The 119267-nt window shown below is 44.1% G+C and overlaps 1 protein-coding gene across 5 annotated transcripts; it reads right to left on the minus strand.

Moving 5' to 3' along the window:
* Positions 1-42693: 42693 nt before the first annotated feature.
* CYLD (CYLD lysine 63 deubiquitinase) lies at positions 42694-111819 on the minus strand. Of its 5 annotated transcripts, none has more exons than XM_047835675.1 (18): positions 111763-111819; positions 111032-111112; positions 104837-105488; positions 103302-103604; positions 102004-102109; positions 74749-74847; positions 73047-73163; positions 65548-65927; positions 64494-64659; positions 62972-63113; positions 61585-61707; positions 58755-58846; positions 57812-57878; positions 52671-52803; positions 51395-51503; positions 49770-49888; positions 49246-49462; positions 42694-47961 (listed from the first exon to the last, which is right to left on the minus strand). In XM_047835675.1, the coding sequence occupies exons 3-18, from the start codon at positions 105338-105340 to the stop codon at positions 47777-47779; spliced, it is 2862 nt and encodes a 953-aa protein (XP_047691631.1). In that variant the 5' UTR covers positions 105341-105488; positions 111032-111112; positions 111763-111819; the 3' UTR covers positions 42694-47776. The 5 variants fall into 5 exon arrangements, with proteins under 5 accessions (XP_047691631.1, XP_047691634.1, XP_047691630.1 ...); XM_047835678.1 differs by having other exon boundaries at positions 111052-111112; positions 111671-111806; XM_047835674.1 differs by having other exon boundaries at positions 111671-111806.
* Positions 111820-119267: the final 7448 nt, after the last annotated feature.

The following is a 119267-nucleotide window of genomic DNA, read 5'->3' on the forward strand; positions in this document are numbered from 1 at the left end:
AAACAGCAACCACCGAGCAGGGGCTAGGGGTGTTCGTGACATTCTTCTTTGAAATAAAAACAAGAAAGCAAATTAAATCTGACTATTTAGTCCATTCAGGCTGCTACAACAGAAGACAGAATGTGGCTCAAACCACAGAAACTTATTTCTCACGGTTTTGGAGGTTGAAGTCCAAGATCAAGTCCCCAGCAGATTCAGTGCCCGGAGAAGAGTCCACTTCCCGGTTCATTGACAGCTGTGCACTGGGACTTCACGTGACAGAAGGGGCAAGGAAGCTGTCTGAGAATTCTTTTATAATCCCATTCCTGAGGGCTCCCCGCTTCATGACCTAATCACGCCCAAAGGCCCCACCTCCTTATATCATCCCCTTGGGAGTTAGAATTCCAACACATGGATTTGCAGGAGGACATAAACATTCAGTCCATTGCACATTGATGAGACGAGATGTCATCAAAAGCATCTGTTCTGGGAGAAGCCAGGCCCATAGATCTACGAGGCACAGGCCCCCATCTGTACCATGGGTGTAAATGATAACACTCACAACATTTTGTTGAGAGGGTCAAAGGAGAGAATATGGGTCCAAGGGCTCAGCACTCAGCCAATGTCAGTGGGTTCTATCTCGCCAGGCCTTTGTGTGGATGTTTGCCAACATGCTTTGGTGCCCTTTGCAGGGGTAGCATTTTGTCATCAGCACGGGAGACTTCATGGCTGAACCAAAGTCTGGGACATCTTCAGAAGGCTAGAGGCAGAAAGAACATCACAAGAAAAGAAAACTGCAAACCAATATCTCTTAAGAATAGATGTAAAATTCCAGGGTGTCTGGGTGGCTCAGTCGGTTGAGTGTCCGACTTCGGCTCAGGTCATGATCTCACAGCTTGCGAGTTCAAGCCCCGCGTCGGGTTCTGTGCTGACAGCTCGGAGCCTGGAGCCTGCTTTGGATTCTGTGTCTCCCTCTCTCTCTGCCCCTAACCCACTCTCATTCTGTCTCTGTCTCTCTCAAAAATAAATAAACATTTAGAAAAAAGAATAGATGTAAGATTCCTCAGCAAAAATATTAACAAACTGAACACAGCAACATATAAAAAGAATTTTACAGCATGGCCAAGTGGGATTTATCCCGAGAGTGCACGGTTGGGTTGGCATCTGAAAATCAATTAATGTCATACATCATCTCCATAGAATAAAAAAGAAAATCACATAATCATCTCAATTGACACAGAATAAGCATCTGACAAAATCCAACACCCTTTCATGATACGAACACTCAACAAACTAAGGATAGAAGAGAACTTCTACAATCTGCTAAGGGGTATCTACAAACACTCCACTGTTAACATCTAAAAATGGTGTTAGAGGGACGCCCGCGTGGCTCAGTAGGTTAAGTAAGCATCTGACTCTTGATTTCAGCTCAGGTCATGATCTCACAGTTCATGGGTTCAAGACCCATGTTGGGCTCTGTGCTGCCAGTGCAGGGTCTGCTTCGGATTCTCTCTCTTCCTTTCTCTCTGCCCCTCCTCTGCTCATTCATTCTCTCTCTCTCTCTCTCTCTGTCTCTCTCTCTCTCTCACACACACACACACACACAAGAAAGAAATAAACTTACAAATAAAATAAAATAAAATGAAATGAAATAAAATAAAATAAAATAAAACAAAAATGGTGTTAGAATACAACGGTTAAAAACATACTTAAAACAGTGAAAGATTGGATATGTTCCCCTTAAGATCAGAAACAAAACAAAGACATCTGTTTTCACCACTTCTATTCAACATGGTACCAGAGGTTCTAGCCATGGTAATTAGGCAAGAAAAACAAAACAAAAAAAGCGTTCAGACTAGAAAGAAAGAAGTAAAATGATTTCTATTCACAGATGACATGATTTTGCACATAGAAAATATTAAGGAATACACTTAAGAGCTTAGAACTAATCAAGTTCAGCAAAGTTTCAGGAGACAAGATCAACATATAAATATCAATTGTACTGCTATATGCTTGCAATGAGCAATCTGAAAATGAAATTTTAAGAACAATTATATTAATCATGGCACTAAAAAGAACAAAATAGGAATAAATTTAACAAAAGAAGTGTAAGACATGCACATTGAAAACTACAAACTATGTTGAAAGGAATTTTTAAAAAATCTACATAATTGGGGAAATATCCCATGTTCATGGATTGGAAGATGTAGCATTGCTAAGATGGCAATAGTCCCCAAACTCATCTATAGATTCAGTGTACTCCCCATCAGAATTCCAGATGACTCCTTTATAGAAATTAATGAACTTCTTCTAAAATTCATATAGAATTTTAAGACACCAAGGTGTATAACCAAAACAATCTTGAAAAAGAAGAACAAAGGAGGAGGACTCACATTTCCTTATGTCAAACTTAGTACAAAGCAACTTCAATCCAGATAGTGTGGTATTGGCACAAAGATAGACATACAAATCAATGGACTAGAATTGAGAGTCCAGAAACAAACCTACACGTCTATGGTCGACCGATTTAAAAAAAAAAATTTTTTTTAATGTTTATTTTTGAGACAGAGAGAGACAGAGCATGAGCGGGGGAGAGGCAGAGAGAGAGGGAGACACAGAATTCGAAGCAGGCTCCAGGCTCCGAGCTGTCAGCACAGAGCCCGACACAGGGCCCGAACTCGTCAACTGCGAGATCATGACCCGAGCTGAAGTCGGATGCTCAACCGACTGAGCCACCCAGGTGCCCCAATGGTCAACCGATTTTTAACAAGGGTGCCAAGACCATCTAGTGGGAAAAGAGTAGTCTTTTCAATAAATGGTGCTGGCCAACTACATAGTCACATGCAAAAGAATGACAGACCTTTACCTCATGCTATGTACAAAAATTAATTCAAAATGGATCAAAGACCCCAATGTAAGACACTGACACTATAAAACTCTTTGAAGAAAACAAACAGAGGGACACCTGGGTGGCTTAGTCGGTTAAGAGTCCGACTCTTGGTTTCGGCTCAGGTCACGATCTCAAGGCCCATGGGATTGAGCCCTGCTCCAGGCTCTGCGCTGACAGCACGGAACCTGCTTAGAATTCTCTCTCTGCCCCTCCACTACTTGCACTCTCTCCTCTCTCAAAATAAATAAAAATGAATTTTAAAAAAAGAAAGGGGGCGCCTGGGTGGCTCAGTCGGTTAAGCGTCCGACTTCGGCTCAGGTCATGATCTCGCTACTTGTGAGTTCGAGCCCCGCGTCGGGCTCTGGGCTGATGGCTCAGAGCCTGGAGCCTCCTTCCGATTCTGTGTCTCCCTCTCTCTCTGTCCCTCCCCCATTCATGCTCTGTCTCTCTCTGTCTCAAAAAGAAATAAACGTTAAAAAAAAATTAAAAAAAGAAAAGAAAAGAAAGAAAGGAAACAAGAGGCAAATACTTATAACCTAGGATTTGTCGCTTCCTGATCTTTCTCCCTATCTCTCTATTTCTTATGATTGTGCCCCAGAACAGTACATGACATGGGCTAAGTACCAAGGGAATTAATGTTGAATGAACACAATTTTCCTTCTAGGAGGAAGATTAATGAATAGAACCTACAGTGTGCATCTCCCTGCCCCAACATGTGATCTGCATGTATGAACTTGGCACAACACAACAGCCCCTGAGATAGGTGCTCCTGTTGGACCCATTTCACAGATGAGAATACTGAGGTTCAGAGGAGCTCGGTAACTTGCCCTGAGATGCACAGCTCTAAACGACAGCTGGAATTTGACTCCAGCCATCTCCATCTGGAGCCCATGCTCTCAATCATTATACTCTACATTTGCCCTATGAGGAATCAAGGATCCTCTGAGCAAAGAGAATGAATCTGGGTTCTGGTCCCAGGCTGCCCTTAACATCCTGTGGATTCAGAGGAAGTCCTGTCTCCTCACTGGAACTCAGTTTCCCCATCCCGGAACAGTGAGCAGGTTGGACTGGATGATCTCACAGGGCCTTTCCAACTCTGACCTTCTGGGAGGTACTTACAAGCCCACGTGAGCTGTTGAGGACACAGCAGTCCCGGTTAGCAGCACGGTCCCACCTTGATGCTGTCCTGTGAGGAACAAAGCCGAGCGGGCAGAACCACCCAGGGGGAATGGAGAGGCCCAGGCTGGGGGAGGGTTTGGGCAAACAGGTCCCCCGGGTGGAAATTAGAGCAGGTCATTTGGAGTAGTTTTGTAGCGTGTATCAAAATGTGAAACCCACTTACCCATCCTGCCGAAACGCTCTCACATGCCCACCAGGACGCAGCCAACGTGTTCACCACAGCGCTCACCATCCGCAATCTCGACAAGCCGAAAACACACTAGAGGGCCCTCGGCGCGGAGGTGGTTAAATCCGTTACCGAACACCCCGCTCTGAGACCCTCTGTGGCATTTCACAAGAAAGGGCTGGGTTTGTATGTCCTGAAAGGAGGTCCTCAAAGTAGTGTGGAGTTAAAAAAAAAAAAAAAAAAAGCCAGAACAATACACATGGCATAATCACATTTGTGTGGGAAGAATAGGGACGTGTGTACAGATGAGAGAGAGATAATAGAGGTATAGATTGGATATAAATGCGCAGAGAATAGAGAACAAACTGGTGGTTACCGGGGGAGGGGTGGGGGGACGGGGGAAATAGGGGATGGGGATTAAGGAGGGCACTTGTCGGGATGAGCACCGGGTGAATACAGAAGTGTTGAATCATTGCATTGCACCCCTGTTGCTGATATAACACTGGATGTTAGCTAACTGGAATTTAAATGAAAACTCAAAAATAAATAAATATATAAATAAATAAATGTCCAGAGAAAGATCTGGAAAGATAGCCACCTAAACTCTGGAGCAGGGACGGTGAAGGGGCTTTCCTGTACCGTTTCCGGATCGTATGCATTCCTTACGGTGCAAACGGAGTCTGTATAATTTTTTTTAAACCGTCAAAAATGAAAGGAAGAAAACAAATGAGTGGGAGCATGGCCGGTGCCTGCTTCATTTCCTTCGCGCCCTTTTTTCTTGCCTTTGCTGTCGTCTGTCCCCCACGAGAACGTCAGCCTCTCGGGGGCTGGAATGTTTGCCTAGGATAAAGCCCAGTACGCATTAGCCACTTCGGTGATATGTGCTGAGTGAATGAATGAATGAATGAATGATCGATCCCTCTGTCTCTCCAACCCCACGTGGGACCGCAACCAAGACACTCACCCGTCTCTACTGGGGGCTCAACCAAGCTCCTACTGACAATCCCTTTTTCTCTTCATCCTCCTCGCCCTGTGCCAGAGTCCCCCTGACCGGACCACAGTGCACACGCCCCCTCTTTCCAGAAGCTTTCTTGTATCATTCAAGGATCCGCTCAACCATCCGTCTTTGAGCCTCTGCTCTAGGCCAGGTGAGGAGCTGGGTGCTGAGGGTGGGACAGAGAGCGGGACAGACACAGGTCCTGTGCTGAGAACACTCACAGTTGCGTGGGCCTCGCCTTCCCCTCCCCCCCACTACGATGCACTCTCTACTCCCAGCTTAAAGACAACACCACCTGCCATTGGGGTGACAGGCGAGGAGCCATGAAGCGGCCGATCTGCCATTTGGATGGGTCACAAAGCAGCCTCCTGTGTCACCCAGCAGGCAGACCAGGAAAGGGGGGGCAGAGTGAGCAGCGAGCACCCCCAGGACACTCGCCATTTACCCTGAAGATAATGCCCCGAAAAGATAAAAGCGTGTTTCTCCATGACAAAGAGTCCCAAGGAAAGGAGCCCACTGCTAGTGCTGGAGAGAGAGAAGCCGTTTAAGAAAGCAGAGAATGGGGTAAGTTGAAAGGCACCATGTGACCTTAGTCTGGGCAGGAAGCAGCATGGAGGCCCCCATTGCTCCAAGTGGGAAAAAGGAAAAGCAAATCACAAGACAGATTTGATGAAGGGCCCAAAAGATGGAGAGATGGCTCATCAGAGAAGAAAGACTAGGCAAAGTTTAAAAATCACAGCACTTATTTTCATATCGTTATCCGGTTGTTTAGCAACAGGTGTCGCTTAAAGGCCCCGGCTCTCTATTTTCTGTTTCTCTTATTGTGGTGGAGGGGGGCAGCACTATATGCTCAAACTGGGGGATCTGAGAGCACCTTGAGGTGCCTCCTTCCCAGAGCTGTAGCGGGAAAGAGGGGACAGCGCCATGGACAAGACAGTCGCGACAGCATTGGCCGAAACAGCAAAGTGTTGGAAAATCCTTCACCGCCCAAGAAAATCAAAGCCCTTCTGAGTAGCCACAGGGTTGCATGCGTTCGTCCCCCGCCATGGAACGCATGCAACTTCTAGAATAAAGGTCTCGTAAACTCTGTGGAAATGTGTCCCCCTGGCAGTAGGATTTTAAGTGAGGGGAAAACACAGCACACAAATGCTCTCTGGCTGAAAATGCCACTGCAAAACCCGTACACTCACGAGGACAGACGAGAGAAGCATGGATGAGCCCTTAAATTTAGAGGGACTGAAAATGACTTTTTTTTTTTTGCCTTTTATTTTTATGGCTGTGCTACAATATCGTGTGTGCAATTAAAAGCGCTGAAATGAAAGCCAAGTTGTTGAAGGCTACGTAGAACTCAGATTTCTCCAGTGACATTTAAACAATCACTCGCTGAACGCTGAGCCCCAAGTCTGCGACTGGCCCTGGGCTGGGATTTTAGGGTCCCAGAGGTAGAAAGATATGAAGACCGTGCTCAAGAAACTCACAGTCGGGGGAGAAGAGAGAGCTAGAATCTAAACAGGTCGTCGCAACATAATAGAAAGGCTTTGAAGGAGACGCACACAAGAAATAATAACGATGATATTAAGAACGCCAATGACGGTGATGATGTCCAACATTCATATACCAATGCACGAGTCAGGATAAACCAGGTTGTGCTGCAATAACAAACAAGTTCACAATCTCGATGGCTTAAAACAGCCAAGGTTGTCCCTCTCTCTCTGCCCCTCCCCCGTTCATGCTCTGTCTCTCTCTGTCCCAAATAAATAAATAACGTTGAAAAAAAAATTTTTTAAATAAAAAAAAAAGAAGAAGAAAAAAAGGGGCGCCTGGGTGGCGCAGTCGGTTAAGCGTCCGACTTCAGCCAGGTCACGATCTTGCGGTCTGTGAGTTCGAGCCCCGCGTGGGGCTCTGGGCTGATGGCTCGGAGCCTGGAGCCTGTTTCCGATTCTGTGTCTCCCTCTCTCTCTGTCCCTCCCCCATTCATGCTCTGTCTCTCTCTGTCCCAAATAAATAAATAAACGTTGAAAAAAAAATTAAAAAAAAAAACAGCCAAGGTTGATTGCCTGAGCACGCTACTCTTCGTGGCAGGTGGGCATGGAGGGGGGAGGGGAAGACCCCAGCAAGTGAAGCAGCCAGAGTCGCAAAAGTTGGCACCACCCACCCCCCGCCCCCGGGCCAGAGAGAGCATTCAGAGGAGTCTCACACCTGCAGTCCTTTCTGGCCCAGGAAGTGACACCCATAATTTCTGCAAATACTTCATTGGCCACGGCTAATTGCATGCACCCACCTTCAAGAAGGCAGGACACACAATTCCACTAGTCTTCTGCAAGGCAGAGGGCCAAAAATATTTACTAAACTGCGTTCGCAACTGCCACAAACTCTATTCCAAATGCATTACATACTATCCAAATGCCTTACATACATTTGCTTGTTAGTTCAGAAAACAACCTTAAGAGGTAGGAACTATTATCCCTGTTATATATATAACTGGAGAAAAGTGAGGCCCAGAGAGGTTGAATGACATACCCAAGGTCACAGAGTAAGTGTTAGAGCTGGAGTTTGAGCTCAGGACTCTGGCTCTGGAATCTGGTCTCTTAATCACATCTCTCCACTGAATGATATCAAAGGAAGAAATCCTCTAGGGGACCTGGGGGCCGGAGGGCATGCTGGAGGGGTGACGTTTGGGCTGGTGGTCAAAAGCCTTATCTCTGTTGTCAAGACATACGTTCTGTAATCCTAAATGATGCCAGGGTGTCACCTTAAAACCTAAACATAACCAGGGGGAAACTGACATTCAAAGCCAAATGGAGGGCCACTGTCCAAAACTGCCCTGAAGGGCATCAGTGTTATAAAGGACAAAAGGGGGGCAGGGCAGGGGGCTGAGGCACTGTCCCTGATTAAAGGGGACAGGCCATGGCAATGCAGCCCTTAATTCTCAGCTCCGTACTATCTTTGTGTGCCGGGTTGAGTGGGCGGGGGCAGGGGTGCTTTAAGGGCCTTTCCTGAGGTAATTGGTTAACCTTGAACGTAGGACTATTAGATAACGATGTTATATCAGCGTTAACTTTCCCAAATATGATTGTTATACTTCAGCATATAAGGGAAAATGCCTGTTTTGTGATCTCCCTGAAATACGCTGGTGTGAGAAGCGTCGTGATGTGTGTGTATGTGTGTGTGTGTGTGTGTGTATGTGTGTGTCCACAACCCGGTTGGCGACCTGAGCAGTCCTCACCTAGCAGCCACTCCTTTGAGGGCTGGCTCACTCAGTCCCAACCAGCAGGTGCACAGGGCTGTGGGTATCGCTCTGACCTTGTCACGTGTCGCAACCTCTTCCCCCCCCCCCCCCCCCCGCCCCCGTGAAACTGCTCCGGGTTTCGGCCCCGCACTCTTCTCCTGCCTCCTCCTGCCTGTTTGTCACCCGCTTCTCCAAACCCATCTTTCCTCTCCTAGAATTGGGAGGGGGGGATGCATGTGGAGCCCCTCCATCAGCACCGCCGCCCCCAGAGTGCCACGCACCCTCCCGCCCCTCCCTCCCCTGTGAACAGGAATTTCCAAACCCTCAGGCAGGAAGCCGCCCATCTCTCTCTGCCCAGACACCCCAGGCTCCAGGGCAGGCAGCAGACACTCCAGTCTCTTCCCCTTAGGAGAGCAAGTGCAGGGTGAGATCCAGCCTCCCCCTGCTCCTCCGGCCCCTTCCTCTGCTCACACCAACCACCCGGGGTCTGAGATGGTTCAGGAAGGACGAGCAAATATGTGGCCGTTTGCTCCTGTGCAACCAATTGCCTAGTTAATTACGAGTCGTGTGTCGATTACGCATGTCACAATACCGATTTACAACAAACTACCCCAAAAGGCAGAGGCTTATCTAACAGACGTTTATTACTGTTCACGATTCTACAGGTCGAAAGGGCGGTTTTCTCCCATGGTAGCCAGGCCCGGCAGGACTCACAGACGCGTCTGTGGTCCATGTGGCCCCTCCCCCTCCAGCCTGCCGGCCCCAGTTGTTCTCCTGTGGAGACGACACCCAGGAAGGAGAGAGAGTCCCAACCGGCGCAGGTCGCTTCCACTGCATGCGACTCACAAGTTCAAAGGGTGGGGGAATAGACTCCACTCTGTCATAGGAAGGGCTGCAAACTCACGTTGTCCTGGATCCAGGGAGGGGTGGAGAACCGGGCCACCTTTGCAAGTACTCTACCAAAAACTGTAGATTATTTAAAAATACATCTATATTAAAACGCGTATCCCTGGGTCTATCCATATGTGCCTGTCTGAACACATGGGCTTGTGGGAGGTGCATGCAATGAGAATAAGGAAACTCCGTTTTTACCACGTAGCAGGTTTCTTTCACTCAGGGATAATTAACGCCGGGCCCTCTGTCCTCCCTAACACCTCTTAGAGCCACGGCACCATCACCGGGGCGGGGGGGGGGGGGGGGGCGGGTTATCGCCCAAAAACTCCAAGCACAGTCCCTGCACAGACCCCCGTGCCTGGCACCCATAGAATCAATTAAACTCTGGTAACTTGGCAGTGGAGTGGGCTCCCTAGTTCACAGGACCCGGTGCACAATGAAAAAACAGGCTCCATTTTTCTAAGGTTATTAAAACTTCCAGGACAGCGACAGCAGAGCATGAGACCAGGCGTGGAGCCCGGCAGAGACTGGGGCCCTGAACAGGCCCCAGACTCATGAAGCTAGTTTTGTCGGCCCGATCTGCCCACCTGGACTGATCCCAGCTATGCCACCGGGACAGTGGAAGCCACACACGGCCACTGCTGGGCCCCCCTTCATTCCTTCGTTCAGTATGGATTTATTGTGTGTCTACTACACCTGAATGACGGGTCCGAGTGCTGGGGATGGAGCAGGGAGCAGACACAAGTCCCTGATCTCACAGAACGTACATTCCAGAGCGAAAGACAAGCAATAAGCAAGATAAGTAAGCCGTACGTCAGAGAGTGAGCAGAGCTATAGAGAGAATCAGGGGCACCCTGGAGGCTCAGTTGGTTAAAACGTCCAACTCTTGGTTTCGGCTCAGGTCATGATCTCACGGTTCGCGGGTTGGAGCTCCACGTCAGGCTCTGCACTGATGTGCAGAAACGGCTTAGGATTCTCTGTCTCTCCCTCTCTCTCTGCCTCTCCCCTACTCGTGCACTTGGTAAGAAGGCATAATAATAATTAGATTGGGCAGAGAAAGCTTCACTGAGGAGGTGACATTTGATGAAGGATCTGAAGAAGTGAGGGACTGAGCCATGCCCAGAGCATGGGGATGTGGACATTCCAGGGAAGGAGGGCTGTGAGTGCAAAGGCCCTGAGGCAGGAGTGTGGCTGGTGAATTCACAGAACAACAGGAAGCTGTTGTGGCTGCCCTTTGTGGGCCAGGAGGAGAGGTCAGGAGGCAGGTCACGTGGGCAAGGCCTTGTTGGTTCTGGCCTTGTTGGTTCTGGCTCCCTCCAAAGAGATGGGAGGAGCCAAGGCCTGGGTTTGAGCAGAGGAATGACCTGACCTGACTTATGTGTCAAAAGGATTGGCCTGGCTGCTGAGTGGAGGGTAGATGGAGGTTGGGGAGGGAAGGGCAGAAACAGGGAGGTGGGTTAGGAGACGCTGGCCTCCCCGCACCACTCACCATTCTAGCCCAGGCCACCCGGCCCCATGGCCACAGCTGTGACTCTTGCCAGTGGGTTTCTGCAGCCAGCATTAGCAGCAGGTGACCAGTACCCAAGGAGCAGCCCTGAGCCAATGCCAAACGAAGCTGAAGATGAAGTATTCCGGCTTCCTCACCTTTGGGTAGAACAATCCCAAAGTGTGCCCTACGGTATTGCCCCAGGTGCCCGGCAGGACTGAGCCACCGAGCCCATGGAGGTCCCCCGCTCCATGATGTACCTGTCCGGTCTTCCATTCCTTCTCTATCACTGCTTCCTGCGATCTCTTCCTAAAAGAAACCATTTGCCCTCAAACCCTTCTCTCAGATGTGCTTCTGGGAGAACCTTCGGGAAGGCAGAAGGATGGCAGGACCCTAGTGAGAGTGGGAGATGGCCGGGAGGGGCATCCCAGATGGTAAGAAGGGGGTCTGATTCTGGCTACAAGGGAGAGGGGTTTAGGACAAACAGAATGCTGGGTCTCTAAGGTCCAGGCATCGGTCTTCACCCCTGCCCACATGTCTTTGCACCCTTGCCCAAAACAGGTGCCCAGGCCTGAGGGGGTTCAGCCTCCTGGGGACTAAGAGGCAGAACTGTGGCCGGGACACAGGCCCTTGGTGACGGGCGGCAGCCCATGTCCCCGGGGGCGGAGGGGCTGAGGCTCCCGGAGTTAATGAGGTCCCAGGCTGAAGCACGCCCTGCTGAAAATGACAAACGAACAGCATTACAGTCCGTTCCCACAATTACTATCAGTTGGCTGTAATATAAATATGCAAATTCCCTGGGCTTGAACTTTAACACCCTCTGTAGAGACCATTCATCTCTTTAAAGTATTAATTTAAGTTGTAAAAGGGCCCATACATCACCGCGTGTCATTTTGAAAACAAATATTAATCAATTTTACCCTCGGAATTGCTCGGGCGGAGGCGGGCCCCCATTACTGCGGAACAGGGAGGCGGCGGTGAGAGATTTACATATTCATCCGAGCTTAAGGAAGCCCGTGATAATACAAGTACAACCCCGAAACTTGGGCCTCCAGACCTTATCTGCGCGCCCCGCCGGCCGGTGCTGCTTGGGCATTCCCACCGCACCGCCATGCAAATGAGGCCCGCAGCGCTATCTGGATAACCTTGAACGCAGGACGGTAGGCAGAGGCCGGCTCCCAACTTCTCTTCTCTCAGAAGTGACAGAGCGCTGGGAAAGGTTGGGCTCGCCCTCCCCAAATGGTGGAGGGACCGCTCTCGGCTGGTGGGGTCCCAAGCTGGCCAGCCTGGTGACTGAGCTAAGGTTTCTTTTCCACCGGCCTTGGGAAAAACCAGGAAACAGCAGTGGCAGGTGCTGGAGGGAAGGCTCCAGCCTTCAGGGGTGGGGAGACTGGGAGGTGGTGCTCTTCTGGGGACAGAAAAGGGGCTTTGGATCACTTAGTCTTGGGTTTGTAAGCCGCTCTGTGTGAACATGCTACGTAAGTTTGCATGGATTCATTTAGCATCTCTGAGCCTCAGTTTCAACTTCTGAGGAATGGGCCTGGATAGTAAAGCTATCAACCCACAGAGTCATTGTCAGGATCAGAAATTAACTATGAAAAGCACTGAGAACAGACATGGGTCTATAGGAAGTGCTCAGCTTGCATTATTACTACCCTCAATGGCTCTCCGTACCGACCATTCTCCCCTTCCATTTCTCCGTCCTTGCATCTGAAGTGGGTTTAGAGGGATGGGGGAGAGTCCCCTCCATCCCCCACCCCGTCAGCTGGCATGGCCTTGCTGGCCCAGTCTCCCGCCACCTGCCTGAATATTCATCACTTCTCTACAATCGGACAAGTCCTCCACAAAGTCCGTGGAACGAAATGCGAGTCCCGGTCCATTCCACAAGCCTCTGACCACCCCGGGCCTCCCACCTCCCCCAGGGAAAGAAGCCATTCCTCTCAGAGCTTATGGTAACAGAACGGACCCACTTCCGCAGGAGGCTGCTGCTGTTGCCTGGTCCAGCCAGCAGAGGGCACATTGCACCCGGACAGGTGCGAGAGAGGGGCCCTTCCTTCCTGAGGCATCCCATAATGGCCTGCACACATGTGTGAGCACCCACTGCAATCCGTGCACACGCACAAAGGACACTCACTGTGCATAACACCCCAGAAAGCCACCCTCCTTTATCACCGCACCTGCAACATCAGGACAGGTCTTCCCTGATGGACTCACTGGGTGGAATGGGCACAGCCAAAAGACTCTCTGGGGAATGTTACACTGACCAGTGAACATTGTCCGTTACCTCCCGAGGATGTTGGGTATCAGCCAATGTCTCTCTGGGGCATTAGCAGATCGCGACTCACGTGAGAAAGAGGAACGGATCCTCATCCTTCTCCCCGATGCTGGGGCCCAAGAAACATATTTTGTCACTTCAAAGCCTGGGAGAGATTCAGGATCACTCGAGGATACCATGAAATTCCCACCCCGTAGGAGTATCTGGACCACACAAAGCGTGCACGCATGTGTATGTCGAGGCACGTGGAAGTGTGTGCCTTTGCATACGTAAGTATATGCATTCACGTGTGTGCACTGGGCCACATAGAAGTGTGTGCACAATGGTATTGCACTAGATGTACGTGTGTGCACATGTATATGTTGGGCCACAGGAAAGCATCGCATGTGCTTAGGTACATGGTTCCACAGGTAAGTGTATGTACGTGTGGGGCACCTGGGTGGCTCAGTCGGTTAAGCATCCAACTTCGGCTCAGGTCATGATCTCACGGTTTGTGAGTTTGAACCCCGCGTCGGGCTCTATGCTGACAGCTCAGAGCCTGGAGCCTGCTTCGGATTCTGTGTCTCCGCCCCTCTCCTGCTCATGCTCTGTCTCTCTCTGTCTCTCAAAAATAAATAAAAGTTAAAAAAAAAATGTGTTGGTCTGTGAGAGTCTGTGCAAACAATGACAACCAGAGATAATGAGAGGAAAAATTTAAGCACATTGAAGGGAAAAGAAGGAAGGAAAGAAGGAAGGAAGGAAGGAAAGGAGGGAGGGAGGAATCCTTGTTCATAACACCCTAGTCTCAAATTTTTAATTCACCAAACATTCATTTCACAAATGTTTATTAAGGATCAAATAAGTTTCAGGTACATGTCGAGGCTGGAGGTCTGAGAGCTAAGTTGTGGGGAGCAGAGAACAAAGCTTGAGTTTTCACACAGTTCATGAAACCTACCACAAAGTGCTAGGCTACGTATCAAGCAAAGTATGTTGTGAAAAAGTCAGGAAATCCCAAGCCACGCCCTTTACCTCTGCCCTATAACTTAGACGCGAACATGGTTATTTCTGCTACCTAAGGAAAACCCAGGATTTTGAAGGACAGCAATACCACAGAGGCGGAAGATTCCAGAAAACAGGTATTTTTTTAAGGGCAGCATAGATTTTCTTCCGAAATGCAAGGGTGAAAGAAGTCGGCCTTCGCCGAGAAGCCTATCCTCAGACGCGAGCCGCGTTTCCCACACAGGCCCAGAGTCCCTTGTCAGTAGATCTCCAAGGTTCTAGAAGCAAATTACCGGATCAGCAGAACAGCGAGGAGGGGACCTTGGGCAAGTTGCTTTTGGAGCTTCCACTTCTTTACCTGTAAAACAAGGATAACATCGCTACCTGTCGTAGAGCATCGCTGTGAGGATAAAACCTTCCCCAGTTTCTGGCAGGTGACAAGCACTCAGTGTTATCTCGAGCTAGATGCCATTCGTCACGCTCATCATCATCATCATCATGGTGATAATTAATCAAAGCCACCAGACATGTTATCCACAGAGTGGGGTTTTACGTTGAATTCAGTGCCAACACTAAAAATTACAACAGTGGACATAAAAATTCAGAATCCCAGTTTCTCTTTGAAAAAAAAAATCCAAACCTCTGGGTCTGCCGGGCAGGCATTCACCAAGGGGCAGCATTCGGCGTGTGTGAGCCTTGGTGGTGCCTTACCGCCTGCCTGCCGAAGGCCTTGCTTGTTCCACTGGCGGCCTGGCCCCAGTGGGAAGCTGAGTGTGAAGGCCTTGACCTCCTGCCCGCTCCCCGCTCCCCTCAGCAAGCAGATGGAAAGGGAAAGTATGTTCTAAGAGACGGGGACTCCCTCCCTCGCCCAGTGCAATGGGATTTCCAAAGACGGATGGGGACACGAGGTGAGGGCGGGCCTGGGGCTGTCGCAGGAGCGTGTGGCTTGTCTGAAGCTTAATATTTTAGTCTCTTCCGCGTTCGCTTACATTTAACATATCACCAATATTAAGGTAAAGTAGATGTATTAGACGATTGCACCAGGGAGCTCAGCTGCTACCATAAAGCCAATGAAGTTATGACAGCAGGGCCCGGGAGGAATCAAAGCTGAGTAAAACCTGTCCGGGCTGCTGACAAATGATGATAAAGTGATCGCTCGTGCCAGCGCTCGATGGAAATTGACAAGGTGAGCCTCCCCACCTAATGACCAGATGCAACCCTTGCTCCCAACGAAACGCACGGCGAGTTTAATCTCAATAAGCATCAAGATAAATTTGCTCCCACGTTTAGAAGGGGCATGGACGCATGGACAGGAGGCGCGTCCCTCATCGAAGGGACCCCGGCGTGTGGTGCGGGGGCGGCAGCAAAGGTGCTGGGCACCTCCCCAGATACAGTGCCCCCAGTGCACCTGTTCCCAGAATACCTCCATTGTCCAGCCACCCTGCACTCAGAACGGAAGCTGAGGTTCAGATGGCACCTACGTCACAGGGCCCCGAAGTGCTCAGAGAGCAATTGTCTCCATGACTCTTATTAAATGTACGCGGCTCTGGGTTCTTATAAAGTAACGTCAGTTATCGAACAATACCAGCCTGCCAGACAAGACACATTATAAGAACAAGGCGGGTGGCGTGGGGGTGGGGGAAGACACCCCCCAACCCTCGGAATACAATACACCAGCTGCACATTAATAAATATGTAATGTTTGATTAGAAATATGTATAGTATTTTTCCCTCCCCACATGCCGGCTCGCCCTCAGGCGGAAGACGGGATCTGGCCCACACTGACGGGTTTCTTTCTTGCTTGCTTTGAAAATACAAACTCAAATGTTTTCCTGTCCCAGCTGTTTCCCATTGTTGCTGTTTATCAGCTTGAAGGATGAACAGTGGGATAAAAAAACACGCTTGCATTTCAAATGTGCCAGTCAGTCACTCCATTGTTCAAAGAAGAAAGCTTAATTGTCTGTGCTGGCAAACTTCTTTTTGGTGAATGTCCAGGTTTTAAGAAAAGCTATTCAGCTGTGCAATTTGTTTAATACATGCAGAGAAAAGCATATAAAATCACACGTTTTCTGAAAAAAAAAATTAAATGAGGGGGAAAGAGGAATTTGGGGAAAGAATGAGTCACACACTGAAGTTCTCCAACTTGTCCGCACTGGGTACAGGGTTCTGTCACTTCTCTGCTGAAGCCTCTGCTTTCTTGGGACGTTCCCGGGAGTCCCACCCTGGGGTCCCGCTCGGTGCAAACAGCACCAGCTCAGAGCCAGCGACAGAAGCTGCGGATTGCGCCGTCCGAACCCCTGGCTCGCCTGCCGGTTACAACCACCGCTGTTCTAACGGTGAGGTGCACACCCAGCCACAGCCTGTCAGGTGGGTGCACAGGGGCATGCCTCCACTGAAGCACTGACGCCCCCATCTAGCGGGGGCCAAGTGGCGTCGGTGGTTGTCTGGTCAGCCTGTGGGGAGAACCCTCCCCGCCTCGAACAGAAATGCATGATAACCTCCCACCTGTCCTATCTCACCAAGAGCACAAGAAGGCACAAATGGGAACCCAGTTCATGAACGTGAACTGCCCCTGCCCTTGACCTGGGCTGCCTGTCTAAAGTCAAGGGACTTTACCTGCTCCTCAAGGGACCGCCCCGCATCGGTTAGCATCTCTTTCCTGCATCGTCAACTTTCTCTGCACCGTCGTGAAAACGTACCTAAGGTTCTCCCGACTTCAGAAAAATGAGCACACAAAACACTTCCAGGCATTCCCATCTCCCCGTCCTCCTGCCCCCAGCCCCCTGGAAAGGGAAGCCATATTTAAAGGAGACAGAGACAGAGTGAATCTATAATCACGCTGGAGAAGGTGTCCACACTTCCTGGAAGACAGGGAAGGGACAGATGGGAAGAGGTTGGCAAGAGCAGAGGAAATCACAGCGAAAACCACCAGAGTCAGAGCTACCAAGAAAAGGAAGAGAAGACCCGAAGTAGCCTTGTGTTCAGAGGAAACAAATACAGGGTGGGGGGGGGGAGCGTCTGGCCGAGGGATCAGGAAAATTACCTTGTTCAGCATCCGTCTTCACTGGCACCTAGGGAGCCCACCTGCCCTCCATCCACCAGACAGGAGGCTGCAGTAGCATCCAAACCCAAATCGAAACCCCAAGGACGGCAGGCTGAAGAAAGCAAACCCACCTCTGTGGTCAATTTCACCTTCGGATTTATCAAGTGCAGGTACAGCCTCCCCCACTCAGGAACTGGGAACATATCTTTTCATGCAAGCCTAAAGGAGCCTATGTGATGTAAGTACAATCCCAGAAACCCTCCAGGCTCATTCACAATGAAAACAGAAAACAAAAACAAAAACAAACAAATATATATATGTATGTCTATATATATGTGTATATATATATGCATATATGTGTATACGCATATGTGCATATATACACATATATGTGTGTGTGTGTGTATATATATATATAGATATATATATGTATACATACACACACACACACACACACATATATATATATATACACAATACCTGGGAATATATATATATATATATATGTGTATATATATATATACACACACACAATACCTGGGAATAAACCTACCAAGAAATGCTCAGGATCTATGAGAAGAAAACTATAAAAATTTACAGTGGGGCATAAAAAAATACCTGAATAGATGGAAAGGCACAACCATAGACCTGGATGGAAACACTCAATATTGTAAAGATGTCAAATCTCCTCAAGTTAAACTATAAATTCACTACCACCCCAATCACTGTCCCTACAGGATTTTTTATGGAACCAGACAAGACAATGCCAAATATTATTTGAAAGAGAAAATGCAAGAGAATAGCCAAGAAAAAAAATTGAAAAGAAAATTATTTGGGCATCTGTTCCAACAGATATTGAAACGGGCCACAGAGTATTGAAAATCACGTGAAGTGTATGGGATTAGACAAAAAAAAAAAAAAAAAAAAAGCAGAATAGAGAGTCCAGAAATAGACATGTATCTGTATCTGTAAGAAAAATCAGGGAAATGATGCAGTTTTCGATACATGAGGTGGTGACATTGGGCCCTCCATTTGAAAAAAAAAAAAAGAATTCAATCCCTACCTCACATCATGTATAAAAACAAATGCCTACCTGATCAAGAAGCTAAATATAAAAGGCGAGTCTAGAAGAGTATTAGATGCCAGGTGTTCTATCGGATGTGAAATTGAATGAAGTGATTTTGAAATCATGCAATACAAGAACGACAATGTCTCCACGTGACATGCAAAATTTGAAAGCCCCCTCAAGCTAAAACAACTCCTCGGGAATTGTGCAATGTCAAAGCTAGCGGCCCATGTGAGCTGAGGCTCCATTTCTGTTCCTGAGGCACGGCGATGCCTCTTCAGCCCGTGGAAAGAAAGACCTGCCGTCCTTTGTCATTACCGAGTCGCCCACGCGGCTTCCGCCATCACAGCTTCTGACAGCAAGTTTCGCGACTGATATGCATTATCGTTACCTAATCTTATGGTTCAAAATATCTCTTAATCCTTTCACAACCTTACACAAGCATGTATTACAAGGTGGTAGTAGTGGTAGAAGCTGTGTTCACACACACACACACACACACACACACACACACCCCTACACACCAGTAACTCTGCACTAGAGAATGGAGGGGATAAAGTTATTTTGAAGAAGACCGAACAACCACCATGATGTGCATCCGGAGCACACGATGACCCTAGAAGGTTCTCTTTGGGGGAAGCCTGTAAGGGAGACTGTAACCTGAGCGGAAGCCGATTCTGTCTGGGCCCTGGCAATGGTAGAGAGCCCTGGAGCATAAATCACATGGCTGCTGTCCCCCTTGAGGTCAGAGTCTCGTGGACCCCTGATTGGCCCGCCATTAGCTGCGGGCTGCCCTGGCTGTGTGCTGGGGTTTAACTCTCAGGGTGAAGTACCAACTTCAGGCACTGCTCCAGAGAAGGGGCCCCTGGAGGCCACTACTGGCTTACCGCACAAGAGCGGTCCAGAAAGGAACACTGGGAGGGGCCAACAGCATCCGAAAAGCCCCCCTATTAATTCAAAGCTAGCATAATTCAAGACTAAGTGTGGTGTCGTTGGAATGCACCACTCCATGTTGACCGTGAATTTTTTTGTTCCAACAATGTTTCTGGTATTTTCCAGGACGTGCACTCCTCTGCCTCTAGGGAGCCTGAGCGAATATCGCTGGTACCAGGAGTGGTCCTAGGAAGCAGATGCAGGGGATGGGATTCTGAAGTCGTTAGCCGGCTGGAAATGAGAACCCATCACTGGTGGTAGCGGAGAAATGGAGAAACGCGTGCGGTTGCTGAGACCTCTGCCTGTGGCACCCCTGCGGTGTGGGGGACAGGTGGAGGCCTTGTGCCAGAGCTCCGACATTTGAGCTGACCGCCGGGAGCAGAACTGCAGAGAAATCTGACTTCTTGGCCTGGGCAAGTTTTCTATACCCACGTCAGGCCCCCGGCAAGGAGGGCCTAGGAGTCTGAACTTTGAGATAGAGCCAGGCGAGCACATGAACTTGAGAACCCTGTATCCTCTGGGTCTGCAGATGCAGCCTTCCCCCCACCTTGGCTTGGGAGACACTGGTGGCCCTTCCTCAGGGGCTACTGTCACCTCTCCTCCTGGCCACTGGAAAAATTTCAAATGTCAGTGGGGGTCAGCTGAGCTGGCCTGCGAAGGGGCCGGGGGGTTTATAAGCCACAGGAGCTGTAGGAACTGACGAACACAAGCCCGCAGGACTGGGAGAGTGCGCAGGGATGAATCCTGAAGGTGCTGGGCCGGGGTGGACAGAATAAAGTGCTGGAGAAGGGAACACTTGTTGACAAGGGAGCCCTCTCCTTTTTAAAAACAAAAAAAAATATTTTTTTAAGTTTATTTATTTTGAGAGAAAGAGAGAGAGAGGAAAACAACATGAATGGGGGAGGGGCAGAGAGACAGAGGGAGAGAATCCCAAGGAAGCAGGCTCCACACTGTCAGCGCAAGGAGCCCAATGAGGGACTCCCATCCCACGAACTGTGAGATCATGACCTGAGTCGAAATCAAGAGTCGGACGCTTAACCAACTGAGCCACCCAGGCACCGGGGAGTCCTCTTCCTTGACACAGGTTTGAACACCCAGGAAGTGGGTCTAATACACAGCTGGGATGGCTGCAGCCAGCTTGGAAAAAGCGATTGCTCGCTTAGAAATGGAGTAGAGACGCCTGAGCTATCACTGCAGGGGGTGGAGGAAAGTTCAACCAAGCAGTGGCCGAATCGCGGTCCCTGCGCCAAGTGTGGTGCGTTTACTAGAGCGGCACAGGCTCAGGCATGTGGTTTGCAATTTCTGATCTGGCAGCGGTGTCTTTTTCCGCACCGTGTTAGTTTCCTGAGGCTGCGGTGATGAATGACCACAAACCGGATGGCTTGTAACAATAGAAATGTATTCTCTCACGGCTCTGGAGGCCAGAAGTCCGAAATCAAGGTGCCTGCGGGGCCAAGCTGCCGCTGAAGACTCTAGGGCGGAATCCTCCCCTGCCTCTTCAACTTACAGTGGCTGCTGGCCATCCTGGGCTTGTGGTCACATCCCTCCAGCTTCTGCCTCCATCTTTGCGTGCTTTTGTCCCCGTGTGTCACCTTCCCTTCCTTTCTAAGGTCACTGATCATCGGATTTAGGGCCTACCCTAACCCAAATGATCTTAGCGTGGATTCCTTAACTTAATTACATCTTCAAAGACCCTTATTCCAAGTAAGGTCACACTTATAGGTTCCAGATGGATATATCTTTGGGGCTGGGGGGACCCCACCATCCAACCCACTACACCTGCCCATCATGAATGAGGATCACAAGCTGTTTGCATTTACATCCAATGAAAAATAGCATTCATTTACAACCATCCCTGGAACGTAGTAATATTGATTTATATCATGATATAATCTGAAGTGACCTGGACCATGTGGACACTTTACAGAACCTGCCATCCGTTCTCCGTCTCAATGACGTCATGTTAACTGGACCAAATGAGCAAAAAGAGGTGAATCCTCTAGATGCCTAGGTAAGATCCATGCTCCCCAAAGGACTGTAGTCCATGCTCCCCAAAGGGCTGTAAGTGCTTCAGAGGTATGCACAGCAAAGCTTTTAAGGATCCAGTTATCTGGAACAGTGGAACGTCCCCCCCAAAATAAAGCACAAAGGACTGTACTGTGCACACCTTACCACTAAGAAGGAAGCCCAGTGCTTGCTGGACCCATTTGGATTGTGGAGGCAACACACTCCCACATTTGGGAGGACCGCTCCTGCCCATTCTTTGAGTTATGTGGAAGGTTGCTGGTCTTAAGTGAGACCTGAAGCAAGAAAGGGCTTTACTGCCAAGTCCAGGCTGTGTTATAAGCTCTGCATCAGGAACCATATGATTCGGTAGGCCCCTTGGTGCTGACATTAGAAAAGAAGCATGCCTGGGGTGCCTGGGTGGCTCAGTCGGTTAAGCCTCCGACTTCAGCTCAGGTCATGATATCATGGCTTATGGGTTCAAGCCCCACATCAGGGTCTGTGCCGACAGCTCAGAGCCTGGAGCCTGCTTCGGATTCTGTGTCTCCCTCTCTCTCTGCCCTTCCCTAGCTCGTGTTCTGTCTCTCTGTCTCTCAAAAATAAATAAACATTAAAAAAATTAAAAAAAAAAAAGAAACGGGGCATGGTCTCTGATTAATGACCCCAACTCTACCTTAAAGAACTAGAAAAAGAAGAGAAAGTTAAACCAAAAAGAAGGAAATGAAAAAACAAAGATTAAGACAGAAACTCATGCAATAGAAAACAGAAAAACAATAAGAAAAAAATCAAGAGAACAAAAACTATGGTTCTTTGAAAAAATCCATAAAACCAGTAAATCTCTGGGCAGAATGATCAAAGAAAAAGAAAAAAAGCTACCAACTGACAGGATTGGGAAAGAATGCAGGGATAGAACTACATATTCTACAGAAATTAAAATGATAAACTGATATTAAGAGTGACTTAATACCAATAAAGTTGATAACATAGATGAAATGGACAAATACCTTAAAAAATCTATCAAAGCCTGTTTGAAATGAAACAGATAACTTTCCATAAAGAAATGTGATCCGTAGTTAAAATCCTCTCGTAAACAACAGGCCCAGATGGTTTCACTGGTAAATTCTACTGAACATTTAAGGAAGAAATAACACTCCTCCAGAAAATTGAATAAGAAATAATACTTCCTAACTCATTTTATGAAGCCAGCATTATCCTGATACCAAAACCATACAAAGACATGGCAAGAAAATAAAACTAGAGATAAATGTCCCTCATAAACATAGACTTGAAAATACTTTTTAAAAATGAGCAGGGGTGCCTGGGTGGCTCGTTCGGTTAAGCATCCGACTTTGGCTCTGGTCACGATCTCACCATTCATGAGTTTGAGCCCCAGGTGGGGCTCTGTGTTGACAGCTCAGAACCTGGAGCCTGCTTCGGATTCTGTGTCTGCCTCTCTCTCTCTGCCCCTCCCTGCTTGCACTCCGTCTCTCTGTCTCTCTCTCTCTCAAAAATAAACATTTTTTTTTTAAAAATGAGCAAGTATAATTCAGCAATAAGTAGACTATTCTATCATGACTAAGTGGGTTTTACCCCAGAAATGAAAAATTGATTAGCACTCAAAAATGTGTAAATTCACCACAGCAACAGACTGAGGAAAGAAAAATGAAAATGTCAATAGATCTAATAACAGAGATCCACACCACTTCTATTCAACATTGTATTGGAGGGCCTAGTCAGTGCAGTAAGGAAAGCAAAAGAAATAAAAGTCATCTTTTTCATATTCAATACGATCATCTACATTAAAAAAAAACTACCATAGAGTTTTTTCTACCATAAAATCTACCAGAAAGCTGTTGGAATTATTATGTGAGTTTCGCATGGTCAAGGGATACAAAATCAATATACAAAAAATCATTTCTATTTCTGTGTGCTGGAAATGAACAATTGGAAATTGACATTTTAAAATACCACTTATGATAATTTCAAAAACTATGAAATAGTTATGGATCAACCTAATAATATATGTGCAGGATTTGTGTGCTGAAAACTATAAAACATGACTGAAAGAGAAAACATTTAAGACCAAAATAAACACAGAGACATACCATGTTCATGGATCAGAAGACGCAACGTTGTTAAAATGTTGGTTCTCTTTCAAATATGTCTAGACATCCAATTCAATCCCAATCAAAATTCCAGCAGGCTTTTGGTGGAAATTGCCAAGCTTATTCTATTTTTACATGGAAGATAAGAATACCCAAAACAACTTTGAAAAAAGATCGAATTTTTTCATCTTTGGAGGAATCATACTAATTTCAGACTCACTATAAGACTACCTGTTATTCTGAAGATGGTGCAGTATTTGCATAATGACAGATAAATCAATGGAGCGAGAGTCCAGAATAGACCCGCATAAGGATCAATTTATTTTTGGCAACGTGCCAGAGGTAATGGGATGGGGAAATGATAGTATTTTTAATAAATGGTGCTAGAAAGTTGAGCATTCCTGGAGTGCCTGGGTGGTTCAGTTGGTTAAGTACGCAACATCAGCTCAGGCCATGATCTCATGGATTGAGTTCAAACCTCACATTGTGCTCTTTGCTGAAAGCTCTGAGCCTGAAGACTGCTTTGAATTCTGTGTCTCTCTCTTTCTGCCCCTCCCCTGCTCACACTCTGTTTCTCTCTCTCTCTCTCTCTCTCTCTCTCTCTCAAAAATAAATAAACATTTGAAAAACAGAAAGAAAATTGGGCATTCCTTTCAAAAGAAAAAAAAAACTCAACCATTATATTGTACCACATACCAAAAGTAATTTGAAATAGATCATAAACCTAGATGTAAGGGCTAAAAATATAAAACTTCCAGAAAAAAACATAAAAGAAATGTTTGTGACCTGGGTTTAGACAAATCATTTTAGATAGAAAACAAAAAGTTCAAATCGTATAAAGAAATAATTGGAGTTCATCAAAATTTAAAATTCTGCCCTTCCTGGGGCGCCTGGGTGGCGCAGTCGGTTAAGCGTCCGACTTCAGCCAGGTCACGATCTCGCGGTCCGTGAGTTCGAGCCCCGCGTCGGGCTCTGGGCTGATGGCTCAGAGCCTGGAGCCTGTTTCCGATTCTGTGTCTCCCTCTCTCTCTGCCCCTCCCCCGTTCATGCTCTGTCTCTCTCTGTCCCAAAAATAAATAAACGTTGAAAAAAAAAATTAAAAAAAAAATAAAATAAAATTCTGCCCTTCCAAAGATGGTGTTAAGAAAATAAAAATACAAGCCACAGACTGAGAGAAAATATTTGCAAAACTTATATCTGATTAAAGCATGCATTCTCAATGGAGGTGGTTGACCCCCCGGGGGGGAGGCAAAAATTACTTCTTTGGGGACTAAAAGATGTTTAAATATCACAATGGTGTGTGGCCCTCCAAATAGAAATAATGCATAAACAAATATACAATATGTCCATGGCAGTAAACTTCATGGCAGGACCTTAGGAAAAAAACATCTAAGAAGGTCCTGGGGAATGAAGAGGTGGGTAATATTAAAATATACCGAGAAACACTGGGCAAAACATTTGAATCTAGAATACATAGAAAACTCTCTTACAACTCAATAATAAGGCAAAAAATTCAAGAAAAAAATTGGGCAAAAACCAGAACAGATACAACACCAAGATAAAGATATGGATAGCAAGTAAGCTCCTGAAAAGATATTCAACGTTATTACTCATTAAAGAAATGCACATTGGGACGCCTGGGTGGCTCAGTCGGTTAAGCGTCCGACTTCAGCTCAGGTCATGATCTCGAGGTCCGTGAGTTCGAGCCCCGCGTCAGGCTCTGTGCTGACAGCTCAGGGCCTGGGTGGAGCCTGTTTCAATTCTGTGTCTCCCTCTCTCTCTGACCCTCCCCTGTTCATGCTCTGTCTCTCTCTGTCTCAAAAATAAATAAAGGTTTAAAAAAAACAATTAAAAAAAAAAAGAAATGCACATTAAGATACTTCTACGCCCCTGTCGAATAGCTAAAATTTAAGAGGCTGATAATCCCCGTGCTTGCTGGTAAAAATGTGAAGCAACCGAATTCTCTTGGAAAACCTGTTGCCCGTCTTTGATAAAGTCCTAATACGTACCCTTACATTATGATCCAGCATTTTCGTGCCTGGCAGAGATGAAAACACATCCACGCAAAGTCCTACATCCAAATGCCTGTGGCCGCATTACTTAAATTGGCCTAAACTAGGAGCACCCCCCAAATCTATTGACCAATGAGTGGATGTGATGGAATACTGCTCAGCAATAAAAAGAATGAACCACTGACCTTGGCAATAATATGAACGAATCTCGAAAGCGTGACGGTTGGTGAAAGAAGCCAGACTCAATTTGTATGATTGTATTTACATGATTTTCAAGAAAAGGCGAACGCGTGAGAACAGAAATCAGAGCAGTGGTTGCCAGGGACTAGCGGTGGGGAGGCAAGTGACGCCAAGGGGCATGAGGGAAGCTTGGGGGCTGCAAGCAATGTTCCGTATCCTGATGGTGGCTGATACATGACTGCATACGGTCAACACTACTCATGAGAGCGTTCGCTCTGTGAATTCGTTTCTACTGTATGTTATACCTCAATAAGCCTGACCAAAAGAAAACATTTCAGGAGCTCCAAGTACACGCTCAGCGCTGAGCTGACGCTGTTCCCACGAAGCTCGGGGTCACTTGGCAATCTGTTCCGCATGGTTGCCAGACCGGAAGTGGGCACGGCGGACGGGGAAAGTGTCGGAATGCAGAAACCAGCTCCCTGTGGCAGTCCTGGCCGCCTCTGTCAGCTGGTGCACGGAAGCTCTCCCTCTGTACCTCGGAAGGTAGTGACTGTCGGCCGGGGCGGAGATGCTCGCTCTGCTTGGCCCCCCAGGTCAGCAGGGTCAGCGTGCCTGTGGGGAGGCGGGCGGAAATGCAGAATCTCAGTTTATAGAAGGAAGACAAGACCTGGGGTGTGACTGCTGTAGGCATCGCCCCTCCCAGCTGTTTCGAGCATTCACTAGTGGGATTTCAGGGTCTGTGGTTGACCCAGAGGAGCTCCCGATCCAACCGGCCTCCAAGCAACACCCTTCCCAGACCTTCTCTTGGCCCGACACCCCACCCAACAAGCATGGCAGCCTGGCTTTGGGGGGCCCCAGGTTTCAGAGTTCCAGGTATTTTTCTCTTTCTTCCCAACCACCATGCCACTGCTTCCCGCCAACTCCCCGAACTGCCCCACACCCCACAGCCTCCCACCAAAGGTGTTCTTTTGTGTCCTCTCATGAAGGTCCTCAGACTGAGGCCACGCCAGGGTCTGACAGGGTGGAGGGCAGACCCAGAGAAAGCTTGGTAGAAGGCGGGTTCTAGGTCTTCTGGGGAAGCTGTGAAGGGGCCCACAAAAAGCCACCACCCTTTACAGATGTCTTCTGTGAACCTCACATCCTGCCTCATGGGAAGTCTTCCTGTCATCATCTGCACAACTGTCAGGGCAACAGAAATGGTTTGCCAGCGTCTTTGTTTCCTAGAACTGCAAAAATTGCCACAGACTGAGTGTCTTAGAGCAGCAGAAGTATATTCTCTCGCCGTCCTGGAGGCCAGAAGTCCTAATGGAGGCCTCAGCAGGACCACGCTCCTTCTGGGGCCGAAGGAGAATGTTCTCCCGTGTTTTCCAGCGCCGGCAGAGCCGGCAGTCAGCGCCCCTTGGCTGCTGGACGCCTTACCCTCACCTTTGCTTCTGTCTTCACATGGCCTCTCCTGTGTCACTCTGTGTGTCTTCCTCGTCTCTGTCTCTCTCAAGGGCCCTCCTCACCGGATTTAGGCCCCTCTCTAATCCCAGATAATCTCATCTCAAAATCCTTACCCTGACTACATCTACAAAGACGATTTTTCCAACTGAGGTCACATTCCGAGGGCCAGGGTGAAAAAGCTTTTTGGGGAGCCACTACCGAGCTCATTATGTCCAGCCTCTACTTTCAGTGAATGAGCTTGGAGGGCTCTGCCCCCTCCGTCCTGCTTCCCACCCCTCCTCCGCATAGCCATTCAGGAAGAATCTCCATGCGATACCAAAATCTAGAGCCCAAATCATGAGCAAGCCAAAACTAAGGTCCTCAGATTTCTTCAGAGCAGGGAGCACCAGGTCTTAAAAAAAATACGTCTGGAGGGGTCTACAATTCCTGCAGTAGAAGGGGCTGTTTCCCCCCAGCCCCGGGCAAGGCTCACCCTCCCTTCAGCCCACCCCCAGGAACAGGCCACACAGGCTTCCTTCAAAGGCAAAGAGGCTGGCCCACCATTTTCTATCTGATGGAGGCTCTCATCAACTACCCTGGCAAAGAGATCATTGTCAGGACACAACAAATGAGGTAAATGAGGGGAGTAACTGAGTACAAACACAGGGGTGACATGGGAATGAGGGGCACGTGCCCTCCCTGCAGTTCCATCAGCCCCCTTCCCTTACGTTGAGGTAAACCATCGAGCTTCTCTGACTCCTGGGCAAAGTTCGTACAAATACATCTCCAGGTCCCGTCCTTCCAACAAGAGCCCTTCCTACAGGCAAAATTCCAGAACTGGTGCTGTTGGGGCACGTGGAAGAAGAGATACTCTTTGCGTGGATGATCGGGAAATGCCTCACAGGGACAGAAAGCAGACCCCTGCACCGGGCTTTGAGGGGCTCCAAACAGAGGGAACGGGACCGAGCCAAGCAGAATGAAGGTCTAGGTCAGACGTGATGAACAGAGCAGAAGTAGCCCCGGCAGAACTGTGCCTAGGATTCTGAGACCATAGCCAGGCTCCATAAAAAGTCCTCTAATCAGGCACCGGGGTGGCTCAGTCGGTTAAATGACCGACTCTTGATTTCAGCTCAGGTCATGACCTCACTGTATGTGAGTTCGAGCCCCGTGTCAGGCACTGTGCTGACATCGTGGAGCCTGCTTGGGATCCTCTCTCCCTCTCTCTCTCTCTCTCTCTCTTTCTCTGCCCCTCGCTCTCTCTTTCTCTCTCAAAACAAATAAAATTTTTCTTAAGAATTTCTTTGATCAGGGGCGCCTGGGTGACTCAGTTGGTCAAGCGTCCGACTTCAGCTCAGGTCACGATCTCACGGTCTGTGAGTTCAAGCCCCGCGTCGGGCTCTGTGCTGACAGCTCAGAGCCTGGAGCCCGCTTCGGATTCTGTGTCTCCCCCTCTCTCTGCCCCTCCCCTGCTCATGCTCTGTCTCTCTCTGTCTCAGAGAAAAAAAAAAAAAAAAGTATTTAAAAAGTTCCCTGATCAGCAGATCAGGGAAGGGGGTCAGTGATACAGAAGTCATCCCTGACCTAGGGTGTCAACAGAATCACGTGACACTGAGGAGAAAGCCAGGTGATGGCAACACATTTAGCCAAATGAAGTTGAGTCCTAAAGCCGCCTGTTGGGAGTGGAATTGTGTCTTCCAAAAAACGATTTGGGAGAGTCCTAACCCCTACCTAGCACCTTAGAATGTGACCCTATTTGGAGATGGAAACTTTCCAGAGGTCATCAGGTGAGGGTGGGCCTAATCCAGCACGACCGGCATCTTTACAAAAAGCGGACATTTGCGCACAGAGGCAGACACGCACCAAAGGAAGGCCACGGGACGAGACGTGTCCAACTGGCACACAATTCATGCGAATACTCATTCGTTCGCTCATCCTGCGAAGCGCTTCCCGAAGACCCGCCTAGGGCCAGACACTGTGCCCCCTGTCCGGGTTAGGTACCGTCTTCACCTCTCTGAGCCTTTGTTTTCCCATCTGTAAAATGGAACTAGAACCCAATGGGGCCGTTAGGAGAATCAGTTGTATGTCTATGAAGCGCCTTGTAAGGCGCCCGTCACAGAGTCAGTACCCAGGAAATGTCACTTCTCTGCGTCCTTCTTTCTTCTGCACGTGAGGTGGTGGGATTTCTTTCCGCTTAAAATAAGACCAGTCTTTGGGCGCCTGGGTGGCCTAGTGGGTTAAGGGTCCAACTTCGGCCAAGGTCTTGATCTCCCAGTTCGTGGGTTCAGGCCCCGCGTCAGGCTCTCTGCTCCCAGCACAGAGCCCACTTGGGATGGAGGCGGATAGTAATTTGCCCGTGTCTGTTCATGAAAAGAAGATTCCTGGAAGGAACTAAGGAACGGGTAAAGATGTTCAACCCCAGGGAAGGGAATCTGGAACGGAGACGCATAGGAGGGAACCTTCTTGCCACTCTCATACTGTTGGACCTCTTTTTTAACCACACGGTCACATCAGTAATTTCTTAAAGAACTTTTTTTTTTGTTTGGGAATATTTTTAGATTCACAACAGACTTGCAGAGATAATCTAGTCACATGTGCGCTTCGTCTCATCTCCCGATGTCCGCGTAACTGACGTTTGTCAAAGCGAGAAACTTAACACTGGCACGGCCCTATTAAATCAGCTCGGGACTTCCTCCAGACAGCACCAGGTTTTACACAAATGCCCTCTTTCTCTTCCGGGCCACCCCCCGCCAGGATCCCCTCCCCCCCCCCCCCCCCCCCGCAACGGCGCTGCGCTGGATCAGCACGTCTGATCCCCGTTGCGCTGGATCAGCACGTCTCCTAGGCGCGTGACAGTTTCTCAGACTCTCCTTGGTCTGCGTGACTTTAGAAGAGTAGCAGTCAGGTGTCTGAGTGTCTGATGTCCTCTCATGATTAGACGAGGCTACAGGCTTGGGGAAAGAACACAGAGGCAGCGTGCCCTTCCCATCACACCATGCGGGGAACACGCAAGCCCTGCCACCTGCCCCCCAACCCCCCGTGATATTATCCCCAGGCAGGGAGTCCGGATGCTTTTCCTATCCTGGGCACCCCTGTGCGTTCAGGGCTGTCTGGTCTCTTTCACACTTCAGCAGGCTCGAAAGACCCCAGCTGGCCCGCCTCCTGCACCCTGCCCCAGGGTCTCAAGCAGAAGCTGGAGGAAGTGGGAGATCCCCACCCTCGAAACTAATCCCTTCGGCCTGTGGGACCAGGTGTGGCAGAAGCAGGGCTGTGCTCCAGGCCCTTCCTCTGAGCAGCGAGTGGCTGGGGGCCCATTTCACGGCCCTGAAAATCGAGGCCAGGGTGAACCGCCTGAGTCAACACCGTGAATAAGTCTCTGCTCAGGGACTCACCCCAGGTCGAGACACCCCTTAGGAACCCCAGCCTGCCCACCGGTCCCCACAGACACCACCCCTCTGGGCTGGGCCAGCAGGCGGCCGCCAGAATGAGCCTTGAGCATCCTCCCTGCCCCTGTGGGAAACCCAAACCTTCCCTCAAGGCTCCCCACCACCCCCTCCTGCAGGCAGCCCTACTGACCGAGGCCCCAGAAAGGGCTCTGGGTTCTCTTGGACCTGAGTTCGAGTCCCGGCTGAGACAACTTGGGTGACTAACCTACTTTGTACAGTGAGGGTACCGATGCCCACCTGGTGGCAATGCCACAAAAGCCAGCTGCGTGCCTGCAAAGCCCCTGGCCTTGGTAAGTGTTCAGAGAGTGGTGGATGGCACTCTTCGCCTTCCGGCCAGGACACGCCGAGCGGCGTGATATCGTCCTGTGTCCTGTATTGTTCATCCCTTCAATCATTCAGCAAGCCTTCACGGAGAACCTGCTAGCAGTCAGCAGATGGGAGCCCGGTGCTGAGTAAAGCCACACGGCGGGTCCTGTGGGGTTTGCAACCTGGTGCGGGAGCCAGACGGCCGGCGGATGGTCCCATCGTCACACGGCTGTGAGATGACAGCTGGGAATGGGCACCCATGCTGTCCTGAGAGCCCATACCTGGGGGACTTGATGGAGGCCGTGGGGTCAAGTGAGCCTTCCCCGTGGCAATGATGCTGAGGTGAACCCGGAGGGGTGAGGAGGGGAGAGAGGTGCAGTCCAGGCCAAGGGCAGCATCCCAGCTCCCGGAGGAAGACCAGAGTGCAGACTGGGAGGTAGGGCATGGAGAGACCCCCGGGGCAGGCAACTTCTGGGGAACGGGCCATCGAGGGAGCTGGGAAGCACTGAGCTGAGGTTGGGGGACAGGAAAGCCATCAGGAGGTGAGCAGCCGCTTGTGTCCGGAACATTCTACCCCCATCCACCCCAGCTGCCAGAGGGGAGTCCCCATGCTCCCTATTCATTACCTGACATAACTAATTGCCTGGTGACATTTCCCATATTATAGACAAATGTGAATTATGGGCCCAGCTGTTCCCTTTCTCGTCACCGGGAATCGGTTGATAAATATGTTTATTCGAGGTCAGCCTGGCCTCATCCATTAGAAATATTGTTTTTCTAAACATTACATTGATTTAATTTAACTCTAATCAATTTAAAATGGTTCTGACAATTAACAAAAGCTTCAAATATGACCTTAAAGTAATAGGATTCATTAGCTATGTTTAGGATTAAACTTACCCTAATAGGGCAATTTTTCTTCTGAGGGTATTTGGTAACCGACTAGTGGTCAGTCAAAATGAAATCAATTATTATAAATTATACAGTTAAAGTTGATTATGTATCCCCTGCTAATTTGTATAAATAAGGGTGTCTGACAATGGGAGTAATTTATTAATAACTATCTCTACCCCAGCCCGGTATCACACTTCATGTAACAGCTGCCAGGGCATCTGTAACCCATGAAGTATTATTTTCCAGGGCTGTTCTCGATGTATGCTAATTAAACCCATAATTAATTGGAACAGTTATAGTTAAGACACAATGCTGGTGCCCTTTGCCCATTCATGACAGTCAACTCATTCAAAAGGCAATCTGATCAAAACTTCGCACGCCAGCCCCGGTGCCCCAAAAGGAAGGTGATCCCGCCACGGAGACGATGTGATGTGACAGCTGCTGTCCCGGGGAGAGGGGAGGATGCAGTCGGAATCCAAGTCCCCCGTTTCTGGGTCGTGCAGCCTGCCCCTGCCAGCCGGTGCCCTGTACGGGAAGAATGTGGACCCAGAGGGGCTGGGGCACAATGTCTGGGCCAGCGCTCATCAATCGGTGACCCACGTTGTGTTTAAAAAGCAAACCAGGGACGCCTGGGTGGCTCAGTCAGTTCAGCGTCCGACTTCGGCTGGGGTCACCATCTCGCAGGTTCATGAGTTCGGGCCCCGCGTCAGGCTCTCAGCTGTCGGCGCAAAGCCCCCTTCGGAGCCTCTGCCCCCCTCTCTCTCTCCGCCCCTCCCCCGCTGGCTCACTCGCTCTCAAAAGTAAATAAAACATTAACAACCATCAAAACAACGCCCGGAAACTCAATGTTTGCCAGCATTTTACAAATTGGGAACCCTCACTTCTTTTGGAAATTCCTGACTTTGTTTGAAATATACCCTGGTCTGCCCCCCGCCCCCCCCCCCCAGTCTCTATGAGGCACGAACCCACTTCTTTTCTCTCTGTTACCTGCCTGGTCCCTGAGGAGCCTTGGTCTAGGACACCTCCTCATTGTATAGGTGGGGACACTGAGGCCCAGTCTCATCAGGGAGCTGACACTGAGCCAGCTCCAAGCAGTGCGAGGGTGGCTGGTTTCACAGAGCATCTAAGCCGAGTTGGGGGCCCCCGGGGAGGTGGCCCGTCCACAAAAGAGCACTCTCTCTGCTACAGCCGGGTGAAGTCGGGCAGGAGGAGACTGTGGGCGACGAACCACGCCTCGTGAGGCCCTGAAACGCTGGGGCGATGATGGACCCACACCCCCGTGTTGGGTGTTCGCAGTTGCAAACAGCAGGCTGTGTCCTGCTAACCCCAGATTTTCGGGTTGGGCTGGAGAAGGGTGGGGAAGATTCTTCCCATGGGCCTCTGAGGCGTATGGATGAAGGGGGACCAGGGAGGGACGTCTGGACAAGCAGATTAGCAGCGGCACAGAAGAACCTTCAGCTGGGAAATGTCCCTGCGTGTGAATCACTCAGTCCTCCAGCCAACATGGGACACCCACTTGGGGCGTCCCGTGAGGGGTGCTCGGGGGACGGGGACAACGTGGCTTTTGCCTTCTGGTGGTCTCACTACCGGAGCAGGCGGATGAGTATAAAGCATTGTGGCAGCCCCCAAGGAGTCTGGGGGTGTCTGGGGATTGGAGTCTGGGGGGTATCGTCACCTTGGGGGTAAAGGGAGAACACGCGAAGCCCTCAGATGAGCCTGGAGCCTCCTCTACCCTCAAGAAAGCGAGAATGATATCTTTTCCAGAAGGGTCTTGAGTCCTTCCTACCCGTGTTAGCCTGAAGCAGGAAGCAGCAACCGGGTGAGGAGGGAGGCATAGGGATGGGGCTGGTCTGACGCCCGGAAGGCCTTGTCACACGGAGGGTGCCAGAGAGCTACAGATGTCATGATCAAACCAGGAGCTTGAGACAACCTGGCCGGCTGCACAGGCAGCATCTGAGGCCCCCCGGGACTGGGAATCCTGACGGCCCAAGAACCCCGGGGAAGGCCAGCATTTGGGACGCTGCACCTGCTGCATTTAGGGAAGCCCAGCTCGCATCCAGGAGCCGGTCGCGGCCGAAAGCCTGCAGGGCTCAGGATCGAGCACCAGCCCCACTCAGGGCTGTCCCACGGCTGGGCGCAAACAACACCCCAGGCGAATCTCTGATTCGCCACCTGAAGTGGATATCCCAGGGAACATTGCGGTGCCCCGCAATGGTGTGGGCTGTAGTCTCCCCAACTTTAAAACGAAGGGTTGGACCCAACCTCAGCGGCTCCAAAGGCCCAGTCCCCTGACGCTAACGGCACGGCAGACAAAGCCTGCTTGCCAATTCGCCTTCTGGAGAGTTCTCTCATTCTGTGCTGGGCCTGGGTTTAAAAGAGAGGGCAGGGGAGACACACACACACACACACACACACACACCCTATGAGCTGGAGGTAACAGAACAAAGACTGAACTTGAACACAAAGAGAAAGTTCGTCAAAACTCGTGTTTCCTTAAAATACTGTACGTAAATTATAGCTCAGTGAAGTTGGCACGGGGGTCGGGGTGGGAAGGGGAGGGGAAACTGAGGCACATTACAATTTTTTTTTTTTTTTTGAAGAGTTTATTTGAGCCTCCAGCAATTGGAATCAGGCAGGAAGCACCAAACCCAAAGCGGCTAGAGGCGCTCCAACCTCTAGAGGAGGAGAGAGGATTCCGGAGACACGGCCGCAGAGGCAGAGCGGGGACCCGATGTGTCTGGCTGAGGGCTTCACTGAGGCAGTTGCCTCGTTTGGGGGCCTCACTGGCTGGCTGTGATCAGTGGGTCTTAAAATCGTCTCATTTTCTCCAGGCCCAGCACATGGTCTCCGGCTCAGGCTCTGGCTCGCTCAATGAGGCTGCCAGCCATCAGAGCCTTTCCGGTTTCACTGCTTCAACGCCAGCTAAGAAAAATCAGGAAAGGAGGGCGTGCAAATTGGAAAACCGCCTTGGGAAACGGTGTGGCAGGGTCCGCTGCTCGACGCGCACCGGTCTCCTGTGACCAGCAGATCCACTGCGGGGCTGGCGTTCACGGGAAAGGCTTGTGCGAGTGCTGCCCCCCAAAACATGCTCGGGAAGGTTCCTGGCACCATAGCGCTCATAGCCCCAAACTGGAAACAGCCCACCTGTCCACCAGCAGGAGCCTCGGTAAACAAACGATGGGATATTTACACGACAGAGCCCTGAAATACGCCCTCTGGTGCACACGAATGAATGCAAACCACAGACCTTGCATTAACCGTGCGGGAGCCGTGTCCCCCTTTACACGAAGCCCCAAACCTGGCAAAATGAAGCCATGGGGGCAGGAGACAAAACCGGGCAGAGCAGAGGGAGGCCGCCCGGTGCTGGAAGGGTCCCTGAGGTTGACAGGAAGGGCGCGCGGGCATGGGACATTCACGGAGCCCGTGCGGATGCGCCCAGCTGGCATGGCGGGCAGCGGAGTGACCCCGGGGTCCGGCACAGGTCTGGGGGCCCAGGTTCCTGCCCTCGGAGGCCACACAGAGCTGTGCCTGCACAGGTGGCCGGGGGATCCCTAAATACCATCCCAGCTCAGTGCTGCCGTGCCCGTCCCCGGGAGGGTGGTGACAAGTCCGCACCGCAGCCCGGAAGATGGTTCCAAATGCCAGGCCACACCCACGGAGCATCAGGTTGGGCCTTCAGCTGGCAGGCAGGGGCTCCCCACTGGAGAGGACCTGGACAGAGCACAGTCCTGCAGGCATACCGCAGAAGCAGGAGGGACCCAAGCTCGAGTCCCATTGCCTCTGCCCAGGCCTCGACGGGTCCCTCATCTGGGAACCAGGGAGGAGGCTCTTGGAAGCATGAGAGAGCACACATAGGAGCACCCACCCCAGGGCCTGATGCTCACCAAGTGGGGAAACCAAGGCCCAGGGCGCAGACGCGCCTCCCTCAGGGTAGAGCCGTGCTTTTGTTTCCCCATTAGGACCCACGGCTGCAGAGTTCTGTGCAACTCCCCCTGCACCCCGGCTGCTGTCCCAATGCCCCCCTCTTCCACCCCCCCAGGCCACTCGGCCACCAACAAGAACGCGGGCGATGCCACACTTCCTTCCGGGCCCCTGCTCTGGGTCCCCAAGACGCACAGTCCTGCCCACTGCTACCCTTCGTATTAGCCCAACACGCGTCATCTTTCGCAGCCCTTGCCAGGCCTCCTGGCTCCGGGGGGCCCCCTGCCCAGAACCCCGAGCACACGAGGCGGTGAAGCAGGCAGGGCACCCTAGCTCCCACTTCCAGAGCCCATGTGGCCGGCCAGCGAGCATCACGGTGGATGTGGTTGACTGGGAACTCTGGCCAAATCGTCTAGCTCCTTCGGCCTCAGTTTCTCTGCCCATAAAATGAAGCTCTCTGTTCTGGCCACTCAGAGGGGGAGGGAAGCCGTGAGGGTGTTTTCTAGGCGGCCACAGAGAGGACGGAACACCCAGCAGACAGCGGAGATGAGGCCAGAGGGGATGCGCTTGAGTCTACATTACATCAGAACACAGCATACCGTTAGATCTGTTCTTTCCCCGCCATACGGCTGCTCAGCTGCCTCAGTCTCCCCAGAGTGATCCTGGAGGTTTATGCTGCCCTTTCAAGACCCCCACGCACAGTCTTCCTGATCTGGGAGCTTCTGTCTTGATCCAGCCATTGGCAGCACCCTCAGGGCCCCCCATCCACACCTCTGATGTGGTGAGGTCTCGGTGGCCTCACCCTCCCATGCCAGCTGCCGTCCCCTCCCTCCCTGGGGTCCGAAAAGCCCTCTAATGCCCATGGGCCCCTCCAGCCTCCCTTCCTGTCTCCCACCCACTGCCAGGAGGTGGGCGTCATCTGTTTGCAAAACAGCACCTGGGTCGTTACGGTGCTAAATGACCTCCCAAAGGACTACTCCAAACTCCCAAAGGACGTTTGAGCTACAGCCCCCATGCCTTCCCACATCCATGATCTCCGATCTGGGCCCCTGCCCGGTTACACAGCCGGCATTGCCTGCCACTCGGTCAGCCACAGGCCTCCGCTGGGCTCCTACCGACAAGGCAAAACACGAAACTGTAAAACTCATCTGCACTCGCAATCTATGCAGTCAGTGGGTTTCCCACTAACGAGAATGTTTATAACCCACTTTTTCTTCAACTAATACAGTATAGGCCTTTGCTCGTGTCAGAAAAAAATGTTCTAGAAGCCATCTCCGATGGCTGCAGAGTACTGCATACACAGTCCAGCTGGACCATGGATTGATCAAGGTCCTGCACACTTAAGTTTGCCAATTATAAATGATGTTGCCGATGGGGCCCTGGGTGGCTCAAAGTGTCCGGCTTCGGCTCAGGTCATGATTTCGCGGTTCGTGGGTTCAAGCCCCGCGTCGGGCTCTGTGCTGACAGCTCGGCTCGGATTCTGTGTCCCCTCTCCCACTCGCACTCTGTCTCTCTCTCTAAAAAATAAACAAACGTTAAACAATTAGAAGAAAATGACGTTGCCCATACGCATATGGCTAATTTGGGGCACCTCTGTGAGCATCATGGCCTCAGGAAAATGTCCGAGCAATAGAGTTGCTGAGTGTAAGGCATACAAGATATTAAGGCTTTTTAAAAAATAAGCGTATGTGTATTGCACACCCACGTGACTCACAGTTCGTGCGTAACTGTTTCGGGTTGGGGGCTGAGGAAGAACCTAACGGGAGAAGTCAGTAGTCTGAGGAGGGGGTTGTACACACAGAAGACCAAATGCCATTAGAAGTGCAACCTGTTAAAGGGGCTTATAGAGCTCCAGACCCCCAGAATGTCACAGCTAGGTAGGACAGCGTAGACTACAGTCGAATCCCCTTGTATTAGGGATGGAGAAACTGAGGCTCACAGAGAGAAGCCACCCAGGAAAGGGGGGACCGCCAGTTCTGGGGTATTTGCAACTTGGCCCTGTGCTGACCCTGGGTGCAGGCGTGTGGCCTGGCCTCATCCTGCCAACCAGGGCAGAGAGGGTGGGTGAGACACGGCGGGCAGTATGAGCACCTGGGACGGGCCAGGTGTGACCGAGGCTTGGGGTCTATTTTCAATCCGCCACACAAAATGAGTGAGGGTGGGAGCCATGGCTTTGTAAGAGATGCCGGCTCTCAGGGCGCCTGGGCGGCTCAGTCCGTGAAGCGTCCAGATCTTGATTTCGGTTCAGGTCATGTTCTCATGGTTCGTGAGATCGAGCCCCACGTTGGGCTCTGTGCTGACCTGCTCGGGATTCTCTCTCTCTCTCTCTCTCTCAAAATAAAGAAAAAGAGAGAGAGAGAGAGAGAAATGCCTGCTGTGCCTAAGCACAAAAAGTAGTTTATTAAAGCCTTAATCCAAGTGTGAATTCTTTCCGGATTTTGCCAAAAGAAAAGTCTTTTCTACAAAGGGAGGGTCTGGGGCAGTGGTTCTGAAACTTCAGTGCAGGTAGGATTCACTCGGTGGGGAAAGGGGGAGGTGCTGGGAGGTGCTCACAATGCAGATTCCAGAGCCCGGATTGGAGAGTTTAATTCTATGGGGGGGGGGGGGGTGCAGCTCTGAAAAATCGATGAGCGTGTGACCGGTTGTCATACAGAGACCCTGACAACCGTAGCTGTACCAACCTTAACACAGTAGCCACTGGCTCACACCGACAGTCCTGTGCCCCATTCCCTCACCGAAGAATGTTTCTAATGAAGAGAGAAATGTGCACCGACTTAGGGGCTTGACATCAGGATCCTATTATTGGCCTATGTTCTTCCCACGAAGCCACGGGTTTGTACTCCATTCCAATGCAGCTCCCCTAGCATTGGACCTTATGGTCCTCGTCCAGTAGGCGGCACTAACTCGTCTGAAGTTAGCAGAAGTACACCTGAAAGCTGGAGGTAGCTAGAGAGACAAGGACAAGGCGGAGACAGTGGGAGAGGACAGTCCCAAGCAGAAATGTCCCACACTAGCCAGCTGTCCTGAAATGACGCAGAGGGAGCCTAAACCCTCCTGGATGTACTTTGTGGCCTGGTGTGTGTAGCCCTGACTCGTTGCCACGTTTGCTTTCGTAAATCACCTGCTGCTTCCCAAACCGGGGACCTGGCGGCTGGCAGCTAGCTGGGAGTGAAGATCCAGGACGTTGCCATGACCCATTATGGCCACAAGATGGCGGTGCTGCGCCAAGAGGACACGTTTGCTTAGAAACCTCTCAATCTGAAAAAGCAATCTGGAGACTTGAGTGTGACCTGAAAGAAAATAAGATCCGGGAGGGAGAAGCGACCTGGAGAGCGATGTGTCGATTAGACTTGCAATCTGTCTCTCAAATGCATGATTATATTAGCCGCTTGCTGCTGCTAGAGGTGACCGTTTACCGAGGGGTCGCTGAGTACCCACCCCGCTGTGAGAAGCGCTGTACGTGCATGGGTTCATTTCAGGTTCATGAAGCCTTATGAGGGAAGTTCTGTGATGTCTCCACGTCCCCGCAGAAGCATTATGTGGAGAACCAGAGGCCAGGACCTCTTGTATTATTTCAAAAGAAATGAGGGCCGTGATCTAATTCGGGCCACACAGACGATAGTGAATGGGGCGGCTTTCATGCGTCAAAGGCTGAAATTTTCTTCTTTCTCCTCGGCAAATGCTTGAGCACCTACTTTGTGCCAGGGAACCGTTCACAGTGCTAAGGAAAGGGAACTGAAGGACCTACAGAAAGTCCCTGCTTCTAGTGCAGACAGACCACAAGAACCCATTAGGTCTGGGCAAAAGGTGCCGTGGAGAATATGAAGAGGGCCAGGGCCACGGTGCCGGCAGGTGCATCTTGGGTGACGTCAGCAGTAAACTGCAGCTGGCTCTTCGGAGCCAATTGCTAAATTGTCAGGAATTTTGTGAGCCACTTCTTAAATACACCTATTATTAAAGTTAAATTATATAAACTTACAGCTAATAAGTTACATTTAAAAGTTATTACGTTTAATCACCTATACTCGGGGAAAAAAGAAGTTTAATTGAATAAGTTCTATTTAAAACTCATCACTTCGTAATTACTTTACATTTGACAACTATCTATGCTGGGGGGAAGCAAGCTTTTTCTGTCAAGGACGGGATAGTAAATTTTTTAGGCTGAACGGGGCATACAGGTTTCTGTCGTAAGCCCTCAGCTCCCCCGCTGGGATACAAAAGCAGCCGTAGATGTGTAATGGGAAGGGAGAGGACCGTGTTCCAGTAAAATGATATTTACAAAAACAGGCGGTGGTGAGGTGGGTTTGGTCTAACAGCCGCAGATGCCGACCCCGGTCTGTGCTCGGGTGTTCATGTCTCTCATGTCTGGACAGTGGGAATGCTACGTACTTCCACGCAATCCTGCTTGCGCGTCTTCCCAAACCCACCTGTAGAGACGGCGCCACGGGTAGCACGCGATCGGCCACGGTGAGAGTATTCCCACCACAAAATCGGCAAATGCTACACATCAGGGCTTGTTCTCTCCCTGGAGAGCTGGCTGTTAAACATTTGCCAGCACACCACGGGTTAATGTGGTCTGTGAAGGAGGCCTCTTGGAGGGGGTGACCTCTGACCTCTGAACAGAGACCTGAAACTGTGTTTCATCTTTCTACGGAGCAGCGGCCCCTCCCACCCACAAGGGGCGACCTACAGGGCACAGTTTCGAAACACATCTGAACCAAACAGCCTAAAGTTTGCAGAGATGGCCGGAAAGAGTCGAGAGCTTGTTTCAAATATAGAGATTGCAAGATGATAACCCCACCGTGCCACGCTCCAGGGAGCAGCTCCGCCTCCCCTTAGCTATTTACAATTGGACAGCTACAAAGCCACGCATCAGGGTCCAAGGCCTGACCTCACGTATTCCACAGGCTGCTGAGGCTCTGCCTGCCACCAGCTGGCACCTGCAAGGCTAGCCCTCCGAGGTCCCATTCAAATACCTCACAAAGTGGGGAGGAATCAGGGGAGGCGCTCAAAAGACAGCCCAAAGTCAGCTCCCAATCCGACTCTTCAAACCCGAGTGCAACCACAAGCTCCTTTCAAAGGCAGTATTTAAAACGGACTCGGGGGTTATTTGTAAGGGAGTGGTTTGATGCATGAAATTTAAGAGCCTTCATGAGTTCTTCGGGAAGCAGTGAGGCGAAAGCAGCGGGCAACTTGCAAATTTCAGTTGCATGTCTGTGATGAAAGTCACCGCTGGACCAATGACTCTCTTCTCATGCTGTCCAGTCGAGGGTTCGCACGCCTCTTTGCTAACCCCTCAGAAGCCACCTCCCCCTCCAGTGACACTTGGCACTGCAAAACAGCCCTCCAAAGCTGGCAGTTCACACAGATGTGACCGTCCACAGTTCTGTGTGATGCCACCCCCCCCCCCCCCAAAACCGCGTCTCTTCCTGAGAATTCCTCTACTGCTCACCTAATCAGCCTGGTGGGGCATCTACGTTTACATACCCTTTGGAATGTTCTCTGAAGGGAAAAAAAGAGCATCTGCATTGTGCCCCTTTAAGGGTGTTTTTATTCAACTCCTCTTTGTAAGTAGTGAAATTCATCCTGCTTCCAAATGCTTTCTCCTACCTCCAGAACGCGTCCCACACAGATTTCCGAGGCTGTTTCCCAAGAGCTTGGGCCAGAAGCTCTACATTTTTTCTACTTCCCCTTGGGAGCTCGTCCAAGTCCACGATCTTGGACTTTTACAGGACCAGAGATTGATGGACGAGTAGATTACGGGTCTCAAAAAACTCCATCGCTCCTGACAAGTGGTTCCCAATCTTGCCGCACACGGGACAGATGTAAAGAGCTTCGAGGAATCTCAAGTGCCTGGACGGCCCCGTCTGCAGATTCTAATAGCTTGGGCAGCACAGGCATTACTTTGAGGTCTCCGTGCTTGAATTCGGCGTGCAGCCAGGACTGGGAAGGGCTGTTCTAGGCAGTGCATCCACCATGCGGGCCTTAATATGCAACGACATGCGGACAGTCAGAAGAGCGCCAAGCCGGGCCAGTGGTTTTTCCCTGCCAGCCGGTCAGCTCTCCTCTGACCGGGACTCGTTTTCTCTTGGTGGCCCCCATCTACCGGTGGGCACAAGAACAGAAGCCCTCACTGTCACACTAACATACCCCAAGTCACAAAGAGTGGCATCTATGAGGAAGTACGCAAACCCCGGACTACAGGCCAAAGGATGTTAAAATGGCAAAGTGGGTGCCTGGGGGGTTCAGTCAGTTAAGGATCAGGTTTCAGCCCCGGTCATGATCTCAAGGTTCATGGGATCGAGCCCCGCATCCGGCTCCACGCTGGCAGCATGGAGCCTGCTTGGGATTCTGTCCCTCACTGCCCCTCCCCCACTCGGGCTGTCTTTCTCTCAAAATAAATAAACTTCAAAAAAAAAGAAATTGAAAGACAGGGAGGAAGGAAAAAGGAAATTCTCGAATGTACTATTATTACCAGTATCGCTCAGACCGTCTGGCTTTCCTACCTTGGCATAAAGTGACTAAACTCCAAGTCATTCTTGAGGAAGACTTTTTTTTTTTTTAATGTTTATTTATTACCAAGATAGAGAGCGCACCCATGCTGAGTGGGGGAGGGGCACAGAAAGGAAGACACAGAATCCGAAGCAGGCTCCAGGCTCCGAGCTGTCATCACAGAGCCTGACGCGGGGCTCAAACCCATGTACCACGAGACCATGACCTGAGCCAAAGTTGGACGCCCAACCGACTGAGCCACCCAGGCGTCCCAAGGAAGACTTGTTTCATCAGTACCTAAGAGTGGATAAAAGGGTCCATCGTGTGGTATCATATAATCCCTTCTCTGGATTACACAGAAGAGTAAAGCATCTAACCACCTCCTTGTGGCTGTGGGGGACAGGGACCCACGATTCTTCTCGTCAATAGCCTCGTGCCCTTGTTTAGAGGTGAGGAAGCGCAGGAGGGCAACCTCTTACTGGAGTGGTTTAGAACTGAGCTTGAATCGGGACCAGAGCTTGGAAATGCCCAGTTACTCCAAGAAACGACAGGGCGCCATGCTCCCACGAGGTAACCCAGAGACCGTCGGCCCGTCGCCCAGAGCAGGGAAAGTCTGACAGGTTTTCCAAAGCAGTCGTAACGAGGTGGGAGGCTGGACAAGGGTGTGCGCTCCCAGGGAGAGCTCTTCCCCCAAAGGAACCTTCCATCCTGGCACCCGCAACAACGTTATAGAGGTTGTGCTCAACCCCAGCTGTCCCGTAACCCGAAACCCTTCCCCAAAGAAATCAAGGAAAAGGAACCATAAAAATTTAGTTTTAATGATACAGAAATAGTATATAGTACATTTCTTTCCACAGCAGAGCACTTCATTCATCTCTAAAAAGTTTAACAAAATTAAGGCTAAATCAGAGCAATCTGATCGTAAAGGGATAGTTTATGTGGTGTTATTTTTAAAGAAATGTCTTCATAAATACGGCATATTCTTCAAGCCAAAAAGAAAAAAACAATGGTTGAACAAGACACCAGATACGCGAAATGCAGTACAAATGTGCTCCTTTATACCCATTTACGAATAACCTCGACTTCCCTGGGAAGTTCCAAACGGGCTTAAAAAAGAAAAAAAAAATGCTTGTGACAGGACACTAAGACTCTCTGGAGTTAAAACTCAACGGTACTGCAGGCCATTTTACAGAACAGAACCAGTGACGGTCAGGTCTCCAACCTCCTCTCTCCAGAAAAAGTACCAAGCAAAAGCGGACAGTACTTAAAAGTGCAAGAGAGATGTGAGGCCTGGGGTGCTTGGAAGGACAGCCCTCCACCCTAACTGGCCCTTCCCCTGACCTCGTGACAGGGAGACTAACATACTGTGTGGTCAAACAAAGACGCCCAAGACCGAAGGTCCGGAAACCACGCGGGCTCTGGAGTGGCCTGCAAACGCCAGCCCTACTGCGGTTGGGAGGGAGCATCCCCTTACCCATGTCCCCACTACCCTTGGGTCCGGTGCTGGTTGGCTGTTGACCACTGCTTTCTGACTCCGGAGACACCCTGCAGCTGCCCCAGCATGTAGAATGAGACGAAGGGCCCCCTTTCCTCTTTTTCCCTCCGGTGAAACTTCTAGAAGAACAGACTGGTGCAGCCTCCGCTCCCCGCAGGCAGCCTCGCCCTCTACAGCCCTGGTCTCTCTGAGCGTGACGCAACCTGTCCCCGCCCCCGCCCCCGCCCCAGGAGGCGCACAGGAGCTCTGTCTTCCGTGAGCCCCGTGTACCCCCATGCGGGAAGGGGTTGACCTTCCGTCCTTCCCCCCTCCCCTCTGTGCACTGGCTTCCACGTTCACACGCTCTCCTCCTCCACACGCCCCACCCGCCTCGGGGGGGGTCCAAGCGTTCCTCTCGCTGAAGGGGGGTCGTGGGTGCGTGGCTAACATCACTCACTGCCAGAGAAGGAGGACTTCTATTTAACGTTAAGCATCACACTCCACCTACTTTAACAAGGACATTTTTGGCTTCATGACAAGGGGCCCCATTAGCCCAGAGGAAAGTCTTCTCATACAAATGTTAAAGGTTTCATCCTAAAGTAGCAGATAGTGAGAAACGATTCTTTACTTTCATGCCACAGTTTTGTTTCTCCCGTTTCTTTGGTACCCAGAGCGAGCCTCGGTTTCCCCCTAAAGAAATAAAATGGAAGACAAGTGTTCAGGCCAATAACATCGGATATCCTCTGAAGATCTGTGTGCTCCAAAGACCGCTAAAGCCTCTAGGAAACAGGGGGTTGAGGTATATGTATACTAAAATGCATTTCGTACGTAAATTCATATGTAAACCCAGACAAACAATGTGACAAACATCCAACTGCCCCCATTTCTGTAATTACTGTGATAACATTACATGACCGCACAATCACAAAAAGAAGAGATAATTTCGAGATCTTTTAGCTCAGTCGTTTTCAAATCTGGCCAGCGGTCAGGCTCCCCTCGCGGGGTCTTTTACTAACAAATTTCCTAGGCTCCACGCATGAAGAGTCAGACCCAACGGGCATGCCCGGGACCTAGAAGTTTGTATTTTTTTCCCCATGAAATTCGATATTCCAACGCCCTTGTTATACAGAGGACACTAAGGTCTAAAGAGATCAAGAAGTCCTCTCAGGCTAACAGTACGGGCCAGAGAAAAGGGTGGAACCAGGTCTCTTGTCCCCCAGTCCGTTAGTTTTTCTGTTGCTGTTTGTGTCCCAGCGCTTTCCCCGAGACCTGTCGCCCTCACACGTCACCAACATTTGTAGGGATCCCGTTGTCAGAAGTAGGTGTTAAGCTGTTTCGAGGCAAGGACCACGTCTCCTATTCCTTCTGCCACAGTCCTAAATGTCCAGTGGCTCACATCTCTGCCTACCATCACCCAAGCAGGTGCAGAATTATCTAGCTGGATATCCAGCTAGAGGAGGGGAGTGAAGCCTGAACTTATGAAGACGCCAAGTTCAAACAACGGGACTTTGAATGACAATACAAGCTGCATAAGATTAATTACTATGTCTTCCCCTTGTTCCTGAATTATGTTAGGTGAAAAAATAAATGGATCCAAGGGACAGAAAGAAGCCATTTACCTATAACATTTGGCAAATGTGAATTATAAAGATCCTCAACTATTCTAAGGAGGTAATCCTCAGCAATTGTAACAACTATATGGTGCTGAATTTTGTTACTGTTTCTCTTGGTTTTCAGTGTGTTTTCTCAGTCTTACGAAACATTCTTCCCCGGACGGAGTCAAACTATAACTCCTTTATAAAGCTGACTGGGAGGGACGAAATACATTTAGCCTCTACATCACAACAGGGTTCCTCTCTCTCCCTCTCTCCCCCCAAATATATATATATATATATATATATACATAGGGGGTAATACACACACACACACACACACTCTTACAAGTGTGAATTTAGTTGGAGGTGGGGGACCAGGACTCGTCATATTTTCTATTTGTAGCTATGAATCACAAACCATGTTATAAATAATTCTACTATATTGCCATCTTGATTTTGGATATGATAAGGAAAATGAGATCACCAACGCATTTTAAAAGCCAACGGGAACATGTTAGAGAACATCTAGGGCTAAAATGTAAATAAATCCGCAGATGCGTGAGCCACTGGTACCACACAGCCCAGCCCTGATGGCGCCCACTTCCCACGCAGCTGTGCCGGGGCAGGGACAAGGAGGGGCCGCCCAGAGGGACCGTCCAGGACCAGGGGGAGAGCCCAGCCCTCCACACGGAGCACTGCGGCTGGCCCTGGCATCCCGAGTGCCTCCTGCCCCAGGCAACACTAAACAGACGTACGGGTCTACCTGAAGGAAATGTCCTTAGAGATAACTGACAGATGTGGCCCTGCCCCCTGGAAAGAGCCTCCATGCGGGGTGGGGGGGTGGAGGGAGATGGGGAGCCCCGGACGGCTCTTCTTCAAGTCTTCCGCCACAAGAGGCTGGGCAGGACATACCTTCTTGAACTTGCATTTTAATTTTTACGGACAAGGAACTTTCTCTTCTTTTTTAACTCTTCAATTTATCTCATCTCATCTAGGTAGAGATTGCAATCAATCTCATCTAGGTAGAGATTCCTAGTCATTCCTCCAAATAATCTTTTCAAAAATCACATTGATATGCTCATTCATCCATTTATTCACTCAACACCTATTTACTAACGGGTGACTGGACTTACAGAAGATCAGAGCCTCAGACATCGTGCACCCCAGGCCCTTCCCTTAGTACCCGAGGGGAGGGGGGGGGGGCAGGGGCAGAGCCAGCCCCACAGTCTGGGCTCCTCACCCCCAAACCCCTGATTCAGTAGCCACCTCCCCACCCCACCCAAGCATTTAGCAAAACCGCATGCAAAACGTATGTACTTTTTCATTTCAAAAATGAAAAAACTTACAAAATGAGTTTTTGTACCTTACTACAATTTATAAAGCTAATGAATATTAGCAAAATGGAATGATAGAACCAAAGCTAAACGAGATTTAAAAAAAAAAAAAAGTAATTGCAGGGTTTATAAAGATGCTTTCCACTTTGTTTTGACGTTAAATGTTTTATAAAGTCATATGCTATATACACATGACAACTTTTCTGTCTTTCTGCATGGTTAGGAAGTCTTTCCAGAAGGACAACAACACTCGAAGAAAACACAGACCACAATAGCACATTCCACAGCACTAACATTTATAATCTGTGGTTCTAGTCTACGACATCCACTTGGGCTCTAGACATACACTGTGGACATTAGCTGAGAAAACATCCATTTTCTACGTAATCAGAAGGAGGATAAAGCTGCTGCCAACATTTCCATAAAATATCGTAACTGCCATTATCTCCTGTGCAATCAAACTGCATTTGGTGAGCAGACTGGCTGAGCTCACTGAAGTTCTGGACGGTCTTACAACACGAAGAGGTTTACACAGACAACACATCTCTTCAGGGAGGTTTTAATGAGTAGTCTATATTCAAATTTATTTTCTGATGGACCATATATTTGTGTAGAAATATATTTATCACCCCAATCCTTTAATAAAATGCATTGTGCCCGGTTCCATAAAATAGAGTTCCTTAACACCCCCCCCAAAAAAACAAAACAAAAAACCAAAAAACAAAGAACCCCAAAACCTCTTAGCTGACAGTTACAACTATGAATGAAGAGCTTCAGTTGCTGTGCAGTCTAATCCCCAGGAAAATTACATCAAAAATAGACGTTTTATGACAAGATCACTTAGATCGATCTCAAAAGCAGAACAAACAGAAAACAACACCATGAATGGAATTTAAGTATTTTTCTGACCACTACTGCAGAAACACAGAAACTCGGCAGATTGCTGACATGCAGAAACCAGCAGTATACAGGAAAGAATTAACAAATCCAACTCAGTACGATTTTAATAACTGGATTGAAAGCAGACACTTAATAAAACCAAAATATTTCTTCCTCAAGGCAACCGTTAGCTAAAAGGAAAAATGATTTCATATCCTTGGTCCATAAAGAAGACACATTTATTTACATTCTCAATGGACTAAAAGAGGTTTTAAACTGTCACAATTAAAATTTTATGCTTCCAAAAATATCATATGATCAATGCACTTAACTTAAAGCTTCAGGGATTAATAAGTTCATTTAGACTTCTTAAAAAACCAACACAAACATACTTTCTAGAGTGCAAAAGGCTTCTTATTAAATACTTCAGTAACACAAAAGCAATTTGTTTTTTAAACACGGGAATCCTTTTCTGAAGGATCATCACCACAAAGGCATCCATTGCCGGCAACGGATGCTGAACAAGACTGCCAGCTCAGGTAAAATGCAACACTAAAGCCTCGCATTCGGTTTCCGCCCCTGCCCAGATGACCCCACTTATTTGTACAGACTCATTGTTGGACTCTGGTACATGCACATGTACGCATCACAGAGAAGTCTTCGCGCACAGCCTTGGATTCTTCTGGAGTCCAAGGAGTGTAGGTCTTCCGGAGACATTTTCAAGTACTCTCCTACTTCCGGGCATGGGGTAACCTGAGGAATGTTGAAGCCATTCTGACCACCTACGGAAAAGAGGAAGAGCTCTATTTAGGGCAGTAAAGTTCTAAACCTTCTGCTGCCCTGACCTACCAAAGCGATTTTACAATTCTAAATTTAGGGAAGCTGACTTTCCAGATCAGAAGGACCTGGTTTCACTCCTGATTTTTAAACGTTAAAGCCTCTTTTTAACTCTTGACGGTTTTCTCATTTCTTGGGCTCGGAGAGGATTCTGGGGCCAACAGAATAAAGCTGGTAAAAGGAGGCAGATCCTGAGCAAAGTTCTAAACCCGCTTTGCAGGCTTGTCTGTATTCAGTTAGGGAACAGTGCCGCGTACACGTAAGCACGCATCCACCTCCTCGCATCCCGTGTCCCTTCCCAGACAGAAGCACCCCCACACGTCTCACCATGCGATCATCCAGTTTAGAGCAGATCTAGCAAAATGAATACTATTGCACTTCCAAAAATTTTAAACCTTTTGCTTCACACGTCATTAGAGTGAATGAGAACGCCGGGGGGTGTGGTGCTAGGTGCCCCCCAAAAGCCTCTCCCGGCCTACCCTCCCAACGGCCTTTCCCAACGTCTCACATCGGGATGCTTGTCAGTTACAGTAGAGCCCCTGGTACTGTACGTGGGCTCGTTAACGCATCTGTTAAATAATGCCTACGCATCCCAGAGAAGGGCCTAGAAGGGGTAGCATGCTCCCCATTTGGGGAAGAAACACGTTACCTGCAGAATAGGCTGACTTTTCCAAAGAAGACATTTATTCTAGTCTTTGCTTTGTCATTTAGAAGACAACGTAGTTCAGTATAAAAAACATAAGCACTGAGGTCAGAAAGACATCGTTAAACACAAACTGTGTGACCTTAGGCACCTTAGCTTCAGCCTCAACAACAGAGAAAGAGGAGTGATCCCCATCTTGCAGGGATTTTGCGGGAGACTCAGTGTGCTTCCCAGAGAGCTCGGCGCATAGGCGCCCGCTAAACGGTGACCATGGCTCGAACAGAAAATGGGGGGAGCGCGAAAGTAAAAGAAGACGAAGCCGAACGTAAAACCTCTCAGCCCTAAAATGAGAATTCTAGGATTCTTTTTACAAAAATCACCTGTGTGTCAAAATATCACAACGATATTATTCCTTAGTTTAGTAATGCTGTCTATGCATTTCGAGACGGTCGGCCTGTGCCCCCAAGATACTCCTCGAAGGCGTTTCGCACACACCCTTCTACTACTCAGCGCGGACGACCCACCGCCAACTATCCCAGCACAAAGGAGGAAAGGGCCACAGGGAGAAGAAAGGCATCTGAGGTACCATCTCGATCGGCCATGCTGTCAAAGAAGAGCCAGGCAGAGTCGTCCTTCCCGTACTTCACGAAAGCAACATAGTGGCTCGTTTCTATGCAGAGGACAGCAAACAGCTCCATCTGCTGGCAGGGGATGCAGCCGTGCCTCCAGTCCCAGTCGGGTAAATCTTTGGGAAGCGACACTGGGTTGTATTTATGGTTCAGCCTCTTGGGATGGAGGTGGACCTGAAACGGAACAGGAAGGGAAAGTCGCTCACGGGCCAGACTCCGTCACGGCCAGACCTCACGGGCCGGCGAAGGGGCTCCACTTACTCTGACTGAGTAAGTTAGAGTAACTTACTATCCCTACAAACAGCAACCGAGTACTTTCAAAAAGCCCACCAAGTAAACAGAAGACACGGAAACAATCCCACTGGATTATGAATTCAAGTTAATAAGGACTCTGAAAACTTTCCAAAAACCTGAAATGTTTCCAACTTCAAATAATCTCCGATTTCAGAAGAGAACATCCATTGAGTGAAGTCACACTTACTTGGGTGTTGCAGGTTTTACAAAACTGCTTGATGTTTCCGGCTGAGATGTCGGGATCATCATAACACTCTCTACACTCGTACATGGCGAGCCCCCCGCAGATCCGGCACTGCCTGGGGGCTAAAGCGGTAGGGGCGAGAGAGGGGTCAGGGGGCCTTTAAACACGTATTCTCCCATCAAAAGGGTTAAAAGGAAAAGTTTAAGCTTTATTAAGGACTTAGATTCAAACAGGTCTGTCCTTCCCGGTCCCCATAAATGTTACTGTATTTCCTTGGACACAGGATATCTTTAAAGACATTTTCTCTGATCAAGTGACCATTTTTTATTTAAAAAAATTTTTTTTTATTACATTTATTTATTTTTGATAGAGACAGAGCACAAGTCGGGGAGGGACAGAGAGAGAAGGAGCCACAGAATCCAAAGCTGGCTCCAGGTTCTGAGCCATCAGCACAGAGCCCGACGCGGGGCTCGAACTCACAAACCGTGAGATCATGACCTGAGCTGAAGTCACATGCTCAACCAACTGAGCCACCCAGGCGCCCCTCAAGTGAGTGCAGGGGCACCTAGGTGGCTCAGTCGGTTAAGTGTCCAACCCTTGGTTTCAGCTCAGGTCATGATCTCACGCTTCGTGGGATTAAGCCCCATGTCGGGCTCTGTGCTGACAGTGTGGAGCCTGCTTGGGGTTCTCTCTCTCCTCTCTCTCTGCCCCTCCCCTGCTCACACTCTCCCAAAATAAATAAATAAATGTTTTAAAAAATTAAAAATGGTATATTCTAGGGTGTTTTCACATGATTAAAAAATGCCTACTGATGAAAATTCAAAGATACAGCAAAGTACAAAGAGAACTACAAGCATCTACAATTTCAGTTAGCAAGAGGCAACCACTGTCCACACTACTGTGAGTTTTCTCCAATGACTGACTTATACCTCCATATTTACATAAACCGTGTGTGAGTGTGTGTGTGTGTGTGTGTGTGTGTGTGTGTGTGTGTGCGCGTGTCTCCTCTTACAGGAAGTATCAACATACTTACCTTTTCACTTAGCTTTACATCATAACCACCTTCTTACATTTTGGTCTTCACAAACACGAATTATAATGGCAGTACTCCATTGTACAGAGTCACGAAAAATCATTTAACTACTCTCCTCTCCTATTGTTTCTGATTTCTTAATCACGAGACAATAAATACATTTGCATAGAGAATATTTACTTCCACCTCTGATTATTTTCTCAGAATATCTAGGACTGAAAGTACTAGCTTAATATTTCCAGGCTCTTAAGATACTAAATTGCCTTTCAGAAGAACTGTATCCTGTAAGACTCTTACTCATAATTAATGAGACTGGCCTATTTCTGAAAAACAAACAAAACTGGGGTCCCTGGGTGGTTCAGTCGGTTAAGCGTCCGACTTTGGCCCAGGTCTTCATCTCGCAGACTGTGGGTTCCAGACCCACATCAGGCTCTGTGCGGACAGCTCAGAGCCTGGAGCCTGCTTCGGATTCTGTATCTCCCTCTCTCTCTGCCCCTCCCTCACTTGCTCATGCATGCGCGTGTGCTTTCTCTCTCTCTCAAAAATAAATAAACATTAAAAAATTTTTTTGAAAAACAAAAAATCTTATACTTACTGTCTTCAAGTAAATCAGTTATATTTAATTCCAGGGAAGGAAAAATTTTTTTAAACAGTTTAAAGTCTTTTCCAAATCGAGGCATCTGAATAATGAGACATGATGGTGCCTAAAAACAAGATACATATATTTTTAGAACCAAAGTGCTGAAAAAAAAAGTTCCCTATGAAACTGAAGCAGCCATGGCTGGCACCCCAGGGTGTGGTGCCGCCATGATATCGATGGCCTGCGAACGGGATCCGAGCCTGAAAGCGGAGCGTCAGGGCAGGGCACCAATGAGCTGCAAATTTTCAGGATCCCTTCCACGGACACCCAGAGGTCAGGCAGTTCCACAACCCTGGGTCACTAAGAGTAAGACAACGATCTAACATTCCACTGTGGGTTTATATTTAAAATCAACGTTTTAGAAAACTTGTTTTGAGGGGCGCCTGGGTGTCTCAGCATCCGACTTCGGCTCAGGTCATGATCTCACGGTCCGTGAGTTTGAGCCCCGCGTCGGGCTCTATGCTGACATCTCAGGGCCTGGAGCCTGCTTTGGATTCTGTGTCTCCCTCTCTCTGCCCCTCCCTCACTCAGGCTCTGTCTCTCTGTCAAAGAAAGAAAGGAAGGAAGGAAGGAAGGAAGGAAGGAAGGAAGGAAGGAAGAAAGAAAGAAAGAAAGAAAGAAAACTTGTTTTGACAAGTACAATAAAGAAGCTGTTGTCACCGAAGGACACCATTCCTTATATTTCAACAGATAACTGTAACTGTTCAAAGCTTTACCAGAACATTTTTTCAGAAACAAATACAATAAAAGTGAACCACAAGCATGTACTACTAAGATCATGAAGATATTCAGTAAACAGCAGAAGAAAAACAATTTCTATCACTTGTTCATTAACAGACCAATATAAGTGAATTTGTCTCTTGTTGAAGGAAAAGTAAACGTTCTTTTTTGATATACTTGGCTGATATGTTTACGTTAAATATTAAGCTGGGTAAAATGAATGACAATTTTTAAAAAATCGTAAGTCTTCCCTTTGCTTTAAACACTACTTAAAAGTTTTCAAGTTACAAATTAGTTTTGTATTTTCTTTGGCACCAAAAATCCAAAAAGTCCAATCTTAATTCTAAGACGTTTTCTACCAGGACACAACTGAACCTCTGAACTTTTTTTTTTAATTTGTGTTTTGCAAACAGTTTGTGTGTTCTCAATGGGGCAAGGTTAACAGTTATCGAATCTAGTAGTAGTCTTAAAAATACCAAGGACTGTCACGTAAAATACAATCATCACTAACCTCTGCAAACTTCAGGTTACTGTTGATAAAAGACCATTCTAACAATTGCTGAATTGTAGGAACTCCAACTTTCTCATTTTTTTCCATAAAAATTTGATAGAAGTAACAATCTTGCACTTTTTGACCTGCTGACCTAAAAACACACAGGAAAAAAACATTTATTTACAAAATGCTTAAATGAGAATGTGAAGCTGTCCCAGCAGCATTTGAGGACAGAGAACGTATGAGGTTGCAGGTGTAATCCTGGGTAGGCGGAACACCAGGTGAAAGACAGTAATTTAGATTAAGTGTACTTTGCATAAAACCTTAAAAGTGAGTTCTTATTTCAGTTTTCATATTCAAAAGTTCCCGTAGTGATCAGCAGAAAAATAAGGGAATGCCATCTGCAGTCAAAGAAGCACTGTATGAACAATAATAACCAGAAGCTAACTTGGTTTCAATGTATCTGTCCACATCTAAAAATCATTTTTAATCAATAATCCATTAAACTATTGACTGAGTGTTTAAAAGTTAAACTGCATTTAATGCTTGAAACAGGAAAACAAACTCTTATATATCTGAATGGGGCAGACCCTTGAAGTCCTTCTAGACCAAACTTTTCATTTCTGAAATGAAGGTCTGGAGATCTAGGGAAAAATAATCATTGCTTCCCGGCAACTTAAAGCAGCACTACGTGTGGAAACCAGGTGCCCTACCAACCACTTATTATTCCTTCCATGAAAGCATGCTGTCTCTTTAGATGGTCGCTCATTTATTCAACAAAGGCCAAGTAAGCTCCTTCCATGCGCCAAGCACAGTGTTACCATTAAACATTTTGCTTTTACATATTTTACTAGAGAATGCCATTAGCCTTTAAAACTAACTCTACCAGGGGCGCCTGGGTGGCGCAGTCGGTTAAGCGTCCGACTTCAGCCAGGTCACGATCTCGCGGTCCGGGAGTTCGAGCCCCGCGTCAGGCTCTGGGCTGATGGCTCAGAGCCTGGAGCCTGTTTCCGCTTCTGTGTCTCCCTCTCTCTCTGCCCCTCCCCTGTTCATGCTCTGTCTCTCTCTGTCCCAAAAATAAATAAACGTTGAAAAAAAAAATTTAAAACTAACTCTACCAAAAGGATTAATTATCTTTAAGTGTATGATTTATCTTTTCAGCAGAATTTCTGGGTACAGAATTAGCCTACTTATAGCCAGATTTCAAGTTTTTATAGAAAATTACTAACATGGTTTTCATAATGAAACAGCTATTCAGAGACAAACCTTCAGAAACCCTCAGTTTTCCAAAGCAACTTACACCTGAAATAAACAAAACTTATTTGTTAACAAATCCAGGAGATTCATGAGAACCCACCACAAATAAACACAAATGATAATCAAAAAACCTGAAGGTTATGCTGTTATCGGTATTTTAATTGGTTGTTGATGACTGTAGGAGACCAGCATTTTTCTGTGAAAGCCAAAAGCATAAAAAAATTTTACAGGTAACAGGAAAAAAAATAAGACAGGAAACTAAGAAAGCATAAAGCAGCAGAGGTCAGTAGTCGTGAGAACTCGAAATAATAACAGTGACAAGGAAGGAGAATCGTGGTTGATGGGGACCCCCATTGAGAGAAGAGAGCCAGAAGTGACTATGTAAGCCCAACAGTTTTGTGATATTGAAGCAGAAGGATTAGGAGCCTGGGTGGAGGCTGGGGAGGGGAAAAAAAAAAACCCAGCAAGCACTCAAGTCTCATTACTGTAGTTTTAGAAGGCTAAAACCCTAGAATAATTAGCTGGTCATTAAGACACACAAATACAAGAATGACAAGAAAGCTGGTGCTATTGTACAACACTGCAAATTTAGATTGCTTGTTTTCCACTAAGAAAATCTAGAAGCAGAAGGGTACAAAGGTTACAATAGCCTTAGAATAAAACAGACATCGACGGAGAAGATAAAAACATTCGTGGAATTGTAGGATATCGGTCTGTCTACCTTCATAACACAGACCTTAATGGGCAGCCACTAAAATTCTTTACAGGTTCTGGGTTATCTTGCACTGTGGAATAGAATATATCTGTGTAATAAGAATACCCAGACCATGTTCTATAATGAGAAGTACTCGGTAACACAACCTGACAATTGTCCTGTATCTTTGCTTCTTGTTGCCGATTTGATTCCATTACTTTTCTTGGCACGCTTCACCTCCGTGCCCTATCCTCTCGTTAGTGGCTATGATTTTAGTTTCACCTTCTCTTGAACACCCCACACAGAATTAGTCACCATTACCCCTACTATCATTACCATTGTTTTTTGAGTATGAAGGCTTAGTTTACCCACATTTACGACCTTGACTCGTCCTTGTTTCTTGCATACTACTCCTTTATTCTAAATTCAGCTTGGACTTACTACAGTACATCCTGTGATAAGTCACTGAGTTAGACAATTCAGTCCTGGTTCTTCTAGCTCAGGAATTCTGTGCATCTTTCTTCTTAGAACTTAAGTCTGCCCCAAATTCTGGAAAACCTTCAGTTAGTAACTATCAAACTATTTCTTCTTCCCCGTTCTCTCTAATGTCTCCTTCTAGAACTGCACTAAGAATCTGTCTTCCATGTCTTTTATCCTCTCTCGTTTGCCAACTTCTTTTCCCTTTGGGCTACATTCCAGGTACTTTCTTCAGACTGATCTTCCAAATGAGCAATTCTTTCTTCAGCTGTACATACTGTGTTCAGTGATGTACCCCCCTCCTGGCCATAAAGTATATATGTGGAGATAGACATTTTTAAAGCTCTATTTCTGGGAATTCTATTTTTGTTTATTTGATTATGTTGGTTATCACATCCGCATTTATCCCCCTGGGTAGCTAAGTCCTTTGCCACTTCAGTCCTCTAAGACTACTATGCAGCCTCTCAGACTGTTTCACTATTTCAGATTTTACAGTACTCCTCCCCTTATTTGTTACATCGGCTGACTCCCCACCAGAAAGGGGTACACAGGTGAAGAATGACACTTGGAAAAGAAGGGCTAACATTTAAAGCATCTTTTTATATCTTCTTATGATCTTTAAACCAGTGATTCTCCACATGAAGAGGCTGCTGAAGGGGAAGGGGAACAGTGACCCCTTCAAGGGGTGTCACAACTTTCCAGAGCCCTCTTCAAACTGCACAAGACCTTCAAGCACTGAGATGCATTCCTACATGTGTCTGGCCCTCCTTACCCCCTGAGAATCATAGCTGTCTTCATCCTAGGTTATTACCAGAGTCTATTACATACCTAGGGTGTGTTAGGCTATCAAAAAAAAAAAAAAAAAAAGATAACTGTTTTGATCATCTGAAATTTATTTCTTCAAGAAGAAAAAGTGACTTTTTTCTCCCAAATTGCCTGTTAGATTTCCTATATCATGTATCAAACACAGCTTTCTTTCCTCATTTGTGTTTGAAAGCTGACTTATACTGAAATTCTATTTTTGAGCTTTCTATTCAGGTCTGTTGATCCACATTTCTACTTTTATATAGTATCACACTGTTTAATGTCTATTGCTTTGCCTTAGAGCTTTTAATAGAACTCTTTTTTAAAAAACCTTCAAACTTCAATGTTTTCACCCATTTCATCCTGTAAAGAACTCTAAAATCACTTCACTGAGTTCAAAAAAAAAGTTAAGATCTTGCTTATGTGCAAGTGATTCTACAAAAATTAACATCTTTAAGTAATTTAATATTTTTACCTGGAATACAATCTTTTTTCCCTAATTAATCAAATCACCTTTTAGCTCTGTGATGGGTTTTAAAAAACCCATCTCAATAAAATTGATTTCTCGGCATTTTGTACTTTTATGAAGTATGAAAGTGTCCCTTTTTCATATTTGCTAGAAGACATATAGAAGTGCTATTGATTTCTCCATGATTACTCTCTACATGGTCAAATTACAAGGTCTTTTGTCAATTCTAGCAGTTTCTGAACAATTCTCTAGGATTTTCTAGGTGTTCATATAGCTATTACCATCTTTGAATAGATAATAAATATGTATTCTTGACGTTTATGTATCATGTCTTATTTCATTAGTTAGAACTTCCAAAACAATATCAAACTGTAACTGTGGTATTGTCCTCCTTCCCTTCCTTCTTATCCATCAATTCAACACTAGCATCAAACAACATCACTTAGGACCCAAAGATAAGTAAGAGTATTTGTCTGTGATTAGCTCTTAGGGAAGTAAGTAAATAGTAAATCAGCAAGACTTTTTTTTTTTTTTTTTTTTGAAATGTTTATTCATTTTTGAGAGGGAGAGCATGAGCAGGGGAAGGGCAGAGAGAGGGGCAGGACAGAGGATCAAACGGGCTCTAGGCTTCGGTGAGCCCAACATGGGTCTCAAACTCACTAACAGTGAGATCATGACCTGAGCTGAAGTCGGACACTCAACCGACTGAGCCACCCAGGCGCCCCAATGAGCAAGATTTTCAACAGAGAAACCCAAGCTACACTGTAAAAGGGTCCAGCATGTAGACTGTGAACATTAAACCATCCACAAAGTTCATCCATTTAGAATATCTCACTAAGAACCTGGGTGCATCAGATTCAAGACTGTCATTCAAGACAGAGGAGAAAAAAAGGTAAGTTACAAAACAGGGAACAAGAGAGCTACTATGAGGCTAAATTAATTCTCTGAGTGACGGATAGTCAAAACCATATTCTCGTGGTAGCTCATTGGGTGAGAATAAGATTCTCTCTTGTCTACGGACGTACCACCCTGAACGCGCCCGATCTCGTCTTATCTCGGAAGCTAAGCAGGGTCGGGGCTGGTTAGTACTTGGATGGGAGAATAAGATTCTCTTCGAATCTTTAATTTCCCTTAGAACCTTTCATTGATTAAATTATAAGATACGTTCAGATTTATAAGAAAATGATTTGCAATGATATTTATTACTAGGATTAAAATTAAAAGCACAAATTTACACTGGATTCATTCTTCCAGTTAAGTATGATACTATGGCGAGGACAATGATCAAATTAATTAAATAGTTAAATTAATTTGCATTGTAGGAACCTAGCATATTAAGATTCCTAAACAAATACAATATTATGTAATCACTAAAGAAATCATTTCTATGGAATGACAGCAGAGAAAATGAAGACTGTCTATTTTTTTCCAATGCTTCCGTAATAATTTAAAAGTTACCTTATTTTTAACAATGGTTCTACCCTTAAAATATGATGAAACAGGATATTCAAGAACTCTTCAGGATCTAGAAGAAAATAAAAACTCAAGTCACAGACAAAATTTTTAAATTATTCTTTTATAATCGTTATATTCTTATTCTGACTTCATTTTCATAATCAATTTAATTAAAAGCACAGTTCCCAAGTTTTCCTGCCTATGAAAAATATAAAGGGTATTGAAATAATTATGATAAAGTACGACAGTCTAATTTTGTTATAACTTTACTGCATATGAAAAGGTATAATAATTCATGTATAATGAAATCACCTTAATTTCTTCTGAGGGGGTAAGTAGAATAAAACTGGAAATGTAACTTTGTTTTTTTCCTGTGAGTTAACGAATTATCAAGTCTCTTAACATTACAGCTGGTGACAGTGTGCTGCTTACATGTTCACTCAGGAGCTGGATCTCTGAGCAAATCCATTAGCTCGGAATAGATTAAAATATGGTCTCTGACCATAAGCTTCATTCCAGTTAGCCATTTTTTGACTCCCTTTATAACAAGAAAAGCTACCTGGAAAGCTGGGGACAGACCCAATGCAACCCTTCAGCACAGAAAGGGAAACAATGCCAAATATCACACTGGAAGGAAAGAAAAACCCTATTTATTCCCTTAAGGTACCGCAACTAGACGGCTTCCCACATACCACTCACTTTTAGAGGAGGTAAAGCATTTTACAAAAAGGGGACAAAACTGCACAGCACATAGAAACTGATATTACACTGTATGTTAACTAACTGGAATTTAGGGAAAAACTTTTTAAAAAACGCACATCACAAGGAAAGGAATTTCTAGTTTAAAAATAAAACCCCCCAAGCTACAGAGACACACATTTCCACCAATAATTTAGCATATGCTTTCAAGTTATTTTGAATGCATAGCCTATAAATTAAGAGTCACCTTTTTCTTCCGAGGTAAATCCTGACGCAGCCTCAACTTTTTCAAGTATTTTCCTCAGTTTCATAATCTTTGTTGCACACACATATCCGTATCTACGTTGATAACAAAAAATTAGCACTGGCATATACATTAAATTAGTATAGCACTTTTGATAATCACATTCTTCTATAATTCCAACATGTCATACATAAATTAATAGGCTAGACAATTATTTTGAAAATCACAATTACAGGCTACTTCCTGACGCTTGCAAGTTAAAAATCTAGCATCAGAATTATCCCAGACACTAACTACTATGCCTTAAAAATAGCTGTCATATACTAATATAGAAAAAGCATTTTTAAAGTACAATGATTGGTCTTTTATTGATTTTTTTTAAATTTTTTTAATGTTTATTTATTTGAGAGAGAGAGAGTGAGCGAGCATGAGTGGGGGAGGGGTGGAGAGAGAGGGTGACACAGAATCCGAAGCAGGCTCCAGTCGCTGAGCTGTCAGCACAGAGCCCTATGCGGGGCTTGAACCCATGAATTGTGAGATCATGACCTGAGCTGAAGTCAGACTGAGCCATCCAGGCGCTGCCCCCTGCCCAAGACTGGTCTTTTAATACTATTTGCTTAAGAAAGCAAAGCATTCACTTTAAAAAAACAACTTAAAGAGAGAGTCCTTTTAATACCAAAGGACAAAAAAGCCACCAAAGGGAATGGCAGAGGGCACTGATAAGAAACTATTGAAGGTGTGCAATCAAGCCGGTCATCACGTGCATGAGTGCATGACGTTTTCTCTCATCATTGTCCGAATACAGGACACATTTAATACATTCAGGTTAATCCCTGACAAAATTCTATGCTAAAAACGCCTTCAGAAGAAACCTTAGAGGCCACCACATGTTTAACGAGAAAAATGGGAACTAGCTAATCTTATATCCATTTTGTATATTGACTCTTCACTCACTCATTAACCCTTTGCAACCAACATATACTGGGCACCCACCACTTACACAGTAATCTAACCTGTCAGCCTCTGGGAATACGAAAAGAGTAAGGTGGAAAAAAAAGATCTCTGCCTTTGAAAAGCTTGAAATAGAGAAAGCAGGGGTTTCAGTTCCAAATAAAACCAGTCAGCTATAATAGAGGTACGAACACTGCAGACACAGGGAATCTCGATCACAAGGTCCTTGCTGTGGACAGGGCGACAGAGTCTGGTTAATCATGATTCTCAACTGGATGGACAACAGTATCCAAGTAATGTCTATTGATGGACTTAGGGTGTCTGGGACGGAAGGAAGGAAGTGGTAACATGACTCAGAGTTTTGGATTTGATCTGTCTTGTTCCATTATCAATTACTTGGGGGAAGAAACGGAGGGTATATTTAAAAATTTGCATAAGATAAAATAACTGATGTAAAAATCAAGCCTCATAATTATCTCAAAGGGTAAAAAAAAAAAAAAAACCAGTTATCTTCACCATTACAGAATGTAAAGAAAACAAAAGACAGAAGTAGGGAAATTTATTCCCTTATAATTTACTTTCTTCGCCATGTTACATAGTAGGCCATTCTGAATGCTCTTTATAGTTCAATATTTTGCATTTTTTCATCAAAATCTTGTATCAAACAATTTTTTAAGTTTTATTTATTTGAGAGAGATAGCAAGTGAGCATGAGAGAGGGAGAGGGAAGAGAATCATAGGCAGGCTCCATGCTGCCAGCTCAGAGACCAATGTGGGGCTCAAACCCACGAACCGTGAGATCATGACCTGAGCCAAACTCAAGGGTCAGACACTTCAGTGACTGAGCCACCCATGCACCCCTCAAACTCTTTTAAATTTTAATTGTTAAACAATAAAAATGTGCCACAAGACTTAAAAATTCATCTCAATATGGACTTTAAATTCCATAGGTGGCTCTCTATATTCCTGAGTGAACAGATGTCTTTTATAATGTATGGCCCTAACTTCATAGTTTAAATTTTATAAGTTTACATGCATTATCATGTATCCCTGCTACCACCACTTATGAAAAGTCTTTACTTAATGTCTTATTACTTGTGCTTGTATCATTACAAATTGCTTTCAGTGACCAAAGACATATTTATAATTCATAAACTAGGAAATGACCAAAAACATCATTTTTTTAAGCAATGTGCAGGGAGGCCTACCTTTAACCAAGAAATGTGTTAATAAAGTACACCTCATCTGTTTCCAACACAAGAGTATTCAACACTAGCTATTCTACAAATTAAAATTTCCTATGGGGCATCTGGCCGTCACTTGAGCGTCTGACTCCTGATTTTGGCTCAGGTCATGATCAGGGTCATGGAACCAAGCCCCATGTCAGGCTCCACGCCGATTCTCTCTCTCCCTCTCTGCCCCTCTCCCCTGCTCAAGCCCTGCCTCTCTCTCTCTCTCTCTAAAATAAAAAATTAAATAAAAATTTCCTTTGCTCCTTTTTTTTCCAGATAAAATTAAGTTTAAGAAGCCAGACATGGCAAATTAGACCAGAGGGTGTACTGTTAGGCACACGGCTGGAATAAGCTCGAGCAGAAGACAAGTACTTCTTATCAGCTTTTCGAACCTACTGCAATTACTAAATTGTACTATACTGTACCAAAATGGTTTCATCATTTAATGGCATACACTATGTGCTACACCGTGACCAGATGGGAGAAATTAAATAAGACAGTAAAGGTGAAAAAACTGTAAATGCTTTATCGAGAGAACGAATTCCCACCCATCCCTTAAGAAATGAAAGCAGGTGTGAATTACTTATTGTCCCAAACAACAGAGCACTGGACACCATCGAAAGACAAAACAATTCTGGGTCTTCTGCTTACATTCTCAGAGGATTCACAATTTCCGTCCTCAGTAGCTCTTGCGTTTCGCTATAATATTCTACATCATTCTTTTCTTTAGGTCTAAGTAGCACAGTGTCCAGGACAGAACTAAAAGCAAACAAGCTGTAAAATAAAAGGAATAGTTTTCCTTATTCTGTACACGTTACTTTTGGGGACACAGATACTAAAAAGAATGTAACGAGAGAAAAAACAACCAAGTCTGGAGAACAAGGAACATTACAAATTCGTGCTTTTCGTTAACACAGGTACCAAAGACACCTGCTAAGGTTCCTGTGGTTCAATCAACAGGGGCTAGAGATCCTTCCAGGTTAAAAATACCAATCTTGAGAAAGCACAATATAGATTGACCGTGTTAAAGGATAAAAATAAGCCTCAAGAATATTAAGAGAACTTCTTTGCAAAAGCTGAAAAGGGGCCTACAAATCTGAGTCAAAGTCGACACCCAACAGAGGAGGAAGTCGGGAACTACTTCTCAAGGCACGCACACATGCAATGACAACCTACACTAGATATCACACTACTCTCTCCCTGCAGCCCTTTGCAGAGATATAAATTTCTTTGAATGCCAAAATCACTTGTGAGCGACTAACAGCAGTGACTTGCTGGGACCAAAGAAAACGGAAATTTGGCTGATACAAAATTTGTATCACAAAATCTAAAAAGGACTGCATCAATTCCGTAAGGCTTGTTTTTGTCCACACACCAAAGAGACGGACAGTATCCTGCCCAAATAGCCCACCATGTTGATTCTTCTTCCCACTTTTAAAATGTTAACACCCCAATTAACTTCCTAATTCTTACAATGTGGCTGTATAGACCTGGCCACTTATGCTCAACTAAACTGGCAACATACGTGGTTCGATCTCAGCATAAAAATTCTTGTCGCGTTAAGTCATTGGACTTTGGAATCAACTACGTATACGAGGGCATCTGTGCCTCTACTGAAAGTAATTCTTTAACATAGAGCTGCCTTACGATTGCCTCGACCTAGCGAAGGAAGCAAACACTTCCTCCTTATGCAAACACATAAGCAGCCAATGACTTATCAAGTCATGTTGTTTGATACGTGACAAAGATACTGTACTTCCTGTCTTCAGTTACACGGTTTCCCAGACACCCTCAGAATATCTGTCCCACGTATAACACTATCGTTCTTACTGATCATTCACCACATTACTTTTATATTAATTTGTTAATACAAGCACCCTGAGACGATGTTCAGTAGCTTCCAAGGGTATACAGTGAAATGTAAACCTCCCTTTCTTCCTGTTCCCCAGCCACCCAGTTGCTTTACTCAGAGGCAGTTAGCGGCTCCTCTCACGCACACGCACGTGCACACATGTCTCCGCGCTAATTTTAAACTTACCAGAATAAGGTTGAGTCTAAGTAACAAGAATTGTAATGACCCTGGATACCCTTCTTCTTTCCAATCATTATCTCTAAACCTTCTTTTTCCATTTTGGGTGGGGTATTTTCTTCCACTACTTCACTCAAGTAGCCTCCGAATGCTGCCAACATAAAAATGAAAATGAAAAGCATCCTTTTAGACTACTACAACATGTACTCTGATAGACTTCTTCGTTTTAAGATACATTTTTGTATCGTGAGGCAAAATCTGTTTCCCAACTTAAAACTAAGTTAAAGGTGGGTTTGGTTTCATGGTTCTTCAGCGTGGCCAGTGAAAATGGTAGTGTTCATTTTCAATCTCACTTCTTCCACCGCTTAAATTTTTTTAGTTTTTTTTAATGTTTATTTATTTTTGAGAGAGAGAGAGAGAGAGACAGAGTGCGAGTGAGGGAGGGGCGGAGAGAGAGAGGGAGACACAGAATCCGAAGCAGGCTCCAGGCTCCGAACTGTCAGCACAGAGCCCGAGGCGGGGCTCGAACCCACAAACCGCGAGATCATGACCTGAGCCGAAGCCGGACACTTAACCGACTGAGCCACCCAGGCGCCCCACTTCCTCCACCATTTAAAAAACACCTTAGAGTACTCAGTAGTGTATAAAAAACATGTGCCAAGTAAAATATTTTGTTCCCCAAATATTTTATTTATCTGAGATGCTTCGTCTTCAAGTCAGAAAACAAAAATTTCCAAAGTTTTAGAAAAAAATGTACTTCGACTGTAAGGAAAAATGTTCTTCATAAAGATGGCTTTCCTACTGATAGTCACTTAACCCTCAAGATGCTTCACGACTATTACCCAAAACTGGAAAGGGAGAACATCAAGAAACTGTCACCCATTACAAGTGATGAAGGGGATCTGTCCTTTATCAATCAATCTAAAACTGTTTCATATAATAATGCTGACCTTCTTAATCAGATATGGTTATTGATATGCTTTTAGCATACATCGGGAAGGTAGTCAGGGCCAAAAGAAGGCCACAATTCAATTTCTACCTCTGTGTTTTTAAAAATTAAATGCCGGCAGGGGCGCCTGAGTGGCTCTATCGGTTAAGTGTCTGACTTCGGCTCAGGTCATGATCTTGCAGAGCACAGTTCGAGCCCTGCATCCGGCTTTGTGCTGACGGCTCAGGGCCTGAACCCTGCTTCGATTCTGTGTTTCCCTCTCTCTCGACCCCTCCCCTGCTTGTACTCTCTCTTTCTCTCAAAAATAAATAAACATTAAAAAAAAAATTTTTTTTTAATTAAATGCCAGAAACCAACAGGAAGAGAAAACTGTTTTCCTGACTAATACTTTTTTCAAAAGTCCCCTCTTGGGACCATTGTCACTCTCTTAGACACCAAGCAGCAATTTTAACTGATTTACAAGCCTGATGAAAGTTGGCCAGAAATATATTGAAACGCTATCACTGTGGCCTACTGCAAAATGGCCTGAGATCAGAACCAGAGTTATTGCAGATTTGTAAGGAAATGAAAAGCATCAAATACCCAGCGAGTTACAGCGTTCGATCTGATTGGAAACTGGCTGCAGGGATGCAAATCTCGAGTCGGGCCTGCAGCTCTTCAGCTTAACAAACAGCGCCTTCTTCAGGGCACAAGTGAAGTACCGTGTGCCCCTAAAGGTTCCGTCTGTACAGCCCGCACATTCATCTTCCTGAAAAAGAAATGCTTCGATATACGTTATTCTGCACCGTGCAGCACAGCATACGCAGCATTATGGTTGCTACAATTGGTTTCTGGTTCACCTTTCTCAGAATTCCGTCATCACGGAATCCTGTCCCGAGAACTCCATCAGGAAAAAGGGGTGGGCTAAGCAGCGCTTCTGCCCACAACTGATCATTTAAGAAATTCCTGACTCCAGCATGAAGTCCTCACTGCGTTTCCTTCTAGAATGTATGCTTAGACCTTCCCTGGTTAAAAGGTGTGACTTCCCCACATCAACTCCACATGTACTGGAACTAAGGGGCGGAGGCTGTTTATTTTAACAACCTCCCCCAAAGTAGCATTCACTAGCATGCAAACATTTAAATTTTTAGTATTTTACATTTTATAAATAAAAGCTAGGGGTACTCAAAGTATCCTCTCCAGATCGTGAAATGCCAAACAATATGCTTTCCTAATCTCCAAACGGAAAACCTTTCCCTCTACTAAGATCTCAAAAACTCTCTAAAAACGGCAATTAACCTTACAATGTATGATATAAATATTAGAACTGAGTCGGGGAGGGAGACTGAGGAAGAAAAAGAAAGCTGATAACAGATTTGCTTTTCTTACTCTATGTTGCTTAATATAATGAGTCTAAACACATTAGCCTAAAAATCTATTTTCATTCCTTGAACACAGATCAACTGACATCAGGAACAAATGGACCGGATGCTTCATGGGTGCCAAAGAAGCCAGGCAACACAGTAATAAAATTTTTCTCTAGTGACGGCTTTTTTGACAAATAGAACATTTGGACACAAAAAAAGCATAAGTGGGAAAAAACTGCACAAAACTCCAGAGAGAGAAGAGCTGCAATGTTTAAGTCAAATTCAATTACCAGTTCCAGTCCAGCTAGCACTTCGTTGAGTCCTGGCGGCTGACCAATCCAACGAATTACCCCATAGAAAGGAGGATTCTCTTTAACTTCAGCCAGTGAGCCCACTTCCAGACCATGGGAGTTCCCAGAAGCCATGGCCAAGGGTGGACTCTCCTGGACAGGGGCATTGTTTAGCTCTCCCATTACGGACTGAACTGACAGAGAAAGCGGGCTGTGGCCAATGCTTCCATTGGCATTGGGCATCTTGGTCAGACTGAATGGTAAAGAGTGAAATCTGTTCTCGGTAGATAATGAGTTCATGGAAGGAGGTTGCAGTGGTGGTGAAGCATGTCCAAAGTCTGGAGATATCTCTGTAAGTGACTTTGCGGGGTCTTCAGCAACTATAAAAAAAAGTGTTCTTATTTAGAGAATCATATTCGAGAGTATTAAAAATGCCCACATCTCTAAAGAAAATCAATATACACGACTAGTGTTAAATGCCCATTTGACTCTAGTAGGATTCTTGTAAGCACTGCACACTTAATCTCTCCAAAACAGTGTTCCACATTCTCTTCCCACCTCCAAATTTTTCTACCTAGGTAAATGGCACCCAATGGCTCAAACTAAAAAAAAAAAAAAAAAAAAAAAAAAAAAAAAAAAAAAAAAAAATCCATTATTGGTTAGTATTAAATAGGTTCTATTCTTTGTCTATAATTTAGAAAACGGTACCAAAAAAATACCAAAAATTTAGAAAGATGCTTTTTTTTTCAAGTTTATTTATTTATTTTGAGAGAGAGAGAGAGAGAGCATGCGCACACAAGAGCAGGGCAGGGGCAGAAAGAGAGGGAGAGAGAGAGAATCCCAAGCAGGCTCCACATTGCCAGCTCAGAGCCAAACACGGGACCTGATCCCACAAACCGCGAGATCATGACCTCAGTGGAGACCAATAGTCTGATGCTTAACAGACTGAGCCAGCCAGGCACCCCAAAAGATGCTTCTTAAATAGCTAAAGGATCAAAAAAGAAATGACTACATAAATTTTTAAAATAAAGAAAAAAGAGAGAAAGAAAGAAGCAACAAACACTTGTGGAGCACAGCTAACACAGTATTTACAAAAGAAATTTATAAACTGAATAGTTTATTTCAGGGAAAAAAAAAGAATAGTAATGAACTCAGAATGCAACTTAGGAAGTTAAAAGAACAGATTAACTGCCCAAAAAGTCAGTCACGAGGAAAGAATAAACACAAAACAGAAATTAATGGAAGAGAAAACAAACGTACACTAAAGAGGATCAAAGCCAGAATAAATACAAAAGCAGAAAATAATTTAAGAGAAAATAAACACATAAAAAGAGAAACAAAACCAAAAGTTATTTTCTTAAAAGAACTATTACAGTTGCCAGCCAGGCACTGCAGATGAGTGGGGAAAGAATGAACTTCTCAATAAATAATACTGAGATCATCAATTACCCGTACATTAAAAAAAAATTAAATTGGACTTGTACTGAATATATTCTACATGAAAATCATTTCCAGGTAGCTTAAAGACAAATGTGAAAGGCAAGACCATAAACTTCTGGAAGACAATACAGAAGAATGTTCTTCATGATTTTACAGCAGAGAGAAATTTCTTGAACATAAGTATACAAATCACAAAGAAAAAGACTGACAAATATGATCACAATGAAACTGAGCTACTTATTAATAGGCATCATAGCAAGAATGAAAATATCAGCCAAACAAGGAGAAAACACTTAAAATACATATATTTGACAGAGGATTCAAATTTGATAAAGGTCTATAAACCAATATAAAAAAGACCACCCCCCCAAAAAAAACACAACTAAGAAGAAATGGACAAAAGGCTTAAAAAGGCAATTCAGAAGAAGATACCCAAACTACCAACGAATCAATGAAAAGATTCTTGCCCTCACAATAAAGTAGATAAAAGAAAGTCACAAGCAATGTGAGATGCCATTTCAAAAGTTAAAATTTTTAGCATATTAACTGTTGCTAAGAATGAGGAAAAACGATACCCTCCCAAAATGCTGACGGAAGCGTCAACTGCTATAACTACTCTGGGAACAGCGTGGCATGATTGATTTAGTAAAGGAAAGATGTGCATATCACATGACCCAGTAATTCCATTCCTGGTTATTAGCCTCAACATGTGTAAGAAGGTTAACGGCTAAGCTGTTAATCATAGCAGGAAAATAAACACGATTCAAATGTCCATCAATGGTCGAATGGGGATGAATACTGTGGTATATTTATATATTTTGCAGCAATGGAATGAAATGGAGTGGAATGCTATACAGCAATGAAAACAAAAATTATAATCACATAAACCACTGTGGTGCATCTTGGAACATAATATTAAGGGGGAAACTACATAGCATACACACAGGCTGATTCATTTGTATAAAACTCAGAAACATGCTAAACTAACACTATACCGTTTAGATACACAAACTTAGAAAGTTATGAAAACCAGGAGAATAAATTAAAGATGATGGAAGCTCAGAGGAGAGCGTGAAAAGAGGACTCTAGGAAGAGGCACCAAGGAATTTCAAGGGCAATGATCATGTTTTTCTTACAGTGAGTAGTGACTACATGGGTGTTCAATGTACTTCTTTTCTTATTGTTCTTTATACCTTATCCATTTAAGATTCTTTAGTAATGATATTTAATATAGGATTTTTAAAAGTCATTCTTTTCTTTCTCAAACCCTCAACCCCTCCAGCCCAAAAGCCAAATCCATCAAGTATTTGGGTCTGTTTCCAAAATATATTTCAAATTCATCCTCTTCCCTTCACCCCTATCATCTCCCTAATCTAAGCCACAGGGCATCATCTTTTGCCCTGTAACCAGTCTGTTTCCTGGTCTGTCCCCCTTCTTGGCCAAACTATTCACCACACAACTCTAAGAGAGATCTTTTTAAAATTTAAAGATCTTACATGATCTTACATCACCCCCCTATTTAAAAACTTTCAGTGGCTTTCCAGCATTCTTATAACAGGCAACTAAATTGCTCACTGAGACCTGCAAGGTCCTGGATGACCTAGCTCCCACCCACCTATCCGAACTCACTGTACACACCTATTCTCCTTGCTTCCCATGCTTCAGCCACTCTGGCCTACTTCTTGTTCCTCGAATGCTCTTTCTCACCTCAGGCCTTTGCCTTTACTATCTCTTCTGCCTAGAATGTTCTTCCCAAGCTCTTTCTCTGACAGGTTCATTCACATCATCCAGACCTCAAACCCAAATACCCTTTCCTCAAAGAGACTTTTCCAAAACACTCCATGGTGGCTGGCTCCCCACCAGCTGCTGTCATGCCTTGTTCATTTCCTTCACTGCACATGTCACAATTGATGATTACCTTGTCTTTCTAAATGTTCACTATGTGTCATACCAACCAGAATACCAACCAGCTCCATAGAACAGGAATTTTGTTATGGTTTTTCATGTGGATTTGTGGTTGAATCCATAGCATTTGGTATAGCCACTAACACAAAAAAAGACTCGATATTTGTTTTAAGAAAAAACTGAATGCATAAATCAAATGTTGTAGGAAAAAAGCTTTCTGTTTATTTAAAAAAAATTTTTTTTAACATTTATTTATTTTTGAGACAGAGAGAGAGCATGAATGAGGGAGGGTCAGAGAGAGGGAGACACAGAATCTGAACCAGGCTCCAGGCTCTGAGCCGTCAGCACAGAGCCCGACGCGGGGCTCGAACCCACGGACCGCGAGATCATGACCTGAGCCGAAGTTGGCCGCTTAACCGACTGAGACACCCAGGCGCCCCTCGATTTATTTTTTTAAATGTTTGTTTTTTGAGAGGACAGACAGAGCACAAGTGGGGGAGGGGCAGAGAGAGGGAGACACCGAATCCGAAGTGGGCGCCAGGCTCTGAGCTGTCAGCACAGAGCCTGATGCGGGGCTCGAACCCACAAACCGCGAGATCGTGACCTGAGCCAAAGTCGGACAGTTAACCGACTGAGCTACCCAGATGCCCCGAAAAAAAAGCTTTTTAAATGTACAAGTGAAATTAATGATAGAAAAGAAATATTCTTTTCACACTGAAATCACTTCTATTTTCTAATTTAAGGATAAAGGCCTACTCCACGTAGATTTCATCCCTTTACATATCCCACTTAGGATCAATATTCTTATATAAACTTATTATACAATGTTAGACTAGAATCAAGAAGTTAAAAATATTCTCGCACACCACAGAAACTGTCTAAGGATACAATTATAGCATAAACCTGAAGAATCAATGTTACCTAGATTATGACAAACCCCAGCTTGTACCAGTTTCTGTTCCCTAGAAAGAAACAAGCTCGTAGGAAAAGCATTCACGAGGCTATGAGGAACAACAGCGTGAGAGAGCCGGGCTGTGCCCTAACCACTCTGGATGGGCCATGCACATGCAGAAGCCAGCAGGGCTGTGACTCAACAGTAAGACCCTTGTCGTTTGGGCACTCCCAAGGTTTTTGAGAGAGCTAACAACTGTTAACAAAAGGGCCAGACCTTAACAAAAGCAGTCTATCAAGAGACAATCTCCTGGGGAGGCATCATTTAAGGAAGATTCCTGCTCTGTGGCTAGGAAGAAGTCTTGGGGATTGATGAGGCCCTGTGATTGCCTAGCTTCACAACACCCTACTCAGGTAGAAATGAAGGCACGGAGAAGACAAAATCTAAGAGCTCACTCAAGTCATTTCCCGTGTGAGTGTCTAAGCCCAAGTGATGTTGACAGTGGGCTTGGACTGTTACATTTGTGGATAATCCATACGATAGCTAAAAAGTCACTACAGAGTTCTACAGTACTCTTAAATTCTTATTTTCATTTCATTTGCACATAGTTCCTAGACGTACCGCGTGCCAAGCCCCGTGCGAGGCACTTGGAACTCCAGTCTGGCAGAGGAGACAGGCGACAAACAGTTACGATGGCACCTCACCTAACCTAGGAGAGACAGGAAAGGCTTCCAGGAGAAAATAATACCCAAGCTGAGATTGAACAGATGGACAGAAGTAAGCCAAAGCATGGAGTGGGAGGAATAGGAAGAAGGATTTCCAGGCAAGAGGAACAACAGGCGCCAAGAAAAGAGAAAGTATGGCACATTCCAAAATGGCCCCACTCCAAGCATGGCGGGAGCAGGAGTGCACGACAAATGAGAGACGACTAAGATGTTATGCCATGAAGGGTCCGGGCAGGCCAAACTAAGGAATCCGCATTTTTACCTCCCAAGGGCTAGGGAAAAATTAACAGACATGAACCAAAGGAGAGACATGAGCAGAGATATCTTCAGAAAAAGCAGTCGAAGAGCAATGTGAAGAGAAACATAGTGTAGTGATCAAAAGCGTCAGATGTGACACAGACTTGGGTTGGAAGACCGGCGCCACTAACACTAGCTGTGTGGCCTTGGGCAAGATATTTAGCCAGGGTAACAAAAGAGAAAGTCAAAATACCTACCTCATAACGTTGTTATGAGGACAAAATAATGCATATAAAGGGTGTAACACAATGCCTGGCGTAATAAGTCGTCAAGAAACGTCGGCCGCAGTGGTGATGGTGGTAGTGACCACAAAGACGGTGGCGAGCATGGTTATTATTGTTCAGAATCGATTCAGAAGGAACAAAGCTGAGGTAGACAAACCAGGTGGAAGGCCGTTATATTAACTAGACAGCAAAAAAGGATTTGAACGGAGGCAGTGGCTGCAGAAATGAAGAAAACGGGAAAGAGTCTATTGATACCGAAGAGGAGGAGATCCAGAAAACTCCGTGACGGCTGGACGTGACTCATGAGAGAGCGGAGCCCAGGATGAAGCCCAAACTTCACGTCTCCATTTCCTCACCCCACAGAAGCGTAACTGAGGTCATCATGGCTTCCGTTGGCTAAATGCAGCAGGTATTTGTGTGATCTTTGCCTTACTTGCCCTCTCAGGAGCATTCAAGGCTGCCAGCTCCATGACTTCTTGACCCAACAACTTCCTGATTTTCCTCACCTCCCTCTGGTGGTTTTTTCTGTCTCCTTTGAAGACTTCTCCTCCTCCCAGCCACTACATTCCTCAGGGTTCAGTCTTACCCCACACCCTCCCCTCAGGTGACACTATTCACAAACTTTAATCACCAAATATGTGAGGGCAACCTGCAGATGTACATCTCCAGAGAGCTCGTAACTCTTCTCAGCACAGAACTATATATCCAACTGTCTATTTGACAAATCACGTCTGGGAAGTTTAAGGGGCCCCTGGGGCTCAACATACTCAAAATCAAATTCATCACCTTCCTCTACAACTCGAGAAGCCTGCAAGCCGGGAAACCAGGGGTATCACTGACACCTCTTATTCCCCAGCTCTCATTCTCAGTGCATCTGTGAGTCTCTTCAAGTCACTTCCTAAATATCTCCTACACCATCCCCTCCCCCACCCCCCACCCCCGCCATCCCTTCCCCCAACAAGTCTCGCCCTAGCTGCTGGAATCTATTTCTGACCCTGACCCTGCAACAACCTTCAGCGGTGCCCTTGTAGCCACATGGTCCCCGCTTCGAGCCACTGTCTACCCTGCAGCCAGAATGATTTTCAAAAGGCAAACTTGGTCATGTCACCCCTTGCTGAAAATCCTTCCGTGGCTTCCTCTTTTCCTTTAAATAGAGCACACCAGGCTCCACATGCCCTGGCCCTGTTTGCCTTTCTCATAAAATGTTCTGCCTCTCTCTTTGGTCTAGCTACTCTGGCTCTTTTTAGCCTTCAGCAAACACAGGCTCCATTTTTCCATGACGCCTTGACATACGTCATCCTCTCCGCCGAGAAGGTTCTTTGTCCCCTTTCGCTGTGTTATCTCCCACTCCTCTGGTAAACTTAAGCTCATGCTGCTTCCTCAGAGAAACATCTCTGAGTCCCTATAAGTAAAATCCACCTTTAATAGACTCTCATGGTATCAAGTACCTTCACTGCACTCATCGTGATTGCAATGCTCTGTTTCTGTGATGGTCTGATTAATGCCTATTTCAACAACTTGATCATAAATTCCAAATGGGCAAGGACCATGTATGTCTATTCCTCCCTCACCGTTATAGCCTCTGTGCCTAGAAGAGTGTCTGGCACATAGTAGGCACTCAATAAATATTTGTTGAAGGGAAGAACTAAGTAAATAATAAACCCGAAAAAAAATGATGTCCCTGAACCAAGGGAAGGCAAAAAGGGAGTGTTTTTAAAAGAGACACAGAAAGACGAGACAGAAAAGGTTTTAAATGATTCCACTGATTCTAGAAATCCACCCTAAAGATCAGGTAAGGGAAGAGAACGAGCTACTAATACATTTTCTGAATGCTGTATTAGTCTTAACAGCAGTGCAGTTCAAATTGTGTACAATATTTTAGTTCAGCCATATTAATAAAGAATGTTCTACTCATTCTGTTTCCAAAACTGTATACACTGGTGAAAAAGCCATTTTTTTCTGACGAGCTAAACGGACAGGATCAATATAATAAAGAACACTAAAACTACAGATTACCTTCATCAATGTACCATGTGTTTTTTGATTTGGATTGTGGTTGTGAGTCAACAGAAGATCCATTTAAGGTATAAAATAATTCAGATCTGTTTCTATTTCCAGGGTCTGAGGTAGGTCCTATGGATCAAGAAAAGTTTCTTTTAAAAATAAAGTCAATATGGTGTGAAAGTTTTTCCCTAAGAGAAATTAACATACATATGATGTTAACAATTGCTTAAGAAAGCAATAGATGTATACAAATGCAATGTATTTTATTAGCATCTTCAACTTTTAAAAATTTGGTAACCATTTTGGCAATGTCAAAAAACTCTTCCACCCAAGAATCAATATAGGAGGGGAACAGGAATAAGTTTAAAAGAAAAGCCTGCAATTTTTTTTTTTAAGACCAACTGCTTTTAAAAATTACTTCATGTACTATGGTTTATTTCCAAATGTCAACAGCACCATTCCCCAATTTCCCCTGATGAACCTGTTAGTTCCCAAATTTAACCTGTTAATTTAAGACAGTTCCTTTCGGAAGAAAGTGATCTTTAAATGTTGTAGACCTAAATCAATGCACAAATTAAGTTTAAAAAATATAAAGTTTAAACAGTTGGGAATTCTCGGTCATCAAATTCCTTGCTTCACTGCTTCACGTCTTTGAAAACAGGAAGCAGATTTATTTTTTTCTATACTAGATTTATTAATGTAAGAAAGAGTGAGTGTGGCCACATTACAGACCTTTCAAGGCATTACCCTGCCTCAGTACTAAGAAGAAATGCTGTAAGTGCGACCAGGGGGGGTCTCCAGAAACCATAAAAAATCTGATTTTAACTTTTCAATTTAAAGCAGATAGCTCTATACTTTATGCTTTTAACTAAGATCTGCTACAACACAAGTAACGCACATGTCTTCAGAAAAATCTGTAGGCTATTTATATTTAAGTGAGAATAACACGTGTGAGCTATCCTATCTAGATCTACAGGTTGACTTAAAAGATAACTATTACGTGTGTGTCCTATTTAATACTAAGTCGCCCCAGGTCCAGGGTCACATAAAATACTTCCTAAAATACAATTTCCTTTAAAACGGGCCAAGACAAGTTTTTGTTCACCAGATAACTGAGGAAACAATATTCTTCTCCTAACCCACATCTGAGTTAACAAACATTCTCACAGCTTTTTAAATGAGCTGTTTCGCTTGTAGAACTACCATCCTTTAAAACTATAAAATATGTGGAAGCCAAAGAAAAACGCGAAGAACTCCACATGCATTGTGAGGGAGTTTCTGGAAGAGAGACAAAAATTCTTGCTTAGCAGTTTGGAATTTAACTTGTGCCACATTTTGTTAGCAAAATCCACATAATTACTCCCGATATGCTTTATCCCATGTAACATTTTCCAGATATGGTTCTTCTGTACAGTTGCGACTCTAAACTCGAGGTTCAAATGTCACAGGTAGGGGCTTCCAAAAACCAGCTGACAGAAACCAACAAAAGACAGCAAGGTCCTCCCGGAAAACTTTTCATCGCCTAAAAAAAGGCTGGGAAACTCTTGGCTTTAGCAAGAGTGTCTATAAACAATTTTTGGTAAACTACTAAACACGTTGGGAAGAAGAGAGCCTACATGTACACTGAGGAGTAAAACCTTTCAACCTTTTTTCAATGCTATGGCAAATCAGATAGCGTGTAAATATCTAAGAACCGTAGCCTACTGATCCATACCTGTAGCCTTTGGTTTATTATGACTGGATGAACCTTTGTCCGCAACACCTCTTGACATAAAGGCAAGTTTGGGAGGCCTCCTTTCCTGTGTCACGCTATCTGAAATGGTAAACGTGTTTTTTTAAGGATAAAAGCAAATTCTTACAGAAGAGAAACAATTAAGCAAGCAATGACAACAGCAGCCAAAAAATACCTCTTTCCTACAAAAAGGCAGCATTTCCAACAGCAGTTTTACAAATTTTTAAAGGTCGACAAAAGTACTCAAAGAGGATACGGGGGGAAAAAATCAATGCTGTACTTCAAAACGTAATTTCTACAAAATATGACCCAAATACAATTCAGCTAAGTGCTTTAATGTCTTGGAAATTTAATCAATTTAGTCACTATTGTTTGATGTGTTAAAACACTACAGGGACAGACAGCTCCACTAAGTTCTTTGCAGGAGGTCCCCAGGTGTCCCCAGAACACCCAGTGTGTTAGGAAGTGCTCCACGCTCAAGTATTTCTAGAAGATGCTGAGAACAAAGGGAAGCACATTTCTTTACCGCGTAACACCAGAACCTTTAATATGTTGATGTGTACTGTGAATCTTTCAAAGAGGGATAGAATAAACTATCTTATAATATTTTTTGTCCCAGTCTACTTAGCATCTCAGATTAATGTATTTCATGGAACACAGTTTGGAAAAAATCTGGTTAGAAATATGTATTAGTTGTAAAAATCATGTATGTTAAGAATAACACTGACAAGTATACAAACATATACAACATATAAACAAGAAAAACTCAAAGAAGCCTACACAGATTAATGATGAAGAAAGCCAGAGAAAAATATCAATAATATTTTTGAAGAAAACACTTGAAACTCCTTTTTGGAATATTAGGTGTGATAAATTTGGCAAAGTTGTTTCTGATACATAGCCGACTCTAAACCTTAAAGGCCAGTAATTTTCATGAGATATTCACAAATACTGATCAACCGAATGTAGAAAAGTCAATCTGCAGTTTTTCCCCTGGAAATTTCAACAACATATCTGTAGAGTCCAACATGACACTTAGGAGTCATACCTGATAAAGCTGTGTATCAGCAAAAGCGATAGCACCCACAGTGGATTTTTGAGAACAGAAAGAAAAAAATAGGATAATTTTTTACATTTTAAACACAAGGAAAAGGCCATTTTGTTAGAAAAAGGAAATAATACTGAATGAATTACATATAAATCATGTTTGGTAATATATATAAATCACGGTGGAGGGGTGGAGATTGCAGTGTTAATCTATATCTTAAGGGTCTCAGAATATGATCAAGTGAAAAATTATTTTAATTTAAAAATTATACTAAATAACCATGGTTTCAACCAGGTGATATAGTAAAAGCTATTTACTAATACTTTGATGATTAGCCATTCAAATATCTCCAAATATCACAGATGAAAGCTACCATGGAAGGTAAAATTTCTTAGTCACTAGCAACAGTTCCCAAATTACAGCATATAAATTGACTAAAGAAAACGAATTCCCACTATTAACTGTAATTACTACACATAAGTCTGTGTTCAAAAGATATGCACGTGCATACTGTACCCTACATGCATGATACAGCTAGTGGTAATTCTAACAAAGGCAGCAAATGGTCTTAAGTGAGGCAGCCTGGCAGTAACAGGCCACATGGACGAGTCACTGGGGACTGGGACCCTCCTGCTGGTGATTAGGGGAGGGCTTCAAAGACCGGGAATACGACAAGCACTGGAGTTGGAAACAGTGGTTATCTTCCGCCGTATCACAGTGACATCTGCCTAAAATGAAATCTCCTGATTTACCTTAGGAGACAGACTTAGACTTACTTTGTCTGAGAGAAGGTCAAATACCGATTTTGAGGAACAGATATTCCTACCGAATTCTATGCAGATGAGGGGTCGCATGCCACATCTAACCTGCCCTCCAGCAGTGACATACCAAATATCGTTTCCTTGCCACTACTATGCTCATGATCCCAAACCAAAGCCTTCTGCCTCGAATGGAGTTTAAGAGATTACCACCTCAGGGAAAGGTAAGTATGGGAAAGTAAGCAAGATAAGGAATAAATTCGGCAGACAGTTTTGTGAGATTAAAACAATTCTGCTTGCTATTAAAAGAGACAGCATGATATGTTCACCAAATGGCATTGCACAAAAATGTGCCTAGCATCCTTATTCAGAATAACCAAAAGCTGAGACAATCCATTCTACAGCAAAGTAGCTCAACAAGTTGTGACCTGTTCGTACTATACAATACTGCACAGCAATAAAAAAAAAAAAGAAAAATAAAAAAAGAATAAACTACTGATATACACAACATGGACGTTGTGTTGAGTAAAAGAAACCAGACGAAGAGTATCCATTACCTGCACACAGCAGGACAACATCCAAAATGATAAAAGTACATGTGTATCCCTACAGTAGCCAAGATATGGAAGCAACCTAAGTGTCCACCAACAGACGAATGGATAAAGAAGATGTGATACACACACGTGAATATTACTCGGCCATAAAAAAGAATGGGATCTTGCCACACACACACAACATCGATGGACCTGGAGGGTATTACGCTAAGTTAAATCAGTCAGACAAAGACAAATGCTGTCTGATTTCACTTATGTGTAGAATCTAAAAAAACGAAAACAAATAAAAGCAAACAGAAACAGAATCCTAGAGACAACTGGCAGTTGCTGCGGGCAGGGGGAGGTGGGCAGGCAAATGGCTGAAAGGTTAGATCAAGGGGTACAAACTTCTTTGTAGTAAAAAAAAAAAAAAAATCACAGAGATGTAAGGTATAGCATAGGGAATACAGTCAGTAATATTGCAATAACTTTGTATGGTGACAGATGGTGACTAGACCTATCATGGCATTCATTTTTTTGTCCTGTATAAAAATACTGAATCACTATCTCATATAACTGAAACTAATGTAGTATTCTCTGTCAATTATGATTCAGTAAAAAATTATAAAAGTAGCAGTTCATCCATCACTCTTGTTAATTTAATCAGAAATACAAAAAAAAGCCCTTCGAGAATGGTGGGTTGAAAATCATAACAATAAACTAGTTAACAGTAACAATCAAAGCAGGAGAGATGCCTGTGAATTTGAATGACCCATTAAATTGAGAGAAATCCCTTAACTGATGTGCTGCTTAACATCATCAGCCACAAGAGCATAATTCAGACCCAAATGAGAGTTTAATATCCACGGAGAAAGCTACTAGAGAAAATATAAGTTTACCTGGGTAAAATGAGGTATTATAAAACCAGATACCAAAAATACTATATACATAGCAACTACACAAAGACCTCTATGAGGCAGGATTACTGATCCAAATAAGTGTTTTCCTCCTATTTTAGATCATTTTACATGAAAATTTTTTGAACACAAAACCGGAAGGTCCCATCAGATGACCTCAGAGTTGCATACGCAGGTCTAGTGCTTCAAATTAACCTTCTTTTGGGCTCTGTCTCGTACGAGCAGGAGTGCTGTCTACATAGACGACACTTAAGGTGATTCACGCAGACAATCTTTGTGGAAGCCCATATAGCATTATCTATCAGAATATAAAATACACTTACCCTTTGACCCAGCAACTCTACCTCCAGGAAGTTACCTTTTCAAAAAAATATCTTATGAATATTTTATATGAATGTGAGCACCATATATCCCATTTAAATACTCAGATGAGGGGCGCCTGGGTGGCGCAGTCGGTTAAGCGTCCGACTTCAGCCAGGTCACGATCTCGCGGTCCATGAGTTCGAGCCCCGCGTCAGGCTCTGGGCTGATGGCTCAGAGCCTGGAGCCTGTTTCCGATTCTGTGTCTCCCTCTCTCTCTGCCCCTCCCCCGTTCATGCTCTGTCTCTCTCTGTCCCAGAAATAAATAAACGTTGAAAAAAAAATTAAAAAAAAAAAAAATAAATAAATAAAATAAATACTCAGATGAGTACAGATGGCGTGGTGTTGAGGGAGAAACAATACATGCAAAGACACATTTAGTATCCAGAACGATCTGAAAATGTTAGAAGACTGAAGGGTACTGACGACATCAAGTGTAACAGGGACACAAGCAAGGTCCTGCTGCTGTCCTCCAAATCAACCATACAAGCATAGAATTAGAAGTAGAAGGGTGCATGAAAGAAAATTGGGGGTTTCATTCAAGAGTAAGCTCAGTATTCGTTAATTCACTGATTTATAAATGCACTCATCCACCTGTAATGCAAGGAAGGCATTACAGGGGTCGCTGGGAATACAACTCAGACGGTAACAGGGCTTTCCCCCAGTGTTTTTTTTTCGTCAGTTTGTCGATAGCAACCATTAGCCCACATAATGGATTACAGTATTCCATTTCCCTTTAGATGCTCAAGTGTTAAGAAAAAAAAAAAAACCATCTTCAACAAACCACGTCTCACTCAGAGTATCATACCACAGCCAAATGGCTAAAATGACACAAAGTTTTTAGGCTGGAGCACAGAAGATGAAGGTCCCAGAGACACTCAGCTTTGAATATCTGAGGGTTGCTGTAAGAAAAAGGAGCTGCCTCTGTCCTGTGTCCATCACCAGCTCAGAACTAGAATCAGTGTGTCAACTGTGGGAAAGTAGCTCTAAGCACACATCGTACAAGGAGTGACTTTTTCACAAGGATATCTGTCTAAAATGAAATTCTCCTGATTTACTTTAGGAAACACTGACTCTTCTATCTTGTCTAAGAAGATCCAGATGATAAGACAGGAAGTTATCTTTTAGCTACGCTGGAACACATGCAAACCGATGCATATACATGGAGTTATTCACTAAAGCACTGCTTGTAAGAGCAAAAGATTAAAAAGAACCGAAACGTTCATCAGCAGGGGACTGGTAAAAAAATCATGGCACATTCATAAAATGAAATACAATGCATAATTTAAACAAAAGATTAAGTATGCAATACACGTACTAATAGGAAATGATGCCCCAGATCTGCTGTTAACTTACAATAACAGAGGCAACTTCCACTCCTGGGAAAATGAGTAGATATACCTTTCCTATGCCTCACGATAAGTACAACTAAAAACTCAGGACATAACATACAAAATGAGAAGATTCTAACAAGGTGGAGAGGAGAAGGCAGACCAGCTAAGGAGTTCTGGACGTAAAGAACAACACAGCGGCGAATTCCCTGGGTTTTCTTCTTGCCTTATGTATCCCAGACTTAGCACTGAGGAAGCCAGCAATCTGGAGCCATTCATGGGCGCAGACCAAAGAAAGCCCCAACAAGTCAGCGCTCTCTCGTCAAAGGATGAGAAAAGAGGAAACCTAGTAAGACCGAAAAATGTTAGACAGTAATCACTCAACATCAGCCGAACACCACGGGAAAAAAACATTGGCCCTACCCACTCCAAAAAGACCAAGCGGGGAGCCCAGACTTCCACTCATGTGAGGCCATTACAAAGTGCTCCAATGCCCCAGTTGTGTGATATCAGAGAAAGCCAAGTCGGGAGCCACCACCTGATGACAAGTTCTCCCACCTCCATGGTGTCAGTGGAGACCACATGGAGAGCCCAGACTTCCATCTCTGCCTTACCTGCTGGGGTGGTTGGTATCAGAAGAGGTCTAGTGGAGAGTCAGGACTTTCACTGTAACCCACCAGCAATAAGGCCACATTCATCACAGTGTCACTGGAGACCATGTGAAGAGCCACAACATCCACCGCTCCCCAGCAGGAATGAGGAGGCCGAGGGAAGAAGACTTCTATCTCCACCTGGCAATGATTAGGTGGCATCTCCCCTCCTCTTCCCCGGCCATAGCAGGGTCGAAGAAAGCTGGCTAAAAGCTGGCTCTAGATCTAGTAACATCTAGAGTCTCAAAACCTAATACCCAACTGTCCAGGTTTCAAACAAAAATCACTCATTATACCAAGAACCAGGAAGTTCCTAAGAATGTTTAAAGACAGTCAATAAATGCCCACACCGAGATGACAGAGAGGTTAGAATTATCTGACAAAGATTTTAAACAACCCTGATAAAAACGCTTCAATAAGCAATTATAAACATACTTGGAACAAAACGACAGGACAGAAACCTCATCAAAGAAACAGAAAGTCTCAGCAAAGAAACGGAAGATATAAAGGAGTGAAAATGAAATAACAACGAAAATAAAAAGCTCAGTGGATGGGCTCAATAGCAAAATGGAGGAAACACAGGAAGTCATGGGTGAACTTAAAGACAGAATAATACAAATTATCCAGTATGAACAACACAGGGAAAATTGAATCAAAAAAAAAAAAAAAAAACACACACACACAAAAGAACAAAAGAAAAAGAACAGAGACCCAGGGACCTGTGGGACTTCACAAAAGATCTAACATTTATTTCATCAGAATCTTAAAGGAGAGGAGAAAGACGGGGCTAGGGCTGAAAACGTACTCAAAGAAGGAAAGGCTGAAACTGATGAAATTCAGCAAGAGACCACAAATTTACCAATTCAAGAAGCTGAGCAAACACCAAACAGATGAACCCAAAGAAATTCTATGCCAAGACACATCATAATTAAAGTTTAGAAAGCTAAAGTCAAAGAGAAATTCCTGAAAGCAGCCAGAGAACAACAAAACCTATAGGGGAAAAAAGAGCAATTCAAATGAGAGCAGATTTCTCATCAGAAACCAGGGAGGCCCAAAAGAAGTAGCACAATATTTTCCAGGTGCTGAGAGAAAAGAATTCTTGACCCAGAATCTTATAACCAGTGAAAATATCCTCCAGGAGTGATGGGGCAGGCAAGACATTCCAGATGAGGAGAAACAAAGATCATTTGTCACCAGCAGATCTAAAAGAAGTTCTCAAAAGAAAAAAATGATCAAAAAATAGTCCCATACAAATATACCCAACTGATCTTTGACAAAGGTACAAAAGCAATTCAATGGAAGAAAGAGGTCTTTTCAACAAATGGTGGTGGGACAATTTGACATTAAAACGGAAAAAAAAAAAAAAAAACAAAAAAAACAAAACCAGCTCTAAGTCTTACACCTCATAAAAAATTAACTCAAAACGAATCAAGGACTCAAATGTAAATGAAAAACTGTAAAACTTTAAAAAGAAAGAACAAGGATGTGAAGAAATCAGAATTCTCATACACTGTAGGTAGGTATGTAAAATATGTAGCCACTTTAGAAAACAACCTGGAGTTCTAGAAATGATTAAATATACAGTTACCATTTGACCCAGAAATTCCATTTCTAGGCACATGCCCAAGATAATTGAAAGCAGGTCCACACAAAAACTTATACACAAATGTTCATAGCATCCTTTTCATAAATGTCAAAAACTGGAAATACAAACGGCCACCACTGATGATGAACTGGTAAAGAAAATACAGTTGACCTTTGAACACCAGGAGGGTTTGAGGCACTGACTCCCATGCAGCTGAAAATCTGCAGATAACTTTTGACTCCCCAAAAACTTAACTATCAATAGCCTACCGTTGACCAGAAGCCTTACGCATAAGGTAGTCAATGTTAACAACATAACACATATTTTGTATATTATATGTATTACATACTGTATTCTTACAATAAAGCAAGCTAGAGAAGGGAAACAGTTATTAAGAAAATCATAAGGGAGAGCCTGGGTGGCTTGGTCGGTTAAGCGTCCAACTTCGGCTCAGGTCATGATCTCACGGTCCGTGAGTTTGAGCCCCGTGTTGGGCTCTGTGCTGACAGCTCAGAGCCTGGAGCCTGTTTCAGATTCTGTGTCTCCCTCTCTCTCTGCCTCTCCCCTGTTCATGCTCTGTCTCTGTCTCAAAAATAAATAAACGTTAAAAAAAAATTTTTTTAAGAAAATCATAAGGAAGAGAAAATACATTTACACTACTGTACTATAAAAAAATCCACTGATGCACACAGTGCAAACCCATAATATTGATCAAGGGTCAACTGTGTACTATATCTATATAATAGAATATTGTTTCCCATGAGAAGGACTGAAGTACTGATTTATTCTACAACATGGGTGAACCTTAAAAAGATTATGCTTAAGTGAAAGAAGCCAGACAAAAAAAGGCCATGTTTTTTAGTTCATTTATATGAAACGTCCCTATAGTGAATGGTCCATATGTCCACAGGGCAATCACAGAAACAGAGAGCAGATCTGTGTTTGCTAGGGACTGAGGGGAGTGAGTGACTGCTTAATGAACGTAGAGTTTCCGTTTGGGGTGATAAAAAAGTTCTGGAACTAGACAGCAGTGATGGTTGCACAACACTGTGAACGTTCTTAATGTTACTGAATTGTACATTTTAAAAGGAGTGAATATTCTGCCGTGTGAATTATATTTTGATTTTTAAAAACTTAGGAGGAAATCTTCACTATCTAAAGCTAGGCAAAAAAAAAATTGCTAGACCTAATACCAAAATCATGTTCCATTAAAAAAAAAATTGTATCTTTGACTTAATAAAAATCAAAATCCTTTGTTTTGTGAAAGACCCTGTTAAAAGGAGGAAAAGACAAGCCACACACTGAGATAAAATATTCACAAACCACACATCCAACAAAGGACTAGTATCTAGAATATATAAAGAATCCCCAAACTCAACCGTAAAAAAGCAAGAATCCAAATAAAATATGGGCAAAAGAGATGAAGAGACATTTCAATAAAGAAGACAGATGGCCACAGGTACATGAAAGATGTTCAACATCGTGAGCCATCAGGGAAAATCAAATTAAAACCACACTGAGGGGTGCCTGGGTGGCTCAGCTGGTTAAGCGGCTGACTCTTGATTTCAGCTCGGGTCATGACCTCAGGGTTTGTGGGCTCCAGCCCCACGTCGGGTTCTGCGCTAAGAACACGGAGCCTGCTTAGGATTGTCTCTGTCCCTCGCTCTGCCCGTCCTCCACTAGCACACGTGCTCTCGCTCTCAAAAATAAATAAAACTTAAAATAAAAAAACACAATGAGATATTACTACTAAAATAAAAAAAATAGTGACAACACCAAACGCTGGTGAAGATGTGGAAAAAGCGGACCACTCATATATTGCAGGTGGTAAGATAAAATGGTACAACCACTCTGGAAAACTGCTCGGCAGTTGTTTAAAAAACTAAACATACAAATACCATACAACTGGCAATTGCAAACCTGGACATTTATGCTAGAGAAATGAAGACTTACGTTTACTTGTTCACTGTACACAAGTGTTTATGAGAGCATTATTTATAATAGCCCACAACTGGAAACAAACCAGATGTCCTTTGATGGGTAAGTGATAGAACAAACAGTGGTACATCCATGACATGGACTATTACTCAGCATTAGGAAAGAATAAACCAGGGATATGCACACACTGATGAGTCTCCAGAGAATGAGAAAAAAAGCCAATTTCAAAAGCTTACACGCTGTACAATTCCATCTGTATAACATCCTTGAAATAACAGAATTACGTAAATGGAAAACACATTAGTGGCTGCCAGAGGTTAAGGAGGGAAGGACCATGGTGAAAAAAGGACAACAGGAAGGATCCTTATGGCAATGGGAATGTCCTGCGTCTTGTCAACACCCTGGCCGTGACGCTGTACTCTAGTTTTACAAGATGTTACTACTGGGGAAAAGGGTACGCAGGATCTCTCTGTATTCTTTCTTACAACTGCATGCAAATCTTTATAATCTCAAATAGTTTCAAATCATATATCTGTTACAGGGCTTATCATCAGAATTTATAAAGAATTCTCAAAATTCAATAATAAAAAAAGTTTTTTTAATCTAGCAAAAGATGTGCACAGATACTCCACCAAGGAGGAAACACAAGATGACAGATGAGCACATGAAAAGGTGCCACAGGGAAATGTGAGTTAAACCAGAATTAGCTACCACCAACAGAAGAGCTAAAGTCTGTACGACTGACCACACGCAGTGTTGGCAAGGAAGGGGAAGAACTCGAATTTGCACGCACTGCTACACAGAATGTAAATACTACAACCACTTTGGAAAGATCATTTGGCAGGTCTAGCATGTTCATTTTTGCTTCAAGGTAAACAATCGCCAGCCATGCCACATCTAGGGATCTACCCAAGAGAAACCAAGGCCTGTGACCATACAAAGACCTCACACGAGTTTTCATCGCAGCATTATTCCTAAGAGCCAAAAACTAGACACAACCCAGAGGCCATCAACAAGTGAATGGCTAAATAAAATGGTAATATCCATACGTTTACAGGGAAAACAAACGGTGTATTTGCCTTCACTCTCACACAACACTTTTGACACTTCTGGTCACCCAATATGTGGGGAGTTTTCCCACACCACCTGGGTGTCTTACAATTCAATTCAATTCTGACACTGTCTGGAGTTAGAAGGAAATCCTACAAGTTAAGGGCTCAGTCCCACAAGAATGCCCTCATGTCTGACACCAGTCACAAGTTCCAGGTTGTCAGCGTCCCCGGAACCCCCTCCTGGGGTTCCATAATTTGCTAGAATGGCTCACAGAACTAAGGGGCAACGCTCAGATTTACCATTTTATTCTAAAGGATATAATAAACTATACAGATTAACAACCAGATGAAGAGATACTCAGGGCAAGGTATAAGGAAGAGGCACAAAGCCTTCTCGGCCTCTCCAGGCACAGAACTCTCCCAGCACCTCCATGCGTTCAGCAACCTGCAAGCTCTCCAAACCTTGTACTTTAGGGGTTTCTACGGAGACCATCAAGTAGGCATGATGAATTACCGACTCCATTTCCAGCCCCTCCCCCCTTTCCAGAGGATGGTGCTTGGAAGTGGAAGTTCAAGCTTGGTCTTGCCAGGGACCAGTCCCCAGCCAGCAGCCCACCAGGAGTCACCTCGTTAGAACAGAAGACGCTCCCATCACCTAGGAAATTCCAAGGGATTTAGAAGCTCCGTGTCAAAGACTAAATATCAGCAAGAATCGATGATATATGTAAACTATGTTTTATAGTTGTAATATACTGATACGTATTAAGTAATAAATTATTTACACTAAATGTTAATATACTTATAAAATATATATAATTACAGCCTACCACAGAATGGAGTTCTCAGCAATTTAAAAAAAACATGAATGAGTCAAAAACAAATTATATTGACTGAAATAAGGCAGACAAAAAAAGAGCACGTCTTGAGTTACTCCACATATATAAAATTCCCAAAAATGAACAAATGTATACTGACACAAAGATGATCAATCAGTGGTTGCCTGGATTTTGGGGGGGACAGGGCAGACAGAAGTGGGAGGAAGTGATCACAAAGGACATCTCCTTTGTAGGTGATAGGTATGCTATCTTGATTGTGGTGAAGTTAAGAAAAAAAAAAAGAGCAAAAAAGAAGAAGAAAAAAAAGAAAGAGGCAAACCAGGAAACAGACTCTTCACTTCAGAGAACAAACTGATGGTTACCAGAGGGGAGGTTGGTGGGGGCATCGGGAAAACAGGGGATGGGGATTAAAGAGAGCATTTGTTGTGATGAGCACTGGGTGTGGTTGTAAGTGTTGAATCACTACATTGCACACCTGAAACTAATATTACACTGTGTGTTAACTAACTGGAATTTAAATAAAAACTTTAAAAAAAGAAAGATGCAAAAGGAGAGCAGGTAGTCGGAGGTCACTGTTGGGAGGGAAAGATCTCAGAGACCCTTATAAATTCTGTGCCAATGTGCATGCAAGGCGTAATCTACAAGGCAAAATTAGCATTACATTCCCAACCTCCAACACTAAAAAAAGAAGACACAAGCTGGACCAGAAAAAGCAGAAGTGTGTAATTTAGGGGTGGCACTCAATGATATGCTCCAACACAACAGCTTTAAGAACGTGAACGTGTCAAATTAGCTATGTTAGAGCTTTTAACATTTGAAAAGCAGAAATGAAGGGGGGGAGGGAATTGAAAAGCAGACCGAGGACTCTTTTCGTCAAAGGTGTTCTTCAGAAGACCACCGTAACAAGCAATTGACAGAGATGAATTATTTCCTAACCTCACCAGCTGTTAAACTGCTTCAAAACAGTTTTAAATGCCGGGAGTATTAATTTTGTCCTACAAATGAAGGCAACTGGGCCAGAAAAAACCTCAGGAACTAAAGGAGACACCAGGACTCGTTTTCTCTCTCCAGGAAAGGGTGTTAATGATGACATGAAATAGAGATGGAGACCCATTCAAAGAAACTAATTTTCATTTAGACAACTTTACTTTTTAAATCTATTCGTGAGCTTTATTTTGTTGGCGAAAAGTACTATTTGTGGGTTACACTATAAAAAGCTGGTATCGTTCTTAATTATCTTCTGTTCACGGTGTATGAAATCAAGCTTTAAAAGGAAAAAGAAAAAGCATTATTTTCCTTTCTTGTCACTGCTCTGCGAGCCGGGAATAATGACAGTGAGAGCCACTGATCTAGAAGATCAAAGTGTGCCTGACAAGTGATGCCCAAGAGATTCATGTAACTAATTTTTATTATTTTAATCCTACATCACTATTTGAATAAAATAGAATTGTAAATGTTTTTGAAGATAAATACTATTACAGAATGCCTTTGTCAGGTTATGTATAATTCCACCACAGGAAAAACAGAAATGGTAGCTTTTCCTTTCATTTTCTTTTTAAGTGCTACTGTAGAACCCAACATCATTTACATTTCAAACCTAACTGAGAGATGGAAAAAAATATACAGAAGGAAATACAGCTCTAGCTAGAGTCTGGGGGGGTGGCGGGGGGAGGCATTTCAAAATCTTTATCCTACTGCAGACTAAGAAAAACAAAATCAATTATACACAAGCCAACTTTATATTTCAGATATCTTTTCTTTCCTTAAATTTTAACACTAAACTAACGATTTCCCTAGTCTCCCAACTTACTTGACATAATGAATTACATTTACTGGTAAAATGCAAAACTCGAAATTCAGTGAAGGTAGGTAAAAAGGATGGTTATACCAAAAAGGCTTGGGGCTTTCAAAAGCACCCTCTGGATTTTTTTTTTTTTTCACAGTTTCAACATTTTATTTCAATTCCAGTTAGTTAACATACAGTATAATTGAGTGATTCATCACTTACATGCAATGAACACACAGTGTTTATCACAAGTACCCTCCTTAATCCCCATCACCCATTCAAACCCCGCCCCACAGCATCTCTCAGTTAAGGGTCTGTTTTATGGAAACCCACAAACATATCTGATTTGGTAAGACAAGTTAAATTACATTTATCCATGTGATTCTGGAAAAACAACATTAGCACAGAACTAGCTACCCCTGTAAGAATACCTTAATAATGAAAGAAGTTTTATTTTATTTTATTTTTTTTTTTTTTATTTTTTTTTCTCCGTTTTTATTTATTTTGGGGACAGAGAGAGACAGAGCATGAACGGGGGAGGGGCAGAGAGAGAGGGAGACACAGAATCGGAAACAGGCTCCAGGCTCTGAGCCATCAGCCCAGAGCCCGACGCGGGGCTCAAACTCACGGACCGCGAGATCGTGACCTGGCTGAAGTCGGACGCTTAACCGACTGCGCCACCCAGGCGCCCCGAAAGAAGTTTTATTTTACAAGGTATTCCCCTTAGCCATCCAGCAAGTTAACATTATAAAAGTAGCGTAAGTCACGTAATTTGCTTAGGACAGGATATCTCAACCTCAGCAATACTGCCATTTTGGACCAGATCATTTTCTGTTGCAGGGGCTGCTCTCTGCGTTATAGGATGTTTATTTAGCAGTATCTCTGTCTTTACCCACTAGATTCAAGTAGTACTCCCACCCCAGATGTGATAATCAAAAATGTCTCCAGACATTACAAAATGTTCCCTGGGCTCAGTATCACCCAAGGTTCGGAACTACCTGGCTTAGAAATGAAATGACCTTCTTATAACGGTTTTGTATTAACGCTTAAAAACAATTTCTTTTTTAAACTTGGAAATTCAATAGTAAAACAATACTGTATTTCAAACAATCAAAAACTTAAATGGTGATGGGGATTAGGGAGGGCACTTGTGATGAACACAGGGTGTATGTTAAGTGATGAATCACTAAATTCTACTCCTAAAACTAATATTACACCAAATGTTCTTCTGTATGGAATTTACACATTTACACTGTATATATGGACTTTAAATAAAAACTTGAAAATAAGGGGGGGCGAAAACTATAAAATAAAATCTCATCATAAAATCCATCATGCCTGGGGGCGCCTGGGTGGCGCAGTCAGTTAAGCGTCCGACTTCAGCCAGGTCACGATCTCGCGGTCCGGGAGTTCGAGCCCCGCGTCGGGCTCTGGGCTGATGGCTCAGAGCCTGGAGCCTGTTTCCGATTCTGTGTCTCCCTCTCTCTCTGCCCCTCCCCCGTTCATGCTCTGTCTCTCTCTGTCCCAAAAATAAATAAGCGTTGAAAAAAAAAAAAAAAATTAAAAAAAAAAAAAAATCCATCATGCCTGCCCAGAGAAATCCCCCTTTTTCTTGAATAAATGCTCTCCACATTCCAAAATACGTATTAAAAATACAGCTGTTATGATGGAGTAAGCTCATATCAGACCGCTTTTCCTGAAAAAATAGATTTAAACTCTGAAAAAATATAAAAAACAACTTTTTCCAGCAGTCACTGGAGAGTGAAGGGAGGAAAAAAAAAAAAAAAAAACAACAGGCAGATTAGGAAGGAGACTCAAAATTCAGTGGAAAGGAACAATACAAGGTTATAATCCAAAACTGCTCCACATACTAAAAGAGAAAAGAGGGGGGAAAAAGGAAACTGTGACCCATTCTCAAAAGAAAAACCCACAATGCACACCACGCCATAGACTATTTTGATGTTGGAATTGGCAGAAAAGAATTTTAAAAGAGGACTTAGAACTATCCTTAATGAGGTAAGAGAAAATATGCTCACAGTGAAGGAGAAGACAGCAATTATCTTACCAGAGAAATAAAAACTATTTAAAGAAACAAACAAAAAAGAACAAGATGGAAGTCTTAAAATACTTCTAAAACCTTAAAAAGGCAATTTCTGAAAAGAATAATTCGTTGGATGAATGAATTTAAGCCCTAAAAACACGATGCGGATGAGAGAGGGGGAAATCAGTAAAATTCAAGACAGAACAGTCGGAATTATCTAAAGAACAGATACATAAAAGTATGAGGAAAAAAAATTAACAGAGTCTCAAGGACTTCAGGCACAATACCAAAAACTCTTGACATGTATCTATCTGACATCACAGAGAGAGGAAAGACTGAAAGGGACAAAGAAAGCACTTGAAGAAATAATGGTCAGAATGTTTCCTACTTTGTTAAAAGACACAAATTTACAAATCCAAGAAGCTCAGTGAACTCCAAGCAGGATAAACATGAAACGCAGCTAGAAAGTCAATAGATTAACATATACTTCTTAAAATTTTTCAAATAATCTTCAAAAAAGTAGAAAAAAGTATAAGAGGAAGGAAAAAAGGGGACAAGTAAAGAATAGATAATAAAATTATAGTTCTAAACTCAAAAATAATAACAATTATGACATTAAATGCTACCAGGTTACACAACAATGAAAAGACAAAGATCATCAGAATAGATTCTTCAAATTATATGCCATCTGAAAACAAGCAGGTGGGATAGAGTAGGAAAATGAAATGAGTAAAGGGAGAGAAAACATCTCAATCCAATAGCACAGTGGGGGTAAAGCAGAAAAGAAGGACAAGTAGAAAACACATGAGGCAACAGAAATAAATCTAATTATTAGTAATGATAACTATTAACAGATTAACCCTTCAGTTAAAGTACCCAAATCGCCAAACTAGATGAAGAAAAAAAGATTTCCCACCATATACTGCTATAAAAGAGCATGCCTCAAACATAACTGACTGAAAAAGAGAAATACCTGGAAAATACTAACCAAACACAATCTATCCACACCATACAAAACAGAATTTAAGACAAAAGAGTTACTAGCAATGAAGACAGCTACTATATAATGACAAATAGTTCAAATCACCTGGAAGATACAACAATTTCAAACTCTAAGTACTCAAAAATTCTGAATTTATATGCAGCAAGTAATTAGTTCAAAACTAAAGCAAACACAGAATTAAGAAACCCATTATTGGGGCGCCTGGGTGGCGCAGTCGGTTAAGCGTCCGACTTCAGCCAGGTCACGATCTCACGGTCTGTGAGTTCGAGCCCCACGTCGGGCTCTGGGCTGATGGCTCAGAGCCTGGAGCCTGTTTCCGATTCTGTGTCTCCCTCTCTCTCTGCCCCTCCCCCGTTCATGCTCTGTCTCTCTCTGTCCCCAAAATAAATAAATGTTGAAAAAAAAATTAAAAAAAAAAAAAAAAAAAAAAGAAACCCATTATTGTGTTAGAAATTTTTAATGTATCTTGTTCAGTAACTGATAGATCCAGCAATTAAAAATTCAGTAATGATATATAAAATTTGTATAGCATAATAAATTAGCTTGATCTAAGGGACATGTAAAATACACATGCGATGCATGCAGCTACAATTGGGGCGAACGTATTCTTTTCAAGTATACGCAGAATATCTCTGTAAACTGATCACATACGAGGCCATAAGGTTGGCCTCAACAAACGTCAAAGGATTAGTATCATATTCTTGGACCATAAAGCAAATGGATTAAAAAAAAAATAAAATCATGAAGGAAATTACAAAATGTTTCAAATTTAATGATAACAAGACGCTACATAACAAATTTTGTGGAATGTAGGTAAATAGGTACATAGAGTTTATACCCTTAGATGCTTCACATTAGAAAAACTAAAAATTATTAAACTAACCATTTAAAGAGTTAGAAAGAAAAACAATAAATCCAAAAAAAGCCAAAAAGAAAATAATAAAAAACGGAAATTACTAAAATAGAAAACAAATACCTAGCTAAGATTAAGAAAGCCAAAAGATAAGTTTTTTTGAATAAATGAAAGCAAGAAACCTCTAGTAAAGAGCTGTTAGAAGAAAACAGACACAATTTTTTTGGATGAAAACAAGGACACCTCTGCAGATGCTGCTGAGATTTAACAGAAAATACAAGATCTTAAGAATAATGTTATGCTAAAAACTTTAGAAACAAAGATTAAATGGAAAAATTCATTACAAAATAACACTTTCATAAAAGACCCCGAATAGCCAAAGCAATCCTGAGAAAGAGTAAAGGCAGAAGCCTACAAGGCTATAGTAATCAAAACAATATGGTACTAGCATAAAAATCAACACAAAGACCAAGAGAATAAAAATGGGAGCCCAGAAATAAACGTATGTATATATGGTCAACTAATACTTGACAAGAGCCAAGAATACTCAACGGCAAAAGGGTAGTAGTCTCTTCAATAAGTGGTGGTGGGGAAACTGGAAAACCACAGGCAGAAGAATGAAACCGCATCCCCCTCACATAAGTGAACTTGAAATAAATCAGACTTAAGTTTGAGACCCGAAACTGTAAAACTCCCAGAAGAAAACACAGGAAAAGTCCCTTGGCATTGGCCTTGGCAGTGATTCATGAACAGGACAAGAGAAGCATAAGCTACAAAAGCAAAAATAAATAAATGAGACTACACCAAACTAAAATGCTCCTGCCCACCAAAAGAATCAATCAATAAAAAGGCAACCGACAGAATGGGAGAAAACACTCGCAAATAATACCAAATAATACCAAGGTATACCAAATATACCAAATAATACCAAGGAGTTAATATCCAAAATACATAAGATTTCATACAACTCGACAGCAAAGAAATCAACACATGATTTAAAAATGGGCAGAAGAACTGAACAGTTTTCAAAATACATACAAATGGCCAACAGGTGATATGAAAAGGTGTTCAACATCAATAATTATCAGAGAAATGCAAACTCACACCCAAGGGACCTATGGAACACCACGGCAAATCAACATGCACACTGTGGGAGTCTCAGAAGAAGAGAGAAAGAGACAGAATGTCTGAAGAACTACAGGGTGAAACCTTCCCAAATTTGATGAAAGCAATGAACATAAATGTCCAAGATGCTCAACAAACACCGAGTAAGGTGAAGTAAAAGAGACCCCCCACACCAACACATTAGAATCAAACTTTCAAAAGACAAAGAACCTTGAAAGCAGCAAGAGAGAATCAACTTGTCACATACAAGCGATCCTCAATAAAGACATAGGCAGATTTCTCATCAAAAACTTTGGAGGTCAGGAGACAGTGGGCCCATGTATTCAAAATGCTAAAAGAAAACTAATGTGAACCAAGAATCCTATATCTGAAAAAATGTCTTTCAGAAGTAAGGGAGAAATTAAGGTAGTCCCAGATAAAGAAAAACCGAGGGAGTTTGTTTCCATTAGATCTGTCCTAAAAGAAACACCCAAGGGAGCACCTGCAGGGTGAAATCAAAGGACACCAGACAGTAACCTGCAAGCACAGGAAGAAATAAAGATCTCGATAAAGGTAAATACATTGGCAATCATAAAAGCTAGTATTACCGTAACAACAGTTTGTAATACTACTTTGTTTTTTACATGCTTTAAGAGACTAACACGTTTTTTAAAAAAACAATTAGCCTAAAAGCTGGTATTACTGTAACTCTGGTTGGTAACTCTACATTTTTGTTTTCTACATAATTTAGGAAACCAATGCATTTATAACACTTAACTAGTTTATGCTTTAGGGTGTACAATGTATAAAGATGTAATTTTGTAATACCAAGAACTGAAAGGGGTGGGGTAGAGCTATAAAGAAGAGGGTTTTTTTATGTTGTTGAAGTTAAGCTATTATAAATTCAAACTAGATCACTAAAATTTGTGATGTTAAATGTAATTCTTGTGGTGAACACAAAGAAAATAGCTATAATATGTGCAAAAAGAAATGAAAAAGGAACATTTCACTACAAAAATCAACTATACACAAAAGACAATATTAATGCAGGAAATAAAGGTAAAAAAAAAACCTATAAAAAACAAATAGCAAAATGATGGAAATAAGTTCCTCTTTATCAGTAATTACTTTAAGTGTAAATTGATTAAACTCTCCAATCAAAAGACAGAAATTTGAAGAATGGATAAACACATGATCCAACTATATATTGTCTATAAGAGACTCACTTTAGCTCCAAAGGCATAGAAATTTAAAGTGAAAGGTCAGAAATAGATATCCAAAGCAAATAATAAGCAAAGGAGAGCAGTGATGGCTATACTAACATCAGACAAAAGAGACTTTAAATCAAAAAAGATTACAAGAGACAAAGAACATTTATATGTTAATGAAAGGTTCAATGCATCACGAAGATGTAACAATTTTAAACATTTACATACTAATAACACATCAGCAAAATATATGAAGCAAAAACAGAGAGTTGAAGAGAAAAAAATAGTTCCACAAACACCAGTTGGAGACTTCAATCCCCCCACTCTCAATAATGGATAGAACCAGACAGAAGTAAGCAGATGGAGGACTTAAACACAATAAAACAACTAGATACAACAACAAACACAAAACACTCTGCCCAGCACCCGTATGCACGTTCTACTCAAGTTTACATGGAATATTTTCAGAATAGAGCATATGTTATGCCACAAACTCTCAATAGATTTAAAAAAACAGATACCATATGTAATATCTTCTCTGAACGTAACAGGATGAAATTATCAAAAAACAGAAGTAAAACTGGAAAACTCACCAACGTGTGGGAATTACGTAATACACTGTAAACCACCAATGAATCAAAGAAGAAATCACAAGAAAATTGGAAAATTCTTAGAAGCAAATGAAAACAAAAACACAGCATTTTAGAATCTAGGGGAGGCAGTGAAAGCAGTATTAAGAGGGAAATTTATAGCTATAAATGCTTACATTGAAAAACAAAAGAGATCTCAAAGCAACAACCTATGTTTACCATTTAAGGGACTAGAAAAAGGAGAACAAACTAAACCCAGAGCTAGCAGAAGGAAGAAAATAAGATTAGATCAGAGATTAACCAAATACAAAATAAACAACAGAGAAAAGCAATGAAATCAAAAGTTGGATTTTTGAAATGATCAACAAAATTGAGAAAACTTTAGCTAGATGGACTAAGAAAAAGAGAGGTGACTCACATTACTAAAATTAGAAATGAAAGTAGGAACATCATTACTAATTCTACCAAAATAAAAAGGATTATAAGAGAGTACTATGAACAAAAAGGAAACCCAAAATATGGGAGAAAATACTTGAAAATCATATATCTGACAATGCATTAATATACAGAATATATAAAGAACTCCTAAAACAACAGCAAAAAACCCCAAACAACCTAATTAAAAAATAGACAAAGGACTTGAATAGACATATCTGCAAAGAAGATATACAAATGGCCAATAAACACATGTAAAGATACTCAACATTACTAATCATTAGGAAAATGCAAATCTAAATTACAATGAGATACCATTTCACACCCATTAAAATGGCTTCTATCAGGAAAACAGAAAATAAATGTTACCAAAGATATGGAGAAACTGGAAATCTTGTGCATTGCTGGTGGGAATGCAAAATCATCCAGCCACTGTGGAAAACCTTATGGTGGTTCCTCAAAAAATTAAGAGCAGAATTACCATATAACCTAGCAATTCCACGTCTGGATATATCCCCAAAAGAACTGAAGGCAGGGTCTCAAAGAGATATTTTTACACCCAGGTTCATAGCAGCGATATTCTCAATACTCAATACCTAAAACACAGCAGCAACTCAAGCGTCCATCAATAGATAAACATATAAACAAATGTGGTATACACATATAACGGAATATTATGTAGTCTTAAAAATGAAGGGAATTCTGGGGCCACTGGGTGGCTCAGTTGGTTAAACATCCAACTCTTCCTTTCAGCTCGGGTCATGATCTCATGGTTCATGAGACTGAGCCCCCCACGTTGGGCTCTGCTCTGACAGTGCAGAGCCTGCTTGGGATTTTCTCTCTCCCTCTCTCTCTGCCTCTCCCCTTCCCTCTCAAAATAAAGACACTTAAAAAAATCAGTTTTAAAAAAAAATACAGGGAATTCTGACACATGTTACAACATGGATCAACCTTGAGGACTTTATGCTAAGGGAAATAAGCCAGTCATAAAAAGGCAAGCACTGCATGATTCCACTTACATGAGGTACTCAGAGGAGTTAAAAGCATAGAGGCAGAAATTAGAAGAGTGGTTGCCAGAGGCTGGGGGTGGGGTTTGGCGAGTTACTGTTTAATGGGTATAGAGTTTCAATTTTACAACATGAAAACTGTTACAAAGATGAATGGTAGTGATGGCTCTATAAAAATGTGAATTTAGTTAATGCCACTGAACTGTATAGTTACAAATGGTTACGATGGTAAATGTTATGTGCATGTTACCACTATAAAAAATTTTTTTAATTTAAATACATGTAATTTTTAAAATTTGTTTTAAATATTTTAAACATGCAATTTTTTTTTTTTTTTAATTTTAAAACATGCACAGATTAGCAAACTGGACCTAGCAACGTATGAATCATGATGAAGTTAGATTTATATCAGAAATGTGACGGCTGGGGCGTCTGGGTGGCTCAATCGGTTAAGTGGCCAACTCTTGAATTTTAGCTCAGGTCATGATCTCACGGTTCGTGAGTTCAAGCCCCGCATCAGGCCCTGTGCTCTCGGTGTGGAGCCTGCTTGGGATTCTCTCTCCTCCTCTCTCTCTCTCTGCCTCTCCCCTGCTCTCTCTCTCTCTGTCAAAAAATAAAAATTAAATTAAAAAAAAATGTGAGGGCTTATTTACTATTAGGAAATTGGATTAAAGACAAGAAATACGGGGTTATGTAAATAGACAGAAAAGTTTGATAAACTTCAACATCCATTCATGATAAAACTCTTAGCAAACCAGGAGCAGTAGATAACTTCTCAACCCTGATAAATGATGGCCGCCACAATAATATCCTATGGCAAAGATCATACTTAATAGATCAAGAGCAAGATCAAGATGGCTGATACCACCTCCACTTCTATTCAACGTGCATTTAAAAGTTCATAGAGCTAAGACAATAAGAAACCATATTTTGAAAATAAACATATAAGGATTAGGAAGAAGAGTTAAACTATTAGTATTTGCAGATGATAATGACTAGTTACTAAAAAAGTAATCTATGGATACACTGAGAATAAAAGATTTTAAGGGCCCCCGGGTGGTTCGGTCAGTTGAGTATCTGACTTCGGCTCAGATCGTGACCTCGCGGTCAGAGGGTTTGAGTCCCGCATCAGGCTCTGTGCTGACAGCTCAGAGCCTGGAGCCTGCTTCAGATTCTGTGTCTTCCTCTCTCTCTCTGCCACTCCCCTACTCATGCTCACTTTCTCTCTCTCTCAAAAATAAATAAATATTTAAAAAATAATTAAAAAAAAGATTTTAAAAAGACTGTCTGCAACAAAACTCAGCCCACAAAAGTCAACTGAGATAACACTTAACACCCACTAGGCTGGCTAGAATCAAAAACTCAGATAATAATAAACGTTGGCAAGGGTGTGAAGAAATCAGAACCTTTATACAATGCTGGTGGGAATGCAAAATGGTGCAGCCGCTTTGGAAAACAGTCTGACAGTTCCACAAATGCTTAAACCCAGTTATCAAGTGACCCAGCAGTTCCACTCCTAGGTATATACCCAGAAAAAGGAAAGCATACGTCCACACAAAAACTTGTACACAAATGTGATATCAGCATTATGTACAGCAAAAGATGGAAGGAACTCAAGTGTCCTTCAACAAATGAATAAACGAAATGGGGTACATCCATACTATGGCATATTATCTGGGCATAAAAAGGAATAAAATAAGGATACGTGCTACACCATGGATGAACCTTGAGAACATTCTGCTACACGAAGGAAACAGTCACAAAAGACCACGTTAAGTGATTCTATTTATATGAAACGTGCAGAATGGACAAACATCCAGAGACAGAGAGTGGATTAGTGGTTGGTTAGGACTAAGGAGGAGGAAGAGATAGGACAGTAATAGCTAAAAGGTACGGGGTTTCTTTGTGAGGTGATGAAAATGTTCTACAACTGGCTATAGTGATGACTGCACGTATCTGTAAATATACTAAAATACACTGAATGGAACAGCTTAAATGAGGGAGATATATGGTATGTGAAGTAGGTTTCAATACAACTGTTCTCTAAGAGTCGACTGTATTTCTATAGATCACAGAAAATTGTTAGAAAACATGTTTTACTTTGTAACGTATCAGAATGCATGCAAGAAATGGAGAAATGTATAAAATTTTACTAAAAAGAGATTAAATAAATGAAAGGTAATGCAATGTTCATGTATTAGAAATTTCAGTATAATAAAAATGTCTCCTCAAATTACTCTACAGGTTGACTACAGTTCCAACCAAAATCCCAACGGAACTCTCCTGTAATGTCGGAGAAGCCGACTGTTAAATTTACAACGAAGAGGCAAAGGCCAACAATAGCCAAGAACAAACGGGGAAGTGTACTCTCTAGCTATAAAGCTTCTTGTAAAGCTATGATAATGAAGGCCTAGAGGTCTTAGTGTAAGGAAAGAGTAGAGCCCAGGAAGAGGTCCATATATACCCGTGTTGAAACTTGATTTATACGCAGCAAGCACGGTAGATCAAATTAGGTATGTGTACCTCATCTCCTACACAAAATTAAATCTAGATGGGTTGTAGACTTAAATGTGTCTATTAACCTTTTTGAAGACAATGTGGAACGGCAGGAAAATTCAGAAGAGCAATGAGGCAAGACTAGTGCTCCTATTAAAACATACCATAAAGAATCGTTAAAAACAGTGTGGTACTGAAGCATGAGCAGGCAGAAGGGAAAGTCCAGAAATATGCCAAAGCATATATGGGAATTGCGTATGGTGAACGTGGCATCTCAAAGGAGCAGGAAAAAGGTGAACTTTTCATCAAAGATGTCGGGACAACTGGGCAGCTATCTGGGGAGGGGGACCTAAACTAGATCCATATATCACATTATATATCACATAAAATAAAAATGGATCACAGATATATATACAATAAAACCACAAGAGCAATGTGAGAGAACGTGGGGAAATGCCTATATAACCTTGGAGTAACTCATAATTCAACTACATAAAAATTTTAAAATTCTGCACGGCTAAAAACACCTAAAGCGAAGTCAAAAGACATGACACTAAGTGAGACAAGCCATTTACAAAGGACCAAATACTAGAAGATTCCACTTGTATGAAGTATCTAGAAGAGGCAAATTCATAAAGACAGAAAGTAGAGAACAGAAGTTACCAGAGGCTGAGGGAAGGGAGGAAAGGGGAGTTATTTCATAATGCATATAGAGTTTCTGTTTGAGATGATGAAAAAAGTCTGCAAATAGATAGAGGTGACGGTTTCACATCACAGTAAATGTATGTAATGTCACTGAATTGTACACTGACAAATGGTTAAAATGGTAAATATTGTTACATTTATCTTACCATAATTTTCAAAAATGAGGACAACCAGATAAAAAAGGACGAGTTACAAATGAGAGTTGGCAAGTAGGAAACATTTACACCCCACATCATAAAACAGTTGGCTTTCCTAACACATAAAAAAGAAACTGGTAAGAAAAAAGGCCAATAATCCAATTTAAAAAAATAAACAAGGTATGAATACGCAGGTCACAGAAAGAAATACACAAATTGCCCTTAATCATAGGAAAAGATGCTTAACCTCATTCAAAACCTCATTCAAAATGGAAATTAAAACTATACTGAAATAGATTTTTCACCTCTCAGACTGGGAGAAAATTCAACAACATACTCTCATGCAAAGTCCGTAAAAAAAAGTCACCCTCATATTCTCCTGGTAACTGTTATATACACTGCTTAAGGCAATGTAGTAATATCTAGAACAATACAAGTTCATGGATCTTTTCACCAAATGACCCCACTTCTCGGAATTTATCCTACAGATTTGCTAGCGCATGTGGGATACTATTACTTTGTGATAGTAAAAAGTTAGAAACAATCCAAATATACGTCGGTAGGAATCTGGTTAAATAAATGCAGTGGAAAAGTATACCAACAGCTCCAAGATATAGATTTAAGAGAATAAGACAAGGTGCAGAATAGTATAAACTGTATGTTTTTTATTTAAACAGGGAAGGGAGAATATGTGCTTATACTGTATAAAGAAGTTCTGGAAAGATATACAAGAAACTAATAAAAATAGTTAGCAGTGGGAGGCAAGGGATGGAATGAGGAGGTCCCGGAAGTGGAGGAGATAAGAATGGAAATGAGATGTTCTACTGCGCTTTTTTTGTTATTTTGATTTGAGATATGTAAATATTTTTCTTATTAGAAGTTATTTTAGTAACTTCATAAGGGTTTCCAATTCAAGGGTATATGCATTAGTCAAAACTCAAATGACACAACATGTATTTTGTTACGTGTCTGTCTTAAAAGGAAAAAAAAACCCTAAACTTCTCTCTGGTTAATTATATGTGTGCTGGTGTCTGCGACGTACTCTGAAATGCATACAGAAATAACATGGGTTAGTGAAGATACAGGAATGGATACCTGAAAAAGCAAGCACAGTAAAAATGTTCCTTGTAGAGTCTGGGTAGGTGGTAGGTATAGGATTTACCCTAAAATTCAAGAAAAGCCGAGTTTGTCGGACTTTGACAAAGCAAAATCGAAACCAAGCCCTTATTTGAACCCCATACCTCCAATTAATGTACTCTTGCTATACAGCTAAAAGCCAAAGTAGAAAGCATTTCGTAACTCAGCAAAACAAGCATTTATCACTTGCCAAGCCAACAAGGAACAGGAGAAGGGCAAACATTGCAGGCTAGAAGGAATCCTAAGGATCATCTAGTAATAGCCCCTTCATTTTTACAAAAAAAAAAAAAAAAAAGTTACTGAGGACCTGAAATGACCTGTGGGAAACTCCAAAGTGTTCTGCATCAAAATGAGGAAGAAGGGAAAAAAAATACCGGGAGCGGAAAAATCATCTTGTTCGGTTATGATCCCTGCTTTAGTGAAATTCAGCTCTTATAGAATTAGAGACAAAACCCATTTCCATGGAAACAATATTCCCAAGTATCCAACTGAGGCTGAGAAGGATGCTTTTCTATGCAAGTCTTCACATCCAAAGTGTATACACAAAGGGTGAGGAGGGACCGAAAAGAGCAGAGCCTTTCAATCAGACAGGTCTGGATTTGAATTCTGGCTCTACCACCTACTTGATCCTAGCCAACCTCAGCACTAGCTAAGCCCCAGTTTTTATCGGCAAAACAGGCAATAATTAAGACCTTAAAATTGGGGGGACGCCTGGGTGACTCAGTCTGTGAAGCCTCCGACTTCGGCTCAGGGCATGATCTCGCGGTTCGTGAGTTCGAGCTCCGTATCGGGCTCTGTGCTGACAGCTCGGAGCCTGGAGCCTGCTTCGGATTCTGTGTCTCCCTCTCTCTCTGTCTCTCTCTCTCTCTCAAAAATAAATAATATTTTTTTAAGTCAAGAATGTGAAGAAGTATAAGTCATCTAATTCATGGATGCATACATTGGTGGCTACTGAATGTAGGCTTTCTGACATTTATTCATGGCTGCATAATGATCAATTAAAAGCACCACCTATGAATGCCTCTGTCAGTTTCATGATTAGCATACTATCAGCCAACTAGCCTGTAACTGGAACTCTGCTAAGGTGGGGGGGTGGGGAGATGCTGTTGATTTTTGCCATCAATGGGAATTTATCAATTAGTTGACAGCGGCCATTAGGTGCTACTTGTTTACAGGAAATAAAAGGCGGCTTAATGTTTTTTTGTTTTGTTTTGTTTTGTTTTGTTTTGTTTTCTTAAGGTGTAAAGTTGGGTGATCTGACTCGAGAGTCATGAATCTTGATCAATTACAGCAGCTCAAAACTGGAAGAAATCTCAAAGGGCACGCAGGAAGAATCCTCTCCACAGTATATTACGTCACATGACGTGACCAACTTCTGCTTACAGGCTTCTAGTTTAAACCAGGCTCTTACTCAAACAGGTAGCAGGTGATTTATTTTCTAACTCTTCCAATGATCAGAAAGGGCTTTTTCCCCCACTTAGAATCAACAGGTAATGAAAAGTTAACGATAATGTATAAATGCCACCCCACGCTCATATGCTTTTGGAAATAAAAAGTCTGTAAGTATTATTCTCATTGGGAGATAAGACAGGATGTTCTATTTGATAACAATTCCATAGGACAAGAAGTCAAGTTCCAAAAATGCATCTTGAAGCTTATATTTACATAATAAAACACATCTTAGGAACCCTGCCTTATTAATACATAAAAACACAAAGAAAACATACCTGGGATGATATCATTGATATGCAAGAGAATTGTACTTTCAACACTTGCAAAACTACAAAGTTGCACCCCATCAAATCTTCCATCCCAGTTGCCAATAGGATTATCCTAGAAATTAAGCAATACAGTTTTAAAACCTGTCTCAATAAAACATGAATACAAAAATCCGTATTTTCCAGAAAAGGATCTTCCACAAGATTTTACACTGGCAAACTTTAACTATTTTTCCTAAAAGAAAAAAAGAACATATCAGAAACAACTGCCACACTAATAAAGCTTTTGGTGTGTTTTTGCTTATTTGTTTTTTGGTTTTGTGTTGGTAAAAATGAGATCCAAGAATAATCAAGGTACAGTAAGCCCATAGACAAGCAAGGAATTGAAAGGATTCCTCCTATTTTACCGGACAACAAATGCTAGTCTACATAACACCCATCTGCATAGGAAGATTCATTAATAATACATTGTTTCACCCAGAAATCGGCCCCTAATTAAGCCTACCTTGTTCTAATTACTTTTACATTCCCTGAGCACTTAAATATTCTATTTGAACCCCTGTGTGCATTTCTGTACACAGAAGATCTATTTTTTATTGTTCTTTTGACATCTTAGGGATATGTAAGAGTTCCCTCCAAAATAGACTTCTATATTTAATTATTTTATATTCCAACATAGCACCAAGGAGTATAGTGCTGTTCATGGAGTCAGATTAAGAGACAAGCCAGTCAGACAACTGCCCTGAGCACCAATGTGTACAACATGTTGCCGTTGGAAATAGATGAGGAATACTGTGTTTGCCAGAACTTTCCTTTCCAGGAGCACACTAGAGGGGTTTGGAATGCACACTCGCACAGGCCAACTAAAGGACAGACAGAGGTGGGGAAAAGCCAGTGGGGCAAAACTCTAGGCAGCCTGCCAAGAGGATCCTCAGACCGCCATCCATATTAGCAAAATATTATAAAGAGAATGGGGGGCGGGGGGAATCTTTTCAAGATAAAGAAAAACAAGATATCATGGAACATCTCTGGGTGGGGCTTTTTTTTTTTTCCTGTTTATTGGTCAGCTATCATAGAGCAAATTTAAGGATTGAAACATTACTCCAGTTTATTCAAACTGGAAAAAGAGTAAATGTAACTCCATATCTAGACTCCTGTCCCACGTCAATGTTCCTCTACCAAAGATAAATTAGAAGATGTTTTTTACGTTACCCTTTTAAATATTCAAAGCGCTCAATTTGTACCTAAACTGGTCATGAAACTAATAGATACACCCACAAAGATAATCTATTCCAAAAGTTTCTTACCATGTCCACACCGACAAAATATCCTAAGCTTTCTTTCCCAGGCAAGACGTCGCAGAATATAACTGTGCCGGACTCTGTGGTTTCTCCGAGCTTCAAAGAAACTCTTGAGTTTATCTCCAGGGGCGGAAGTTCCATCTGCACGGTGTCCCCTGGACCTGCATAATCACTTTCCAATCCATTGTCATCATCTTCCAGGATTTCTAGCTTGTCCAACGCAACAAACACTCCACAGTCTTCATCACACTGGAAAAGCTGTTTCCCTTGATATATCCCGTCAGTAAAACCTTGGCCACGGCCTTCTTCCTAGTTTTCAAGTGAGAGGGGGGAAAAAAAATGACTGATAAGGTAGAGAAGAAATGAAGTAAGATGATCCATAAGAAACAAAGATCCACTCCGGGGATTTCAGAGAAATCACTGGGAAAATTCCGAATGACAGAGATAAGAAATATAATTATTAGCAGTTGCTGGTGAATTTCGAGTGTCTAAAAAAAAAAAGGAAAAAAGAAGCTGTATCTGATGCTGAAATATAATTAATTAATTAATTAATTAATCAAAAGTCATAATTCCACTGTGAGAGAGCCGGGCTAGATTCTACATCTCAATACGAACAATAACTTTGTCATAAAAAGAAAAATTTACTTTAAAACCACGATAACGTTAGCTCCATTTACTGAGTACTTCCTATGTGCCAGCCACCACACGGACTCTTGAATCAATGTATCACAAAAAAACGCTTCAAGCTGTGTGCTGGTTTCATTATTTTACAGATGAGGAAGCAGCTTTAGGAGAAGTAGCTTGGGTAAGTAACCTGGCAGCCCAACTAGTAAACAGTATAGCTGGGATGCAGATCTCTTACTTGGTTTACAACTGGCTGCTTTAGAAACTTTTTGATCGTGAAATTCTATATGCAAGAATGTAAAAAATGTAACTGACATTTAAGCTCTTGAGAACATTAACTTTGGAAATGAATCACGGAGTTGTTGGTTCTCCCTTCAGGAGAAAGAAGTTCCTGGGTCATTTTCACATATATTATCAGGGACAACTATATAAGCCATTTTAAATTGCCGCACCTTATTCTTTGAAAATCTTATATCTAAGTTTCATGAACTTAATAGCACACCCTAAGAAAAACTGAAAGACCTACAGTTACTACGGTCACAAGATAATTCATAATTTTGTGAGGTGATTAATTCAGTTATAATTGGCAGAGTTCACTTTTAACACAGACAATGTTAAAATTTCTAATGTTGGAAACCCTTCAACAATTACATGATCTATGTGTATTTCCTACTACATTAGGTAGTTTTTAAAAAGTTTTCAATGCATCATCTTTACGTTATCTCAATTTATCATTAAAAAGTAAATCCTAAGAACTGTGAATATTAAAAACTATGGGAGATTTCTGGAAAAACTTCAGTTGTATTTAATTTAAAGGGGTAAAAAAAAAAAAAAAAACCAAACATGTGTGCATACAAATATACACAGAAAGAAACACATACACGCACAAGCTCACTAAAAAGGTTTATCAAACTTACCAGTAGTTCTACTCCAAAGAATATTCCCGATACTGTCCTCTCTGCTAATAAGGGTCCTCTGAAGCGCACAACTCCAGGAAATTTTTCTTCCCCGGATCTCAGCTGTACTTTCACAGGGCAGCCCACATCTATCTGGAGGCCTTTACTCAGTCTGTTTCTGTTTTTAAACAGGCTGAACCTCTCTTCACAATTGGTAATTGCCAAAAGCAACTCTGTGAATTTTTCATTTATTTCTACAACATCCTTTTCATCAACAAAGAGAACTGCGTGTGGTTGCTCTAGGATTTTTAATCCAATCTGATTTTTCTTGCCTTTTGCAGACGGAATCCTCGAGTGCCCCACAGAACGATCTTGGATATACTGTCCTATACTCCCCTTTGGTACTTTAAGGAGCTTTTGCGTTTGTTTGTCTGTAACACTGCATTCTTGAAGAAGCAAATAAAAAATCCGCTCTTCCCAGTAGGGTGAAGTAACTTTTTCTTGGCTCCATAAGCCTGAACTCATGGTGACATTAACTCCGAAATATTAACTCAAAAAAAAGGGAACTACTAAGTTTGTAGGAAAACCACAAAAGATAAATTCACTGGCAGTCCCAAAGCACGTTTTTAGCAATTTGGTGTCCATGCTGTAACAAGACAGCAAAGCAAAATGCCTGGAGGACAAGCAAAAAGAAACTTTACACTTTATTCTACATGAGCTAAAATCAAGGTTAAAGACTTAAGATCTCATTTGATTAGTAAAAGCACACACATAAATGAAATACTTCCAAAATTACCTAAAAAGGCTAAAAGACATGCATCACTTGTACCTACTGTAACGTTGCATCTTTAATTAAGGAGATCCAATTGTAAAGTAGCTTCAAACACAATACAATAATGTTTGTTTCCATGGCAATGCAATGTATAAAATCAAATTCTAGTAAAAGATAACATTCTATACAGATTTAAACATATATATGCATTTTTAAGCTTTAAAAAGTAGCGTTTTTAATAGATCAGGCCTAACCTAAATAAGTTGCTGCATTTCAGCAAAACAGACATCAGTCAAAGAGGCTATTATTTCTGTACACGTGGTTTAAGTGAAAAGTTACCCATCATAATTATTATGCTGAACATCTTTTATCAAAAACACATAAATCATATTCTGAAACTGTAACCACGATTCATTTATCTGTGCTCCCTATTTTGATAATGGATCATTTACTTGATCTCTGATTCAGTTTCATTCCTTTCATCATGTACATTTTGTCCTTAGACAGGCAAATGTTAATCATATTAATCGGAGCCATCATTTAATTTCTCATAATCTCAAATATCAGATATTGTAAATCTGATGATAGTAAAAATCAATTTTGTAGCCATTAAAACTTGGACTACATAACAAAGAACGTAACTGTAGTACAGTAACAAACACCACAATTTTAACTATGTTATGCTGGAAAGAAAAACATAAAAAGACTATTTCCAGTTTCAAATCTTCACTGAAAATTTTTACAATACCAGTCTTGCACAATTAAAACAGCCTTCGCAACCCTACCTTAACTGGGGGTTAAACACTATGCGATTTCACTAAATCAAATTCAGAATTCATTATTTTAATTAATTATCTTACTGAAAAAAAATAGTCCTTATGTATTCTCTGGGACACGAGTGTGGCTATTTGGTTTCTAAACACAGTTACTTATTCCCTCCTTTGAGGTAGATTTATCCACCATTCTGAGTAACAGCAACAGTTGATTGGACTATCATATTTATCTAGTTTCCTCTTGGAATTTAAAAATAAATACTCCTAAAAGTAAAGAACCAAATTTTCAGTTTAATAATTTAACTTAATGATTAAATAATCGGTCAAACCTATACAAAGAATGCATCATTAGATAATGAAGTGCTCTCGAATGGTGAAGTTTTTTAAAAGTCTGTCCCACTACAACCCAGAACGAAACATGTAAATTACCCAAGACCAGACAAAGAGTCTGTTATCCCTTTAAACCAATACTCTTGAAATATCTGTGCAACATTTAGTAAAAAGCAGGGGTAGAGCTGGCTTAAAGTGGTTCTCTCTCTGTCTCTCTCTCTTTTTTTTTTTTTCTTTTTTTTATAATGTGTTTGTCTTAATTCCACTTGAGGGCACTGTCTACTTCGGCAGGAATAGAATCAATTTATATTTGCCACTTACATAAGACACCTGTGGAAACCCCTATCTTGGCACCATTATGAGCAAAAACACCCCTCATGAAGGCTACTCAAACAGCAACCCAAATCCTTACTTTGGCTGCATTCCTTTAAGGTACCAAAATGAAGTATTTGTTGTTTCTGACTAAAATTCTTCTCAAAGATCAACAGGGAAATAGCCTTTTCTGAATCACTGAGTTATCAATATGAATATAAAGTTGTCACCTGACTCTCAATATACAAAGATGTTTGTTACTTTGTTGAAAGGCTTTGTGAGTTCTTGGGTCTGCTTTCTATAGATTTACAGTCCTTGATTTTCCCTTGCAATCAGCCATTTTCTGTGGTTTCCTGCAATGTGTATTTGGCTCATTTTATGGCCTTGTTGCTTTCCAACTTACTGCTTCTAATCGGTTCTGAGAAGCCAGAGGATGAAATACGTTTGTGTGTTTAAAAAAAAACAAACAACAGTAACTAAAAGAGGTATACATCAATTCTGAACAGCCTTTTAGGAGTAAAGCACAGAGGCTTTACTGCATTGACCTCGTTTGGGTTACTCCCGGAAGGAGGAGAGAGTCAAAGAGCAACGTCTAAAAAAGCGTGTTGTTTTGTTCTCCTTATAAATGTATTTAAGTATTTCTGGCCAAAATTGCTTTTGAAAGTATGGTAATTCTATTTAGAAAAGGAATGACTTCTTAAAATTCCTAAAAATTACACCTTCAAATATTAAAATTAAGAACGTCCTTGAATCTTAATATTGTATACCCACAATTCCTACCCTGTTGGCTCTCTAGATTAGTATGTCATGTCATGATTTAAAATAAAACCCACCAGTGGGTCATGAAATATTACCATGACAAAACTAAATTGCTATACGTAATGCATTAGGACACTATGTTTTTAATGAATTTGATTACAGAAGTGTTTTATGCAAGTCATTTAAGAGACAGTCCACAGTAAAATTTAATATAACTACTTTGGTTTATAAAAAAGTGGAAGGCAATTTAGCAACAGTTATTAAGAACTGTATTTTACAGTGAGCACACAAGGAGAGCTTTTCTTTAACCTGAGTTAGCACAAGTGGCAGTGAGCTTAAACTCGATAAAAGCAGGGATCACGTTAGACAACTAGAACGGACAGAACAAAAGTTCATAAAATATTGAGAAAGCATTACCCAAAAATAAAAAGGCGGTGGCCTTTCCTCTTTCGGAAAGTACACATTAAGAAAGAATAGGTTTGCAACTACATTAAACACAGATTCTCTTCATTGCAACTGACAGAGAAAGGTGAATGGGGAACTTGATGACTCTCCAACGATACAAGATGATAAATTTCATGATTGTTAATATCTCCATACACTGGCACTGCAGCAGATATAGGTTAATAAAGAGACTTTCCTCCACCGCAGAAATGAATATTATGACAACATTCTTCTTTCCCTGGGACATGCACGATAGTTAAATTAAGTCTTAAGCACCCAAGCCGTAAAAACTAAAGACTACAACGGGAAAGACATAAAAGACACCGTCGATGAGTGATCAATCCAGGTTTGCTGGTGCGTTGAGTATTTCTGTGCACTCAGCACAGTGTTAGATACTGGGAAATATGGCAGATTTAAGATATGATAACTGCCCTACTTTGTGTTCTCTTACTACCTTTCAGGTCTAATTGGTTTAAAATTGCCTCTAATCGTATACTTCACTGTGAGTGTAAATATATCACAAATGATTCATCTAAATGCCATCGTACTTATTTCAGGCTGGAAAATGGAGTGATTATGAATATCCTGATAATTACTCTAAGTGCTGAATGAAGATTACCAAAGAGGCGGAATGCAATGATGTATTTAACTCTAAGCCACATCGAACAGAAGAAGGCCTTTCTTTTAACAACATTCCAGATGAGGGAATGGTTCAGGGTCGCAAAGATTTGAAAATGTGTCTGGTTACCTGAGCTGGTTGAGGGTCTGGATTCTGAATGAATGAGAGTCTAATGGCACTAAAATAAAGTCACTGAATCAAGACGAGGGTTGAAAGACACAAATAACTACCAGTTTCCTATCAATGCAATGAAACGCTGGTCAAGAAATACATTTTATAGGAAAATATTAAAGGTCACAATTACCACGTTCTAAAAGACAACATGTGGTACAAATGAACATAATCAGCTACATACAATTGACAACGGTTGTCTAGAAAACACAGTGTCTTTTTAATTCCCAAGCTATCAGGTTATACCGTTCAAAGAACCTCACTGAAGAAAACAGAGACAGATCTAATTCAAGAACGTTTCACATCTTCTCAAATGTCCTGACTTGTTCCAGAAACCAAAGGAGACTGTGTAAATCAGAATAAAACTTCACAATACTAAAATACTGCCCCTAATTATGAATGGCAGAGACAGGAAGGTCAGCATGAATACCAACGTAAGAAGACACACAGGACTTCTTCCAAAAGCTTCCAGATAGCTAGAATAATCACCATTTTAAGAAAGGATATCTCTCACTAAAAGAACAAGTTTGTGAGTGTTATACTACTAACCGGCTGGAAAACAGAGATTCCATGAGCAGAAAAGAGAGTCAGTTTCATTTTTCTTCACATACTAACTTGTGACCCAAGCACACACGGATTCAGTCTGTAAAGCAGGCAGGACTTACAAAGTTAAAAAATGGCCTGGCTCCTGCATCTGTATTTATATGAACAAGGAACCCTGCGGTCGCACTAGAGTTAAACCTGGCCACGACACTTCCAAACTGTGAATTCCCCACGTCCTGTATCTTCGGATGTCTAGCTCCCGAGCCAGTGCCTGGCATGTCATGGGCATTCCGTAGATGTGAAATGAACAGACGATTTGGTTAACTCAGGTGCAAAAGCGAAAGCCAAAATTCCATTTCCTCATCTTCACTGTTTAAGTGATTAAAAGCCTCTTCCAGGTTAAAAGGGAAACAAACAAACAAAAAGTATACTTTACTACATCTCAGAATGAATGAAGTCATGGTCAGGGTTAACCCCCCTACATTGCTACACGAGAGAAGAAACAAACAAGAAATCTTTCACAATTGCAAAAACAAGTTCTGAGGTTCATCTGAAATTGGTTTCCTAGATCCTCACACCATGTCTGATGCCTGTAAGTGCTGTGTAACCAATCAAAGTACCTTGACAAATTTAGGACCAGAGTGTGGAAATCAGGAACAAAATAGTAATCGTTTGATGAAGAGGGTAATGACTCCTTTGTCTCTTCTTGTGTTAGGGTTACAGACTTCCATAAATCAGGCAAAATTACAGTTTAGGCATGCCAGACCACAAGAAATCACTGCTGCAGGCTCCTTGTGTGTAACAGTGCCTTGGTCTTACCGGCTCTTCGCAAAAGTTACCATCCAGAGGAAGGCTTCTTCAAGGGCAATACTGTAACATTTTGCAGCAGAACATTAGAGAATGTTCTGGGTGATATCAACATTCCCAGTACATGAACTTCCACAAGAACCCCCAGCAAATCATTTTCTCCTAATACTGTTCTAGTTCAAATCCACCCACTACCCAGTGGGGAATTGGCAGGCTAAATCCTCAGGGCCATTCAGTCTACTTGGGGCGTGAGGGGGTGTGCAGAAAACCAGCACTTGAATGAACAACCTCCCTCAAGGCCCGGATTTTTCTCCAGCGAGCCAATGACTGCAAAAGGAACAATCTTATTAAGATCTCTATTAGCCCCAGTTCAAAAGCAAGGTAAGGAATGATCCTCAGCCCAGCCGAGGCTACAACTACACAGGGAGACTGGGGAGAGGATGGGGGCAGGGATGTTGGGGGCTGAGAGACACTGCAAGGCTTGGTGGCTGGAAGATGACAACCACCCTAAAACATGCAAATGCCACAGGGTGGAATAGAAAAGATGCCAAGTACATGAATAACCGGGCAGCTGACCCAGCTGAGAACCAAATCCAGGAACACGATCTTCTGTCAAGACTTCCCTATTTCCCCCCACAGATCGTTAATACGATCGTAAAGAAAAACAAAAAGAAGGAAAAGAATACCTTGTCTCGACAGAGCGCACCTTTCAACTAATGAACTCCAGGTTGTTGTACAAAACCATCCTCACCCTGGAAAGGGGGAAACTGAAAGAAAAAGCAGAACACGCCATTAACGAGGCCAGAACCCCGACTGCTGCTCTTCCTGGACAGGGGCCACCAACCCCCCCAAACCGACGGAACGATACGCCCCCCTCGACTCCGAGAGGAGATAATACAGCCCAGGGCTCCCGAAGCCAACAGCGACCGTCGGGAGCCGACCAGCGGCCCGTGCCTCGGTTTCCCCTTCTGCAAATGGGGGAGACCGCAGGCGGAGACGGTTTCCTGCGCGGCTCTCACCCCAAGTCCTCGCTCCCCCGGAGGTCCCGGCGGCGGCGACCAGGCTCCCACGGCTCGGCAGCCTTCTCAGGAAGCCGGGGGGAAGGGTGGGGGAAGCCCCGGGGGTGAGGAAGCCCGGGCTGACGTCAGCGGGCTCAACACCCCGCGGGCCTGGCCGGCTCCGGGCCAGGGCAACTAACGGGCCGGCGCCTAGGGCCCGACGACCGCGGCGGCGGAGGCTGGAGGCGTCCGGAGGCCGGGCAGGGACGCCCGAGGGGACCCAGGCGCCAGCCGCTCGCCGGCTCAACCGCCCGTTCTCTCACTCACCTCGGGCGGCGGGGCGTCGCCCCTTCCCCAGCTCGGCTAGCCCGCGTCCCGGTTCGGCCCCGGCGCCCCACACCCACCGCCTTAATATTTACCTCCGACGCGCGGCCCCGGCGCAGCCGAACCTGCTACCTGGGCCCGCCCCCACCTGCCCCGCCTCCGAGCCGCCCAGGGGGGTGAGAGCGAGCGGGGGCGAGGGGGCAACCGCCGCGCTAACCAATCACAGCCCGAGATGCGTTTCTGTGCACGCGCTGATTGGGCGGCCCAGTGACAGACCTTCCTCCAATGGCTGCCGGCCCGGAGTCGGCTGAAGGGACTTTCCGCTCCGTCAAGCTCGGTCGAGCCAAAGGGAAAGCGGAGGGGAGGGGCAGAGGAGCCGGGGAGGGGGGGGGGGGGGGACGGAGAGCTCTGGCTGATTGGGCAAAAGACTAGGTGCCGCGTTACCATTGGCTGACACCCGAGCCGGGGCGGGGCTCTTGTGCTGCTCCCTGCTCCACCTCCCAGGCCGGGGTCTTGGCTCGGGGCTTAGCTGTCAAAACTCCTGCAGGGAGTTTGGGGCCAGGGTGGAGAGCAGTCCAGACGCGAGGTGGGACTAGGATTTCAGGATCCCATGAAAAAGCAAAGCTTTAGAATCAGACCTAAGTTTGAATCCTTTGCTCTTTCAATTAGTAGCCGCGCGACTCGAGGATCTCACCACCATGCTAAGCCTCAATATCCTAATCTGTAAAATGGAGATCATCGTTATGACCTTTCCTACAGAAGCACCGTAGGTGAAGTTCCTGACACACAGCAGGAGCTCAGTCATGTTAAATTTCTTCTCCCTCAGATTGGGCCCGGGACTTCTGCCGTTTCTGAACCTCTGTTGCCACCTATCCCAGTTTGGAGGGACGTCTCCCTAGAGTGGCGAAGAAGGGATTTCCACACGCCGCCTCACTCAGCTCTGCACCCCTGGCCACCAGCCAGGACTTGGGGTGTAGTTAAGGATCTTTCAATTAGAAGGGAGGTTTCTGATTCCCCAAAGTGCTCAAAATATTTAAGGAAGTGCTTTTTATAATCAGTCCCAGAGCCTTGCAGCATACCATGCCTTGCTGCACTGGATACTCCTGTTAATTAATTCCTTCTCCTTTGACATTTTAAGTACCAATTATAGGAGAAGGTGATTAATACTAAGGAAAGGAGGGGGGGGGGTTGTGTTTAATCATGAGAGGGAAAATTTCCCCAGTGGAAAGTGACACTTCTGAAGATCTGGGGAGTTTAAACCAGTAACTACATAAAAGAAGTCACATGAGTGGTTACTAACAGTACCGGTAAACAGGCCACCCATGTCCCTTGCCATAGGCACCCAGGACGAAATGGACATCTGTTGAAATCCTTAGTCCACTCCTGTCTCTCCTTAGTGCATCCTTAGCCTGTGGCCCAAGCCTCATGACCACACTGCAGTAAAAAGCACTAAAATGGAAATCAACAGGTCTGGCCCATAGTGCGGCCTTAGATGACACTGTTACCTCCCAGATCTAGATTCTCCAATAAAGTCGTGAGGACTCAGAGGTCACATTCTGGCTGTCCGGGCAAGAAATTCATCCCGAAGATTGTTCTTGTTTGATCTGTGCAGTGAGGAGGAAGCATGAGAAGAGGAAATGGAGTGAGAGAGAAAGAATCCTTTGAGACAGGGCACGTGGTCTCCCTTTTCCCCATTTTACCACACTCCTTGCCATTCCCCATTTCACTCTCCTGGCACATTTCTCTCCTTTAACGTTATCTACTGGCCCCTGAAGGTCAGCTTGCCACCACGGTGCCAGAACATCTTCAAGTCCTTTCTGATGATGGCATCATCAGATGGTGCTGCTGAGCCCTTTCCCTCGGTAGGGCTTTCTGCCCTACCCGCAGCTGTCAGAACCCTTGCTCAGTCCTCCCGTGACCCATTCCCTGAATCAGACAATGTCATAGCCTGACTTCATCCGAGAGATTGTCTTCCAAGCCAGGCCCGATACGCAGGGCTGATCTCAATTACCATCTCCTATCAATTGGTAATGACTGCCTAGAACACTGTGTCGAAAACAATTCCAAAGCTGTATTCAGGCTCTCGGGGCAAAGAGATGTCTGCCAGCGGATGAGATGGGGGAATAGTGTCATGATGCTATTATCTGCAGTCCCTGATAAGCCAGCCTCTCATTTACAGACAGGAGATTAGGGTCCAGAGGGGGCACATAACCCTTCCCAGGTCACCCAGGAGTTGAGCTGAGACCCTGATTCTCCTGATTTCAGGTCAGGGCTCTTCCCAGGTCTGTTTAGACAGATTCCCCGACTGAAACGGCCTGTCCTCTCCGCTGTCCAATCCTCCCTTTGTTTAAGGCCCAGCCAAAGTCCTCCCTCTTCCAAGGGTCTTTGCAGACGGCTCCGGGCCCTGCTTGACCTCCTCTATTCACCACCTCCGCCTGTTCCACTCAGCGTGGCCTGGATACACACGACTGCTGGTTGCGGTACTGAGCAGGTAGCAAGCAACATGTCAGCGTCCGAGAGAGATGTCACCCTTGCCATCCGGCGGGGAAGGGCAGACTTAAACTAGGTACGAGATCACTTACTTACTGAGGTTGGAGTAAGCCCCGGAAGGAGAACCGTTCTGAGCACACATACAAGGTGGCCGGGCACTCAGGGAAGGCCCGTTTGAGGAAGTAACCTGTAAGATAAGGCAGTAAATATGGCTAGTGGATGAGGGTGAAGGGAGCCCTTCAGGCAACGGGAACAGGACTGTGCGTGACACGTGGAAGGAACCGAAAGAGACAGAGCACAGTAAATGTGGGCACGACAGAGCCGTTCAGGCAGGACCTTGTGAGCCAGGGCCAAGTTCTGGTCTTTAGCTTAAGTGCAGTGGGATCCCGCTGAAAGGTTTTAACAGAGTAGTTAACGATGATTCTAAACTGTCCCGCTTAGCTCTCTCATTGTACACAGCAGAAAACCAGCAGAAGGCCGGTGGATTAAATGGATCTCTCTCCCCCAGGGGCTGGAAACCTGGTCACCTGGTAAGGGCCTGTGCCTTAGAGGGACACCTACTAGTCGTGGTCGTTTCTCAGCCCCTGCCCCGTGCTCCCCAAATGGCTATCACAGACCCCCCTCCTACTTCCCGCCTCACCAAATTCGGTATTTTATAGCCTCCTGCCTACTCAGCGTCTCCACCCCACACAGCCAAAGGTGAGCTCCTGACCCTCCTCCCCTCCTACCGCAGTCCTCCCGTGCCCCCATCTCAGGAAATGGCAACTTGCGGTGGTTCACCCAGCCTCCCAAGCGTCCAGCCATTCCCCCACCACTCCTGTGAGTCGGGGGCGTTCAGAATAAGCTCTAAACGCCCCTACGGGCAAGGGTATTGTGTGGGCGCTTTCTCCACGATAGCCCAGCGTGGTGTTCCAATCGATGGATGAGTGGAGAGACGACCACACCGGGGATGTGCTTATCTCTTAGCGAGGGGACATTCCAGATGCCACTGGAACATTCTGTCTGAGGGCTTTTACCCTGGTCACCCAAAAGCTCTTTTTGATAAAATAAAAGGGATTACATTAATCATCTTTACCCTAATCCTGCTGAACTATGAGCCCATGCTCTCCTGTTTGAGCTATTTGCTGTTATCAATGACAAATGATTTCTGTGTGATTTGAAAAACACACCCACAGAGAGAGGGGGTCTCATGCTCTTCATTGGGGCCTTTGCGCTACATCTGGAATCCTATTTGGGGCAGTAAATACATTAGAAATGATCCCATGATGGGGCGCCTGGGTAGGTTCTGTCGGTGAAGCGTCTGGCTTCAGCTCAGGTCATGATCTCGCCGTCCATGAGTTCAGGTCCCTCATCGGGCTCTGGGCTGACAGCTCGGAACCTGGAGCCTGTTTTGGATTCTGTGTCTCCCTCGCTCTTCTGCCCCTCCCCCGCTCACGCTCTGTCTTTCTGTCTCTGAAAAATGAATAAACCTTAAAAAAAATTGTTTTTTTTTTTTCAAGAAATGATCCCATGATGCAGGAAACCTTCCTCCCTTAGGGAGGAGACACTAATGGTGAGAGGAAAAAGGTGATTCGCTTTGATGATCTTCCGCAACTTCTATATTCTGCCTCCTTTAGGCAGGTAGATTCTCCATTCATTTAACAAGTATTTGAACATCTGCTATGCGCTAGGTACCATTCTAGACTCCGTGGACTCTGCAGCGAGCATGGCTCTTGTTCTCATGGAGCTGGCATTCTAGGGAAAGGAAGAAACGCACGTACATCAGGCGGTATGTGCTGAGAAGCCAGTATTAAGCACGGCAGCGGAGAAGAGAGTGGTTGGGAACTGCTATTTTGGGTGGATTGTTCAGGAAGGACGCCCTTGATGAGCTGACACCTGAACAAAGACCTGCAATAAATGAGGAAGCCAGCCATGCCACTGCCTAGGGAAGAGTGTTCCTGGAGGAGGAAATAGGCATTTCCTCCTGGAAGCAGTTAGCATTGTCAAGGAACGGCCAAGAAGCGGTGTGGCTGGAGGGCAGCGAATGGGAGTATGAGGGGCAAAGGGGAGGCCAGTGAAAACACAGGGGTGGGCCGGGCCGGGAGGAGACCTTGACTTTCACTCTGCATTAGATTGAGAAGTTCTGGAGAATTTCGATCAGAGCACAGCTCACCTGACTTCCCTTTTAACAGGCTCACACCATGAGTCAAGAGCAGAAGCAGGAGGGCCGGCTATCCCCCTGGTGAGGTAATCCGGGCAAGGGTGGGCCCCTAAGGAGCCCCTTGTTTCCCAGAAGGCACAGGGGAGAGCGGGGGAGGGGGAGGAGGATGTGGAACGGAAGGAAGATGTCAAGAAAGAAATTGTTCCAAGTGAAAAAGGGAGACCAGGGATTTTCAGGGTGATTGATAAGGGAAGGGTGATACTTAGGAGCTTGGGTTTGTGGACTATTCCAGAAGCAATGATACATGAGATTAAATTTAGAGCAAAAAGGGGCGCCCTGGGTGGCTCAGTCAGTTAAACGTCTGACTCTTGATCTCATGGTTTGTGAGTTCAAGCCTGCCATCAAGCTCTGCACTGACAGCATGGAACCTGCTTGGGATTCTCTCTCTCTCTCTCTCTCTCTCTCTCAAATTAAATAAGCTTAAAAAATATGTAAAAAACATTTAGAGCAAGAAAAAGGAATCTTGGGGACTCCAAAAATCTTGGATTGTCAGCCTGTACAGCTGCAGTCTCTCCCGATGTCATTCTCCAAGGGGAATGGCTCAGGATGGTCCCGATGTCGTTCGTGACCTTGCTCTTCACCTGAAACCTGCCCCCCCAGGGCCCAAGCCTGTGTTCCCTGGCGTGTGGGCCTTGCCAGAGTGTGCACCCCCCACTGCTGTGTGCGTCACCCCTGGGCTGCACCGGTCTCCTGGGTGGGATGGAAGCGTGAAGGTGTGTTGGCACAATAATGAAATGATGCTGTATGTAGTCTCAACTCAGCCTGCTTAGAATGTGATTCCACCTCCCACACTTCTGCGAGGTGTATTCATTCCAGTATCTGGTTTGGGCGCAATCGTGGGGTGGCGTCTGGGGGTGGGAGGGGGGGTGGCGGCGGCGGCGGGGGGCGGGGGTGGGGGGAACACTCAGATTGACATTTTTTTTCCCCTTCTAGGATGATGCTGAATATAATTAAAAACTACAGCTCTTTAAAAAAAATTCTCTTGCTCTGGTACCCCCTTTTTTTTTCTTTCTGCATATAAGAATTAGGTATTCTTGGCCACAAATCTGGGATCTTGTCTGCTCCTATTCTAGAAGCGACTTCTGAAATCTGCAAAGTGATTTCTGGAAGTCTGCGGACTTGTTCGCAAGTTACCTGCCCCGGCTTAGAATGTTTTTGGTGGATCTGCTAGACTTTGGAAATTTAGACTCACGGCATAACTTGACGTCTCCCCTTGACTTCACTTAGGTGTCCCAAACGTGACAATCCAAAACAAGGTCCCTCCTGCTTCCAAACTCGTTTCCCACCTGTCTTCCCACCTGAGCTCCAGGATGGTGTGTCCCAGCCAAAATTCGAGGAGCCAGCCTTGAGTCTTCCTTCCCCCTCTTCTCTCATCCATTCCATTTTAAACCTTCGGGAATCGACTCCTAGAATGTTTCTGGAAAACTCTCCTCTGGCTTGCTATTATTCCAAGATCAAACCCAAACCCTTGACCACGGTCCACTAGGTCCCTCGTGACCAGACCCTACCTACCTCCATAAACCCACGTGGTGATGCTCTCCTCTTAGCTTGCCCTCAACATACCGTATTTGTTTTCTGTCGCTGCTGTGACAAATCACCACAGTCTTCGTAGCTTAAAATGACACCAATTAATTCTCCTATGGTCCTGGAGGCCAGGAGGCCAGATTCCAAAATGGGCTGCAACCAAAGCGGGAGCAGACCTGTGCTCCTTCCAGAGGTTCTCGGGGAAAATCTGTGCCCTGGCTTTTTCCAGCTTCCAGAGCCGCACGCCTGGACCCATGGGGCCCTTTCCTCCACCTCCAAAGCCAGGAATCGAGCATCTTTCTTCAGTGGTCACACCTTCTCCTGTGTCAAGCCTCCCTCAGCCTCGCTCCTACAAAGACACTCATGGTTGCGATTAGGGCCTAGCTAGCTAATCTAGAACAATCTCCCCAACCCAAGATCCTCATCATAATCACTTAAATTCAGTCCCTTTTGCCACATAAGGCAATATTCACAGGCTCAAGGAATTAGGAGCTAAGTATTTGGGGCCATTATTCAGCCCACTACGCATACCAAGCCCTTTCCCATGACAGCGTCTTCAGATAACTTGTTCTCTGTGAATAAGCCCCCTCTCATTCTTGGGGTCCCAGCCTCTCCGTCTCTGACCAATCTGAAGGTCCCCCCCTCCATCCTGAACCTTTATTTCTTTCCTAGCGCTCACTACAGTGGGCTCTATTTTTATATAACTTCCAGTTCACTAGTTTTCTGCCCACCTCTCCTGCCCCCTCAGCCCAACTGCCCTGACGACAAGGATCATGTGTGTTTTGTTCATCCACCGATTGTCCTAACGTATCTGGCTGGTAAATAATCGCCAAATGGGCTTAAGGAAAATGAAATTTTCTGATTTTTCCAATCCAAGACGCCACCACACAAATGCAATGCCATGTTTATGCCTCAGAGAAAGCTGGCCCATCGGTGTCCACTCCCCTCCTGATCTTCTGTATCAGAACAGTGGTCTGGACAGAACCTAACGCCACCAACGGAGAGCCCACGAGCACGCTCACAGACAGGAGCCCACGGAGAGGCCGCAGCATTTAGCGAGCCAGGCCCACACAAAACATTTCAAGGAGGTGGATGTCACTTCGGTGAGGAAGCACCTGAGCCCTTGTTCATTAAATGCCACTGAGGAGGATTTCAACAAGGAGGCTGCTTGCTGAGGAGAGCTGTTCCCGAACCTTCTCCATCTTTTTCCTGGTAAAGACTCCTGGAGCCACTGGGAGAGAATCAAGGGAGGCCCAGGGGCCTCCTCACATTTGCCTTTCAGCCACGAGGGGCACCAGGAGCCGCCAACACAGCTTAAAACATCACACTGGGTGGGGAGTCTGGGTGGCTCAGTCGGTTAAGCGTCTGACTTTGGCTCAGGTCATG

This window comes from Prionailurus viverrinus, chromosome E2, assembly GCF_022837055.1.
Source record: "Prionailurus viverrinus isolate Anna chromosome E2, UM_Priviv_1.0, whole genome shotgun sequence".
Classification (NCBI taxonomy): Eukaryota; Metazoa; Chordata; class Mammalia; order Carnivora; family Felidae; genus Prionailurus; species Prionailurus viverrinus.

What these genes read in the sequence shown, in the direction of transcription:
- CYLD (XM_047835675.1), bottom strand. Translation starts at nt 105,340, where the DNA reads ATGAGTTCAGGCTTATGGAGCCAAGAAAAAGTTACTTCACCCTACTGG. An exon ending in TCTTTGGAGTAGAACTACTG is followed by an intron (nt 103,605 to 104,836) that starts GTAAGTTTGATA and finishes CTTGAAAACTAG; the next exon opens with GAAGAAGGCCGTGGCCAAGG. An exon ending in TTAGACTCAACCTTATTCTG is followed by an intron (nt 61,708 to 62,971) that starts GTAAGTTTAAAA and finishes TTTATTTTACAG; the next exon opens with CTTGTTTGCTTTTAGTTCTG.